General features: G+C 48.7%; 3 protein-coding genes and 1 non-coding gene across 8 annotated transcripts; 2 read left to right on the forward strand and 2 right to left on the reverse strand.

The window, feature by feature from the left end:
- Positions 1 to 16160: 16160 nt before the first annotated feature.
- Positions 16161 to 59862, forward strand: Dlgap3 (DLG associated protein 3). Its single transcript, XM_052177420.1, has 11 exons — positions 16161 to 16236; positions 17664 to 18815; positions 22891 to 23096; positions 23489 to 23561; positions 37020 to 37233; positions 37398 to 37711; positions 38019 to 38104; positions 56609 to 57093; positions 58023 to 58114; positions 58458 to 58601; positions 59223 to 59862. The coding sequence occupies exons 2-11, from the start codon at positions 17715 to 17717 to the stop codon at positions 59439 to 59441; spliced, it is 2934 nt and encodes a 977-aa protein (XP_052033380.1). The 5' UTR covers positions 16161 to 16236; positions 17664 to 17714; the 3' UTR covers positions 59442 to 59862.
- Positions 59863 to 66920: 7058 nt separating this feature from the next.
- Smim12 (small integral membrane protein 12) lies at positions 66921 to 70990 on the forward strand. 5 transcript variants are annotated; one of them, XM_052177415.1, is made up of 4 exons: positions 66925 to 67034; positions 69610 to 69774; positions 69857 to 69969; positions 70064 to 70990. In XM_052177415.1, exon 4 carries the CDS (start codon positions 70069 to 70071, stop codon positions 70345 to 70347), a length of 279 nt encoding a protein of 92 aa, XP_052033375.1. In that variant the 5' UTR covers positions 66925 to 67034; positions 69610 to 69774; positions 69857 to 69969; positions 70064 to 70068; the 3' UTR covers positions 70348 to 70990. The 5 variants fall into 5 exon arrangements, with proteins under 5 accessions (XP_052033374.1, XP_052033375.1, XP_052033379.1 ...); XM_052177419.1 differs by having other exon boundaries at positions 69879 to 69969; XM_052177416.1 differs by lacking the exon at positions 69610 to 69774.
- Positions 70991 to 107495: 36505 nt separating this feature from the next.
- LOC127681862 (U6 spliceosomal RNA) lies at positions 107496 to 107599 on the reverse strand. The gene has a single exon (XR_007977212.1). It is a non-coding gene; the product is annotated as a U6 spliceosomal RNA (small nuclear RNA).
- Positions 107600 to 130532: 22933 nt separating this feature from the next.
- On the reverse strand, positions 130533 to 133169 carry Gja4 (gap junction protein alpha 4). The gene is made up of 2 exons (XM_052177409.1): positions 133051 to 133169; positions 130533 to 132106 (listed from the first exon to the last, which is right to left on the reverse strand). The coding sequence occupies exon 2, from the start codon at positions 132087 to 132089 to the stop codon at positions 131088 to 131090; it is 1002 nt and encodes a 333-aa protein (XP_052033369.1). The 5' UTR covers positions 132090 to 132106; positions 133051 to 133169; the 3' UTR covers positions 130533 to 131087.
- Positions 133170 to 142263: the final 9094 nt, after the last annotated feature.

Genomic DNA, 142263 nt, shown 5'->3' on the forward strand with positions numbered 1-142263 from the left:
GTGGGGAAGTGTAGAGGAGAGACAGTAACACTACTCTAGAGGTTTCATGAATTAAGAACAAGTTTATGGAAGAAGGGGAGACATTCAGGAGGCCCAGTGTGTGTGTGTGTGTGTGTGTGTGTGTGCCCATACGGGGCATGTAGCAATGTATGCATTACTTATCTATGGTAGTATATACACATGTAATGTAAGTGTGCTTTCTAATACACATGAAAACAAATTTACACACACACATATGGACATGCCCATAAATGTTAACATACACACATATGTGAAGAGTATATATGAATTATCCCAGTATATGGTGGCTTTGGCCTAATGGCAACTTGTAGCCGTAAACCTCTGTATTTCATGTACTTAATTTTTTGTGTTTTGAGACAGAGTCTCACTCACTCTGTACTATATAGGATGGCACAGAACTCAATATGTAGCCCATGATGGCCTCAGATTCATGGCAATACTCCTGTTTCAGCGTCCTGAGTGTTGGGATTACAGGTCTGAGGCACCAGGCCTGGTGCATCCAAGGCTGATGAAGGCTTATCAGCAGTCCCTGTTCCATCCCACATGCCTCACCTAGGCCACATAGTCACCCAGTCAATGTCAATCTTACTCTGACAATATTCCACAGATTGTACTCCATACTCGAGATGCTCTTTAGCTTCGAGTGACTTGCAGTCTACGGAGGAAATGTGAGTCTAAGGGGCATCAGGAACCTGAGTAGAAGGTTGGGTTAGCTCTGGAGTGGGAGGGAGGAGTTTGGCAAGGACCCAAAGAAAGTGGAGGGGGTGGAGCTAAAGCTGTGAGCAAGTGAGGGGACCGGTATTACAGAGCAAGAAGTGTCCAACTGGGTGGTGAGATGGCTCAGTGGGTAAAGCCATTTGACACCAAACTTGATAAGTTCAGTCTGCAGAACCTCCACGGCGGAAGGAAAGAGCTGCCTTCCTCAGGTGCCAAGCAAGTAAATAAATATACGCATAAACAAATGTATAAAAATTATAAGAAGAAAGGTCCCAGCCTGTCTCCCATTCTCCACCCTTGCTCCATGGCCTCGGGGCTGGAAGAGGATAAGACTATACCTTCCCCCCACTCCCCCTCTCCCTTCTTCCCTGCTTCTTTCCCATCCCTTTCTGAGACAGGATCTCAAACCAAGCTGACCTCAGACTCACCAAATAACGGAGAATGACCTTAAACTTGTGTTTCCCTCTGCCTCTACTTCCTGGGTGCTGCAATTATAGGCATGCACCATCATGATAGATTTTGGGTAGTGTTGGGGATCGAACCCAGAGCTTTCTGTATGCTAGGCAAGCACATATTCAGCCGTGCGTGCTTTCCATCTCACTGGGAGACACGTCCGAGTGCGTAGTGGGATAAAGTGTGAAACCATTGCCCATCGCCTCCCTGCTCCCAAGGGGCTCCCTTTCCATCCCATAAAGAGGCTGGAAAGTTCCACCACGAGGCTTGATGCCCTCCTTCCCCCTCAGCCCGAGATGCTCTTTTAGACATTCACGCCATTCCCTCTCCCTTTCTCCAAATCTTGGCTCAAAAGTCTCTCTTCTGCAGAGGCCTCCCTCCCCAGCAGTCTAACTTAAATAGCCTCTTGTCACTCTACTCCCGCACCCCAGTTTATATATATTTTAAATTTTCGCTCGCCACCACCATTACCTCATATCTTGGTTTCCCATCTCACCAGACCATGAACTTCCCGGGAATGGGAGGTGCGTCTGCCTTGCTCAGTGTGCTCTTGACTGTGTCAGGAAGCGCATCTGGTTCCGCATAGAGCACTCTCAGTTTATTTGTAACAGATTATAAAGGGATCATGCACTAGATGCTGATAGGATGAGTGGATCAAGGTGTGAGGCAGGGAGACCAGCTAGGGATGCTGTTGTGATAGCCTTGGTGAGAACTGGGGACGAGGGTGGCCTGACGTAGGGAATTAGCCATGGAGGAAGAGGAAAGGAGACATAGTGTTGACACCTGTGCAGGCACGCGCGTACACACACACACACACACACACACACACACACAGAAGGCTAAGGAGGCTAAGGAGGGAAGTAGAAGTGTGTGTGTGTGTGTGCGTGTGTGTGAGCACACGAGAGCGCAAGCTGCGTGTGTGTCACGACTAATACCCCCACGAGAAGCTGGACACCCTCCAGCTAACCCTGGCTGCATTCCCCCTTCCTTTAGGATTTTGTCACTACCAGCCCACACACACCCACCTCTGCCAGCCAGGCTGCAGAGGGCTGCTAAGCAGGGTCTTTGTGGTTCCATTGCATCGGTGACTCAAAGCTCCTACCATAGGCTAGATAGCAAGCTGGGACACTGAACAACAGGAAAGACCTTAGCAAGGCAGAGCCACAGACGCAGCCTTGGAGACAGAGAAAGAGAAGGGCTGGAGAGCATAGGCACAGCTCAGACTTCCTGAAATCAGATGTGGTATTCTCTCTGACCAGTCCAGCCTGACCCCTGGTAGGGTGGGTACAGTAGCCAAAGATGCTTGCAAGCTGTTGGTCCCTGGGCCTTTGATGTGAAGTCAGGTCCAGTTTCTATAGGATGGTCTGGGGCTTGGCAGTATGGGAGGAATTTCTCTTTGTGTTTTAACAGATGATTTCCTCCTCTCTCAAGTGAGCCAGGGGTTTTGAGCTTGTATTGTAGAATGGGGAACTAAGGTCAGACCTCAGGCAGGACCAGTAGGCTGTTAGTAAGAAGGGACCAATGCACAGTCTATGATCACTGATGGTGAGGACTAGAGAATGAAATGGGGGTGGGGGTCACCCTCCCTGCCTGACCTCTGAGGAAAGAGATTATTCAAGGCTTAAGATCTTTTTGAGTGTTCATTCTCCAGGGCTGGGCTGCTTTGCACCAGAAAGCTGGTACGAAACCCCGTTCTAGGCTGTGGGGTGGAGGGGGACCCCTCTGTTGCTGTCTTATCTCTTTGGGGACTAGGGTTCCGGTCCTGCAGCCTCTCCCTTCCCACCTGGGCTGTGAGCTTGGGGGTTGGGCCGAAACAGCCGCCAGAGCCGCCCACCTGCCCGCGGTGTCATGGCAACGACTCTGCCCACGTGGACGAAGAGGAAAGGGAGGAGAAGAGAGGAGAGGTGTCGCGATGTGAAGATGGGAGGGGGCTTCTCAGAGTACCTTATGCTAGGGTCCTCACTCCTTTGCTTGGACCTGCCCTAAGTCCTTTCTCCCCAGAGACCCCAGGGGAGGGTGTGGCTGTGTTTCCGTCCTGGCTACCAGAGTGTGCTTGTCCTTGAGCGGCCCGGGTAATGACGACCTTGGCCTCTTACACGTGGACTTTGGCTGGGGTTCTGGGGAACATGGGGTTTCTGCACATGCACACTTCTCCATGTTTCCCCATACAAGTCGGGGGGTGGTGCCTGGGGCTGAGGGGATGGGAGCCCGACCTACTTCTCCATTTTCTCACTATTTTTCAAAAGGAAAATGACCCACTTTTCAACCAATCGGACTGGGGCCTGTTCCCAGGCTGATTCCCCGAGCCCCCCTGCCCAGGCCTCTGCCCCACTCCTCAGCCTCTTTGCCACGTGCTGGACCCACTTCGTGGGGAAGCAGGTGCACCTCTGTGGAGGGGATCTTCGTCGCCATCTGTACTAGGCTTAGGGAAGAGCCTGCTTTGACGGGGGAGGGGGGTTAGGAGGGTGGAGGGAGGTGGCACGGGGGAGGGGGCGGTATATTGGGGGTATGGGGGATAGGACTGGGCCAAAGCTGGTCTAAGAGCAATCAGCCTCTTGGGCAGATGCCCTTGACTGCCACAGCACTTGACTTTTTGAGTGTCCCTTTTCCTAGCCCCTGACAGTCCCAGGATGCACCTCCCACCTCACAGAGTGGCAGAAAGGATTCTGGGGATGGTGGGAAGGAAGGCTGTGCCCTCACCCAGTTTGTTTCAAAGGTCAGTGGTAGCCTGGCTTCCTAAACTGTTCATTTCTAAGTGAAAAGGAAAGTCTGCTTTATGCTTGTCTGCTTGCTGCAGTTCCTCCAAGAGACCCCCCTCAAAAGGGTTCTACCTGCTCCTTGTTTCTCAGCCCCTCCTCTTCTAGGATATTGGTCTGGGCCTCAGAGCTCCCCCGCCTTCCCTCAGCTATATTGGCCTGGGCTGGCTTGGGGGGTGATTAGGGATTTAATTATTTAGTTTCTCTAGCTCAGTAGATTAATTCCATCCATCACAGGCAGGCCAAGCCTCTCCCCCTCTTTGGGCTGCCTGGCCAACCCCAGAGGAAGGGAGCATCAGGGCTCACCTGGGCCTAGTATTGGATCTGGGACCGATAGATGAAGTTCTTGTTGGGGGTAGGATTTGATGTATGACAGTGAGCGGATGTGGGTGCCTGTGAGATATGAACACATAGAACTCTCATGGGGAGATAAGGGAGGGGTGTGGACATATGTGTCATGCTTGCCCCTGTGCAGGGTCTGTGCACCCAGACATTGGTGTCTTTTGGGTGATGATGCAGATGTGGACGAACTCTTGTGGAAACGGTGTTTCTATATATGCTAAGTATCCAGGACTCTATGAGCGTAAGTGTAAGATGTGTGTGGATGAATGCATGGCTGTGGTGCTTAACATCTGGATGAACATGAGGTAAAAGGTGAGTGGCAGTTTGAGGTATTTGTGTGGCCGTGTATGAGGGAGAGATGGTGGGGTGGAGCTTCCTGAGGTGAGTGTTGAGCTAGACCTACAGGGGGGTCTATCGGCTGACGTCATCTGAGATCTTGACTCAGAAAGATGTTTCTGAAACATACCTGTTCGATCTGAGCATGGTCTTCTTGAGATTAGGAGTATCAGCCCCGTGTTCTACCATCTGTATCACCTCAAGCAGTTTTCTTTACATTCTAAGCCCCAGTTTCCTTATCTGTAAAGTGGGATGGACGATGGTACCTACCATGTGTGAGAAGATATTTTCTCCTGTACAATTTAACACAGTGCTTGAACACTTACAGAATTCAAAGAGCTGAACTTAGCCAGAGTGGTGGTGCACTCCTGAAATCCCAATACTTGGGATGCTGAGGTAGAGGGATCATAAATTGATACGTTTGGGTCTAGTCTTGTCTATACATTGAGTTTCAGGCCACCCTAAGCTATGTATAGTTAGATGTCTCAAAGGCCAAAACTGGGGTCTGGAGAAATAGCCCCATGGGTAAGAGCACTTGTGGCCCTTGCAGAGGACTAGGACTGGATTGCCAGCACTCACACTGAATAACTCATACTTACTTGTAACTCCAGTGCCCTCGTGTTCCCCGTGAGCATTGCACATAGGTGGTGCATGTGCAGACAAGCAGTTTTAAACAAATATACATAAAAGTGAGTGAATGAATGAATAACTAATTTTTAAAGTAGCTGGCATAGAGAAACAGAGGCAGGCAGGCAGATGGTTGGGATTTTATGTGTGCGATGCTGCTGAGAATCAAACTCAAGACCTTGTAGATTGTAGACAAACATTCTACCATAGTACTATCTCCCAACCTAAGTTGTGATTTTTGAGGTCAGCCTAGTCTCCTGTATGTCCAAGCTAGCCACAGATACAGAGTGAGACCCTGTATATCTCTGGATGTCCTAGAACTTGCTCTGTAGAGCAGGCTGGCCTCAAACTCAGAGATCCATCTGTCTCTGACTTCCAAGTATAGGGCTTAAAGGCCTGGCTTCTTTTTTAAAGACCCTTTCTTTTGGCACATATGACCCTATGTTCCATCTTCAACGCCACATAGAATACACTTGAAATCCCAGTAGTCAAGAGGCAGAGGCAGGAGGATCAGAAGTTTTATAGTTATCCTCAGCCAGGGCTGGGCATGGTGGCACACCCCTTTAATCCCAGCACTCAGGTAGCAGAGGCAGGAGGATCTCTGTGAGTTTGAGACCAGCCTGGTCTACATAGTGAGTTCTAGACTAGCCAGAGCTATGAAGTAAGACTCTGTCACAAAGACCAAACAAACAACAAACAAGCAAATGTCTATAATTACTACTAATACTAATGTCATTCTTGACTACATAGCAAGTTCAAGGCCAGCTTGGGCTACAAACCATAGATTTCCAAGTTATCAGGCAGCTGAGGTTTTTCTGTTCTGTGCTGGACTCGGCTTGTATTCCTCCCTGGGCAGGACACGAGCTGTCTGCTCTGGAAGTCCGGCCCGGATGCAGTGCGGTTTCTCCCCCTTCCAGGGCATCAGCTGTTGGTTGCTGCTTCTTGATGACTCAGTCACTGAAGCTGAACTCATTGAGAATCCACTGTCTGCTTTGCTTGGTCATGTCGAAATAGATCTCTGATCCTAGCCTCTAAGGAGCTTAACCCTCGCACCCCACATTTATCCTACCACGCAGAATGAGGGCTACGGGACAGAAGAGGAGGTAGTATCTACTGTCTTGAGCTTCATGGGAAGGCAACTCTTAGTTAATACTTTATGCCGGGCTGGGATGTAGCTTAAGTGACAAAATGCTTGCCCAGCCTCTACAGAACCCTGAACTGGATCCCTAGTACTACACAAACTGGGCACATGCCTAGGATCTCGGTGCTTGCGAGGTGGAGATAGGGTGGTCAGGTATTTATGGTCATTTCAGCTACAAAGAGAGCTTGAGGCTAGCCTGGGCTACTTGTGAGCCTGTCTCAAATACATCAGGGGTGCAATTGGCAGGAAGGTCTGCTCTGTGGCTGGCTGTTACTGTCTATGCTGCTTCTTGCCCCGCACACCTGCCTGCTGAGCTCCACACCCCTCAGCTGCCCATTCTGTTCTCAGATCCTCAGAGTCCAGAGGTTCAGAAGAGAACTGGCCTTAAGCATCCCTGCATCTGGGACAGAGTCAGCAGACCTCAGGCAGAGTGGAAGGGTAGGAGATTCCAACCAAGCATCAGCCAACAAAAGCACCTTCACAGGGTCTAGCCTTGTACTTGATTCTCATGTGGCATGGACCCAGAAGGAGAGGAAGGACCCTTGAGCTAGTCATCCCTGTACCAGTTACATAGAAGACTAACCCTAAGTTGTAGGTTCGATGGCAGAGGCACATGACCAGTTGGCTAGGCTGGAAGTAGAAACGGTCGTGGACTTGGCCTGGCACAGGCTCACATGTCCACTGGACCCCTATTGGGACTTGGCTCTTGTTCTCTGGTGGCCCTGGCAGGCTCCAGTCTGGCAACACCTTGGGGACCAGAGCGAGTCATACACAAATGAAAGAAGATGCTATGGTGTTCATGTTAGAACAGAGGTGAGGATGGAGATCGATACACTATATCTTGGACTGATTGATTAGTTATTGGTTGTCTACAACTCAAGGAGGCAAAAAACATTGTCTCCATTTTACGGATGAGAACATTGAAACCCAGGCAGTGAAAACAAGCTTTTTAGAGTACAACTGAGGTAGCACAGGTGCAGGTAGATAAGCGTCCTTTCAGCCCTCAGTGTGAGAGCATTGAGCTCTCTCTTCTGTCTCTGGAGTGGGAAGAGAGACTGCCATTTATGGCTACAGAGGACTCTGGAGGTCTGTCACCGGAGGTCTGTGAACCTAAGGGCTCTGATTCCCTCAGGTTCCTCCATTTTGGGACACTGGGATTGCTCTGCTGTGTTCTGTGTGCTCGAGATGTGGGAGGTGTTCAGAAGCGTTCTAGGCAAGCAAATTCCTGGATGCAAAAAAAAAAAAAAAAAAAAAAAAAAAAAAAAAAAAAAAGAGTTTCCACAGCACTGGGTTTCTGACACACCAGGCATGGCTGCAGGTCTCTGCCCAAAGCTGGCTGAGAAATCCTCTCCAAGAGACCCTGAGTTTAATCCTCAGGCATCTAAATGGCTTTCCCTTCATCTTCAGTTAGCCCTCAGCACCGGGCTGGACATCTTACCTGCCTTACTTTAACCCTTGTGGCATCGTAGACCTAAGAAAGAGACCATTCTGATCCCTTTTTGAGCACAGGGGGACTTTGTCAGAGAAGAAGACAATTCCTTAAGGCTCCTGTTTGGTGGACTATAAACCCAAATTGTTTAGCTCAATTTAGAAAAGATACTCACTGTCACTAGCCACCACTGAATAGAGCCTCCCAGGAGTTCTGGTCCTGAGACTCCTCCTCTCAGCAGGGGGAAGCTCCCAAACTTGGGCTCTTGGAGACCCTTGAGGAGTTGGGGTGGGGTGGGGTGGTGGCAGACAGACCTAAGAGTCGAGGGACTGGAAACAATTGGCCCTGAGAGAGAAGGTTGGTCAGCATGGCTGTGTCTGAGGCCTTTCGGAAGCCCCGGCTAAGGAGGAGGAAGCTCACATTTGATATGCAGGGCTTCTTGGCTCTGTGGCCCCAGCTAGAGAAGGCGCTGGGATCCAACATGTCTGAGTGACAAGACCTACTTGGGCATGGTGGTGGACACTGAGCCTGGCTCCTACAACTCAGTCCCTCAGAGCCTCCTCACAACGGGCTTGTCTGTCTCCTTAGCACTCAGTGTAAGCATCGACCCCCCTCCTCTGTCTTCTCCACCACGCCTTCCCTGTGCCAAAGAGCACATCTGACTGATGCAGGAAAACAACAAGAGCTGGGCTGTGTTTAGACACAGGATTTTGAATACTGGTCTCTCTGAGCTCTCCAAAGCCTTTGGAGGGAAGGCAGGGGAGAACCTTTCCTCAGGCTTCTATGCACAGGGGAGTGGGAGAGTACCATGCCTTCTAGATCACAGACGAACACAGGCCTAGTCACTGCCCCTTTGGAGCTGATGTGTTACCACTGGAAGACATACCATAAAAATGTAATGGGTAATGAAAGTAATTCCAAGGATCCACGAGTACTTTGGGGCAGCAGACCAGAGTGGTGTAGAAAGAACCCCGGGGAGGGTAAGGTTAGACTTTAGTTAGAGTGAGTGGTCAGGGAAAGCCTGTCAGAACTGAGCCCAGCAAGATGAGGCAGAGGAAGCCATGGGAATATCTGGGGCAGAGTGTTCTGGCAGCGAGAACATCTAGTGCAGAGCCCCCCTGAGGTGGGATTTTCAAAGAGATTATAGGTGGTATGGCTTATTCACAGGCTCACATGAGCGCTGTGTGATGGGTCAGGAGATGCATTTAGACTCAGCCCTGCTGAAATGTCTTGAGTGTTTTGGAAGAGTAAGCCCATTTCCTGCAGCCCTCTTGCCCCGAGCTCCCAGAAAGACTTGATTAAATAAAGTAATGAAGGCAAGGAGCATGTCTGTAAGCTTCCCTCCTTCCATTCTGCCCCCCCCACACCCCCCACACGAGGACAGTGGGGGAAGTGTTTTCCTTGGAGTTTTGAGGACTAGGGTTGGGCCATGGGGCTGGGCTGAGAGAACCAGAGACCTGGAAGACAGACGTACCATTCTGTCGCACCCACCTAACAACAGAGATGCTGACAGAGATACCAGAGCCGGACTAAGGTCAGATTGGTTACAGGGACTCAGATGAAAGTGGACACAGGAAGCGGTGAAGGGGTGGGAGGAATCTACAGGCAGAGATAAATAACTGTGGAATGTGAGTGGTGGGCCAGAGGTTCTGGTCCTGGTTCAGTGCCCCCCAGCTTCCCAGTGGGCACGCAGCTGCGGTCACTCCTAGCTATATTAGTTCAGTTAACACAGGGAAGGGGGTGGTTAAGTGCAAGCAGAAGTCAGACCTCCCAGGAGCACACAAGGTTCACTCACAGGCATGGAGGAAGCCAGGCTCCCAGCAACACAAACAAACCCTAGGCCTCACTTGCTGGGAAATCTTTTCGATTGAGCCTGGGATGGAGTTGACCTGATAGTCCTTGTGGGAAGGGGTAAGGCTGACACCTGTCAAAGAGCCCCAACATCCTTTCGCAGCTGTCTGGACCATCCTGTCTAGTTCTCCCAGCAGCCTCCCAAGGAAGCAACAAATCAGCTAATATTTAATTTTTGAAATCTCCATCTTTACCTAAGCCATCCCATGAATAAGTCCCCGAGATACTGGTTTTTCTTGAGCACATTTGGACCCTTAGTCCCCAGATATGGACCGTCAAGAACAACTTGTCTCTTGAGCAGCAGAGGATCGCCAGTCTTAGGTGGTTGTCTCAGAGAGAATAAATGACCTGCTCAAGGTCGCACTGTAAACGGGTGAAGGAAGGAAGAAGAAAAAAACAAAACCCGCACATAACGCTAGCCACTTGTGCAGACTCTTTACTGTGCTAGCCACAGTGCTAAGGGTTGATGTGCTAAGTATTAACCATGTCATTAACACCTTCATGGTGGCGCTAATGGCCCCATTTTATGGATGAGAAAATGGTGCAAGTTCAACGAATCATTGGCCCCTGTCCGCGCAGCTAGCAAGTGAGGAGCAAGGGATTTGAACCTAGATGGTGAGATGGCAATACCACTCCGGTGAGTACTTTGATGAGGGGTGGGCACAGGTCTTTACCTGGTCTCAGGAAAGGCGGTCCGGCTGACCCTGGGGCGGAGGAGGAGGCAATCTAACTTCTTCTGCAGCTTCTTTCCTTCTTCCATTTTCCATTCTTTTTCTGGAAGGTAATTGCTTGGGACAGTGACAACCTCCTGGCGAATTACACAGCTGGCTTCCCAGTGAGATTTGTAACAACAACCTCACCAGCCTGGCAGCCCCCAGCAAGTTCCGGTTTAAGAAACTAATTGCTGGATTGTGTAGTTGGTGCTAAATTGAGTAATTTCTTGGTGACGGCATCTGCGCCACGTCTTCCATTACCAGATAGATTTGAGGTCTATCACGGAAGAACCTGTCACCCACTGCGTCCTCCTGGACTCTCCTCGAATTCGGCTTCCCAGACAGCCACAGGTGATTGTAGAAGTGGCTGCCTACCTGGCCTGGAGGTTCACCATCTGGCTGGCTCTCTGTGTCATGGTATAAGAAGAAAGGTGACATGATTTGGTAAAATGGAGAAAAAAATAGGGATGGGAGAAAAAGTAGGGGTTTGTAGAGGTGTTTGCCTGGCATGCAAATACATGGATGGCCCTGGGGTTTGGTCCCCGGCGCCCCATGAACCAGACTCCAGGCATATCTCTAATCCCCAGACTCAGAGATAGAGGCAAGATGGTTACAAATTCAAGGTTGAAACATAGTGAGTTAGAGACTAGCTCAGGCTACATGAGACCCTGTCTTGGGCTGGCTCGGCTGAAGCAGAGAGAGCAAGCAAGGGTGGAGTGTGTGGGGAGAGGGCACTGGGGAAGCAGAAAGGGCCAGGTGCGTGGCTGGGGGGGGGCAGGTTGAGATGCTAACCCATCTCCAGCTTAACCTGTTACCGGAGAAGAAACCTCAGGGAGTTTCCTTCAGTCTCTTTATTTGACCTTGGACTTGGCTTGAAGTTACATTCCCCACATAGAGGAAAGTTAAATGAGGGCTCTCATTAGCTGTGCGGTGTGTATGCAGTCTTTTTATTTGTTCGGTTGCTTAATACCTGTTTCTTTCAAATGACATTTTACAAGCTCAGCTCCTCAAGGCTAATCTTGAAGGCAGAGAAGCAAAGCCATCCGGCTGTGGAGCCGGGCGGTGTCGGCTTTGCTATCTGCTCTCAACGTGATCTTGGCAGCTTCAGGTCCCGTTTCTTTAGATGGGAATGTGTGGAGGAATGAAGCCACATCCTGGAGTAGTTTTGGGAATCAAATAAAATGCCTTAAGTCAAAGGACCTTGCTCTTCGAAGGCATACTCAACAAACACCCACTACGCACCAAGCGTTGGTGCCTAGGGACTGGGGGAATGTGCTGAAAGTGGTCAGAATTCCTGCCTGGAATTCACATCCTATCGGGAGAAAGACACAGAATCACACAGATTTAAAATGGCAACTAGATAAGTTGGTACAGGAAGCCTTGAGAGCAAACAGCAGGGAGATCTGACCTAGTCAGGGAGGCCAGAGAAAGCTTCCCCGAAGAAGCAACAACTGAACTGAGATCTGAAGGGGAAACATAAGTCAGCAAGGCAGAGGTGGGTGGGGGAAAAGCTCTCTGGACAGGGAGTAGGCCCCATGATGTGAGGGATCATGGAACTGAAAAAGGCTGGCTTGCCTGATGCAGAGAGAGCGGGCAAGGTGGGGGGAGAGTGTGTGGGGAGAGGACGCTGGGAAAGCAGAGAGGACCAGGTGTGTGGCTCGGCTGACCAGGTGAAGATGCCAACCCAAGGATTTCAGTGAAGAAAGCGAGAAGCGGTGCGGTCACATCTGCATCTCCAAGTGCTAATTTGGGTCACCAGAATGTGGAGACAAGTCAGGAACCTCCTGCATATGTCCCAGCAGAAGGTGATGTTTGAGGTGCAGCTGGATTCGGTAGCACCACTTGCTTTCTGCAGCAAAGGCAGGAAATCTGGCCAAAGGGGGTTTAAAATAGAGTTTGTTCCTCATCATAGATAGGCCTGTAGAAAGGCAACCGCTTGTGTTGGTCCTGTGGCTTCATGGTGTCAGGACTAATGTCTCTGCGACTTTCTAAGCCTCTCTCTCAAGCCAAGCCAGGTACCTTGGATCTGGTCATCACTGTTTTGTTCCAGCCAGAAAGCAGGGGGAGGGAGGATGGCACCCACAGCCCCCCCCCCCATCACAAAGGCAGACTTTCCCCCAGGAACATCATAGCCACAATGGGATGGCATGGCTTCATCACAAGGGAGGCTGGGAAGGAGGGAAAGGGGGTTGGGGACCATTCTCTGTTCCTCCGCCAGCAGTGATTGGTGGGCACGGGACTCAGTGGGCACGGCTATTTTTAGGAAGCAAGATCCATAGGAAGGGGTGATGGATTGGGCGATGAGCTCTCTCCCTGATTGGCTCTCCCTCCCATTCACTGTCTTCAGTATTGAGGCGGGGCCCGAGGGGGAGGCACGGGATCTGAGCAGTGGGAGTTCATAATTAAATCTTTCCTATAAAACTGGGTGTAGTGACAAACAAATGCAATCCTAGCACTCTGGAGGTGGAGGCAGGAGGATCAGAAATTCAAGGTCGTTTTTGGCTATGTCAGGAATTCAGAGCGGGCTTGGGCTACATGAGAGTCATTTTTTTGTTTTGTTTTAAAACTGGAATGGAATATCCCCTTCCTTCAGTAACTTGTATTTAGTTATACTATTTGCTGTTTGTATGTTGAAGATTCTAGACACCCAAATAAAGGCTTCTGGTGGATTTGCTTGAACACCTGTAATCCCAACACTTAAGCAGCTGAGGGAGGAGGACCGTCAGGCTTGGCTACATATGAAATCCTGCCTCAACTTAGAAAAAGAAAAAGTATGGGCTGGAGAGATGGCTCAGTGGTTAAGAACCGGTAGTGCTCTTGCCAGGGACCTGAGTTCAGTTCCCAGCACCATGTAGGGTGGCTCACAACCCTGTGGCTTCAGCACCAGGAGGCTCAGAGGCCTCTGGCCTTTGTGGCTGACAATACTTACATCTAAATATCCCACATAGATACACTATGTGTATATAAATGAAAATAACACATCTTTTAAAAATGTTTTAAAAACAACAAAACAAAACAAACAAAAAACCCCAAAGGTGTTATGTTACAGATTACATTGTGTAATCTTTGGAAATTTTAAACTTTTTTTTTTTTTTTTTTGTCTTTTGAGACACAGTTTCTCTGTGTAGCCCTGACTGTAGACCAGGCTGGCCTCGAACTCAGAGATTTGTCTGCCTCTGCCTCCCAAGATCTGGGATTAAATGGGTGTACCACCATCACCACCCCCCAGTGGGACTTTAAACTTTTAAATTTAATTTTATTATTTACTTAGTGTGAATGTATTCATTGGGGTGTCACGAGGCACATGAGGGGGTCAGAGGTCAACCTTTGGGGTTCTCCTCTCTCCTTCCACTTTCTGGGCTTTGGGGAGCCCAGATGGGCCAGCCTCAAATGGTCAGGCTTGGCAGCAAGCACTTGTTTTTACCCACTGAGCCATCATCTCATTGGCCTCCATCTTCAGGGGTTTTAAAATGGTTTCATAGGTATTGTGTCATTCGATGTTCACTAATGTGCTGGATGATGTGTGGGCAGGTGTATTAAACTTGGAAGATCACATCATTTGCCTGATACCATAGACCTGGTTTTGGGGTGGTGTTTTATTCCTGGACAGTTCTTCCCTGTAGGGAATGGGAGCTCGAGGTCTGTCTGGAGAGGAATGACTCCTGGAGCTCCTGCCTGAGACCAGAGCGAAGGGAACACGGGTTGGTGAGAACACGAGAGAATCAAGTTTAATAAGAGGTTGATGACAGGCTGGGTGGGTGATGGTGCACCACGCTTATAAACCCTGCACTTAGGAGGTGGATACAGAAAGGTCAGGTATTCAGGGTCACCCTGGGTTATAGAAGGAGTCCTAGGCCAGCCTGGGAGTCAAGAAACCTTTCTCCAAAAGCAAAACCAAGAGGGCAGGAGAGACAGACTCAGTACCTAAGAGCACTTCCTAGGATCTGGGTGCTTTCAAGCACCCACATTGTAGCTCATAATGATCTCCAGTTGCAGGTGATTTGACACCTTCTTCTGACCTCCGCAGGCACCAGGCACATGTGTGATGCATGTACATGAATGATGGGAAAACACTGATACATATAACATACATATACATGAATCTTAAGGAGAAAGGAAAAAAAGGCAAAACAAAACATCCCAATGGCCACTCAGTAGCTTGGAGGCTGCAGCTGCAGGAAGCCAGCGGCAGGGAACCCCGTCGGACTCAGATATGCGGATTGCCTGTCGGAAGCTCAGTGTGGGGTTCCAGTTTGATGTGTGCCCCTTTCGTCTGTGCATCCGCCACAGACAAAGCTCCAGAATGTTCAAAACTTCGTCTCAGTTGAGGGACACTTCTGGACAGTTTCACACAAGAGCCCAGGGTTCTTGGTCTGAGCTCCCCTCCCGTATCCTAGGGAAAGCACAGTAAAGGAGAATTGCCACAGAGCTAGGCTCTTGGTGTCGGGAATGTCACCCCAGTGTCTCTCTAGGCAACACATCTGATAGCACCTTTGGTCGGGGCCCTGGATCTGGGAGCAGCTTATGTCTGAACCTTTCCTCTATAGACTCTGATGGACTTCCATGTCCCTTTCCATTGTGTCACATTCCTTAGCGTCAGGAAGTTCTTTCTGATGTCTGACTGTGTCTCTTCCACTATTATTAATCATGCCCCCAAATCGAGCTCTTCCCTCTGACATCCCCGTCTCTAATAATGGCATCATTAGTCTTCCAGTCACGGCTACTGAAAACTTGAGAGTCGTCTTCCACTCTGACTCTCCATCTTCCAGTATTTGCCAAACCCTCACCAGCTTCTGGAACGTTCCAAGCCCAGCTCTCAGAATTTGGTATTTGCATTTTTTTTTTGCCTTGTACCCTGTTTTCTCCACTGGGAATTTGTCCCACCCCCAACCTTTGTCTACCCATCTTGTTCTTCAAATGTCCTGTTCTCCGGGAGCCCTCCCTCCATTCTTCTCTACTGAATCTGATTTAGCTAGTAATCCAAGCTAGCTTAATATTTTGTCACCTCTTTTGCACAGCCACTTCCTTACCCACAGAGAACAGTGACTTAGGACTGGTTCAAGTCAGAGATGACTGGAACCTAATTTTATTTTTTTTCACCTTACTGGAGACTAGTAGTGGGAGAGATGGAGTCCAAAGCAAACAATTTCAATCCAGTGTGCTTGCTGCTTCTCGGGGATGGGGGTGGGGTGCCCAGAGTGTCATATAAGCCCAAGGAGAAGCATAATCCAGAATAAAGAGTACAAGAAGCCTCCACGGGGAGTTGAGGCTTCTTATGACTGTTAGCCAGGAGGAGAGCTCCAGGGAAGGGAGAACCAGGGAGGACGGAACAGCTTGCGCCAGAATATAGGGACCTGATAATTCTGTCCCGTTAGACTACAGACCCTTCAAGGACAGGAACCACATTCAGATGACCTCAATACGCTTCTTGTTCAATCTGTCTTGCGGTGGGCACTCAACAAATGTCTGTGGATCGCAGCCATATTTAAGGGCAATGAAAACACTGTAGCTGGGCATCCTGAACAGATCACACAGACACCTGCAGTTGGAGGTAGTCCAACCTGTGAGCGAATTTGCATACATTTGCATAATGAAGCCAACTTCATTTCCCTGAGGGTCTGAAGCCTCTGCATTGTGGGGGATCCAACCAGTCCTGGTTTGGGGGTTTGGGGGGGGGTTGGGAAAGAATTGCCAGGGCAGAGACCTGTCCTGAGGACTCCAGGAGGAACGTCCTTCCTTGGCTCATTACCTCTTTCTTTCCTGTCAGGAGCCAGTGGTCCTGCGCCTGCTGAGGTTAGGGTTCTGCCTGGAGGTGGGGATCCTGACATCAAGGATGGGACACCCCGGATGGTGAGTGTCAGAAAATTTGTGAGATGGGGCCTATATTCAGGTTCTCGAACCCAAATACTTGATGCGCAGTGACTAACCCATTCATTTACGGGCTTTTTCATCTCCCCATTTTGAGCTCCATTTTCTCACGGTAAGTGTGGATAATGTCTACACGACAGGATTTTCAGTCAGCTTAGAGACTGAGGTGTGCACCATACCCGGAACATCACTAATGGGAGGGAAATAGTAGGAGATGAGCTGCGGGCAGGATCTGGAAGAAGCCAGAGGCAGAATGGGTGAGGGGAAGCCGTGTGGGGAGGAAGGGAGAGTGAGTCTTAGGAGGTACTGCTGTCTGGAGTCTTAGAGACTGTCATCTCCTAGTCAGCAGATGGCCCAGGAGCTGGTCTAGGGTGGGGGAGGGCTCCGTCTGCCAGATCCTCTGTCCCTGTCCCTCCTGCTGTCACCTCCTCCTGCCATAGCTCCTGTCCTGGCAGCTCCTGGAGTCCTGATTGGAGGCAACTCTTGCTGAGAGCTGACCTCTCTTGTCCTGTCGCCTCAGCAAGCCTGGGATGAGGGCCAGGGACATTGGTTCCACAATGGTTTCTCTACTGGCTTCCTGCCTCTCCAGCCCACTGTTCCTGGGAGGACGAACTCCTGGGTTCCACTCACAGTCCAGTGGTCAAATGTTGCCTGGTCTAGCCAGCCTTCTCGGGAATCTTTCCCCCTTCCCCGCTCCTCCCCAGATGCCCTGTCATGGAGAGGGAGTGTGGCAAAGGGTAATAGGCAACGGGAGGGGAAGGGGAGGGAGAGGGGGAGGGGAGGGGACTCCAGTGGTTAGGGTCTGGAAGCCAGCACAGGTAGGAGGAGCCAACTCAGGTTCTCCTGCCTTTGAGAGGAGGGAAGGGGAGGAGCCTGCAGTCAGTTGCAAGGAAGTAGACCCGGAAGGAAGAGAGGTTTTATGGAGTGGCATGGAGATGTAGGCTTGAAGTGAGGGTTCTCATCCTGGCACCTGAAGCAGGGGGATGCTGGGATAGGCTTGGGGCGGCGGAATGGCTGTGGATCAATTTGCTTCAGGTTAGCTTGCTAAAAGCCAGTTCACCTAATGACTGGTTTCTTTGAATATGTGGTATGTCCGCTTGGGTCGCCTTTTGTTTTTGATAATCTAAAGATATTCAAAAGCCCATTTGGCTGAAAGCATTTCCTCTTGTGGATAAGTATTTATCAAATTTGCCGCAGTGATGAATGATGGGATTATCCTGTGCCCTTGTGTCTTTGTCTATTATGACTGTTTTAAGGACTTTTCAGTCCATGTGTGGAAAGATAGTATAATTAATCACAATAAATTGGTAGGCAATACCAACAGGGATGCCACGGTGCCTGGGGAAAGATGATTTTAGGTAAAGTGGCCTGTTGTTCAGTCCAAATCTCTTTTCTCTCTATTTTCTCAGGAGGTTCCTGGGGCCTGGCCCCCAACAATATGAAGAGCCTTTGCTGAGGCCATGAGGGGTTACCATGGCGACCGAGGCAGCCATCCCCGCCCAGCCCGCTTTGCTGACCAACAGCATATGGACGTGGGCCCAGCTGCCAGGGCCCCGTACCTGCTGGGCTCCAGGGAGGCCTTCTCCACCGAGCCCCGCTTCTGTGCCCCGAGAGCTGGCCTGGGACACCTTTCTCCAGAAGGGCCCCTGAGCCTGAGTGAGGGTCCATCATCAGTAGGCCCCGAGGGAGGCCCAGGGGGGGTGGGGGCTGGGGGAGGCAGCAGTACCTTCCCCAGGATGTACCCCGGCCAGGGCCCCTTCGACACCTGTGAAGACTGTGTGGGCCACCCACAGGGCAAGGGTGCCACCCGACTGCCTCCCACACTCCTGGACCAGTTTGAAAAGCAATTGCCAGTTCAACAAGATGGCTTCCACACACTCCCATACCAGCGAGGTCCCGCAGGGCCTGGTCCTGGACCTGGATCTGGCGCTGCCCCTGAGGCTCGCAGCGAGAGTCCTAGCCGCATCCGGCACCTGGTTCATTCTGTGCAGAAGCTCTTTGCCAAGTCCCACTCTCTGGAGGCACCTGGGAAGCGAGACTACAATGGGCCCAAGGCCGAAGGAAGAGGTAGCTCTGGGGGAGACAGCTACTCTGGTCCAGGCTCTGGAGGCCCCCCCACCTCCCACCACCACCATCACCACCACCATCACCACCACCACCAGTCCCGGCATGGCAAACGAAGCAAGAGCAAGGACCGCAAGGGGGATGGGCGACACCAGACCAAGGCCACAGGCTGGTGGAGCTCTGATGACAATTTGGACAGTGACAGTGGCTTTCTGGGTGGGAGGCCCCCTGGAGAGCCTGGTGGTCCCTTCTGCCTGGATGCTCCAGATGGGTCCTACCGGGACTTGAGCTTCAAGGGGCGTTCGGGCGGGTCGGAAGGCCGCTGCCTGGCCTGCACTGGCATGTCCATGTCCCTGGACGGACAGTCAGTCAAGCGAAGTGCCTGGCATACCATGATGGTCAGCCAGGGCCGGGATGGATACCCAGGGGCCGGGCCGGGCAAGGGGCTCCTGGGTCCAGAGACCAAGGCCAAAGCCAGGACTTATCACTATTTGCAGGTGAGGCTTGGTGGGGTAGGGAGCTGTGTTTTGAGTCCTCACCGGTCTGGTTGACTGGGGGAATGACGACTATGGTTGGGTGGAGTCCAGCTGTCCCAGTATTAGAGGTCTTGAAGGAAGGAGGCCCTGCCTCACGATACCTTGAGCCCCTTCGGGGCCTCCCTTTCCTTATTTGTGCAATGAAGGGACCCCACTAATCTGACCAATGATGTTGATACCAGGAAGACTTCTTGACCATTTGGTTTGGATGACATGTGCTGATCTCTGTCTTCTGGGGTAGAAGGCAGTGGTCTGAGGTTAAGGGAAGGCAGTGGACAGGACATAATGGTCCTACTCCGAGCATTGACTTGGCGCTTGGGAAGAAGTTCTTCCTGCCCCAAGCCCTTCCCTAGACCTTTCATATGCAAATCCTGGTGGTCCAGTTTATTGGAATATGAAGATCAGATTCTAGACCATGCCTCTACTTGGGATTGTCATCTTGCCTATGGTGTGGTGGGACAGTCCAGAAAATTATAGAGGACTCTGGAGGAAAAGCTCTTGGGGGATTTTCCAAGGCCAATGGCACACTGGAGTCTGTGTCCTGTTGTCATTCAGGGCAGGACTTCTTAAGGGTGGATGGAGAAGTCATGACTGTGGTCCTCTCTCATCCTGCTCATGTAAACTTGTAGTCTTTTTGTTTTTTGTTTTTGTTTTTTTTTTTTTTTTTTGAGACAAAGTTTCTCTGTGTAGCCCTGGCTGTCCTAGAACTCACTCTGTAGACCAGTCTGGCCTCGAACTCAGAAATCTGCCTGCCTCTGCCTCCCAGAGTATTAAGATTACAGGCATGCGCCACCCCCCTCCCCACCCTCCACTCCCCCATTCCCCCCCCCCCCGGGGCTTTCATTCCAGCTTCAACCAGCCCGTACTGATTTTGTGAATGCTCCGGGCCTTTTAGGGGACAATGCCAATACATGTTTTGGAGATGTGTCAGATTTAGGGTTGTCTCCAAAGTCCGCATTTCTCTTGGGTTGTTAATCCGCAATCATTCCTTCAGCCAGCACATCCTTGGTACAGTGATCAAGAGCTCACTGTTTCTAGGCAATAGACCAGGAAACAGATGGTAGGCCGTGTGATAGAAGAGAGTCCTGGGGACACAGAGGATGCTCCTCACTCACCTGTGGGTGGTGGCTAGGGGTGACTCCCTCCGGAAAGCTCCTGTGAGGAATGTCTCCTAAGCGGAGTCTCTGTGGAGGAGTTAGAGTTAGTCAAGAGCAGATTGAAGGTGTTCCAGGGAGATCCTACAGCACGTTGGACGGGATGGAGAGGGGAGCTTGCGTGAGCCTTTGGGGGGACATTGGCCTTACCTGGAAGCTGTACACATGTTAGTACTCTCCTGGGGGATTCACATGAGCAGAAACAGGATGAGACTTCTGGGAGTTGAGACCTTGTAGGCTAGCTTCAGATTGTTCCCTCCTGGGTGGGGGACGGGCTCTAGGCTGAGAACTCCAGAGTACAGGGGAAGATACCCTTGTTCCCCTGTAACTAGACCTCGCTACCATATTGCTGCTCCCTGCTGCTTCTCCAGGGCTGTCCTGACCTCCCTGGGGGCTTCCTTTTTAACATGCACCTCACAGTGTCCTGCAGAGGAGGAAAGAGCTCTGCAGTGGCTGTGGAGTGGGAGCCCTGCAGTGAGGCAGTGTGCGTGTGCCCTGGTCTCCTGCCATTCCTCTCTGTAGAGGATGGGGGTGGGGCTGGTTCTCAAGGCCTGGGCTTCCTGAGCACCCTGATGTGACAGGGGTTGAGCGGGGAGCCTGAGCCCAAGGGTGGGTGAACCGAAGGCTGCAGAGACCTCCCAAGACAGCCCGACACTTCCTGGCACATAAGCAGGGGAGGCTGGCTCTGTGCGACATGACATCTTTATTGTGTATTCCCCTCTGTTTTTTCTGTTTTGTTTTGAGATAGGGTCTCATGTAGGCCGTGGTGATCTCTAACTCCTGTGTAGCTCAGGTTACCTCCATCTGCTTCCATTCTGCCTCCTGGGTCTGGCAGGGGTACTTCACCATTCCTAGCTTCCTAGCCCTTTAATGAAGCCTGGTTTCTCCCACTGGACACCAGTGTGCCTGTGAGTCTTTTCCGGATCCCTGCATCCCCCTCAGAGCATCATTCATTTCCTCTTTGATTCCGTCTTCAGATCGAGCGCTGGCCCTCACTGAGCCTGCTTCCTTATGAGGGTCTCTTCCTGAACCTTCTAGGCTCACCTTCCCATGAGTCCCCCTCCCTTAGCCTGGCTCCTGGGGGCCTCTCCTCCTTGCTCTGTTAACCTCTTCCTGACTGCATGTGCTTTAAAAAGCCTTGTTGTCTCCTCCAGCCTTCGTCCTTACATTGCATTCTTCACCATGTCAGGACCATCATGGACTCCAACCCATGGGGATGATCCCTTCCCAAGCAGGCCTTCTCAGCCACTTTAATCCCTCAACTGCCCTTGGAGTTAAAGACTACCTTGACTGGCTCTCTTGAAAGCACACCCATCACTGCGTTTCTCCTAAAACATTTCTCAACCTTTGCTCTCTACTGCCGTCCTTTTCTACTCAAAAGTCTCAGAGCATAGATTCTTTTCCTCCATTTCCCTCACTGCTCGCCACAGTCAGATTTCCACATCCTGCCCTTGAATGTGCCCTGGGCAGTGGTTACCAGTGGTTTCTGGGCGGCAATCCCCCAACAATGCCGAGTGCTTGTAATAACAGCCAACATTTACTGAGCGATTTCTGTGTCGCAGGCACTCCGACTCGCTTGTTTATCTTGCCCACCGACCACTCTGATGCAGGTATAATTACTTTTACCAATTTTCAGCTCCGGAAACCGATTCTTAGAGCTTAATTAGCTTTGCTCAGGTTCGCCTAGCTAGCAAGTGACAGGGCCAGAGTTTGCCCTGGTCTCCTAACTGCAGAGCATGAGTTACTGACCTTGGAGAACACTGTGGCATTTGACATAATCGACTCCCTTTTCTTCTTGAAATGTCTCGTTTCTGTGACATGGCATTCTCCTGACTCCCTCCCACCCCTCTGCCCACTCCTTCTGAGGTGACTTCACAGGCCCCCTTTCCTTTCTTTGCAGTCCTTTTTAAAATGTCAGCGGGTCTTTCCTCAGTTCTCTCCCTCTTCCCCCTGGGGTGTCTCCTTTACTCCTGGGCATCTGGTTACCACCCTTGATTTCTGCATGTCTGCCTCCAGCCCGTCTTTACGTCTTTACCGTCTTTACCGCTAAATCCCAAGACAGCGCATAACAAACACCTTCTCAGGGGTGCCCAATTCAAGGTGCTCAACTTTGAACCTGTCACCCCTCCTCCAATCTGGAGTTCTGTGGCTCAGTGCAGGGCAGCACCCCCTACCCCCCCAGGTCCTCAGCCACCACCCTCCTCAGCCATCTTGGCCTCCTCGCAGGCCCTCTTCCCTCCCCCACTAATCAGGCTCACTGACGCTCTATGGTGCATCTCATCTCCATCTCCTCCTCTTTCCCTTATTCGCATTGTCTTAATTTAGGCCTCATCATCCCTTGCCTGCAGAACAGCCTGAGCCTCCTAATTGGCGTCCCTCCTGCCACTTGAGCTTCTGCCTGGGCCTGATCTCCTGACCATCTAGCTTCGGTCTAGACCGTGGAGTGTGCTGATATGCCCCCTGCCTGATACCCTCTGTGGTTCCTTGAGAGCTGGGAGGGAGTCGGGGGGTGGCGAGTGGATGCCTGTTAAAAGGATAGAGGAGGGAGGCTGAAAGGTCACTGAGGTCAGGTTATGCTGCATATATGAGGGCATGATTGACAGGCCACTCAGGGGGCTCTGGTCTTCAATGTCTTGGCATCTTGTCTCTTCAGCTGACCCTCTTTTGAGTAGCTAAAGGTCTCTGGAGGATGGTGCATCAGCCCCCACAGAGAGGGGAAACGCCCTGACATATTCCCTTCAAGTCCCCTGTGCCTATTCAGTCAGTGTGGCTTGCTCCCCCAGCAGGGCGGAGCGCCCCCTACTGCCAGTGGGAGGAAGAATACCCTCTCCTCTGAGCCGACTAGCAACACGTCTGAGGGACAGAGGCCCTTGTCCTTGCAGGTGCCGCAAGATGACTGGGGGGGTTACCCCACGGGTGGCAAGGATGGGGAGATCCCCTGCCGCAGGATGCGGAGCGGCAGCTACATCAAAGCCATGGGGGATGAGGAGAGTGGAGACTCAGACGGTAGCCCCAAGACGTCTCCAAAAGCACTTGCCCGACGCTTTGCCTCCCGCCGTTCCTCCAGCGTGGACACAGCCAGGATCAAGTAAGGATGGTGTGGGGAGGGGTATCCGAGATGATTCCGCGTTCCTGCAGGCACTGTATGTGGAGCCCTGCTTAGGATCCAACAGACTATCTTGCTCTGCTCCAGACAGAGTGGAATCATGGTCCCGTTTTAGTGTTTCTTTCGTGTGTGTGTGTGTGTGTGTGTGTGTGTGCGTGCGCGCGCGCGCGTGCGCGCGTGTGGGGTCGGGGGCGGTGGGGTCAGGGGTGGTGGGGCGGGGCCGGGGGGTGGGACCTTTTCACTCCCAGTCTCCCGGGTGGTCTCTTTGTGTTTGTGTGTGGGATATAAGGAACAGAACCTGGTCAGAGGCCCTGATATCAGGCCCGCTCTCCACCTCATAGCACACTTCTGACTCTGGCATTTGCCCTTTTCAGCTGCTGTGTCCCACCCCGGATCCATCCCCGGAGTTCCATCCCTGGCTACAGCCGTTCCCTCACAACTGGACAGGTAGGACATGGCCCTGTGTACACGGAGGGAAGGGTAGGAAAGGGAAGCCAGCTCCATGCTCTTTCTAGGCTATGATGTCAGTCTCTGTGAGGAGAGAGAACAAGTCTGGTTCTGGGAAAGCCTCGAAGCCTGCCTGGGACTTCCAGATCTGCTTCGGGCTGGGAATCCCAAAGAACCCACCCAAGTATGCTCCAAGGGGTGAGCATGTGTGAAAGGCAGCATCGTTTCTCTTAGGTGCTCCATCTCTCTCCAAGCCTGACTGCTCCAGACTCATAGATTAAAGGTGCAGGCAAGGCACAGGCAGAGCTGAAGTGTCCTGGGCTATCTGGGCCTGAGGTCTGTAGCCATGACCTCTACTCCCTCAGACCACCTTCCCTTTCAACACCTCTGTTTCCTAATCTTTGAAATGACAAGCGTAAACCCGAAATGGTGGCGCTCTAATCTTGGCACTTGGGAGGTGGAAGTGGGGGTGGGCAAGATCACCAGTTCAAGGCCAACCTTGGCTACTTAGTAAGGCGCAGCACTCAAAGAAACAAAACCAAAAGGCAACAGTAGTGTTGAATATCTCTCAGGGGATTTGTAGGAGTTCGGTGGAAAACATCATTCAAACAGAAGGCACAGGTCCAAAACCGATGTTTTATAAAGTGAGTTGCAACGCTGGGGATGTCGCTCAGTTAGCACAGTGCCCACCTGGTGTTCACAAAGCCCTGAGTTCACTTCCCAGTGCGGCGTACAGCTGGGTATGGTGGCACACGCCTACCTCAGGAGACAGATCGAAAGCCCAAGGTCATCCTCTGTTACTTAGCAAGTTGGAGGCCAGCCTGGAGCCCAAGAAACCGTATCTCAAAGAAAATAAAGTGACTTCTATACCTAAGTGCAGGCCTCCCTTTTCATTAAACAGAGGCAATGGTAGTTTATATTTGAATGTAGGAACAGGGTTGAATAAAGGCTGAACTACTTACCAGCTGAGTGACCTGGGGCAAGTTACATGACTTTTGAGCCCCTTCCTTCCCTATTTAAAAATAGGCATCATAATAGCACTCTTGGCACATCGCCAGTGCTCAATAAAGGTTAGCTATTTTTATGTTTGCTGGGGGGGGGGGCATGCAAAGAGCCACGCTGAAGACCGTCCATCGGCTCCCATTGTGAGCCTCGGCAGCCTCTCAGAAACCCTTTGTTCCAGTTCCTGAATCAGGGATTCTGATTTGGCACAGCTGTCTCTCTGCCTCCAGCCAGCCTCTGTCCCTGGGCCCACCAGTTAATGCCCAGTTTTCCTGTTCCTTGACCATTGGTGACATCTAACCTTGTTGAGAACCCTTCTTCCTGGAACATGTTTCTCTGGTGGCTTTTGGACACCGCCCCACCCCCTCATCTCTTCCATGACTGTGGTGACATCTGTGTCTCAGGATGTCACCACTGGAGTTTTCCAGGGCTCTGTCCCTTCTCTGCTTTTCACGCCCACTCCATGGGTGACGTCATCCAGGCTTGGAGCTTTGAATATTACTGAGAACCTGATGACTCCCAGATGTATAACTCCAGCCCAAAGCCTCCCTGAGATGCCAGGCATGCACACGGAACTGTGTATTGGAGCTCACTTGGCTGGCTGCTGCAGACACTTCCCTCCTCCCCCTCCTCCCTCTCCTCCTCCCCCTCTTCCTGGTCCTCCTCCTCTCCCTCCTCCCCCCTCCTCCTCTTCCCCCTTTCCCTGCTCCTCAGACCACTGTTCCCATCATCTCCTTTGCACATAATGGTAGTTTTATTTTTCTAGGACTTATAGCCTAAAAGCCCAAAGTCAGTCTTTTTCTGGTCTTCCTTCCCCTCCTTCCCACCCTCTCCCTCCCTCCCTCAATTCCTCCCTTTCTACTTCCCTCCCTCCCTCCCTCTCCCTCCCTCCATTCCTCTCACCCTCCCCCCTCCCTCCCTTCCCCCTTTCTATGCTGTGATTAAACCTTACTCATGTTGAGCACACACTCCATCACAGAGCTTATACTCCCAATCCATGAAGTCAGAGTGTTCTCTCTGCTAGACCACACCCTATCCTTCAGTCCTTCCGCAAATCTTCTTCACAATATTCCCAGGCTCCATCCACCCTTCACCAACAGCACTGAGAGCCCCATGGGCTTGGTCGGGGCTGTTCCCCTGCCTTCTTGTTGGTCTTCTGTGTTTGTCCTGACTCCAACTCATTTTCTGTCAGTATAGCCAGAATAGTTATTTAAAAATATAACTGCCTCTGTTTGCCTTTGTGCTCAGAGCCCTGGCCTTGCTCAGAGTAACCATCCTGGGCTTTGCTGGGGTTTACAAAGCCGGTGTGAGCCGGCCAGTGTGGTGTCGTGTTCATCCTCAGCTCTGCTCCTTCCCTTCATCCCGCCCCGCCCCGCCCCACCCGGCCTGCCCCAGACGTGGTAGACTCCAGCCTCGGGACGTGAGCATTTGTTACTGCCTGGGCGTCTCCTTCCAAGACTCTGCTGTGGACTACTCCTTCACTTCTTTCTCTTCTCTTTCTTTTTCCCTTCCCTTCTATTTCCTTCCTTCCTTTCTTTCTTTTTTCTTTCTTTCTCCTTTTTTTCCAGATCTCTTCAGAGTGTTCTGAAATTTTAATCTAAGCCTTCCAAACATTTCCTATTCCTCGCCTTCCTCCTCCTCTCTCTCCTCCTCCCACCTCACATTATCTAACAGTGTATATACTTGGCATATTTCTCCTGGAGGTGTGACTTAGAGACTTTGCTTTACAGAAGAGGAGAGGTTTAAAGCAGCAAAGACACTGCCCTGTTGTCTCTCATGATGCTTTTCCTCCCGAGTGGATTTCTCTCTTTAGTATTTGCTTTGGACATCTTTTCCCATCTTTGGCTTTAGAGTGTTTTGTCCCATATGTTTCAGGTATGTTGTTTTAAATAGTTTATGACTGAGATCTTACATCCATTTGGTAATTGCCTGAGAGTTTTGTACGTTTATATTTATTGTGGTATGCTTGGCTTTATTTCTGTCATCTTACTTTGTGCCTTCTATTTATCCCGCTGGGGTTCAGGAATGCATGCTGGGGTATATGTGTGGAGGTTAGATGACAACATGGAGGAAGAATTGCTTCTGTTCTTTAACCACGTGGATCCTAGAGATTGAATTTAGGTCGTCAGCCTTGGTGACAATCCCCTTTAGCTGCCAAACCATCTTGCCTGGCCCTATCCTGTTTCTTAGATGATACTTTCCTTTCTTTATGTTTGTCTGTCTGTACTCCTTTCAAGTTTGTTGTGACAGTGTCTCACTGTATAGCCTAGGCTGGTCTCTAACTTGCTATGTAGCCCAGGCTGGTCTATAACTCGTGACCAACCTCCTGCCTCAGTCTCTTGAGGGCTAAGTTTATATCAGCACATCCAGCAGAGTTGATGCTTTTCTGCCCCTTTGGATTGATGGAGTTTGCTTTATCCTTCTCTCTGCCAAATCCCATGCTGGTTTGACAGTTACATACTCCATTTTATTCTTTATGGTTACTCCTGTAATTTTAATGTGCATACTTGACTTCATCTGAAGCTGACAAGGCTTCCTACTCTCGCTCTGAATAATGCACAGTCCTTAGGGTACTTTATTTTTGATGGCCTCTTTCTTCCCTTTTTAAGCCATAGAAATTTATTTGGGGGCGGGAGAAGGAGGTTCTACCTCAGAGATGGAACATTTGCCTCGCATGAGCGAGGCCCTGGGCTTTCTCCTCACTGTCCACACACACACAAACCACTGTTTTCCAGAAATGCTGGGTGCTGGAAATGTAGTGTTAACATGTCTGCTACAGTGCTTTCCTCTGCTGAGGGACTTGTGTTCTCATGTTGTTTGAAAAAAGATATTTTACTGTTGTTATTAGTATCACATTTATTTGTTACTCGTTCATTTATGCATTTTTGCCAGCGTTATCGTGTTCTTCGGCACACACGCATGTACTTCCGCATGCATGTACTTCCGCATATACTCGGAGGCTGGAGACAACTTGGAAGAGTCGGTTCTGAGGACATCGGCCTTGGCGGTGGCAATCACTTTTATGCCTTGTGTCATCTCACAGTGCGATGCTCGTTGCCCGCCCTTCAGTTCCGGGGCCTTACACGTCTGCGGCTGTGCTGTAGTAGCATTATAGCCCCAAAATTCTTTTGTTTTTACTTTTTTAAGTTATATTTTTATATTAGTGTGTGTGTGTCCTACGGTGTACACATGGAAGTCAGAGGACAACTTGTGGGAGTCTTGTTTTTCCTCTCATGTGGGTTTCAGAGATCAAACCAGGCATGGCGACAAGCTCCACCATCTGCTGAGCTATCACCTGCCCTTAGAACCCTTTTAACTTTTTTATTTAAAGAAAATGATTTTTGTTGTTGCCATTGTTGTTGTATTTTTGAAATAGGGTTTATCTGTGTAGTCCTAGCTGTCCTGGAACTTTCTCTGTAGGCCAGGCTGGCCTCAGACTCAGAGATCTATCTACCTCTGCCTCCTGAGTGCAGGGGTTAAGGGTGTGTGTCACCACCTTCTGGTCTCTTTTTCGAGCTGGTCTTGAAATTACTATCCTCCTGTCTCAACCTCTTGAGCAGCTGGATGACAGTCTGTACCGTCAGAGCCGATAAATCTCATTAAATTTAATGGAGGTATCTTCGTTAGGGTTTTACTACTGAGAACAGACACCATGACCAAGGCGACTCTTATAAGGACAACATTTAATTGGGGCTGGCTTACAGGTTCAGAGGTTCAGTCCATTATCATCAAGGCGGGAGCATGGCAGCATCCAGGCAGGCATGGTGCAGGAGGAGCTGAGAATTCTACTGAGAGTTGATCTAGCTGAGAATTGATCAGAAGGCAGACAGGAGAACACTGACTTCCAGGCAGCAAGGCGGAGGGTCTCAAAGCCCACCCCCACAATGATACACTTCCTCTAACAAGGCCATAGCTGCTCCAAGGCCACACTTCCTAATACTGCCACTCCCTGAGCCAAGCACATTCAAACGACCACAGGAGGTATACCTCACAAAGTTTTCTCTCCCCCACCCCCCCAGAAAACTTGTTTTAATATAAAATGAAATCTTTGCTTTAATCCAAGAACAAAACAAAATTAATGTTTCTTGTATTCTAATTTAGGCATATGATTGATTTTGAGGGTGTTTAGGGTGAGAGCATGTGACATTTGTTTTTGGGTTTTGAGTAGGGTCTCACGTAGCTCAGGCTGGCTTCAAATTCATTGGGCAGCTAAGCATGGTCTTGAACTTCTGATCCTCCTGCTTCTACCTCTCAAATACGGGGAAGACAGGTCTGTATCACTATTATTGGCTTTAGGCCGTCCTGTGGGTGGGGTCCTAGGCTTCATGCATGCTAGGAAGGCACTCTACTGCTCAACAGACTCCCAGCCCCTTGTTAGTTTTTATGCTATTACTCCTAAGTTACACACATAAACACACATAGACACAGACACAAACACACACACACACAGACACAGACACACACACATAAACACACACAGACACAGACACACACACATAAACACACACAGACACAGACACACACACACACACATGCACACGCACACTCTTTTCCAGGTCATTATAGCTTTGTCTATGAGTTCCTTCCTCCTAAAGTATGTTCTTTAGTTTCTCGGTGACGGTTGGTAGCACACGCTGACAGATTGATGCCACTTAGCTTGCCAGGGGACATCCACGGCAGTGTGGGTCCCTCTCATTGTCTGATATTAAGAAGTGTGCTGCACCACAGCTGTCTTTGAGTACAATTCCCAGTTTTCTCTGGCTGCTGTTGAGAGCTTGCTTAGACTTTGGTGTCTGCATCTTTCCTATGGTGTGCATGTCAGTACGCTCCCTAAATCTGAGGATCTGTGCCTTTCATGAATTTAGGAAAACCCACCCTGCCTCCTGCGTACTTATTAGCCTGGTATGCCCCCACTCCCCAGCCTTTACCGTCAAGTGACAATTGAACCCATAGGCTCTCTCACCTTGGGGAAATGCTCTACCATGCTGGTACACCCCCAGGCCCTTCCTCTCTGTCCAGTGTCGTGGTGTGTACCTTTAAATCCCAGCATCCGAGGGGAGGCCTGCTTTTGGTGAGTTTCAGGCCAGCCTGTTCTACACATTGAGTTCAAGGCCAACTAGAGCTTCTTAGTGAGAGCTTGTCTGAACAAAAGTTCTTTTCTTTTTGAGGCGGGGGGTGTTTCAAATTTGCCCAGGCTAACCTTGAACTCAGTCTACAGCCCAGGTGCGTTCTGAATTCATGGTCCTTCTGCCCCAGCTTCCCTGTTGGCGTTTGTTGTAAGGCCGTGGTCCCATGCTTGCTTGGTTTATGTGCTGGAGGAGGTTGACCTCGGTGGTCTTGGGTGATGAGAACTCTACAAATGAGCTGCACTGAAGCCTTTGGCCATGGCTTTCCTGCCTTCTCCTCTCCTTTCTCTTCCCCTCCCCCCCCCTCCCCCGCCCGTTGCCTCCCATCACAGGTCTGTCTGTTTGCTGGCTCTTGTCCCGTGTTTGTATTTTCGATAGTTTTTTCCCCTCCACTCTTTAGATTGGACAGTCTGTATTGCTTTGTCCTCAGGTTTGCTGATCATACCTTATATTAAACCTCCCGATGGAATTTTTGATTTTAGTTAGTGTACTTTTCAGTTCTCGAATGGATGGATATTTGTTTCCTAATTTTTATCAATTCTCTCTCTCTCTCTCTCTCTCTCTCTCTCTCTCTCTCTCTCTCTGTGTGTGTGTGTGTGTGTGTGTGTTGGTGCACACACACGCCACAGTGCAGCACAGTTGCAGGTCAGAGGAAACGTTGTGGAGCCCGTTCTCTCCTGTCTGTGTGTGGGTTCCGGGTGGGAAGGAAGAGAACCAGGCTTGTCTGGCAAGAGCCTTCACCCACTGACCCAGCTCGCTGGTTCCACGTTTTTTCTCTTTAAGCAAAATAATAATTATAAGGGCCCGGTGAGACGGCTCAACACTTAAAGGAGCACATTGCTCTTACAGAGGACCCAGGTTTGGTTCTTAGAAACCACACCATGCTGTAGCTACAGTGCTCCGGGAGGGGGAGGGGAGAGCCAGTGCTCTCTTTTGGCCTCTGAAAGCACCTGAATGCACATATACTCAAATCAAAAACAAAAACAAAAACAAAAACAAAAACAAAAAAAGAACAAAAAAAAAACCTAGGCCCACAGTTTTGAAAAGCCAATGTAGAATGATGTTGAGTTTGGTGTCAGCTGGGGCTGCACAGTGAGTAAAGCTGCCAGCCTCCCCCCTCCCCCCCTCCCCCTCCCTCTCCATCCCTTCTCCCTCCCCCTCCCATCTCCCCTTCTCCCTCCCCCTTCCCCTCCCCCCACTGCCAGGAGCCACTGTCTAAGCCCCTCCCCCTCCTCTTCATTTGGTGATTGTGACTTGAATCCCTGAAATCTCTGTCGGCATGCCTGCCTTTGGTCTTTAAGCATGGCCCCCTTTAGCTCTTTGAATATGATTATAATAACTACTCTGTAGTTTGTGTGCGATAAACCCAACATTCTGAGACCATTTATACTTTCTTCTTTATTTGCATGACAAAATATTTTGTTGAGTACTAAGCATTTTAGGTAACATAGTGTGACAATTCTGGGCTCTTATTTTTTTTACCTCCTAAAGACTTGCTGTTGCTTTGTTTATTTGTCTTAATTCCTGGAGCGAACCTGTGAAATCTGCTTTCCCTGCAACAGAGCCTCTGATTCTTCACTCTTCTCCCCCCCCACCCCAGTTCCTACCGCTTTTAGAGCCTTGTTTCCTAGAGGTTGCTCAAGTGTCTGCATGGCTTTGTTTTGGCCAAAGGTGGGGTAGAAATTGTCCTTAAAACCCCTGAGCCAGCGAGGGTTCCTCTCTCTCTCTCTCTCTCTCTCTCTCTCTCTCTCTCTCTCTCTCTCTCTCTCTCGGTTTGTGGTTGGTTTCAAGCCTCCTTGGCTTTCAATCATCACCAGGGTCTCCTGTGTTTCTTGTGCACGCGTGTATAGGTTTCCCTGCTGAGGGACGTTGGGTGACGGTGTACAGATTTTCAGACCTTTCTCTGTCTCAGTCCCAGGATTCTCTGTAAAGTATCAGGCCAGTACTGGTGAGATGGCTCTGGTGGTAAAGACGCTTCTTCATATGTAAACCTGGAGACCAGAGTACCATCCCCAGAACCCACATAAAGGTGGAAGCCCCCCCCCCAAAAAAAACCAAATTAAAAAAAAACCCTGCCTCAACAAGGGTCTCTGATTCCAACACTTGTGCCATGGCGTAAGTGTGCATACACAAAATATACACAACAACAACAACAGAAATCTTTAAAAATGTAAGTCTAGTCAGCCAGTCTGTTGCTTGCTGCACAGTCTAGCATTGTGGCTGGCCTTCCTGCTCTTCACACTGTACCTGACTGTGCTCCAGCTTCAGCAGCTTGCTGGCTGAGGCAAGAAAGCATCTCTGTGGCTAGCCTGCAGCATCGGGCCTGCCCTGGCATCCTGCCACCATTGGAGCTGGGGCCTTGGGGATTGGGAACAGGATCAGAGTCCGCCTTCTCACCCAAAGCATAGTCATTTTCCTGTTTGTGTGCCTTTGATCAGTCTTCAGAGTGACAAAATGGTTGTTTCTGATGGTTGTGTCCATCTTGCGAGTTGTCTGGGGACTAAGATTTGTTGTTCTCATTTTGTCTGAAGCCCTGAGCAAGTCTGGGGGATTCCGCTGGTGCCATCGCCTTCCCTGCAGTGCTCCGGTGTCTCCATCCGGAGCTCTGGCTCCTTCCCTCCTCGGATCTTAACCTTTCTTCAGGCTCTCCATCTCTTTGCCTCCCTCCTCTGCCTCTTTGTGTTGACACGTTCTTAAGATTTCTTCTCTTCTTTCTTGAGTACTATTAACTTATAAATTGTGCTTTAAATTCCACCGAGGGTTTTTTTTTTTAATTTTTAGAAATTTCTTGGAGTTCCTTTTCAAATCTTTAATATCCACCCCAAGCCAACTTTTTGTTTTTGCTGATATTTTTTTTTAACTTTGTGGGGTTGGTTTTATTTTGTCTTGTTTGTTTGTTTGTTGTTTTTGAGGCAGAGTCACATGTACCTCAGGCTTATACAGAACTCAGCTGTAGTGAGGATGCCCTTGAACTCTTGATCCTCCTGCCTCCACCTCTGAGGTGCTGGGACTACAAGCATTCACCTAGTTTTATCATTTAAATTATAAACTCTTAAGCATAGTTTATTTAATACTGGGTGCAATATAGCCTTAGTACTTAGGAGAATGAGGCAAGGAGATTGTTTGTGTCTAACATTTTTGGGTTATCCTGGGCAAAATAGAGACACAACATTATTTAGCCAAGCATTGTAGCTCACACACATTGGAGGTAGATGTAGGAGCATCAAGAATTCAAGGCATTGATGGTGCATGCCTTTAATCCCAGCACTTGGGAGGCAGAGGCAGGAGGATTTCTGAGTTCGAGGCCAGACACAGAGAAACCCTGTCTCAGAAAACAAAAACAACAACAACAACAACAAAAAAAGAATTCATGGCTAGTGTTGTCTCCACTGTGAATTCAAAGCCAGCCTGGGCTACAGGAGACCCTATTTCAATGACAACAAACAAGGGACTCAGAACCAAAACCACAACAAAATTCAAAACAAAGCCAAACAAACAAAAACAACAACAAAAGCCCTCATAACCACAAAGTACAATGTGGTTTAAAAGAGACTTTGTTATAGCTAAGGTAACACTAGCTCCTGTAACAGAACGCCTGCCTTCTGGATGACTTAGCCCAGTAATGATTTAGTTCTTTTTTTAATGCCGTAGTTTGAATTAGTTACTCATGACTACACGATGAATTGCCCAAACAAAGAGCCTTACATTATCTCCTGGATTCTGTGGGCCAGTTCTCTTGAGTACATCTTCGCCCCATGCACCTGGGTATGGTGTCCCACAAGGTTGCAGTCGAGGTGATGGTCAGGCTGTAGTTATCTCACAGCCTTGAAGGCTTACTTATATGTGTACCCATGTGGCTGTTGAGAGACCTCAGCCCTCCACGGGGCAATAATAAGAGTTTTACCTCCTTTGTAGTAATGGCAGAGAGAAGTTCTGGAGGTGAGGCAGAGAGACAGAAACTAAGGTGGAAGCCACCTTGTCTGCTACATTTTATTCTTTAGAAGTGGACCACCGGATCTAGCCCACTCTCCAGAGGAAGTATGCGCCATTAAGGGTATTATTGACATGTAGACAAGGCTATGTCTTGGATTGGCTTTGTCAGACAGGTTACCTCCTCCTCAATGTGGCTTCCTCTAGATGAGGCCAGAGCAGCCTCAGCGAGGCGTGCTCTCCTGGGATACATTCTGTGCTTGTTTCTGTTGGAACATTCCTGATCTGAGACTGCTTGATGTTAATTTTTAATCTGGGCCGTGCAAGCCCATGCATACACAGTCCTGAGACGGTAGGAAGACTGGTTTGTGTGCACAGATTCATGGAGGATTTGCCTCCTTTCTTCTCCTTGGCATGTCAGCTATAGACTGACTTCCTTGTCATGGGCTTATGGTGATGACTGATTTTTTTTTAAGTCTACATTATCATTAAGGTTTATGAAGGTTCTCATTTCTGCATCTCATTTGGGCTTTGCACAGGCCCAAAGCCTCACTCCTGCATCAGAGTGGGTGGTAAAATGTAAACCTTTGGTTGCCGAGACCAGTAGCCCCTGCCTCCAACCTTCTGCCTCCACCAGGCTGTTTACAGCTTTGGCACACACAGTTCATATTCTTATTTCCCAGGCTCCTCTTTGCACTGGCCCCCTGGGGACTGATCTCGCTTTTCTTGTGAGCTCAGCTATGCATATAAAACAACTATGTTTAAGCCAATGTTGTAGACTGCTTTGGAAATCTGGAGGCATTTCCAAAGGTTAGCTAAAGCGAGCACCGTCCTTTGGGTGTCCAGGATATTACCCAGCCTCCAGCTGGACCCACCAGCTCTAGCATGGACAACTTCCAATTAGATCCAGACAAAGTATTTTCCTCTCCATGCGAAAACAGCTTGTGGTTCTGACTCAGGTTGAAGTCAGACTGAGGATCTTATTTCCCTAGAGGACTCTAACTCTCCTGCAAGTGGGTATTGGGAGAAATAGAGTGGAAGTCCAGGTAGGGATAATGGGAATAGTCACAGTAAAATGCTATCATTTGATAATCACAAACAGTGTGGGTCAGTGCACAGAGTCCTTATGTGCCTGTGGTTTCCTTGGATCCTTGCTCATTGTTGGAACCAAGTCACCTCTTGGCCAGTTCTATTGTAAGATGACAGCTGCTTTCTCTCCCTCTGTCTATCTCATCTGTCTGCTTTGAATGGAGTTCATGCTGCATGTACCTATGGGCGGAATTTTAAGGGATTGGTACACCCTGGAAAAGAGAGCCCTCCTTTCTGAGTGGTCTTGTCAACATGATCCAAGACAGTCTCACAGCTCATAGGCTTCACCAGTGTTTATTTGGCATCTACTGTGTGCCCCATGCTTTACATATTGAAGAGGGCTGGAGTTTGCATGGCTTTGGGATCTAAGAGATTCATTTCATCTTAGAGGCCCCAACAACAGAAGCCAAGAACACCCTTGGCCAGGGTTAGATCAGCTCCTCTGTGCTCTGGGCAGAACTCTTTGGGCTGGATGGTTTCAGCAGGGAGCCCCTCAAGGCCAGGAAGAACAGTTAGTTGAGCTCCTGCATTTTAGGAGTTACCCTGGCCCCGTGCTGTCCTTGACACCCTGGAGAGGAGGACTGAGCCGGGTACTAGAATCCTGGGCAAGAACTTACATGCTACAGGATCTAGGAACTACACAGTATTTGGACATTTGCACATTGACAACCAAGTTGCTTTGGGAAAAGCCACGGGAAGTTCAAAAGATACAGACACAGTCCTGGGTCATTCCTTGGGTCTATACAAGAGCTACCAAGTAGACTTATCTGGACTTAAGATTCACCACTTTTTAGGACTGTGGTCTGGGGGATGTAAAAATCTAGGGGCTTCATTTTGCTCAGAATACTTCAGCAGTTTTGGTTCTAAGCAGCAAAAGCGAAGAGCAACAACGGTCCCTCAAGGGCAAGTTCCACAAGCTCCTCAGAGATTCTGAGGACCAGCCAACTTTACAGAGGACCCAAGGCATAAGTAAGCTCTTGCAGTTCAGTTTTCCTGCCTACCAGGTGGGCATCCTTGGACAATATATCTGCTTCCCTGAGCTTGATAGATGGGGCTGGAGATGCTTACTGTAGTTGAGCAGAGTCTAGTGAGATCCCATACAACTGATGAGACCGAGTTAGGGAAACCATTGAGCTGTGTTCTACTTAGGGACACTTTGAGGTTTGCCACTACAGACCACTGTAGTGACATGCATCTTTCCAGGGAGAGGTCACAAAATCCCCTTGCTGTTGTAGTGCCACTGGTTTGTTTTGGAGAGCCTCATCTAGGACTTCACCCAGTGGCCTAAGCATCACTCTCTGCGGGAGGTGGGGTGGGGTGGGGGTTGCTTTTCGGCTCAGTGGTGACAGTGGTGTAGTTCTTATGATCACCTGGCCAGTGCTTACCAGGTAGGCCCTGGGATATCCAGATGTCAGTCTCTGCTCCAAATGCCTTGTGTGTCTATTTCAATTCTCTTGGCAGCCCTAAGCTAGCTAGCACCTTAGCACTCACACTAGACAGATGAGTAAACCGATGTCCCCAGATTTGTACACCTTCAGCCCCACTCCTAGAAAGTGAGTGTCTATGGCTTGTGCAAGAAGCTCCAAGCTTTGGCTGAGTGGAAGTTCAAGGTCAAGTTCATACCCAGAGAGTGATGCTTGGGCTTTGTACCTGGGTGGTGCTATTGGCATATTCATGATGGTAGGGACAGGGCAGTGGCCAGTCGGTTAAAGAACAGCCACAGGTAATAGGTGTGTACAGCCGGGAGCGGCTTGGGACACTCGTAGGACACTTTGCTCTATTACCAGTCCTTTGCCAAAGATCTTTCTCCTATTGCTTTTAATCAGTTCATAGCCAAGCATGGTGCTGAGTACCTGTGATCCCATCCACTGGGGAGACTGAGGCAGAAGTGCTCTGAGTTCTGCTGTCCACCTGGGTGACCATGAACTGGTTCTTAGGGAAAAAAAAACCCATACAAAACCAAAACAAAGTCATAACAAAAAGCGTTCACTCCTACAGTCGGCCCTACACGGGAAGCTGGCCGGGAGGGTGGTTCTGGTTCTTTCCGCCAGGTTCAAGTGTAAGGAATGTGAAGCAAGGAACTAGATGGAGGTCTGCAGTCTAGCTAGAGTACAGCACCCCTGAAAGGAGGTGTAGGTTGGGGTTTGTGTGTCTAGGGGCAGAATGGACCAGAGTAACCCCAAGGCAGGCCTAAGAGAAGGGTAAGACAGAGTCGGCTTCTGTAGACCTAAGTGCTTTCCAAAGCGAAGCTCTTAGTTGACCCTATCCTATCTCAGCATCTCAATAAAGGTCCTCCTGGTCCCCTCCTCAGCTAAGCGAAGAGTTTAACCAGCAGCTGGAGGCCGTGTGCGGGTCCGTGTTTGGGGAGCTTGAGTCCCAGGCCGTGGACGCCCTGGACCTGCCCGGCTGTTTCCGCATGCGGAGCCACAGCTACCTCCGGGCCATCCAGGCCGGCTGCTCTCAAGACGACGACTGCCTACCCCTCCTTGCTGCCCCTGCCTCTGTCTCAGGGAGGCCCGGCTCCTGTGAGTATGTTTCTGTCTGCCCCTGACTGCCAGTTGCTCTCATCGCTTCTCTTTCTGGGTAGGATTAGGAGGGAGGAATGGTCCTTGGCCAAAGGGTCTTGTGTACCACGTGGGTGTGGCTGTGGGTGGGGATGATGAGCGACTCTCTGCATCCCCGTCTGCAGCCTTCAACTTCAGAAAGGCCCCGCCCCCCATCCCGCCGGGAAGCCAGGCCCCACCCCGCATTTCCATCACCGCCCAGAGCAGCACCGACTCTGCCCACGAGAGCTTCACCGCAGCGGAGGGCCCGGCCCGGCGCTGCAGCTCCGCAGATGGGCTGGACGGCCCCACCATGGGCGCACGCACCCTCGAGTTGGCACCGGTGCCACCCCGGGCCAGCCCCAAGCCCCCCACACTCATCATCAAGACCATCCCTGGCCGAGAGGAGCTGCGGAGCTTGGCGCGACAGCGGAAGTGGCGGCCGTCCATTGGGGTGCAGGTATGGTTGGCAGTAATAGTTATCCAAGGCTCTGGCTCCGTGTCGTTGGGAATGGATGGAGGAAATCAAAAGGGACTTCTGCATACACAGACCTTAACAAACAAATTTCCCTGGGTTGAGAGTAGACACATCTTGCTCATTGATAGACAAGGCTGCCTCAAAATAGTTCATCGCCCTTCTCTGGTCCTATTTGTTTGGGACTTGCCGGCTAGCTTGGTACCTAACCACTTCTGGCCATTCTGGTTCAGTGTGGACCATGTGCTTCTTTGGCTAGCCACAGCCACTGACTCCTCCACCCTACCACCAGGTGGAGACAATCTCAGACTCGGACACCGAGAACAGGAGCAGAAGAGAATTCCACTCCATTGGCGTTCAGGTGGAAGAGGACAAGAGGTAGGTCACGGTGTGTGTGTGTGTGTGTGTGTGTGTGTGTGTGTGTGGTGTCGTTGGGGTTTGAGGATGAAGGGAGCCAGGACTGTGTAATGTCTTTGCTGGCCTACTGCTCTTGCATAGGCTATTTACCTAGAAATGAGAGTACACCTGTGTGTGAGTGTGTGTGTGTGTGTGTGTGTGTGTGTGTGTGTGTGTAGGTACCAATGTTGGAGGTTTTCAGGAGTTGCTTCTCCCCTTCTGCAATGATTTTGCAGCAAGAGCTTCTACCCTCTGTGCCCTCTTGCCTGCCCACCTCGTTTTCTTGAGACAAGGTTTCTCAATGGCTTGGTACTCACCAGTTAGGCTACACTGGCTGGCCACTGAGTCCCAGGAATCCTCCTGCCTCCGCCTTCCCAGTGCTGGGATTACAAGTACATGCTACCATACTTGGCTTTTTTATGGGGGTTCTGGGGGAGAAACATAGGTCCTGGTGCTTGTATGAGAAATGCTTTACCACTGAGCTGTCTCCCCACACCTTTCTGCTGGGGAGGAATCAGGGTACATATGTGTCATATAGTGATGTTGCCACGGTAGCCATTAAGTCTACATTGAGTGCTCAAACTCCTGCCAATCCAGACGATCAGAGGCTGCAGGAGAGATATGGTGGTCAAGGGAAGGAAGAGGGCTTGGGGGGAATGGGCGTGGGTGGGTTATAGGTTGGTGCTGAGCAGGCCTCCAGCAATTGTCCTTTAGCGGGAGATGACAGGATTCTGCCAGCCCCTTGTTACATCCTGTGGTGTACAGGAGTATGAGCTCAAAAGAAACAAACAAACAGGAAGATTGCCTCTCCTGGGTCCCTGGCAGTTATAACACTCCTCCTCACTTGGCTCACACGGGCATTTAACCAGCAGGGGGTACCTATTATGTGCCTGAATTGGTGGTGAATCAGAGATACTAGAATTGCCAGCAGCCACTAGTCTGGCATTAGGTGGCCTCTGAAACATTGCCTCCTTAATTTCCAGGTGAAGGATTAACATTGTGAGCTCTGGGGGAGCCCTCGAAAGAGTCCCCTCTGCTTTGCAGGGGGAGCCTGTAGGGAGATACTTTCTCTAATGACCAGGTGGCAGTGCCACTCTGGCCCTACATGTCATCTGGGCTGCAATGACACCAGGCTGGCAGGCTGGAGTATTGTGGCTGGGAACCTTCTTGGCACTGGCTCTGAGGGCTTCATAGTAATGGGAGACATTAAGGCCGTATCGGCGGCAGGGAGGAAACTGGAGCCAGCGCAGCAGTTCTTCACAGCTGTTCTCAGGCACCATTGTGGGGCTTTCCAACCCTCCCAGGGTCATTCCAGTTTCTGGGAACCTCGAAAGTGGCTTTGTTTGAGTGCCTGGTCAAGTCTTAGGGTTCTCTGGGGAGTCATTGTTTCTGTCCTCTCCTGCTACTATGGCCCCACGAAGCACACGAAGCACCGTCTGCTCCTGAGATGGGGTGGTAAAAGCCACCCAGTTACCTGACCTACTCCTGCAGCCTCTGTCCTCCAAACCCTTAACATGTCATAAAAAAAGATGGAACAATGGCTCTGCATGACAAAGTCCATCAAACCATGGCGTGAATCCTTGAGAGGAGTTAAGAGTCATGGGTGGAGATAGTGCTGTGCTCCGCTCTCCTTCCTGACGTCCTTAAAAGCAACCCACGAATGTTCATTGGTTCTCTGCAAGGCCTTTTGACTCCTCAACCAGATAGGTCCATACTGGAGGGTGGTTCTCCATCCCTTCTAACAAGCCAGAGACTTGCAATGGTGCAGCAGGCCTTCGATGAGCGCCCAGCCAATGACGTCATTCAGAAGATGATTACTGAGCCTTGGTATCTGACGGCTCCTGGGCTGTGTATTGAATGCCCTGGGAACTGTCAAAGGCATGAATTTTGCCCATAGAACTTACAGGCTAGAGAGACAGACGTCAAGACAGTAATTAAGCCATGATTAAAACCAGGATTCTAGGTAATGGTATAATGTATAACAGGAGCTACCAAAGGAAAGAGGGGATACAGTGAACTTAGAGCAGCAGGAGATGAGCGCATTGGGCTGATGATGAGGGTGAGCATTTGAGGAGATGGAATAGCATACAGGGAGGTGGAAAGACCAGGCATGTGCTGGGATCTGGGGGAAGGTCATGTGGCCAGTGTGGACGGGTGGGCGGTGCTGAGAGAGAGTTGGATAATGCCTGGGCTAGGTTGTACAGGGCACAGGCTAAAAGAACTGGGCTCTAATTATAAGTAATGAGTAGCTATTAAAAGGTTAAAAGAATGGCTTGACACACTTTAATTTATGTTTACAAAAGAGCATTAACTACTGAATGGAGGTTTCCTTCCTTCCTTCCTTCCTTCCTTCCTTCCTTCCTTCCTTCCTTCCTTCCTTCCTTCCTTTCTTCTTTCCTCCCTCCCTTCCTTCCTCCCTTCCTTTCTTCCTCTCTTTTTTAAAGATAGGGTCTTATATATAACCTAGCTGGCCTAGAACTCACTTATGTAGCTGAGGCTAACCCTGAGACTCTGATCCCCCTGCCTTCAATTCCCAGTGCTGGAATTATAGGAGTGTCCCACCACATCACGACCAGCATTAAATGGAGAGTGAGTCTGAGGAAGAAATAGAGGAAATGAAGTTAACCAGGATGACTTTCATGATGCAGAAGGCTGGTGGTGGGTGGTGTTTGAACTCTGGTGGCTATTACAACAGACCTTTCTCCTATGGTATTTATAACTGGCCAGTGATAGTGTTTGTGAGCTGTTAAGCTTTGGATAATTATTTTCAGCAATTTTGCTGGTCCTTTATCAAGTCTCAAATTATGATAATTGTGATGGATTTTTTCTATACAGCTAACTATTTTCTTCAAGTGAGGATGTTTATTTCAAATCTAAATCTTAAATTTTATTTTCCTTTGCTCGAAATGATGATGAATGTCTTTAATCCCAGCACTTGGGAAGCAGAGGCAAGCAGATTCTACCTTTGTTAGTTCAAGGCCAGCCTAATCTACGTAGTAAATACCAGGTCAGGCAGGGGTACAGAGTAAGACATCGCTTACATTTTTTCTTATAATAATGTGTCAAGTAGGACTTCAGCTCCCTATTGAGTGGTGGTGGGCTTATTTATCCCATTCCCGATTTATTTGGTGTGTATGTGTGGCAGTCATAGGATAACTTGTAAGATTTGGTTCTCTCCTTCCACGTTGTGGGTCCCAAGGATCAAATGTCAGACCCAACAAAAAGAACCTTAGCTGGGCGGTGGTGGCGCACGCCTTTAATCCCAGCACTTGGGAGGCAGAGACAGGCGAATTTCTGAGTTTGAGGCCAGCCTGGTCTACAGAGTGAGTTCCAGGACAGCCAGGGATACACAGAGAAACCCTGTCTCGAAAAAACCAAGAACCAAAACCAAACCAAACCAAACCAAACCAAAACAAAACAAAACAAAAACAAAACAAAAGAACCTTTAGCTGCTGAGCCATCTCACTGGGCCTAATATATACTTTGTTTATTTTTATTTAATATGTATGGCTGTTTTGCCTGCTTGTATATCCATACACCATGTGCATGTAGGATCCCTAGAGGCCAAAAGAAGATGCCAGATCCCATTTGTAACTATAGTCACAAATGGTTGTAAGCTGCCATCTAGGTGCTGAGAATCAAACCTGAGTCCTCTGGAGAATAGCCAGTGCTCTTAATCACGAACCCATCTCTCCAACCCCCAAGATAGACTTCTAAAGATCACATTTGATGGGTACCATTTTTGCTGTGTTTAGGAATTCTCTCCTATTCCTACTCTACTAAAGGTTTTTAAAAATGAAAACCCTTTACCCTCAGTTCTTCTTCTTCTTTTTTTTCCTGGTGCTGGGACTCAAATCTAAGGCTTTGTACAAGTTAGGCAAGAGCTCTACCATTGAGCTGCATCCTCATCTTCATTTTAAAAATATAAGATTTGAGTAGAATTTAATTGAATGTTGAGAGTCTACTGAGATGATCTTAGACTTCCTTTTTCTGTGTGGAATGTGATGTAATAGATGAATACATTTTCCATGTTGGTCCTAGTCTTTCAAACTTGGGATAATCTCTGCTTGATCCTATTGTGTGTTTAGATTAAATTTGGCTTTACAGGGTTTCAGTAGTGTCATAAGCAAGTGTATTTCCTGCTTTGAAAAAGCTAGCCTTGGCCCCGGGCAGTGTAGTGTCAGGACCCCCAGGCTTCTTCTCATTTCCTGCTCTTCCACCTTCTTGTATGACTTCAGAGCCAAAAAAGGAGTGTAGTTCAAAAATTATATTTACTGCATCTGTATTCTTAGCAGTTGGAAGGAGTGTAGAAAGAGGAGGATACTGTCTTCTTTTATAAAAGTCTTCCAGGAAATTACAGTACCTTTACTCAAATATTTACTGCAACCACATCACATGGGGGAACCTAGCTGTGAAGTACAGTCTAATCCATGAAGCACACGGCTAATAATCAGGCCCTTTTTTTGGCCAAAGACAAAACCAAAAATGGATATATGGAGCCCTGGCACTTTTAAAAATCAGTCTTGCTCTATTTTTTATGTATAATTTTGTTTATATATAATTAGATCTTTGACTGTTTATTCCTTGAAGATTTTTATGTACATGTTCATAAATAATATTGGCCCATATTCTTTTTAGATACTATCCCATGTAGAGCAGGTTGGCCTTGAACTCCTATCCTGCTTCTATCTCTCAATGGCTAGGATTACAGGTGTGCCACCCTGCTTGTGCCACAATTTTGTTTCATTTGTTATTCAGTTTAGATATCAAGTTCATACTAGACTTCTTTTTTTTTTTTTTTTTTTTTTTTTTTTTTTTTTGGTTTTTCCGAGACAGGGTTTCTCTGTGTAGTCCTGGCTGTCCTGTAATCCCAGCACTCTGGGAGGCAGAGGCAGGTGGATTTCTGAGTTTGAGTCCAGCCTGGTCTACAGAGTGAGTTCCAGGACAGCCAGGGCTACACAGAGAAACCCTGTCTCGAAAAAAACAAATCCAAAAAGCCAAAAACCAACCAACCAACCAAAAAAAAAAAAAACCCAAAACTTTCTATTCTAGTGTTTTTTGGGGATTGAAGAAAAATTTAAACTATCTTTAATCTAGTCTGGTTTTATTTTTTCCTTCTTCTTGAGTCAGTATTTTTAAACTATTGTATTAAAAATGGAGAGTTTACAAAATTTTTGGCACAAAATATCCTTTCTCGCCCTGTTATAATGCTATAAATATACGTTCTTTTTCTAGGTTGTTTTTATTTATTTATTTTTTGCATTCATAGCACCATGTTGTCTTAGTTACTGTTCTATTGCTGTGAAGAGACACCACGATCAAGGCAACTTATAAAAGAAGGCATTTAATTGTGGGCTTGCTTATAGGTTCAGAGGGTTAGTCTCATGTCAGGGAGCATGGCAGCAGTCAGGTAGGCCAGCCTGCATGGTGCTAGAGCAGTAGCTGAATATCTGAAGACAGCAGGAAGAGAGACAGTCAGACTGCCTGGTGTGGACTTGGGAACCTCAAAGCCCACCCCTGGTGACATACCTCCTCCAACAAGGCCGCACCTCCTAATCCTTCTAAAACAGTTCCACAACTGGGGACCAAGAATTCAAACATATGCCCCTATGGGAGGCTGTTCTCATCCAAACTACCACATACATGTATTTATGCGTGACCTCTCTTTCTTGATCAGCTTTGCATTTTTTTAAAGCTTTGTATTTTTTTAACACTTAAACATATTTTTAAGTATTCTTATTAGTTTTTGAATCTTGTTTTTTAGTTTTGGTGAGAAGTATTTCCTATTTTTTAATATGTGCTGAGAAGAGGGACAGAGGGAGGGAAAGAGACAGAAAGACTGACTCACGTAATCTTAGCTACCTTGATGCGTAGTCAAGGATAACTTTGATCCCCCTGACTCCACTCCCAAGGGTTGGGGTTGCTGGCATACAACACCATGCCTGCTTTTCATGTGTGCTTTCATGGCTAAAGTCCCATCTGACTATACTGCTGCTGGATCTTCTAAGTGTTCAGAATTAGTGTCTTTTATTGCTCAGTTTTAAATAGTTTATAACTTTCATAATTACTTTCTCTCTCTCTTTCTTTCTTTCTTTCTTTCTTTTTATTATTACTATTAGTTGTTGTTGTTGTTTTAATCTCTTTTGAGACAGGGGTTCTCTGAGTAACCCTGCCTGTCCTGGAACTCACTCTGTAGATAAGGATGAATTCAGAATTCACAGAGATCCTCCTGCCTCTGCCTCCCAAATGCTGGGATTAAAGGTGTGCACCATCACCAGGCCCATAATTTTTCTTTTCACCCATGCATTATTTAGAAGTTTATTGTCTGCCGGGCATTGGTGGCACACACCTTTAATCCCAGCACTTGGGAGGCAGAGGCAGGCGGATTTCTGAGTTCGAGGCGAGCCTGGTCTACAGAATGAATTCCAGGATAGACGGGGCTACACAGAGAAACCCTGTCTCGAAAAAACAAAACAAACAAACAAAAATCCAAAATAAACCCCAACAACAAAAAAGAAGTTTATTGTCTTTTTATTTTCTGAATGTATTTTTTAGAGGGAGGGAGCATATATCTCATTATTAATTTCTGAATTTCCTATATGTGGCCATAGTATGTGTTCTGTCTGACTTTCATTCTTTAGATGGTTTCCTTTTAAATATTTAATTTTTTAACTTTTTATTTTATGTATATAGGTGTTTTTTCTGTACCACATACTTGCATTGACAATGGAGGCTTGAAGATGCCATTTGAACCTATGGGACTGGAGTTACAGATGCATATGAACTGCCTTGTGGGTGCTGGGAACTGAATCTGGGTCCTCTGGAAGAGCAGCCAGTGCTCTTAGGGCTGAGCCATCTCTCCAGCCCAGTTTCTTATGTTATTGAGATAGTCTCCTTCATGCATACATAGATAAAGTAGATGCATATTTTTGTATATGTTAGCTATCTCATATATGATTAGACTTATAAATTATAAATTCCAGATGCTTATCTTCCATCTTCATGATATATTTAATCCACAAGTACAGGCAGAGCAGTATGTAAAATGTCTCCCGCAGGCTGGGCATGATGGTTGTCAGGAGTCAAGGCCAGACAGATCTCTGTGAGAGTTGGAGGCCAGCTTGGTTTGCATAGCCAGATCTAGACCATCCAGAGCTATATATATATATATATATATATAATGTGACCCTGCCTCAGAAAAACAGATTCACAGAAGTACTTCAGGAATTTGAAGCTAGCCTAGAAAAGATAGTGAGACCCATATTAAAAAAAAAAAAAAAGGGCAGAAGCAGGTGGGTTTCTGTGAATTTGAGGCCAGCCTAGTCTTCATAGCAAGGACCAGGTCATCCAGGGTAGCATAGGGAGACACTGTCTCAAAATAAAATCTATAAATACAATTGATGATACTTACTCACAGTTTTTTCTAGTGACTAGTCAGTGGTCCCCTGTAGGTATAAATGAGAGCCTCGTTTTATCTCATGGTGATTTTCTCAGAGGGGGCTGTTCCGAGACAGGGCTAATCTCAGAAACATGGTGATCTTCCTGGGTCAGCCTCCAGTCTTCTGGAATTGTAGGCACGCATGCTACACCATCTTAGCTCCCTCTTGCTAGCCCGTGCGCGCGCATGCTTATGTTAGCATTTTGATTACACCTCTTCAAAGGGCTGCGTTAATCAGCCGTTCTGGGCTTTGTGGTCTAATAGTGTAGATTTACAAACATGTCTGAGTGACTTGCGTGCTCAGTCTGTCTCTGCCCACCCCTCCCTCGGGGGCTCCATTTCCTCCTCTCTGGGGTACTACTTGAGCGCTAGATCCATTTGAAAATTAATACCTCAGCTTGAAGTTTCTGTGTTTCCCTGGTGGAACACACTGGAACCCCACATGCCCATACAAAACAGCTTTCATGTTCTGGTTTCCTTGCATCCCCCTTCCTGGCTGCCTTCCTGAAGCGTCTTTAGTCTGCATTTATAAACAAAGCTGACCTCTTTGGCTGTTGACTTTACGCAGGAAATCTCCTTCCAGCTCCCCATGGAGCATAGGTTTAGGGTCTCTCCTCTGTCCCTCCCTTCCAGCCTTCAGCATATGTCTGGCTCGATCTGCCTGTGGTTTACTTGGCTTCAAAATCCACTCACTACTCAGGTTTCAAGTCTGCTTTGTGTTTCTGGAGCCTGAAGCTGTCCCCCATTTTCAAGCCTGGCATGGGAGTAGAGACACCGTTCTGATTTTATTTTATCCAGCTCTTGTAGGTGTTTGGGTGTGGGCGGGTGCGTCCTCCATCCCTTCTCCTGTATTGATCAATCATTTCCATGAGGCCAATAGCAGCTAAGCCAGGGAGAAGTGGACCAAATGGAGCAGTTTGAAAGCAAGGGGAAGCAGGGCTGACAGGGAATGTGGTGAGGTCTTAGTGGTGAGCATGGGGGAGGGGAGATGCTGAAGAACTGAGTTTGGGGGATAGGTGATCACACTGGGAATTCAGAGGGAGTGGCAGGTGGGGACAGGGCAAACCTAGCCCATCTCTCTGGCCAGATTTCTCTGCTTGCCTGCAGAAGGCGTTCATCCCGTCTGTTCTGACTTACCACACACCACTACCCGATTGCTACCTAGAGGTGAGTCGTGGGATTCAGTAGCCTTGCTCAGCAAACTTCCAGGGCTCCCTCTGCCCACTGTTCCTTGTACTACTTTTTAAATCTCAGTTGAGGGTTTCTACCTCACCTTTGATCACTCAGTTCCCAGATTAAAAACACAAAACTTTTTTTCCCCTTCCCTTTCTTCCTCTTGCTCTGGCCCCGTTCACTCTGGTCCATAGGTTCTTTGTTTGTTTCTTGTTACGGATGGTTGTGAGCCACCATGTGGTTGCTGGGATTTGAACTCATGACCTCCGGAAGAACAGTCGGTGCTCTTAACTGTTGAGCCATCTCACCAACTCAACACAAAACTTTTATATGTATAATAAGCCTTAGCACTAGAGCTGGGGCAGATATCTACCCTCTATGCTATTATGTCTACTTCCCTGCCAATAATGCCAAAACATGACTTGCCATATTCTGTCTGGGCCTCTCTTACTCAGACTGGCCAGCCCTTATGTCCCATTCCCACGATTGCTTGCCTCATAGCGTCTTCTCTCTACCTTCTCTCTTTCCCTTCATGGTCCTCCTCAGATCCCCAGCCCGGAAGCCAAAACCCCACCTACTTCTCTGGAGCCCAACTATAAGCTGATGACATCTTTATTCAACCAATGGTTTTATTGGAGCGAGGCCACATAGCATCACTTGGTGTATGTGAGGATTCTCACAGACCAAACCTCAATCGCCACCCATTTTTCTGGATTCTTAGCTTCCTTGCTCGCTAGCCTGAACTTTGGTTTTAAAAAATGGCAGGGCATCGTCAGCAAGAGGGCTGCCTGCTATAAATCTCACAGCCGGAGCCCAGTCCCTGGAACCCGTGATGGAAGGAGAGGACCAACTCCCGAAGGCTCTCCCATGATCTCCAAATGTGTACCCTGGCACGCACCCATGCACAGAGCAAACTAACAAATAAATGTAAAGACGCGCCTGTCAGTGTGCTCTGTGTTAGCTGCTTGGGTGGAGTTCCGGTGTACTGCCTCTTCTTTTTGAGGCTTGTCTGTGCTCGCTGTCAGATGCCCATCATCAGTGAGACTGAACTCTCCAGTTCCATCCCCCCTCATCCCTGCTTACCTGCTTACTGGGTCCTTGTTACACTTGTCAAGTACTGTGAAGGTACCAGGCTACTGAGATGAACAGAGCAAGACTGACCCCTCCCCACCCCACCCCACCGCACCCCCCAACCCTTGGAGACTTAGCTCCAGAGTCATCTGAGACTCTCACAGAAAACAGAATTAGCCGTTCCTACTGCACCTGTTTTCCCAGTCCCAGCCCTCTGGACTATAATTTTAAAAGTACAGCGTATACAGAAAAGCCTTCCTGAGACTCATAGGACCAAAGAAAAGGTGATCTTGTTGGTTTTGATGTTTAGAAATATGGTTACACAAATCCCAGGACTCGGAATTCTGTATCCCAGCACTGGGGAAGCAAAGGCAGGTGAATCTCTTCTAATTTAAGGCTGGTATAGCATTGAACCTTGCCTGTTAGCCACCCCCAAACCCCTGTTACACTCTTTTGTCCTTCATCCTAGCCCCTTTTCTTCTTCTAAACTGTCTCCATTCTGATTGTGTGTCATATATATCCATGTGTATATGTATGTATTTAAATCATGTTCCATATAGGAGAGATATTCATCTTTTTATTTTTTTCTGGTTCTTCGAGATAGAGTTTTTCTGTGTAGCCCTAGCTGTCCTGGAACTCACTTTGTAGAATAGGCTGGCCTCGAACTCACAGAGATCTGCCTACATCTACCTGTGCTGGGACTAAAGTTGTGCGTCACCATGGCTGCCCAGCTTGGGATATTTATCTTTTATCTCTACTATTCTTGTTCACTTGTCTTTCTATAAATCCCACCCCCAAACCTCCCTATAATTTCCCTTCTACCCACTGTCTCTGTTTCTCTCTCTCTCTCTCTCTCTCTCTCTCTCTCTCTCTCTCTCACACACACACACACACACACACATACACACACACAAATCTAGATTCTGCATCTGAGAAAACCAGGGCTATTTTGCAAGTCTGACTTATTTGGCTTAACATGATGATGTCCCTCTCCTATAAATGTCACAATTTCACTCTTCTTCATGACTATCCACTCTTTTTTGTTTTGTTTTATTTTTTGTTTTTTGTTGTTTTTTTTTTTTTCAAGACAGGGTTTCTCTGTATAGCCCTGGCTGTCCTGGAGCTCACTCTGTAGACCAGGCTGGCCTCGAACTCAGAAATCCGCCTGCCTTTGCCTCCCAAGTGCTGGAATTACAGGGGTGCGCCAACACCGCCCGGCAACTGTCCAGTCTTAACTGACCCTGTGACATCTAAGTCCATCTTGTTGGATCCTGGCTTGAAGTCTTGGCTGCTCTCTCAGAGATGAGCTACTTCTCTAGAGACTGGTGTGCTGACATGTCCCTCCCCTGCCCACTCCTCTTCCACCCCCACCATCCTGCTGCCAAACACTCCTGGCAAAACCCTTGCCAGGAGTGGGTACTGCATGTTCCCTGAATACTATGTCTCTTGGGGTAATCCAATTTCTGTCCAGAGAGCCACAGAAGGGACAACTCCCTGAGGTAGCCAGGATAACGATTTCCAGCCTTCAGTTTCACATGAGTGGAAAATGACAGTGGAAGCCAGTTCCTACTTGGTGTTTACAGTTGCTAAAGACTGCAGCCGTAACTATCAAGTCCAAAACCAAATGGGGATGTAAGTTCTGGACTTTGAGACCTTGAAAATTCATGTTATTTTTAGGATTAGGTTTGGGCATGAATTATAGAAAACCCGTGAAAGACAGTGACTTTCCTATGTCACAAGTTGCTTTCTTGCTTACTTAGGTACCCAAAGGGCTTGTTGGTGTTCCACAGGGTCAGAGCCCGGACTGTTTCTGCTGTACTCCTTTCTTCACATGGTAGCTCATGTTCTAAGAGAGTCACTTGAGGTCTCGCTACTGACTCTGCGTTATAGTCATCAAGGAGGAGGAAGGGTCAACAAAAAAGGTTATAACCGGTTTTTCCCACATTGTGTGTGTGTGTGTGTGTGTGTGTGTGTGTAGGTTAGAGGACAGCTCGTGGGAGTTGCTTCTCTCCTTCCACTAAATGGGCCTCAGAGATGGAACTCCTATGGTTGGGCATGGCGCAGGTTCCTTTACCCGCCGAGCCATCCTGCTGCCCTTTACCCTACTTTGAACCACACTTTCATTATTGTGGCCTTTGCACGCTAGGCAAAGTTCTCTCCCACTGAACTACATGCCCAGCCCAACACATTGTTTCAAAGAACACTTTCTGGAACTTGTACATAATAGTTCTGCTTACATCCTATGGGCTAGAACTTTGCCGCACCATGTAAGTTATAAGGGAGATTGGGAAATGAATTATTATCCCAAGTGGCCACCTGTCCAGCTTAAAATCATGGGATTCTGTTGCTGAGGAAGAAAGGAAGAATAGATGTTGGGGATAATTAGTACTCCCCACACCCTAGCAGCCAACCAGCCCATCAGCCACACAGCCAACATTGATGTTTGAGGAACTGCTCTATTTAGTGAGAGAGACGGATATGCAAATAACGGACTCGGGTACCACGTGCCGGGAGGATAAAGGAGGTTTTGTACCGAGTGCTGCGGGAGAACAGATGGAAATGATCAACAGCAATCAGAATAATTAATGACTACAATGCCCGAGCTGGGGCCCGCAGCGCTACACTGGGCTATTGTGTTCGGACGGCTCCTTTTCTCAGTGGCAGAGAGAGCCACAAACTTCCCTGCATCTCCACAATAGCTCGCACAATGGTGGGCCAGGTGCTGGCCCCTCTTCCCATACATTATCTCCCAGCACCCTGGGGCTGCTGCTGCTGTCATCCTCACTTAAAAGATGACAGGCTCCAGCCGTCCAGCTGGCTTTGGAGCCAGGCAGTCTGGCTCTGGAGCACCCAGATTTAACCCCTCCCCTCTGGTCTGCTGACACCCACAAGCCCCCAAAGCTCACTCTCCTTCCTCTCCTGACCCCCACAAGTCCCCACACACTTCATTGTGATGGCGGAGGCCATCTTCCAGGACCTTCCATTTTCACACCAGCGCCTACCTTGCACGTACCTGTTCCCTCTTCTTAGCCATCAGTCCTGCAAACTGATTGCTGCTCTCTTCCTAAGTATAAGGTGGCCTGGGGTGTGGTGTGGTGACCTGAGGTGGCTTCAGTATGGATTGGGTCACTGTCCCATCTCAGGAAGTCACTTTGCCTGTTAAGGGAGCTTTCCTCATCTGCGACCCTGATGCTCGACCTCAGGGTTCAGTGAGTTCTCGCCCACTGAACTACTGATTAACTTAGCACATACTAAGTGCTCAGAAAATGTTAATTGTTATCCCATCCTCCACTTGGACTGTTTCTCTTCTCTGATTCATTCAACTTATCTTTACCCATTGTGTTTATTTCCCATCCCTGCCATGATAGATGATAAAATTATATATAATACATAACATATGTATATATACATATATACAATACAATGTAATATATAATATAATATATACTATATCTATAATGTATGTAATATCTATCTATGCCTATATCTATATATCCTATACTTCTGGGGCTCAGAAGTTGCTCCTAGATTTACCTGAGCTAGCATCAAAATGTTAGCAATACAATGCCCCTCCTAGAGGTTCAAGAGAGAAGCCATTTTGTTGCTTTTTCCTGTTTATTCTCCTCTTTATTTTTGTGATGTTGAAGATTGAGCCCAGAGCTTCACGAATGCGTGCGTGCGTGGCAAGTAGTCTTCTCCTGAGCTGTATACCAGACCTCCATTTATCTCTTTCCTGAGGTTTTCTTTCTCCATCTCCTTCCTGGTCTTCCTCTCTTACTTAAAATGACTCATGTAATTATTCTGCACACTTCTTGCACGTTTCTCTCCTCTCATTGCTGTTATAAAATATCTATTAAAGCAGCCTCAGGAAGGAAGCTTTCTCTGTGGTTAGGGGACATGCTCCTTTATGGCAGGGAAGGCAGCCCGCAGGAGCCTGAGGCGGCTGGTCACACTGCATCCAGTCAGGAAGCCAAGAGATGAATGCCCCGAGTAACAAGATGTCTAAAGGGCTTGCAGTTTGCTTAGAGTGGCTCTGCCCCCCGCCCCCCCTCCCCCGCCCCAGTGAAACATCTCCAAAGTGGCCTCACTCACACGCCCAGAGGGATGCTTCCTGAGGGATTCTGAAACCCAGACAGTTGACTATTGAGATGAATTGTCAACTCTGGATAATCTGAGATACTCATCTCAGGAGCCTGAACTTGGGCAAGTCCACAAAGTCCCCTTTGCCATGAAAAGTAGCATACCTACCAGGTATTAAGAAAGGATGGATTTTAGATCCTTGATGCAATGTCCTTTTATTATGATCTTGTCCCACAGTAATGCCTAGATCACAAAGATGGCTGACTCCTGCCTTGGGACTGGAGAGATGGCTAAGTGGTTAAAAGCACTGGCTGCTCTTCCAGAGGACCCAGGTTCAATTCCCAGCACCCACATGGAAGCTCAAAACTGCCTGTAACTCCTGAGGTTCTGACATCCCCACACAGGCAAACATGCAGGTAAAACACCGATGAAAGAAAGAAAGGAAGGAAGGAAGGAAGGGAAAACGGAAGGAACCCCCTTGGGCGCCATCATCTCACCGATTCCCCCCACCCCCTCAGGTTTCCCCTTCCCTCCAGGATATGGCTGTGGAGAGCAAGCTCTCCCCCGTTGATGGACATTCCCCTACTCAGCTGCTTCTCAGACTTTATCTTTGATGAGCTTGTTCTATAATTAGTGTCCCCCACCTGCTGACAGTCACTGCAGCCCACACTGGCTCCCACATCCCACCGAACCTGCTTCGGCTGTGGTCGGCAGAACAGAGCCTTGGCCAGCCTTCGTTTTCAATCAGCTGCTTACCCTTGCTGGATGCTTCTCGAGGCCTTCCTCCCCCTTTCTGCCTTTACACACTCCTCCTGGCTTAATGGTTTTTTTTTTCTGAAAATACATTTATCTGTGTATGCACACACATATGCACGTGCTTGTGCACCTGTGTGCACCATGGAATGTCAGAGGACAATTTGAAGGAGTTGAGGCTCTCCTTACACTCTGTGGGACCTGGGCCTTGAACTCAGGTTATAGGGCTTGGCAGCAAGCGCTTTTACCTACTGGGCCATCTCAGTTTCTCCTGGCTCTGCCCCCTCCCCCATCCTCTCTGGTGGCATTCTTGCTATGTATTTACTGTCTTCACCTACCTGTGAAATGTCCAGGTGTCCTTGGGGTTTTAGATCCTCGAGGCAACGTTCTTTCATTATGATCTTGCCCCACAGTAATGCTTAGTTCACAAGGATGGCTGAGTCCTGCCTGTCCTGTGCACTTAGGACTTTTGGCTGGGAATGATATCTGAGGGCCGTGCTTCACCGAGCCCAGTAGCTTCTCAGCTCCCTCAGCCTGCCTTGGGAAATATGGGTTGAGATGGTTTCCTGAGGAGGGGGACTTAGACCCACAAAGCCTTAGTGTATTTAGTGTTTCTGTCCTAGATAGTGTGGAGTCTGATGAACAGAATCTTTTCAGGACTTCCCAGAGGTCAGATGAAGGTGTGTCAGACCAATTGGGCCCAAAAGCATAGTGTGTTTAGTGGGGAGTGACCTCCCAGAGGCAACTTCAAGGAGGAAAACATTACTTTGGGTCAGAGTTTCAAAGAGTGCAGGCAGTCACTGGGGGCAGGCGGTCACTGGGGGAAGGCATGATGATATGAGTTTGTGACTTGTTCCTTTAATGCAGATCAGGAAGCAAAGCGCTCAGGCCTGTATCAGAACAGATAGTCCTCAAGGCCCACCATGCAGTGACCCATTTATGCTACTTAGGTCCCAGGTCACAGAGCTTCCAGAACCTCTTGAGCATTGTCAATGGGACCAATTGTTCAAACACAGGAGCCTGTGTGGTTGTTTAGGACTCAAAACTCTTATAGCAGGAGCTGGGCGGTGGTGGCCCACACTTTAATCCCAGCACTTGGGAGGCAGAAACAGGTGGATCTCTGAGGCCAGCCTGGTCCACAGAGTGAATTACATGATATACAGAGCTACACAGAGAATCCTTGTCTCAAAACAAACAAACAAACAAACAAACAAACAAACAAACCCAAACCAGGCCTGGAGAGTTGGCTCAGCAGTTAAGAGCACTGACTACTCTTCAAGAGGTCTTAAGTTCAATTCCCAGCACCCACATGGTGGCTCCCAACCATCTGTAATGGGATCCGATGCTCTCTTCTGGTGTGTCTGAAGACAGCGACAGTGTACTCACATATATAAAATAAATAAATCTTAAAAAAAACAAAACAAAACCAAAACAAAACCAACCAACCATCCAAACAAACAAAACTTACAGCAGGGAAACACGTTGGGATGGTACCCCTTCAGAAATGTAGTTTTGGGGGAAACATATCGTGACCCCTGATATTTGCAAATGCTGGAGCTTGGAAGGAGCTACAGGGACGACTGGAGTTCAAAAGCTCAACTATTCAAAGGGAACCAAAGCGTGTCCTGAGAGTGTAGCTTGGTATACGAGGCTGTCACTGGAAAGGGAGACTAACTAATCAAAGTAGCGGGGCTGTTGTAAATGCAGGAAGACTGTTGAGGGGCCACAGAACTGAAGTGATCTTGAGGGTAGTCGGGGGACTCACAGACCAAGAGGGGCTTGAGCCGAGAATGTCGGGGAGCCAGAATGAAAAAACCTATCTCAGGGAGGGGAACAACATACAAAGAAGTTGGTGGTCAGGCTGTAATCTATTTAGGGATCAAAGGAGGACGAAGAGAGGAGGCTGAGATGTGGGTGCATCCAGGTATTGGCTTCAGGTCAGAGCTAGCCTGAAGCTTCCCCTTGCTGGCAGTGGGGAGGCATGGGAAGGGTTTGAGCAAGGGAATGACCTAAAAGACCTAAAAGAGCTGACCCTTAGGAATACTGGTCTGGGCAGGGATTGCTGGGCTCCAGACTTTTAACCTACATAAGATATTTAGACAGGAAATACATTAGCAGCGATTGTCCCATTCCTACGGGACATTAAAACACGTTTTTATGGTCTTATATGTGTGTGTATATGGTAATATATATATATTACCTTTAAAATCAGACTATTTGTTGTTTGAGATTGGGTCTCACTATACAGTCCTGGCTGTCTTGGAACTCACAGAGATCTGCCTGCTTCTGCCTCCTGAGTTGCTGGGATTAAAGGTGTGCACCACCACTGTGTGTGGGGGTTGCTACTTGATTGTATTTTGCAGCGTCATACATATTAGATGGCCTGGATGGAAAACGTCCCTAAGACACAGGGACAAAGCTCCCTGGTCCAGGGTTCTTCCCGGACCTTTCCTGAATGAATGCAGAAAGGTATCTGACAGGAGGTGTCTGGGCCAGTAGTGAACATGAATGGTGCCCAGAGCAGGTACCAAGGTGAAGGGCGTGTGGGAAGCAATGAAAATATATCTTTTTCTCCTTTCTCTGGGTGGGGGTGGGGACATAGGGCTCGTTGGAGACTGCACAGGAGCTAGTGAGCTAGAGAGTGCATCTATCTCTCTTTCCTGAGTCCTGCAGCATCCTTCTGGGTCTGGTTTCTATGGCAACAGGCTCCCAGCAGGCAGCCTGCCAGCTGGAAGGAAGCAGGCAGGCAGGCTTGGAGAGAAGGCCTGGGCCACAGGTTGAAGTTGTAGGGGTTTGGGGGAGTTTGGGAGGGTCTCCTGGGAAGCTGGATAGGCCCCTGGAGATGTCCCCTAGGGCCCTGGTCGCTTTTGACCATGAGGAGGCAGATAAAGACCCATGGGCCTTTCCTTTGAGGTTCTTGAATTCTCAGACTATTTCTACTTCTGTTCATCTTTGCCCTCCCCACCCCTACCTAACTCCCACGTCTTAAAGTATTGTCTGGCCCCAACCTTAGCTTCACAGGGCTCATTGACTTCTTTGCAGAAAAGAGCCCCTACTCTGAACTCAGAGCGAGTAAAAATGAACAAGGCCAATTGACTTTCTGTTTTGCATAGGATTTGCATATAATTAACTTAAAGACAAGAAATGTTCAGGCCCTGTGTCATCCCTGCCAACAGCTTAATTCAGCTCCACTGCTTCTGGCAGACTGTCTGGTCAGGCTCTGGGCTGAGCCATCGGGGTCCCCAGGGGTGTAGTCTTCCGAGCCCTACACCCCCTCCATTCCAAGCTGCTCCCAGGCATTTCTTCCTGTAGCCGGTACAGCCCTGGGCCAAATCCTGGCTCTGCCACTCTGAGGCTGGGTGACCTGGGACCTCTTTGAGCTCCATCTACTCATTTCTCTGTAGGCCTAGGGGACCCTATACAGCCAGTGTAAACCAGCGCTGATGGCTTTTCCAGAATACTCTTTTGTAAGCTGGGTGTGGTGAGTCCACACCTATAGTACCAGTACTCGGGAAGTTGAGGCAGGAGGATTACTGTGTGAGTGAAGCCTGGGAATCCATTGTGAGTTCCAGGCCATCCTGGGCACACAGTGAGATCTTGTCTCAAAAATAGCAAAGTTCCAAACAAAAGACACAACAAAATGTTTCTGAATGCTTTGGTTAAAAGCTACCACCACCAGGGCCCTGAAGCTGACTTCTGTAGGTCTGCTCTGCTTGGACTGAGTGTCTCAGCGTCTCTTCTGGTCATAGGTCCAGACAGTTAAATATTTTGACTGTCACTGGCTACCTACCAGCCCTAAGGATTGAATTGAATTCGTATGTATGGATTGGTGACCACTGGTTTGTAGGTTCCTCATCACAATAGCCTATCTTCCCTTTTTTTTTTTTTTTTTTGGTTTGGAGTTTGGGGTGAGGGTGGTGACCTGGGGTGACGTGAGCAGGAGCAGAGCCTACGGGCATCTCCCTACACAGGCGGGCGAGGTTCAAGCGCTCCAACAGTGTGACGGCCGGTGTGCAGGCAGACCTGGAGCTGGAGGGCCTGGCCGGCCTGGCCACTGTGGCCACAGAAGACAAGGCCCTGCAGTTCGGACGCTCCTTCCAGAGGCACGCCTCTGAGCCCCAGCCCGGGCCCCGGGCCCCCACCTACTCAGTCTTCCGCACGGTCCACACGCAGGGCCAGTGGGCCTACCGCGAGGGCTACCCACTGCCGTATGAGCCGCCGGCCACCGATGGGTCGCCTGGCCCTACCCCTGTCCCCGCCCCTGGCCCCGGGTCCGGCCGCCGTGATTCCTGGATGGAGCGGGGTTCACGTAGCCTCCCAGACTCAGGCCGCACGTCCCCCTGCCCACGGGACGGCGAGTGGTTCATCAAGATGCTGCGGGCAGAGGTGGAGAAACTGGAACACTGGTGCCAGCAGATGGAGCGTGAGGCGGAGGATTATGAGCTGCCCGAGGAGAGTGAGTTCGCTGCCATCCACACAGGGGAGAGGGGCGCGGGCATCCTGTGCCAGGGTGCGCGGGCACCGGGTACCGTGATGGTAGTCCGGGCTACAATGCACCAGCAGGTCCCTTCCTTCGTGCTAGGACTTGAGGTTCCTACTGGGAACAGGGCATGTTAGGACCCCCTGGACGGGGACATCTTTAGAGGCCAAGGCTAGGACTCAGGAGGATCATGTCCAGGCAAAAGGCTGGATTTTCTAGTAGGTGGCTACTAGTCTAAGTCACCAACTCCATGGGGAACAATCAGTTCAGATCTGAACAAGTGGAATCCAGTGTAAGCTGAGAGTGCAGCTGGGACCACATGACAGACATTCTGATTTGAGCTGTTAAGATGGGCTCTCCCAGGGGATGCTGGGATTCCTCGGTGAAAGAATTCAGAGGGAGCAGCTCAAGTGAGAACGAGTCTGAGGAAGAAATGGAGGGTTGGCATGGAAGATAGCCCTGTCACAAACGGTATACCCCTTTCACATGAGTCCACTCTGAGGGGGAGCCGTAGGCTTGTTAAGAGATGAATTAACAATCTTTAACAAACCAAGGAGGCATGTCCTGATTAGTGAGAGAATATGGCCAGTGACTGACCATTGAGCTAGTGCTCTGGCCAAGGCCGGAGGGCTAGACAGGGGACACCAGTGGGAGGCTTTCCTCCTACAGGACCAGCACTTGGTAAATGCAGGCTGTATAATGGAAGAAGGTCATTGAGGATGAAAGTTCTCGGGGTGGCTGGACAGGAGCTGTTAGCAAGTTTGAGGATAGGATGGGAAAGGGTCTGGAGGAGATGAGTCACATAGTAGCCAGGGGGTGAGCATCTCAACTTCCTGGGGACTTAGGAAAGAGAGATCTCCTCCGCCCTCACCCCCCCACCCCTTGAGCCTCCTTCTGTTCTTTAGTCTTAGAGAAGATTCGCAGTGCCGTGGGCAGCACACAACTTCTCCTGTCTCAGAAGGTCCAACAGTTCTTCAGGCTGTGTCAGCAAAGCTTGGTGAGTGTCTGTGAGGGGAGAGTGTGGCGTGTGGATCTGACAGGTGACCCCGTGTGACTGAGAGATAGGACCATGTCTGTGGACTTGGAGAGGTGGATTATGTGAGGCCCAAAGAACCCAAAAAAGGTCAGATGTGACTTGTTGGGGTATTGGGCCTCGGGGTTGAGCCCATTGTGCCCAGGTTGGAGAGACCTGGGCTTTTCCTCGTCCCTGTCCCCCATTCCTAAACCCATTCTCCTAGACCGAGCTTCCTAACAGTGAGACTGAGCATAGCTTTCCCTGAGTCTGCCTGTGGTCAGACCTCCCTGACTGGCTGCCTCCCCTGTGTGTCCCACCACGGCAGGACCCCACTGCGTTCCCTGTGCCCACCTTCCAGGACCTGGCCGGTTTCTGGGACCTCCTGCAGCTCTCCATTGAAGATGTGACGCTCAAGTTCCTGGAGCTACAACAACTCAAGGCCAACAGCTGGAAACTCCTGGAGCCTAAGGTGTGCTTGAGGGGCCCGTCAGGCCAGGAAGCCACACTTGGTAATCTCCTTCTCAGAAGGGCGTGTGTGGGTGTGGAGAAGTCACAGGGAAACAGACGCATGGGCAGCAGGAACCGCTTTAGATAAACCAGCCATGCCCCTGGCCACTGCCCTGTGCTTGGTCCAGCTGTTCACAATGCTGCATACTGGCCACCTCTGGCCAGCTACAATGTGGGGAGTGGAGCTAGATATTTTTTTAGGCGATGTTCAGCCTTCTCCTGGCTAGACTTATGTCTGAGATGTCGCAGGTGAGACTGGACAGGTCCCTGGAGCCCTTGGCAATGCTCCCCAAAACCCCTCAGCCTGCATGTAGGTGCTCGCTGTTGAAAACGGCTCCACCAGGGGGCGCTCGAGCCCGTCGTTCTTTGGAGACCCGTACAGGGGCTTTGACCGGCTTTGACCTTGTGAAAACACGTGCGCCTTCAGCCTCCGGTCCCGGCGTTAGTGGCCAATTCTAGGTGCTAGCCCCTTGGGAGACACACGAATTCCATCCCTTGGGGAACTTGCACGGGGGCGGGGCGCGAGTATAGGGATGCTGCGGTGGTCCCCGCGGCCCAGCTCAGCTCTGCGCTCTCCCGACAGGAGGAGAAGAAGGTCCCTCCGCCGATACCAAAGAAGCCCTCGCGGGGGCGGGGCGTGCCGGTGAAGGAGCGCTCCCTGGACTCGGTGGACCGGCAGCGGCAGGAAGCGCGCAAGCGGCTCCTGGCGGCCAAGCGCGCCGCCTCGTTCCGCCACAGTTCGGCTACCGAGAGCGCGGACAGCATCGAGATCTACATCCCCGAGGCCCAGACCAGGCTGTGACCCGCCCGGGCCGCCCAGCCCGACCCGGGCCCGCGGTTTTCTACCCGTACTGTACACCCAGCGTCGAGGTCACTGTGAACGCGGGCAGCTCCGTGCGCCCGCCCTGCCGGCACCGCACGCCCCGGCTCCTGCCCGCCGCGCTTTCGTGGGTTTTTTACCTTCCTGATCCCACGCAAAGGCGCCCGGGCTAGGCTGGGGGTTGTGCCTCTCCGCCCTGCGCCCCTCACTTGGAACTCCCATCTTCCTGGTCCGACGCTTTGACCCCCCACCCTTTTCCCCCCATGGGCACCATCTCTGCCATTATTTTACCCCTCCACGGGCCAGGCCGGGCCGGGTCCCCCATCTGGGCTCTGCGTCCCCCCCACACCCCGCGGGGCTGGGCTTCGTGGGGATCAAGCTTCGTGGCTTTTTATGAAGAATCCCGAACCCCGCCTAGGAGCCCGCCCCACCTTCCCAGGGCTCCACCCTCAGCCCTCTGCCCACAGGGCCCAGGGACCACAGTGGCTGGACCAATCCAGGACCAGGGCGCCTGGGCCTCTCCCCTTTCCCACATCTGGGGAGGGGAGATAGGGGCTTTCCCTCACCACACCTGTGGCTGTTCCTACATCCCTTTGAGTATCCCAGGAAAAATAAAACCGCAGAACTGCACCGGAGCCAGCTCTCTCCAGAAGAAGCCTCCTTGGGGAGAGGGGGTGTCTGATAAGATGGGGTTGGGGGAAATGAAGAAAAGGGGCCAGGAGCTCGAGTACTCTTGGTTCGGGGCCTCCGGGGTTGCGGGAAGAGCTAGCTTGGAGAAAGGGGATCCTGGTCGTCCCATTAAGGACGTGTGCCTTCTGGGAGGGGTCCTGCCGGTGTGCAAAGGAGAGGGAGCGAACCCATCTGCCCTCATTCCAACCAGGTCCCTTTGCCTCCCAGCCTTTCCAGAAAGGAAGGTCCCACGTTCAGTGCTTGGTACACAGCACGTGTACAAATGAGTCTAGGGAGGGTGGGAGGGTGGGTGGGGCCCAGGTTATTGTTAGAAATCACCGAATGCGCAGTCGCTTTCCACAGAGGACAGACAAGTGCGCTTCCTTGCTCCAGTCTAATCCAGTCAGCAGCTGCAAACTCCGGATTCGCACTGCTATTTTCTCTGATGCCTTCTGTGGGTGGACACTTTGCAGGAGTTATAAAGGACACAACATCACTTAGAAACTTAAAGGCGGCATGGCTAGTCTTCTGAATGCCCCTGGAGGGTCGGCCAAGGGAACAGTGCCGCACAGTGAAAGGCCTGAAGCTCAAGGGGGTTTTTTGTTTGTTTTGTTTTGTTTTGTTTTGTTTTGCTCAGGAGGCTTAAGCAGGCTCTCCAGAGTCACAAAGCCTGAAGCAGCAGGGCCCAAGTCAGGTCCGGTGCCGATTCATGACTTAGATCTATGATGCTATGGTGTTCCCAATTTAGAAGGAACTTGACAACCCCCCCCCAAGCCCTTTTTATAGTCCCTTTGGGAATATATATATATAAGCAGCCTTGGTATTGGCTGATGTTTGAGGCCACACTGACGAGCCATTTCTTTTTTTTGGGGGGGGGGGGCGTCGAGACAGGGTTTCTCTGTGTAGCCCTGACTGTCCTGGAACCCACTCTGTAGGCCAGGCTGGTCTTGAACTCAGAAATTCGCCTGCCTCTGCCTTCTGAGTGCTGGGATTAAGGTGTGCGCCACCACTGCCTGGCTGGACCAGTCAATTCTTATTTATTTGTTCAGCAACTGTTAGTCTCTGGCAGGAACCACGGAGGTAGCCTCAAGCCCTATTCTTTAAAAAAAATGTGTGTGTGTGTGTGTGTGTGTGTGTATGCTCCCCCCCCCCCCCCCCAGTTAATAGTGTGTCTTTGGTCACTCTCCAGCTTGTTTTTTGAAGTTCAGGCTTACAGTTTGTCTACTCTGCTCTACGGCTGCCACCGACCCCCAAGACTCCTACTGTCTTTGCCTCCTCTGTACTAAGATTACAGGTGGCCACGGTTTTTATGTGTGGGTTCTGGGGATCCAAATTTGGGTCCGCATATTTGTAATCACTTTACCTACAACCCTTACCCATTTTACCCAGCTCTTAGTTCCTGTTGTTGTTTGTTTGTTTTTGAGATAGGGTTTGTGTAGCCACGACTGTCCTGGAACTTGCTCTGTAGACCAGTCTGACCTCATAATGATAGAGATCCTCCTGTCTCTGTCTCCCAAATCCTGGGATTAAAGGCATGCCCCCTTTCAAACTTTAGTTTTATGTGCATGAGTGTTTGCCTGTATACATGTATGTGTGTGACGTGTGAACCTCAGAATTCAGAAGAAGCTTAGATCCTCTGGAAGTGGACTTTGGACGGATGGAGCTGCATGTGGGTACTGTCATGAGCTGCCATGCAGGTGCTGGGGACTGAACCTGAGTCCTCTGGAAGAGAAGCCAGTGCTCTTAACTGCGGAGCCATCTCTCCAGCCCCCTCCAATGGGCTCTAAGCAATGCTGCAGGTGATTCTGACACACAGCCAAGCACGGTAACACTTAGACTAGAAGGTGTCTATCTTCTACTGGGTTTCCAGGTGGGGCCCGGGCTAACATTACTTCTCTTGAGATTGTCTTGTTGTTGTTGTTGTTTTGTTTTTTGTTTTGTTTTGTTTCTCTGTGTAGCCCTGGCTGTCCTGGAACCCACTCTGTAGGCCAGGCTGGTCTTGAACTCAGAAATCCGCCTGCCTCTGCCTCCTGAGTGCTGGGATTAAAGGTATGCGCCACCACCGCCCGGCTGCCTTCTTCCTTTTTTTTTTTTTATTATTCAGAAATTGGGATGTGAGCGAGTTTTGAGTGATCAGAACAGTTCTGTGTAGCAGGTTTGTGGTTTTCAGATGGGGAGACAAACTTGGAGCACTTAAGCTCCTTAGCCCTATCCTGACGCTAGGAAGACTCAGGCTGCGTTATCCTCAGACCGCATCACAGTGCTCGGAGGGACCTGTGTCCTTGCTCAGAAACAGGGCCAGGTTTCCTGAAATCATGGAATAGATGAAAGCAGGCACAAGGGAGCGTGGCAGTGGCAGTAGGTCCGGTCATCCTGCTGTGAGCATGTGCTTAAAATGTCCCCTGGAGCCAGGCATAGTGGGCACACACTTAGTCCCAGCACTTGGAAGGAAGAAGCAGGGAGGTCTCTGAGTTTGAGGCTTAGCCTGGTCTACTTAGCAAGCTCCAGGGCAGACAGAACCTACATAGAGATACTTTGTCTCTAAACTATCAAAATAAATAAAATGTCCTCAGGATTGAGAATATGGGGTGGTCTCTTGGTATTGGTCCTGTGACCTAGGTAGTTATTCTGGGCCCCAGAAGTATTCTCTACCATAGGAGAGATAGTCCTTGTGTACAAGTGGCTCTCTGCCTGATAGTGACCAGGCACAGGAGCAGAAAGCTACAGTTTGAAGAGCGACCTGTTCTCAGAGGAGCTGAGTGCGTGACATACACAGCTATAAACAGCTATAACAGAACGCTGATACTTTATAATGAACAGAGTTCTGGAGCTGGGAGGTCTTATTTCTAGATGGCAAGTGCTAGGTGTGATGTCACATTCCTGTAATCCCAGCACGTGGGAAGTAGAGGCAGGAGGATCAGAAGTTTGAGGCCCTTTGTAGTTACATAGCAAATTTGAAGCTATTCTAGTATACGTGAGATTCTTTCTTAAGACAGGATTTCACTATGTAGAGCAGGCTAACCTTGAATTCACAACGATTCCACCCACCCCTGCCTCCCAAGTGGTGGGATTAAAGGCATGTATGACACCTTTCTCAGTGAGACTGTCTTAAACAGAGCAAAACAACAAAAGAAAAAAGAAAAAGAAAAACACCTACAGCAGGGCACAATAATGTGTACCTGTAACCCTGCCTGCTTGGAGTCTGGACAGTGGAGCATTTGAGCCTCCTTCTGAGGCAACCTAGCTAACATATGAAGATCCTGTCTCCACATTAAGTAACTGGTAGTGCTAGAGAGTTGATTCAGTAGAGGAGTGAGATTCGATTCCCAGCACCCACCTGGCAGCTCTGGGCTGTCTGCAAATCCCACTCCAGAAGCTCTGGTGCCTTCTCTGGCCTCCTTGGGGACCAGGCATACATGTGATGCATATGCATCCAAAAGGGGTCTGAAGAGATGGCTCGTCTGTTAACAGCATTGGCTGCTCCCAGCACCCACATGATGGCTCATAACTGTAACTCCAGGTCCAGGAGATCCAACAGTCTTTTCTGATCTCCCTGGGCACCAGGGATGTATGTGGACACAGACATACATGTAGGCAAAACACTCATAATCTTAAATAACATTTAAAACAACAAAGAAAATGCCCATCTCATAAAAACCCAACAAACACAAAAAACGACCAGTACACTCCTGTCATCCCAGCCGGAGGCCGGAGGATCAGATGTTCAAGGCCGGTGTGGAGTGTATGAGACCCTCCTGCTCTTAGAACAAACTGGCCTGCATCTAGGGGTGAAGGCCTTCTTCCTGAGTTCCCTCATGCTGGAAAGCAAGAGGAAGAAAAGGAGCTTAGGGAGACAAACACCCTTTTGCAATCTCATCCACAGATTTGGGGTCCTTGTGGCCTGGTCACTTTTAAACATACTCTAACCACCTTGCATGGTTACAATGGTAATTAGATTCCAGTGTATTTTCTAACAGGAGCTAATATCCATCTGTTCCACAGTGACTTTGGGAAAGCCATATGAACTGTCTTACTTGCATAGGAGAAAAGGAAGGGAGAACACTCACTTCCAGGCGAGGGACTAGTGCAGGCAAAGGCTTGGAAAGATGACCGTATTTGGAATGATTGGAAAAGCAAGCTAGAACAGGACAGAGCAGTCCAGGCTTGGACGCATGGCCAGAAGGGGTCGGTGGCTAGACTGGGGATTCCACTGGTGTATTTAAAGTTTGAAGGGTTCCTTGGCTAAAGGATGGGCGGGGCGTTGAGGGGCAGTGGGAGGGTGCGGAGCTGCAATATGGTCCAAGTAAGGGGTGATGGTGTTGATTCTGAGGGGCAGTTAGCATGGGTGCTGCAGGCTGGGTCTGGGGAGTGACGAAATGGGCAAACTTGGAGATGCTACTCGGATTTCTTTCCATTATTGGAGTAATGTCTCGGATGAGCCTTGCAGAAAGAAGGATGAATCTGGGGAATGTTAGCATGTCCAGAAGCATCCGTTAGCAAACACTCATATTGAGCAGATGTCAAGAACTGTGGCAAGCACTTTCTGCACATTAACACGGTTTCAAGCAGCAACCCTAGAGGGATGTCTTAAAGGTTTTTTATTACTTTATTTATTTGTGTGTGGGTGATGGAGGGGGGGATGCTCACAAGTCACAGACCCTATGGGGAGTTCAGAAGACAACTTTCAGGAGTTGAGAGTCTCCTTCAATCATATGGGTCCTGAGAATTGAACTCAGGCCGTCAGCTTGTGGCAAATACCTTTATCTGCCGAGCCACCTGACCAGCCCTAGGATATTCTCTTACTGATTTTTTTAAAAATACAAATAGGGCTGTAGAGATGGCTCAGCGGTGAAGGGAACTCAGCACTCTGCAGATGAGCCAAGCTTGGTTCTCAGCGCCCATGTCTGACAGCTCACACACTCCTGCATGTCAGTTTCAGGGCAGCTGACACCCTCTTCTGACCTCCACGGGTGCCTGTGCTCATTGCACTCACCTAATACACATACACATACACACACACACATACACATACATACACATACACACACATACATACACACATACACATACACACACATACATACACATACACATACATACACACACATACACACACACATACACATAATCAAAATACTTTTATTTTGTTTTGTTTTGTTGTTTTTTTTTCGAGACAGGGTTTTTCTGTATAGCCCTGGCTGGCCTCGAACTCAGAACTCCACTTGCCTCCTGCCTCTCAAGTGCTGGGATTAAAGGAGCGTGCCACTTCTGCCCAGCTAATCAAAATCCTTTTTAAAAGGTTATAAATATATTTTCTCAGATTGGCAGGCCACAGAGTCAAGATTTGAATCCACAAGTAAATCCAACGTTTGCTATTTTATTTTAGTTTACTTTTAGACAGGGTCTCAGCATGTAGTTCTGTGTGATCTGGAAGGGCTGCTAACTACCTCTCTCAATTGATATAGAATCTTGGCATACAGCGGAGGTTGGTCTTGAGCCTCAGGATTTCTCAAATGCTGTCATTTCCACTTAAGTCAAGACTTCTGAGCTTGCCCAGATCTGTTGGAGGAGCGTCTAGTAACTACTAGATCCATCTTACGGATCTGTCCTTCTAGGGAACTTCCACTCTTTTTGTATGGGCTGACAGTATCTTCTGTTTTGACATTTTGTGGACCTACCTGTTTCCTCTCCATCCAGAAAACTCCCAAGGGCAATCCCCATTTGTACCTCCAACGTCTAACTCAGAGAAAGGCTGACTAAATGCCAGCCTGTGTTCTAGACAGTTCTGATCTCTTCTCTTCCCCACAGATTCAATGTGCAAGTAATCAAGGCCTGACAATTATGGTTGCTAATTTCTGGCAGCTTCTTCCTCCCCATTTTCTCTCTCTCAGGCTTAGCTTTGGCTCTTTGATCTAAAATAAGAAGAATTTCTAACTTGACAGTACAGTCTTGAAGAAACTTCCTATGAGAGTACCCGTGACCTTGAGAAATGGCTCACAGCTAATTTAAGGGAAGGTGGGTAGAGCACTCCAGGTAGATGAAAGAACACAGGCACACGGGCTTCAGACGTTGATTTTTAGTACGTAATTAGTGGTAAGGAACTGGTCAGGTTGAGATCAGGGCAGGCAGGTTGAGAAGGCAGGACTATATGTTAGGCTATTAGAGAGCTTGGAGCATGAGGCTGTTTCCTATATGTGATAAATATAAGTCTACTGAGGGACAGTGGGAACATGGAGGAGAGTGGGTATTTCTAATCAGAGGATCTTGGTACTTTTAGCTATTTGTAGACTACAAAGCTACAATATAGTTGCCTGCGTGATGTGTGCCTGGCACAGTATTTTACAAACAAGATAAACCGGGGCTTCTGCGCTTACCCAGATCTGCTAACCCTCACAATATCCCTGCGAAAATGAAAGGTTTTAACGCTATGCAGAAGAAATGAAGCTCAGATTAATTAATGCTGTTCCCAAGGACACACAGCCTGAAAGCACAGATTCTAAGAGGTTTTATGGTACTAGGTTATCCTCCGCTAAGAGAGTTTCTGGAGGTCAGAGGCTGGGTAAGTCTCAGAAGATACTAAATGAACTTCTTTTGGATCAATGAAAGCCGACTAGACTATTCATTTTTTCTTCACAAGCCTGTGGCAACGTCACCGGGGAGCCTCCGAGCCACCAGGGGGCGGTATACTATTCTCTGTTTAGCCCAACATGGGCGGGTGCCTGGCTTCCTTTCTTCTGTAGCTTGGCTGGAGCTCAGCCAATCGCTGCTCTCCGAGAGAGCCGGGGACGCCAGTGGGCGGGGCCTCGGGCGGTGTCCCGCGGGCCTCTGGGAACCTCGGCGTCCCTCTTGCTCCCGGCTAGCGGGCGCAGCGAGGGGCCGGTCCGGGGTGTGCGGGCTGGGCCGCAGGTGAGTTCCTTGGGATGAGGGCACTTCGCGTCCCAGGATTGCTGGCCCCGAGTCCCAAGGGGACGGTTCCTGGCCGTGACCTCCTAGTTGAGGGAGCGATGGTGTCCGTGACCGTCTCGGCCTTGGCCAGCTCTTGGTGGCCGAGTGTGCGCTGTGGTCAGAACTTGTCTGCCTCAGGCACCTGCAGGCCGGAGGGTAAGGAGGCCACGCGTGTGGCGTGACTGGACAGGGAACAGGAGCTGATGACCCGGACCTCACTGGCGCTCCCATCCCAACTTGACTGGAGTAGCTGTCAAGGCTGATAGTTTCACCTTCTCGGACCTCTTATGGCTGCTCTCGATTTTGGAGTGTAGCTTCCGGTGGGCTCAGGCACTGGGACAGGTTTCCTGGCGGTCCGATTGACCTGTACCTGGAGCCTGTGGCTGGCACCCTTGCGTGTCGGGCTGGAAATAGGCGTCACAGTATTTGCGGAAACACTTGTGCTACTTAACATTTTTGATACCCTAGGGATGACTTCATGAAGTCTAACTGCTCATGATCATATCCCTACCCCTCTGTGAGTGCGGGTGGAAGACTGCTGTAGTAGTCTTCCATAAACAAAGCAACTTGTTTATGCTGTCTGTCATTCATTCGACCAACAACCTTACAACCTTTTCTTTCTTTCTTTCTTTCTTTCTTTCTTTCTTTCTTTCTTTCTTTCTTTCTTTCTTTCTTTCTTTCTTTCTTTCTTTCTTCCTTCCTTCCTTCCTTCCTTCCTTCCTTCCTTCCTTCCTTCCTTCCTTCCTTCCTTCTTTCTTTCTTTCTTTCTTTAGCTCTTTGTTAGGGAGGATAGCAAGGGTGGGAAGAGCGTAGAGTATAGGACGATCCAGACATCCTTGGTTCTTACCCTGGTGGAGCTTCAGGGTGTTTTGAGAGCTGTAGACAGGGTAGGCCCACATAGTGCCTGCCGCTGAGAGGGTTGCGTTGATGACTGCAATGCGAACAAGAGCACATAGAACTTGTGCTTTATACGTACAAGAGTAATGCTCATAGACTGCTTGATACACCCTAAGACAAATTGGGAAACTGAGAGTCTCTACTCAGGAAGAGTATAAAGAATTTGCACCTGGTGTAGCATTAGAGACTGGAAACAGGAGGATCGGCAGGTCAAAGTCTTCCTCAGCTATATTGAGGGTTTGAGGCCAGGCTGGGTGACGTGAGAACCTGTCTTAAAATTAAAAACAAGCCCAGTGGTGGTGCCCGCACATGTCTTTAATCCCAGCACTAGGAAGGCCAGCCTGGTCTGCAGAGGGAGTCGGAGTGATAGGGCTACACAGGGAAACTCCGTCTCAAAAAACCTAACCCCAAACTTTAAAGACAGAAAATAGAATGGAGGATTGAGTTAAAATAGGTTGGAGGATTGAGTTTGGGGGTTCTTCAGAGGTTAATGTGTACATTGTGGGATTTCTCAAATCTCATGATAAAACTTTAGAGCTCACACGGAGGGAAGTCTTTCAGTGTAATGAAAACCAAGCTGATGGAGAGCGGCAGGAGGCACTCCAAACATCCAGGGTTTGAGTAGACACTGTGCACACATCTGCAGTGTTCTTTCTGCTAGGAGAAAAGCCCAGGCTTTGGCCTCTAAACCAGTGGGCCTGCCACTTGTATGATTTTGTCAAGCTGACATAGTGTCTTTGAATCACTATGGCCTTGGATAAGAATTTGGGCACAGAGTTCCTACATCATAGAGGTATTGTGAGGGTCAGGCTATGACCAGGGAAGATATTGTAGAGCATAGGGCATGGTGTCAGGTCAAAGGACCAGAGAGAGGAACTTGAATCTGCAGCAATTCTTCACCTTTGACAGTCCATGTGTAATCTCAGGCCCACAAGACACCCCAGTTCCCCCAAAGAGAATCAGAACAAAAGGAGGCCTCCATGAGGCCTGGATGTCTCACCCTAGAGTAGAGGGAGAGAGAGAACCATGTTGGAGAAACAGTTATGGAATCGTAAACACAGGCAAGTGACTTCATGCTGATGACTAAGGCATGCATGTGAACACTGGAGAGCTCTGTGTGTGTGCAGTGCTTAGCCCAAGGCCTAGTTTGGAATCAGCACTCAGTAGATGGTGGTAGTTAGCATTATTTTGCCGGTGGCCTCTTATTATTGTAACAGTAATTAAATAATGGTATAAATAGTAACTTAATAGTGGTAATCGTTTGTGACTAAGTGGCTATTTGAGTGAGTGGGTTTGCATATCACTTTGGTGTTTCACTGCAGGAGGCCCTAGGGGCAGCTCCACAGTTTTTGTTATGTTCATTTTACAGCATTTTCCACAGGGACCTTTTTTAAGTATTAGGGTTCTAGGGCATCCGGAATACTGTATAAATTTGTGATGTTTTCAGGGGCTTACTGTGTAAGCAAGAGGATGTGAGTGGTTGCAGGTCATGTATTTTGAAGTTGTTTTGATCAAGATTTGTTAACTATAGGTTATTAGTAGGAAAGCCAAGGCCAGAATAGAAAGCCCCCATCCATCTTAGGTCAGAGTAGTTAGGTAATGGATCACAGTTAAATAATCCTCTTGTGCTTTACCCAAGGAAAAGGAACTACTTATCACCAGGGAGCCGGAGTTCATTGAGGCTGTGTGTGCATGTGAAGCTTCATAGAGCAGAGGAAAGACTTATTTTCCCTTCTTGGGATGTTGACAGATATCTGGAAGAGAGGACCTGGGGTCATACCAGGTTTGAAGTTGCATTAATTAGGTAGGCTTGGACGGCCCTTGGGAGGAGTGTGCACACGGGAGCGCTACGTAGTTCATAGAGACCTTTACCCCTTCCTTAACAGTCGAATCCTTTGGACTTCCCAGAGTATTTCGGGGACCCCACTGTTGTACAAAGCACGGTGCTGCTTGCTGCTCTGCGGGGTGGCTGCGCAGTGATTAGCTGCCGGGCTGCCTGGTAAGTAGAGCAGTCAGTGCCCCACGTGCTGCCCTCACCTCACGTGCTGGTGGAGATGCTCGCTCTCCCTAACGCTCTCTGTACTCTTCTGCAGATGTCATGTGGCCTGTGCTTTGGAGCGTGGTGCGAACCTATGCCCCCTATGTCACCTTCCCTGTGGCCTTTGTGGTCGGGGCTGTGGGCTACCACTTGGAATGGTTCATCAGGGGAAAGGCTCCTCAGCCCGTGGAGGAGGAAAAGAGCATCTTGGAGCGCCGAGAGGACCGAAAACTGGATGAGATGCTAGGCAAGGACCACACCCAGGTGGTGAGCCTTAAGGACAAGCTAGAGTTTGCCCCTAAAGCAGTCCTGAACAGAAACCGTCCGGAGAAGAATTAACGGAGGGCCCAGGTCCCTGTGGTGCACAGGGACATGCCATGTCCTGCCACCATGTCCTGCCACCATGTCGACCCAGCTTCAGAACACATCCGATTTGCTTCGCTGCTCACTCTGGCCCCTTGTGTACCCACAGCCAAACGTGCCGGCTGCTCCTTTATGGCTGTGCAGCTGCAGCAGTAGGGCCAGCAAAGAGGAAGACTGCATCTACTGAATGGCTCTCTCCATGGCTGGGCAGGCTTCTGACAGAACCTGGGAGCCCTGCAGGGAGGAGCCCTGGGGAATGACCCATGGTCTCAGGCTCTCGGGCAGGGCCTTGGCCTCCACTGGGAATGGTCGGGGTTTACCGTTGCCATTAGGAGGGGCACCTCCATGTCTAGGTCTGGTATTTGCACTGGAAAGCATTCAGAGATGTCCCTGGCTCCCTGGATGAGTTTTCCTTATTTTTCCGGTGTGTACTCTTCCCCTTGTTGGCTCTGGTGTGCGATTCTCAGGGGAGTAAGGCACGTCTCCATTGCCGGGAGTGCAGGCTGTTTACCTCGAGCCAGCAGTGGGGGGGAAGGGGGGGGGCGGAAGCCGGAAACAGTCACTGTCTTCCACCTCCTCCCAGGAGTGAGGACTCAATTAAAGTGGCACCTGACACATATCGATGGAGTTCTGCTTTCTGGATGGGGTCTGGGTTCTCCTCGGAGTTAGTGCCGCCATTTGGGGTATGTCATCAGTATTGTCTGAGAACTTCCCAAGACTGAACACAGCTGGAAGCTCTATTTTACTGAGTGCTAGGTGAGTCTTCCGGAGATACAAGATCCCAAGAGTCTTTTTATCATGATTGCACAAGGCTGCAGCATCCCTAGGGTCTAAATCAGTAGCACACGCACTCCGGGATATTTTCACATTAACAAAATCAGGCAGGGCTGAGAAAGGGTCACCCACATTCCCAGTGTTCCAGTGCAGCTGCTGGCAACATTTTGTTGTTTTCACTAATGTCTGTGTGGGTGTTCAACAAATTTTGCTTTGTTGAAACAGTCACTGTAGCTAGCTTAGAACTTGTTACATAGACCAGTGTGGCCTTGAATCCACAGGAATCTGCCTGCCTCAAGAAATGAGATGGTAGACATGCGCCCAGTGTCCCCTCCCCCAGGTCTCTGTGTAGGAGTAAAAGGGTTATCCTTTTATATTATTTTTGTAGATTGTTATTTCCGTCTTACCATATGGTGGTTGGCATTGTTCTCAGAGAAGAGGTTGCTGAGGTAGAACCCAGAGCCTCACACATTAGACAGTTGCTATCTAACAGTTCGGATTCCTCCGTTTTCAATCTTTTATTAAGAAGCAGTCCTGTCAGGCTGCCAGGATGGTCTTGACTTCTTAGCCCTCCTGCCTCAGCACCCGTGGGCAGCTGGGATTGAAGGCTTGTACTACCAAGATGGAGTCTGTCATTGTTTTCTAGACCGTGTTTCTAGTACTTTTTATTATTATGTTTTACATCTATTGGTGTTTTGCCTGTATGTGTGTCTGTGTGAGGATTCTGTCTCCTAGAGCTGGAGTTACAGACAGGTGTGAGCTGCCATGTGGTTGCTGGAAATTGAACCTGGGTCCTCTGGAAGAACAGCCAGTGCTCTTAACCCTTGAGCCATCTCTAACCCCTCTAGCACTTTAAAATTTTTGTTTATTAATTTATTTATTTATTCATTTATTTATTTGTTGTGTATGTGTGTGTCTGTGTGTGTGTGTGTGTGTGTGTGTGTGTCTGTACCTTATTGCACATGTGGCGTGCAGAAGACAGCTTTTGAGAATTGTTTCTTTCCTACCATGTGGATCCCAGGGACCAAAGTCAGGTCTTCCAGGTTGGCAAGTAGGTACCTTTACCTGCTATAACATTTTTCAATCCCTCTTCATTGTTTTTGTTTGTTTGTCTTAATGTTTGTGTGTGTGTTAGTATGTGCTGGTGTCCCTCACGAAGGCCAGAAAAGGTGTCAGATCCCCTGGGGTTAGAGTCACAGGTGATTGTGAGCCGCTCGGTTCTGGGTGCTGAGAGCTGAACTTAGGTTTCTCTGGAGGAGAGGGGCCTTAACCGCTGAGCCATCTCTCCATCCCCTTTCATTACTTTCTTTAATAGCTGCATAATTAGATACCCATCAAATGAAGCTCTAGCAAAAGCTGGTTCTCAAGTTTCCCTATTGCTGGATGTGCGTATTGTTTTGCTTGTCCATGAGTTCAAATACTGCAGTGACTTTTTTTTGTTGTTTTTTGGTTTTTTGGGGTTTTTTTGTTGTTGTTGTTTTGTTTTTTCAAGACAGGGTTTCTCTGTATAGCCCTGGCTGTCCTGGAACTCACTCTGTAGACAAGCCTGGCCTCGAACTCAGAAATCCACCTGCCTCTGCCTCCCAGAGTGCTGGGATTACAGGCATGCACCACCACTGCCCAGCTGCAGTGACTGTCTTATGAAGGAACAGCAAATGACCTTGGATGAAGTATGACTCCATGCATAATACAAAACATCTTTCCAAAAGAACTGCAGTGTATGTTACCGTAACTCGGTCTATTGCTGGGGAGGTCGTATAGGGAGTGACAGCAGAAGGCTGGAAGCAGGCAGCTAACCCAGTGAGTGGAAAAAGTATGACGAGCTTTTATTTGATAAGTGTGAAACTGCCTCTCATTGAGGGAGGTGCCTCTCCTGCTTAGCTCAGGAGCTGTCTCCCCAGAGGTCTGAAGGATGATGTCAGGTGGAGAAGCCCGACATGCAGTGGGTATCCTGGGAAGAGGGGCAAGTGGTGATCTGGAAGAAAGGAAATCCAGGCAGTAGCATCCCCTCTGCCTAAGGGAGGTGCCGAGCTGAGCTGAGCCATCGTCGCTTGGCCAGATCTTGGGGGGAGTGATAGGAGCTACTTTGTGCCACCCAAGTAAGGATGGAAAGATAGCTGAGTCTGAAAGCATCTTCTAAGCTGAAGTTGAGCAAGCCTCAGCTAGGCCAGTGATATGCTCCATTAATAGCCTGGTGCTGCCACTCTGTGGCCATTCTAATTATTACCACGCCTGTGACCGCTCCACTGGGCTACTCGTGAGTCAATGCTGACGCCTGCAGGGGGCAGTCAGGTGCCAAGTGAGTGACTAGGTTAGCCAGGCTGGAAAGTGGAAACCCCAGGCCTGTCGATAGAGGGTGGTAAAGATTCACTTTCCCATTTGTTTAGCTCACTCGGGGACCAGGTTCTATCTATCTCCTCAGAGTTACTAGAAAAAGAATAAAGTTTTTCTTATTATTTCTGTTGGTAGAACCTGCTTTCTAAATATTGACAACTCATTAAAGAAAAGCTAAGGTTAGACATTTACTTCAGTAGGTAGAGTTGACTACCCATGCATGAAGCCCTGGGTTCTGTCTTCAGCACCATATAAACCGGGTGTGTGTGCTGTGGGCACGCCTGTGATCTCAGTGCTTGGGAGGGAGAGGCAGATGAGAATCCCAGGGTCAGGCTACTGAGACTGCTCAGTGGGTGATGTGATGGCTTGTACCAATTGGTGGCCTGAAGTCAATCCCAGGAATACCCAAAAAGGTGGATGGAGAAAACCAGCTCCACCAAGATATATATGCGGCACACACACCACATACAATTAGTAACATATATATTAAACAGTTCATGGCCGCTGTTGACACAGCAAGTTCAAGGCTTGGGATATAAGAGATGCTGTTTCACAACAACAAAAACAACCAAAAATTAGACGTAAGGGCAGCGAAGATGGTTCAGTGGGGAAAGGCACTCCCCACCAAGCCTGATAACCTGCATCTGATCCTTGAATCCCACATGGTAGAAGGTGGGAACCAACTTCCGCAAGTTGTCCTCTGATTTGCACTCGTAGCCTGTGGCAAGTGTGTGTGTATACAACGCAATAAACAAGAATGAAATTAAAATAAAAGATCAAGCTCGCCAATTTTCAGCCTCTCAAAATACCCCTTTATGAAGCATGTGTTCCAAAACGTTTCGGTCATCACCACAAAGGAAAGGAAAGGAAAGGAAAAAGATCCCTGATAAGATGGAAGGGGGATCCCTTTTGACTATACCCCAGAGCTGGATTTCCATGGAAACATTTGGAGCCAGGTGTGTCAGGCAATGCCTATAGTCACAGCACTTAGAAAGCTGAGGCAGGAGGATGGGAAGGAAGCCTTGGTCAGATAACTAGTTTAAGTCTAGCCTGACTCTAGTGAGACCTGTGCCAAAAAAAAAAAAAAAAATCAAAGCCAAACACCCCTAAAGGAAAACACAAAAACCAAAATGAAACCGTTTTTTAGTATCCTGAGTGCCTGAGTGTGCGTAGCCTCCTACAGCCTGGAAAATACTGAAGGATGGAAAGAAAGACACAGAAACAAGGTTTTCCCATAGACGTTTTTAGATTTTTCAGATATTTTAGAATAACCCTGTCCCCACGGGTGCGCCTCCTACCCTGCCTTGCCTGCCGTCTTTGGAAATCCAAGTGATCCTCTCTTCCAGTCTCACTTTGATTGTGCCTCCTTTTAAATAATTTTATTTCCTGAGGCATGTCCTTGTTGAATTTCTGCCTCCAGTGAGTCTATTAATAGTCTCAGCCAGACCCTTCTTTCCCACGGGCTGGCTGAGGTCTGTGGCTACTGTAGCAGCGATAAGAAGCCTGCTCTTTTGCTTCTGTGCAGGTGACGCCGTTTTGAGTAGCAGGGCTTAGGTGCATGCGACCAAATGCAGGTCAGGGCTGCTGCGATGAACAAAGCATGGTTATCGTGGTGAATCGTGCTGATTCACCTCGGAGACGTGTGGCCGTCTTTTGACTGGGCCAACAGTCAGGGTTCACTGCAATACATTCCTGAATGGACGTGCTTGGAACTTTCTGTGTGTACTCCGACCCTCCCTGGGCCTTTCTCCAGCCCTGTGATGAAGTGCCTTTGGGGCAGGCTTATCCTGTCTGAGCAGAGCAGGACTTGCTTCTATCCCGTCAGTGGCTCACTGGTGCTTTTCCACTTTCAGGCTCTTTCCTGTGTCTGTTGGCGGTGGTAGCGCAAGGCGGCTGGGCAGCTGCCAGGACTAGCCTGCCAGGGAACACGGTGACTCTTGTCAGCCTCTCAGGGGCATGGGTTACTGAGCCTGTCAGGGAGCAGACCCCTGAGGTAGTGAAGACTTAGCCTCACAGAAGTCTAGTTTGGGAACAAGGCAGTGAGAGGGAAGAGATTCCCTGTGCACATGCGCATACGCTTGCAGCTGAGTGCATGCGCACTGCTTGCCTTGTTGGGGGTGGGTCAGAGGTCAACATCCATGGGGGGGTATCTTCCTCATTCACTCTTCATCTTATTTTTTTGAGATGAGGTTACACGAGGAACCCAGATCTGGACAACTGAGCTAGACTGACCGGCCAGCAACCCCCAGGGATCTCTTTGACTGCCCCATCTCCTTAACTCAAGTGGCTCTGGCTTGATTGGCATGTTCTCTCACTCTGGGTGGTCCCTTGTGTTCACTGAGCCCATCTAGGGAGTGGAGCAGAAGGAACATCAAGCCATGTGCAGACTTGAGTTTTGTCTTCTGCCTGAGCAGCTACTTCAATGATCTTGTCTGAGTCTCTGAGGCTTTCTGGACCTTGGCGTCTTTGCCTACAAGAGGGGTAAGTAAGTGTTTGATGGATAACATGAAAATTTCAGCAGTGGTTCTCAGCCTTCCTATTGCTTCGACCTTTTAGTACAGTTCCTCATGCTGGGGTGACCCCCAGCCATAAAATTATTTTATTGCTACTTCATAGCTATAATTTCGCTACTGTTATAAGTCATAATGCAAATATCTGATCTGCAGGATATCTGATATGAGACCCCTGTGAAAGGGTGATTTAACTCTCAAGGGGGTCGTGACCTACAGGTCAAGGCTAAGGCTTAGGTCTTTATTAGCTGTCTGTGATTTGGTGAATGGGGAAGAGGGTAGAGCAACCTTTGCTGAATGGTGGTGACAGGGGTCCCTCACAGGCCCTTGGTTAAGGACATCTTATTTCTGTAGGCTCCAACTTGACAGGAGGGATCAGGGAACTCAGGCTTCAGATGGCTAGTGTACAAAGTCAGAGCTGGAGTAAGAGGAAGCCGGTTAATGCATCTGGAGAATGGGTGGAGGAGACAGAGCCTTGGACTCGAAGATGAGAGAACTGGGTGGCATAGGGTTTGCTTTCCTGGCGCCTGGTTCCCTGATGCACAACAGGGATGCCATTCCTAGATCCCTGCAGGTAATGACCTGGGAACGCCTCACTTCTGTTTGAGTGGCAGCCAGGCTGAGCAGTGAAACACAAGCAAGTGGTCTGTGATTCTGACCCTGGACACAGCCTCTTTTAAGAGTGTTCGCTAAATAAAAGTCTCTGGAGGGGATCAGCTACTAAGTCAAGAGTAATTAGCAGCTGGGAGATGAGTCTTCACCCTGTGCCAGCAGCGGCTCTCCTCCCCTTAGAAACAGTTTATTCATTAGGAATTACATTTGCTAACATTATTTATCTGCTTTTGAAATCCTTTTTTTACACAACACAGAGGCAAGTCATGGCTTTTAAAACATCAAATGAGTCCTCGGAATCACTGAGGTTTACATGCCTCGATAGCTTTCCTGCAAGGGTGGTATTGTTGTTGTTGCTGGGGAAAGCCCGAAGGTGTAGTTTGTGCCCCTTTCACTCCTCCTGTGCCTCACACCCAACTCCACTGCGCCCCCCCCCCCCCATCATCCTATCTGCCACTCAGCCTGAGCTGCTAGGTGCAGCTGGAGCAGTTAGTGTCGCCGGGCTGCCTAGCACTGTCCACTTGTGACGTGGAGATGTGACATCCTCTGTAAGACGCGCAGCCAGGCCTCTCTCAGCCCTTCCCGCCCCTGGCTCTGTTCCTGCACTCGGGCCTTTGCTTGCTCGATGTTCAACCACTCCAGGGCTGAAGGTATTTGGGCTAAAAGCTTTTGGGATGACACGTCCAGTGTCCTCAGTTTAGCCTATCACACTCTCTTTTTAGTGGTTGGTGGTGTCTTCGTGGCCATTGACACTGACAGCACTTCTGTGCACCAGTTCAGCTCTCCCCTGTCACCACCTCTCTGTCCTAAAAAGTCACTCCATACCTGCCCTCCTCCCTTGTCACCCCCACCCCTGTAGCCAGACTTGTGTTACTTTGTGGGTTCCTTTTTCTTCCACCCTTCTCCACCCCCTTCTTCCCTTTCGACTCACTAACACTAGGAAGGAGAGAAAAAAGGATAGAGGGGGAGGGGGCAACGATATCCTTAGATTTATCATTAGATTGCTTCCTGCTGGTTTGGGGCATTGAGTTCTTTAGGAACAAGTTCAACATCAGGATATCTAATTTCTTCTAGTCTCTTTGCCCACAACTACTTGACAAACCACATCAAACTGTAACAAACTGTGTCCAACCATCAGCCAGTCAACCAGCCCCACACTAAGGGCTCTATCATTTAAATATCCTCTGAAGAGTGCCCAGGATTCCAAATGTCACACACTCACAGAAACTATCTGCAGCTGGCAAAAAACCACACCCCTGCTAGAGCATGAGGCAAATCATGGTCACCTGCTATGGAGCAGCCTCATATCCTACACCTGGGATTAAAACAAAACATATTTCTGTGGGGGTTTTTTTAAAAACAAAAAATTCACTATACCACATCCCCCCCAAAAAAAAGAGAAAAAAAATCTCATATGGAAGCTGTAGTGTGTCACGTGTGTGTCCCACAGTATACCCGTTGTTCATACTTCTTTACTAGCAGATATTGCAATGAGTCCTTGGTCTGGTTTGAGGCCTCTGACTTCTGTTACACTACCGATACTGGGCCTCACCTGGACTCCTCTCAGATTATCTGCTGTTGCCCTGTGTCCTGGAGACCCTGCAGCTTTGGGTCTGTAGGCCATGCTTGCTTCATGAACTCCAGCAGTTCATAATGGGGTAGACGTTGGGAGTGGGCCAAGCCCTGGATCTGGGCCTGGGTGTTAGCTGAACTAGTCAGCCCACCAGCCCGCCTGTACCCACACCACCAGGGCGAGCTCTCCAGCACTGCCCTGGCTAGCTCACCCAATGCTGCAGCTGGCAAGGGGTCGTGTCATGCCCTCTGGGTCGACAGGGCCAACTTTATTGTGTTGCTCAGGCAAAGTGCAGGATGGCTCTCCTGAGTGCTGCGGCCAGTGAGGGTCAGGACCAGCTCTTCCTCTCTCATGACCCTGGGGCCAGCTCTCCTGCCTGCCACAAGTGGTGAGGGGCAAGGCAGAGGTGGGGGCATCTTTCCTTTGCCCCATTACCACACAGCAGACAAGTGGCAGGGCCAGCTCTCCTGCGATGTTGCCCTTGTTTCTGGCTCACCTAATAGATACCCTTGCAACCAGTCTTCCCTCTGCCCCTGAGAGGATGTCTCAAGTATAGATTCTGTCAATAAAGGCTGAAATAGGGGCCCCTGAGTAAGTCCAGGAGGGAAAGGAATCGGCCTGAATGCAGAGACAGATGCTAGGGAGCAGGGCCAATGGTTTGTGTGTTGAGGGGCCAGCGGTGTGGCACCAGCGCAGGAAAGGCAGTGTTCTGCTTGTGGCAGCTTTCTCTTCCCCAACACAAACTTCTGGCTTAATTTTCCAAGGGAAGTGGGGTCTGGGCAGAAGGTTGTGTTTCCCCACCGGGTAGGACCTCGACCAGCCCGGCCCAGCCAATGATGCATTTGACCCTGATGACTCTGCAGTGGGGAACAATGTCCTCAGGAAAGCATTCAGGAAACCCTTCGTGTAGTGGTGATCAAAGCCCCGCAGCAGCTCAGCGGGGTGGACAGGGGAACTCCAAGGAACCCAGCAAGGACCTGGGCCTCAGCCCAGGGAGCCTCTTAATGCACTTGCCAGGTGGAGCTCGCAGCTTCAGCTGGTCCCAGCAGCCTCTGGGCTAAGGAAGTCCTCTCTCTGATGCTGTCGATGCTGTCTGGAAGAGCCTACAGGAGCCGGCCTGGACCGCCTCCGTTCTTTCATTTTCTCCTTAACACCTCCTTTCTTCCAACCAGTCCCCCAAGGTGAGGGGCAGGCTGGCAGGTGAGGCTGGGAAAGCAGGCGGACCCTCAGCAACAAGGGCAGACTTGGGGCTCCTCCCTTTACCAAGAAGCAGAAGGCAAGTCTGGAATGACAGTGCATACCTGTAATTTGAGCACATGGGAAGTGGAGGCAGGGGGATCAGAAGGTCAAGGCCAGCCTGGGCGCACGAGACTCCATCCATTTTCTTCTTCTTCTTCTTCTTCTTCTTCTTCTTCTTCTTCTTCTTCTTCTTCTTCTTCTTCTTCTTCTTCTTCTTCTTCTTCTTCTTCTTCTTCTTCTTTTCTTCTTCTTCTTCTTCTAGTTCTTCTTCCTCTTCTTCTCCTCCTCCTCCTCTTTCTCCTTCTCCTCCTGCTTTTCCTCCTCCATTTCCTTCTCCTCCTCTATCATTTCCTTCTCTTCCTCCTTTTCTTCTTCCTCTTCCTCCTCCTCCTTTTGTTTTTCAAGACAGGGTTTCTCTGTGTAGCCCTGGTTGAGGTCTGCCTGCCTCTGCCTCTGCTTCTGCCTCTGCCTCTGCTTCTGCCTCCTGTGTATTGAGATTAAAGATGTGTGCCACTACTGTCCAGTGAGACTCCATCTTGAGGAGAGAGAGAGAGAGAGAGAGAGAGAGAGAGAGAGAGAGAGAGAAAAGCAAGTAAGCAAAAACTAAACAGAGCCTAACATTACATACAGCCCAGCAGGCTATAGCCCAGGGCAGAACACGTGCTTGGGACATATGAGACCCCAGATTAGATACTTAACACAAGGAGGAAAAAAAAGAGATTTCTGTCCTTCCCTCAGTGGTTCCAAGTCAACAGCTATGGGGCCAGGCTGTGGAACTTCCTTTTTCACCAGGCGAGTGGCTCAGTGGTAGAGTCTGCAGGTAGCACTCATGAAGTCCTAGTTTTGATCCATGAGCCCCCCAAAAAATCAAACAGCAGCCACAACAAAAACTCAACCTGGAAAGCCGAGCTGGTGTAATGTTTTTTTTTTGCTTCTCCAGAACCCTCTTCCCATATCTCCTGGTCCCTGAGGAATTCAAAGAGAAGAGACAACAACGGGCACTGACTGGTTCTCTTCAAGCCAGCAGGGCAGAGGCCTGCACAGGAAATGGCTCGCCCAAGATAACATGGGAATCTTGGCAGAGCCTGTCCTGAGCCTCACCCCGTCCCCTTTCCAGATTGCTTCTTGTCATCACACCAGCCAAGGTCAGCTCTGGTCTGCAGAGTTGCTGATGTGGCAAAGGGACACTCTGAGCGCCTGCTGGCTGTCAGGTGCTGCCACAGCTCCTGGGCTGGCATCCCCCTCTCTGTCCCAGCACAGGCTGCAGCCTGCTCTTCCTGCCTCTTGGCTTTTGTTTTCCAGTCTGCAGACAAGAGATCAACCCTTGGGGTAGCTCTGCTCCTTTGATGCTCTTCAAGTTGTTTCCCGGTGCAGGGCGGTGGGAGGTCAAGGTCTCTCCCACAGATGGGAACCCTGCATGTTTATCACTTTGTCAGATGACAGGGGACTGACTGTTCAGCTTGCTCTTGTCCCTAAAGTCATGTCCTGGCTGACTCTTAACTCATGTGACATATACTGGGGCCTTGGTGGCCTCAAATCCCAGACTTAAGTTTTCCAGAAAAAAAAAAAATCACCACTAACAAACCAGTTCTAAGCGGCAGCCTCAGGCTTTGAGAACTGGTGTGTGCTTCAGCCAGGAACTTCTAAGTATCTAAATCTGTGTCAAACGAGGGCTAGATACCTCTGACCTTACAGCAGAGGACTATACACACCTACACACCAAGGCCTTTTTTTTGGATTCCATACTCATAAGTGTGCAGTTAATTGGCTAATGTGATCAGCAGAATTTAGCACCGTTTAGCCACACTTCAAGACCCTGGTCTGCCTCTGGGTTCTAAAGTGGGTGCCTAATATAGAGGGAAACAGAGGCCTCCAGCTGCAGCAAGGGCCTGGGGAGGAGGAAGGACTCTGGTTTCCCGCCTAAAGCCTGTTGGATGAACTGAAAGGGACTCTGAGTAGTTTATATCAACCAGTGTGCGACTGAGGGGGGAGGGGTTTATGCAGAGGAAGCTCCAATCTCTCTCTCTCTTTGGTCTCCAGACAAACCAGGAGAGGTTCCTAGCTTGCTGGGCTTTCGTTCTAAACATTGACCAAATGGTTTAAACAACAAAAGGTTGTTTTCTCAGTTTGGGAGCCTGGGAGCCCAAGATCAAGGGCCTGGCAGCAGTGGCCCCCTCCACAGCTTTTTGTTTTGTGGTAAAGACTTATTGATGTATACCCCCACCCTGTCTCCCTCCATGTGTGTGTGTGTGTGTGTGTGTCTGCATGGTTTATGTGGACTGTGTGTGAAGGAGTGTATGGGAAAGGGTATCAGTTTCTCTGGAACTGGTTGTGAGCTGCCTCGTGGGTGCTGTGGACCCAGCCTGGGTCCCTTAATAATGGAACAGTCTCTTCAGCCTCCTGTTTTGTTTTTGAGTCATGATTTGGCGACGCAGCCTAGTTTGAGGCCTCCTAGATGCTGGGGTTATAGGCATGAGGCACTGGGCCTGGCTCAGATTTCATTTTATAAAGATGTTACACCATGATCTGGTCTTGGCAGCAGGAGCCTATAATCCCAGTGTTTGGGAAGTGATGTTAGAGGATTGGGTGTTCTGCTACATAGTGAGTTCCTAGACAATAAGAGACCTTGGTTAAAAAAAAGAAAACAACAAACAACAAACAATTAAACAAAACAAATGGAAGAAGCTACTATAATCCCCTTGCCAGGAAAGCTGAGTCAGGCAGATCTTGAGTTCAAGGCCTACTTGGGCAACTGAGACCTTGTTTCAAAAAAAAAAAAAAAAAAGAAGCAGCTTGCAGAGATAGCCCAGTGGTTAGTTAAGAGTGCACTTTCAGTGACCTATAGGCCTCCTATAGGCCTGAGGAGACACATACACACACACACACACACACACACACACACATGCTCATATACTCACAATTAGAAGTAAAAATCTTTTTTTTTTTTTTAAATTAAATGGGGAATGTTAGCATTCTGTCTAAACTCCACCCCACAATTACCTGGCAACATCAGGGAGGGGGCTGGTGAGATGGCCTTTAGGGAAGAACGCCTGAGCTGGGCTTGACACTTGGGTTCAGTCCTTAGGACTCATGGGTGTAGACTCCTTAGGACTCTTGGGTGTAGACATAATGTCAGCTGCTGTCCTACCTCAGCCCTCCACAGCTGTCTCTCCCCCTTTCACACAAACTGACTGGCACCCTACTGAGACATTGTCTGTGAGTCTAACAGACTTCTTGGTGCCAGGATCTCTTACCTGGGAAGTGAGTTTACATCAAAAGGAATACTGGTCATACACATCCTGCCTCCCGCCCCAGTCCCTGCTTCCTTGCCCCAGAGCCTGGCTGCAGGCTCTCACTGTGAAACCTTCTGCATCCTCAGAAAGGTTCCCCACCTCTGCTCCACTGACTCTGATCAGAGTCCCTGCCTTGCTGTCTGGCTCTGGTGCTGGGGCCTAATCTCTCCTCATAACCCCACTATGCTCTTCCTCTGTCCTTGAAGTTGACATTTCTAATATGCTCTTGTAATCTGCTCAGTGTCCAGCATTGAGGCCTGCCTCCCCACCCCACCCCCAGCCTAGCTGTAGCCATTTTGTTCCATGCCCCCCCCCCCCAGCTATTTCATGTTGTTGCTGTAATATGCCTGCCAGTCATTGACATGGAAAAATAACGACTCAGAGCAGGGCCACGCTGACCACACACCCTGTATGTTATGAGGTTTGTCAAATTTTTTTAAAGATTTATTTATTTATTTTATGTATGTGAGTACACTGTTGTTGTCTTCAGAAACACCAGAGGGCATCGGATGCCGTTATAGATGGTTGTGAGCCACCATGTGGTTGCTGGGAATTGAACTCACGCCCTCTGGAGGAGCAGGCAGTGTTCTTAACCGCTGAGCCATTTCTCCAGCCCAAGGTTTGTTAATCTTAAGAAATTCACAGCCATAAGCTTCACCGAGGACACATAAAATTAAAGGTCAATATAAACTGTTGTGTCTTAAAATGACTTGAGTCAGGGCCGACCACCGGGCAGCACTGCCAGCACCTGCGTAGGAGTTAATTGTTCTTTTGGCAGTTTTAGCCTTCCTAAGCTGGCCTTGAGAAATGTCCCGCATACAACTTCAAGCTCCTGAGTGGATCAGTCTTGGGGTGTGTGTCCAACAAGCCATCCCTGTGTATCTGAGCTCGGTGTTTGTGTGGTTTGTGGGGTGACTCCTGGACCCCAACATTCTGCTTTGATGTCCTTCACCAAAAATCCTTCAACACAGTGGAAGAAGAGCTGATGTGTGACACAATAAAAATGAAAAAAAAAAAAGTTGAGCTGGGTGTTCAAGATTGGTCTGTGAGTTCAAGATCAGCCTGGTATACATCCAGGCTAGCTCAGGCTACAAAGTAAGACCTTGCCTCAAAACAAAACAAAACAAGCCAATAACAACAACAACAACAAAACCCAAGCAGACAGACAGACAGATAAGAGAACTGTGACTTGGTGGTAGACTACTTGTCTAACAAACACCAGACTTTAGGTTCAATCTCCTGTTCTTCAAAACAACAAAAACAACCAAAAGCAGCAGCCAGATTCTATTAGGGTACATCCTACCAGGCACACTTAATCTAATCTCCATGAAAGACACTGGAGTCTAGAACAGCAACAGAGCAGCTTTGGAGGGAGTCTCCATGGCTTAAGGACAGATGACCGTGTCTGAGGAACACTCCATTCAGGACACAGCTTTGTCTGTGAAGGTGCTGGCCCACTGTGAGCAGGTCTGCTGACTCTGGTGGTTCCTCCCACCCAAAAGAGACCTTAGGGTGGGCCGGAAGGCTCTGGGAGTTCATTATCCCTGTGTTCTCTGGGGTGAAGGAACAGTCAGTCGACAGGCCTCAGGCACCGTCTCATCCTTCCCCTAGCTTTATCAGAACTTAGATGCCTTTCCGCTTGCTTCCAGACTGGGACCACCAGCTTTCCCAGTCAGAGCGAGATGATTTTGATCTTAGTTGTTGCTGAGACCTGCAACCCTCTGTCTACACTGCTAAGTAGGACATGAGCTGTGGAATCGGCTCTGGGAAACCAAACATCACTTGTATTATTTTTTCCAGAAATTTTATCTGTCTAGGTTGGTTCAGCTCACGTGTTTTCCGGGAAGAGCGGAGGCCCCGTGGGGACACGATGCAGATGCATGCTGGGAGTCAGCGCTCCTTGCCTTCCTTCCCTGCGGCTCTGCACTGGTTTTCACAGAGCCCTACTAGGTGATGTCAAAGTCATTTCAGGGGCGTTTTTTGTATAAAAAACTTCTCCTCCCCTGGCCACCCACTACCTTCGGTCTTTCTGGGGAAGTTGAGGCAGAAGAATCCTAAAAAAGAAGGAAAGGAAAACTGTTGACCAGGCTTCTTCAGGCTACACTCTTCGAGTGTCTGGGCTGGACGCTTCATATCTCTTTTGGTCATCTGGAGAGCCTTGCCTGGACTTAACAAGGAAACTGAGGCTAAGAGGCCGACTGATTCCCAAGTAGCACAAGATGTCCTACGGCAAAGCTGTGGGTCCATTCCAACTTTACTGTGCCCTTTGTCTCTCATCCCCTCAGGTGGCAGGAGGTGGAGGATGAGAAGGTGGAGCCAGCCCACTCCCCCCTGCCTCCTTCCTGTCTCTAGAGACCTCTTTGTTCCCCTATTCCCACACAGACTCTAGGGGCTTTGAGGTCCCAGTGGCCTAGAAGGGCTGAATGGATTGTCACCTTTTGACCTATCCCCTTTCCCATACCAACCCTCCCCCCCCCCCCCCCCCCCCCCCCGCAGCTACAATGACTTGAGGCTGAGAGACAGGGCCTGCTTTGCTGAAAGTGGAAAACAGCGAGACTCCCGGTAGGTTGGGAATAGTCATCAGTCTTCCTTATGTCTTGAACATGGGCTAATGGTCCTAAGATCTGATAAGAGGGGTTTGTAAGAGAGGAGAGCGGGAGCCTCCCCATTCTCTGTATCTGAACCTGCATCCCTGTACCAGGTAGAGTTGTGAAGCATGGGTTCTACGTCCAACTCTTGTCAATCCTCCAGCCTCAGCCTTTTGTGTTCTGGGATTAAAGGCATGAACCACTATGCCTCCATTTGAGGCACCACCAACCAATTGAGAGGCAAAGCTCTCTGCAGAGCCCGGCTTCAAACGCCACCCAGTGCTCTCTTGCCACTGTTCTGTTAGTCGGTTCTTGGTCTTTTGCCTTTCACCTAGCCTCTGCTGGGAGGCCGGGTGCAGTGGGATTAACCCTGGGAAAGCCTTTTCTAGCCCATCTGGAACAAGGAGATAAAGGAAGGAAGACTTCATGCTCGCCCAGCTTCTCATGACCATGTCTTGCTTTTCACGACCTAGAGGAAGCTGAAGGAATCGCGGGTCCTCTCCTCTGGGAAGATAAGGTTGCTTTGTGAAGCCTTTGTGAGCCCAGGAAGGTTATCATCTAGAGCAGAGTGACCAGCTCTGACCAGGAAATGTGTTTAGAGGGCCACGGAGGTACTCAAGGAGTCCTGAGAAGCCTTTCCCAGCAGTAGAAGGCCCGAGATCCTGGAAAGACTGGGTGTGGCTGGTGAAACTGAGGAAGGCTGAAGTTGTGAGAATCTTTAAAAATAGGTCGTTTTGCTCTGACTGGACTTGGGCGGGGGAGGGGGGTGTTGGCCAAAGGCAGAAGAGCTGACTTTCAGAGGCCAGGAGGAATTCACTCTCCAATCGCTAAGCAAGTGAGTCTGGTGGTGTCCTCAGAATACTGTAGGAGCCTGGAAGGGGTAAAGGGGAGCCCTGCCTTTGCCCCCCGCCCCCAACCCCACCCCGGTTGCCTGACTGTATTTTCGGAGACAGAGCAGGAAGTGGGCCTTCACAATGTCAGGATACAGGAAGCTATCGGACTATTGAAGGCCACTTCCCGTGAGCTGGTCACTCACATACATTTGTCACCGGCTATCAGGCCTTTTGGGGCCCTACCATTGTCTACTGGGGCTGCTCGGGCCTGGGGGCCGCCAGCAGAGGCCCTTGGACATAGAATACACTATTGTGCAAACTGGCAGCACCACACAGGGTGGGAAGGAAAGTGGTGGGTAAGAAAGGGGACGCCAGCTTTGCATTGTCGGCCGACGCACAATGGGGCTGGGGGCTGGGGTCCTTTCTTGTGCGTGGGAGCGTGAACTTCAGGAAGAAGGGATGGCCGCCTAGGAGTCTGACTTCGAGTTCAGTACCAGATGACTGTAAAGGTGTTCCCTCCAGGACTTCCTCACCCTGAGCCTTTCATTGGTGTCAGCAGGGCTTCTAGCCTCTGCCAGGGGCCATGTAATATAAAATAGACATGTTGTCTGGAGACCTGGATTTTCTGGTCCTTCTCCATCACTGTCAATCATGTAACTTTGGGCAAGTTACCTCAGCCATCTGAACTTCAGTCAGGTCTTGTAGAATGAGAAGAGTCATAGGTAGCTCTCAGGGCAGATATTAAGATAATCTGTTGAACTTTAACTGGGTTTCTGGTACTTACTAGATGTCTAAGAAGTTGTTAGTGCTTTCCTCCTTAGGTCACTTAGGACCTCAGAGGTCCTCCAGAGAGCCAATCAGTGCGTGCAAACTGGCGTGTGTGTGTGTGTGTGTGTGTGTGTGTGTGTGTGTGTGTGTGGTATTTTAACGTCAGCCAACCCTCTCTCTCTGCCGTCCTTTACACCAAGACAGCCAGATCGACTTTTATCATCTGTGCTAATGGGCGGAGAAACAGCAGGTATTTTTTCTTTGGCCATGTGCCTTTTGCCTTATGTGTGAATCTGGGTGTATTTACTTTCTAGAAGTTGTAACAGGACAGACCCAGCCCAGGAGGAGATGGGCCTACTTAGCTCAGTGGCACCCTGTGACTCTTCCTGCTCAGCTCTGTCAGCTGTCAGTGCCAGAAGGAGGCTGATTTCTGTCTCAGCTTCTGGGAGGCAGAAGGCTGTGCACTTTGGAGTCAGACACTGTGGTCAAATCTTAGTTTTGGTATGATTAGCTGACTGGGAGAGTTGTTGACTTTTTCAAGTCTCTGTTCCTTTGCTTGTGTGATAGAACCTTTAGATTTTGCTGTTTTGAGATAGAGTCTCATATTGTAGACCGCACTAGCCTGGAACTCAGGATGCAACCCAGAATGACCTGAAACTGGTGGCAATCCTCCTGTTGCATGCTGGGCTACAGTTGTGAGCCACCTTGTAGTCTAGCCCCTTTAAGTATTAATGATATTTTCTTTGCAGGTTTTCTGTGAGGTCAAAATCAGGGGATATGTGTCCCATCACCTGGCTCTGTTTTCTGTCTCTTCCCACATTCCTGCTGTTCACCCTACTCTGAGTAGAGAACAATTGGATGTGCTGGAGAACAGCCAGCACATGGATGCTGTTAGGTTTGTGATGGTGTCCTAGTTAGGGTTACTATTGCTGTGAGGAAACACTGTGACCAAAAGAAACTTGTAGAGGAAAGGGTTTATTTGGCTTACACTTCTACATTGTAGTCCATCACAGAAAGAAGTCAGGTCAGAAACACAACCTGGCAGGAACCTGGAGGCAGGAGCTGGTACAGAGGCCATGGAGGGGTACTGCTAGCATTCTGACTAAACTCCACCCTACAGTTGCCTGGCGACAACCAGGAATACTCCTCCCCACAGTTACCTGGCAACAGCCAGGTGGGCCTGGCCCACTATAAAAGGGGCTGCTTGCCACCTGCTTACTGGCTTGCTCCCCATGACTTGCTTATCCTGCTTTCTTATAGAACCCAGGACCAGCACCCCAGGGACGGCCCCACCTACGATGGACTGGGTCTTCCCCCATCAGTCACTAATTAAGAAAATGCCTTACAGGCCTGCCTACAACCCAGTCTATGGAGGCATTTTTATTTTTTATTTTATTTTTTTTGGTTTTTTGGATTTGGTTTTTTTGAGACAGGGTTTCTCTGTGTAGCCCTGGCTGTCCTGGAACTCTGTAGACCAGGCTGGCCTCGAACTCAGAAATCCACCTGCCTCTGCCTCCCAGAGTGCTGGGATTACAGGCGTGCACCACCACCACCCGGCTTATGGAGGCATTTTAAAAATTGAGATTTCCTTCTCTCAGATGACTTTGGCTTTTGTCAAGCTGGCATAAAACTATCCTGCACAAATGGGGTAGGGATTCAAGAGCACGTTGAGACCAATTGTTAGGGACTAAGGAGTCTTCTAGAAGAATCCTTAATGTCATGAACAGGCAGAGACAAGAGCTGGACAGGGGCTTCAGTGAGAAATCAGATTCTAGTACCAGAAACAGAGCTCAGGGGGGAGTCTCTGGGAGGAAAGAGCTTACGCAGCAGGGGCTGGAGTCTTGTATACTTTTTTTGAGGAGAGGGTATACCACCTCACAGCTGGAGCCTGTGTCAGGCTCTCTGATTCCCAGACAAGAGTCAGGGATGGGGTGGAGAGCAGGATGTGGCACTCCCGGGTGAATTGTCCTGGCACCCGAAAGTCTGGGGGCTCAGAGACAATGTCCCAGTAGGGTACCCATCGGTATGTATGCGAGCAGGCCTGTGCAGAGGCTGGGTTCTGATAGCATATCCTTACATTCCAGCCTTTGGTTATGGAGGAGGAAAACCAGGAAGCAGAGGATGAGGGACTCATCTAATGTCCTTTGAGCTGAAACTGGACGTCCTGGGATTAGGGTGGAGGACTCCCCCTCTAGAGAAAGTAGTTGAGTTCTGGTCTCTGGGGCAGGGGTGGGACTGCTAATGAGACCAGGGAGCCTGCCTAGGCTGGAGAGTTGACTCAATGTTTCTGAGCCATGGCTGCTCTTCAGGTGGACCTAGGGTCTATGTCTAGCACCCACGTGTTCACAGCTGTGTGCAACTCCAGTTCTAGAGGCGTCAGTATTCTCTTCTGGCCTTCACAGGGTCTGCGTGCATGTGGTACTTACGACTGAAGAATCATAAGTCAGGAAGTCCACAAAGAATTCCTGGGAGAAAAGGGTGCAGGTTGGCAGAGGAGCTAATAGAACAGGTTTGAGAGGAGGAAGTGCTTTGAAGACCTGAAATTTTGCCTTTAGAGGTCATGGGCAAGGTGGAGAGGAAGATCTCAGTAGGTTGCTATAGTTCTCCTTAAAGTTAATCTCATTAAAAAGTTTTTGAGTATTAGTTACATGAATGTCATGCCATATATTACAAAGGCTGATGATGTAGCCCAGCGTAGTTCTGGCTTTGGACTTGTGTCGCCCTAACAAGGCCAGCCTGTCGAAGGTCCAGTGCAGAACCTTCCTGAAGGTTCAGCCTATGGGGCGTGGCAGCTCACGTCCCAGTGCGGCTCGGAGCTTACCCTAGAATCTGAGGGGGGTTGACATGCCAGGGAGGCAGACCCTCAAGAGACAGAAATGGTTACTGAAAGCCACCAAGAAAGATTTCTCAAGAGGTGAGAGCATTTGCTGTACTTGCACAGGACCCAGGCTCAGTTTCCAGCACCGCACTGAGGCTCATAACTATCCACAGTCCCGGTTCCAGGAACTGGGCTCTCTCTTCTGGCCTCCACAGGCAGCAGGCATGCACCGGGTGTGCAGACACACGTGCGAAACACTCACACATAAAAGAAACATAAATGTCTTTAAATTATTTTGGGTTGCATTATCTATCGGCTGTATTATAGCCCAGGTTTAATCACTTATTTCTGTTCTCTGTGTTTGAAATAACATGGTTGTAACAGAAATCTTATGGTTAATATTTAAATAATTAAGAAAACAACTCTGGGCCGGGCGTGGTGGCCACGCCTGTAATCCCAGCACTTGGGAGGCAGAGGCAGGCGGATTTCTGAGTTCCAGCCAGCCTGGTCTACAGAGTGAGTTCCAGGACAGCCAGGACTACACAGAGAAACCCTGTCTCGGAAAAACCAAAAAGAAAAAAAAAAAAAGAAAACAACTTTGAAAGGAGTGAAAATAGCAGGTGAAGGCTCTTTGACTGGGAGGTGATTTGAGTCTTCAGGTTCCCTTAGTGTGGAGGGGCTGGAATTGGCCTCAGAAAGGAGTAGCCATCTAATCAGCCGGACCCAGTCAACATATAAAAATGGGAAAAGTGTCCTGGCTCGGCTTTGAAATTTAGTCAATGAAGTAATTGTACCAAGACAGCAAAGCGTTTGACTTTTAAGACAAGGAGTGTGTTATAATTAATTCATTCATTTGCTTGTTTATTTTTGTATATGTATGAGTATTTTATCTCTATGTATATAATATATACCATGTGTATTCTTCCTGCTCATGGATGGTCATGGGAGGTCAGATCCCCTGGACCTGGAGTTACAAATAGTTGTGAGTCACCCTGTGGGTACTGGCAATTGAACTCAGGTCCTCTGGAAGAGCAGCCATCTTTCTTGCCCCAAACATTTGAACCCTAGTCCAGTGAAAGCATTTGGGAACTTGGTGTAGAGAGGTATAGTGCTGAGAAATAATTATATCAAAAGATGTGGTTAGAGGCTGGAGAGCTGGCTCAGCAGGTAAGAGCCCTGGCGGCTCTTCCAGAGGACCTGAGTTCAGTTCCCAGCACCCTCATCAGGGGGCTCACAACTGTCTGTAGCTCTGGCTCTGAAGGATCCATTGCCTCCGGCATCTGCAGGCCCTTGTGCTCACGTGCAGTACCCACATACTGACACATGCCTACCCACAAGTAATAAAATAAAATACTTTTCTAAAAAAAGATGGTTAAAGTAAGAGCATGACATCACCTTTATTTGTAGTCGTACCAAGCTAAGATTAGCGTTACCGCTACAAGTCCACTTTTGGGCATCTTTTATTTATTCGAATGCACATAGGTAGAAAGTAGAAGCAAGCAGCAGATAAAGAGCAGATCGCCACCAAACTCGTATCTATAGCGTTTAGAGAAATCAGCTAAAGGGACCTTGTCAGAAAGAACTCTGATGCTTGAGTGGCTGGCTGAGGATTTGGAGGCAGGCGGGCCTCCTATGGGGAAGCTTGCTGCTGCTGGTCGTCCCCAGAGAGGCATTTATGTCATGGGGTAACAGCAGTCACTGCTGCTGGGAGCAATTTACCTCTTAGTTGATCTTCAAGGCACAGTGGTTTTATTTCTGCTGCTCCCTCTCCCCATCTCCCTCTGCTTTCTCTCCCTTATCTCCCTCTCCCTACCCCTGTCCTCCCTCTCTGTCTCTCTCATTCTCCCTCTTAGTCTCTCCCTCCCCCTCCTTCCCCTTTCTCCCTCCTCCCCCCCTTCTCTCCCTCTTTCTTTCTTGTTACAGAGTCAGGGGCCAACCTGTCCCAGGACAGGTGAGTTTGAGGACATGTTGAGATACTTGGGTCTGAAGTGAGCAGGTTAAATCTACCTCTTTAACCAGCTTCCAAGTGAGCTTACATAGCACACGACAACTGGCCAATACAACATATGTAATATGCAAGAGACCTGTGTTTCTCTTCATAACTGAAGAGAGCAGGCAGATGTTCTCGAGAGCACCAGGAAGGAGGAGAAACAGAAACCAGACAGCTTGTAAGGTCAGTGAGAGGGGTAAACATAGGGTGTGGGAGACACGGCTGTGGATGGCCATGACCCGAGCTGCACGGAGGGCATCCTCTTTTAAATAATGAGATTGTCCGGCTAGTTTTACTTTTATGGGGTTTACTGCGGAGGACTCGAAATTAGTGGCAGGTATTTAATTATCAATTCACAGGACCAAAGGACACAATGGGGTTTTATATAGTCAGATTTAAATAGACACAAGGGAACTTGTGTAAGATTTATATAGGTTTAAGTAGTTGCTTAGAAAATTAAGTCTAATGTTGACTATAATTTAATATGAACATCAAATAGGAAACAATTCTTTGTAATAGAATTGTTCTTATCTTTAGAAAGGTATTTATTCAGGAAGGTATTTATTTAGTAAATTAAGGCTTCATTCAATAAGAAAATGCATTTAGTTTTCAGAAGAGATGGCTCAGCAGTTTAAGAACACCTTTTGTTCTTGCAGTGAACCCAGATTCTGTTCCCAGACCCACAGGGAGGCTCACAACAATCTGTAACTCCAGTTCTAGGGGATCTGAAGTCCTCTTCTGACCAGTTCAGTCACCAGGCACACACGCGGCAAAGATACACATGCAGGCAAACACTTATACACTTTATTTTATTATAAAATAAAAGAAATCAATCATAACCTAAAAATCTTTATTGTTACAAATGAAAAGTTAACATCAATTCTACCAAAGTGTAGCAGAATTTTAACCTTGGGAATTACAGTTAAGTGATGAGTATTATATAATCATCCTTTATAAATTTCCCATGTAAATCTTTAAATCTAAAGTCATTCATTACATAAAAACCTTCTTTACTAAATCTACACTTTATGTCTGTAACTCTTAAGTCTGTTAATAAACAAGTAAGAAATCAGGAACTCATCTTGTGCTATGGAAATTAGTTATTATCAAAACCACACTGTAAAGGCATAAGTTATAGCTGGGGATGGAGCAGGTGGATTTCCATGTGTCTGAGACCACCCTACTCTTTACGGTGAGAACCTGCCTCAGCGACAGGGATGGGGAAGAAGTTATATTTAAACCTTATTAACAGAAGATGTCTTCGAGCAAAACCCCTCTTCACCTTAAACTATTATATACAGAAACATTCACACTTACACTCTTAATCATGTATACCACTTAATATATGACACTTTATAACATAAAGTGATTAGTTAGGTCTTATTCTATTTTTTTTTTAAAGATTTTATGCATGTGAGTACACTGTTGCTGTCTTCAGACACACCAGAAGAGGGCATCAGCTCTCATTCTAGGTGGTTGTGAGCCACCATGTTGTTGCTGGGAATTGAACTCAGGACCTCTGGAAGAGCAGACAGTGGTGCTCTTAACCACTGAGCCATCTCTCCAGCTCCAGTTAGGTCTTATTCTTAGAACTTAAAAAAATTTAATAATGTTTTGTGCACTCAGATATGCCTCAGATAAAACCCCAAATAGGTTAAATCTTAGTTCATCAGTAAGTAATTATCTCCCACAAATCTGTTTAGGTCAGCTTTTGTTCTTGCTGGGTCTCTTAGGACATAGACAATAAAGATCGTTCCTTGAGGATGAAGATGATGATTTTGATGATGATGACTACAGTGACTTATTACCTATTATTTAGCACCAGAGAGATGTGGCAGGTCTAAAGAAGAGATGGAAAAAACAGGACTGGTTTGGAAGGCTAAGGGAGCCTGCTTTAAGGCAATTGTGTGTGGAAGGGGGTTTGTCTTGCATTGTGGGGAAGTTTTGAACCTAGACATGGGGAGGGGGTAAAGGGAAAGGCAGGTGCCTTCATTGGGTGGGTTAGGGATGTGCTTTAACCTCAAGGCTTCTGACTTCCTAGAGGCCCACGGTTCCCCCATGATGCTTAGAGAGACTGCTTTACAAACCAGACAGGCTATTTACCTCTTTATACAGCATCTGTAAGCACAGAAACAATTATGAGAACTGTATAAGAAGACAGAGATAACAATCCCACTGTAGTGCCTGTGGGACTTAGCATTTCCTGAAGTCCAGAGGCCCCAGGGAGCCTGTCACAGACACACTCTCCAAAGGAGCGTGCTAAGCCTCTCTGTAAGATGTCAGGAAACGAGATCTTGTTAATTCTATGTTCTAACCTAACAGTCACATGAGCAAATAACTAACTAACTCAGTTATTGAACATTATTGCTTTTAGATTTATTTTCATGTGTATGGGTGTTTTATCTGCATATACATGTCTGGTGCACTCAATGATCAGAAGAAGGCACTGGATCTGATTGGACTAGGGTTGCAGAAGGTTATGTGCTGTGAGTGTGGGTAGTGGGACTTGAACCAGGGTCCTTTGCAAGAGCAGCAAGTGCAAGAGGAGCTGAGAGTTCTCCAGCATACCCAGGAGCCATCTCTCCAGCCCCTGAGCACATGTCTTTTTTCAGTTTTACCTTTTTGTATCATGTAACTTCCTGGGAGCTTCAGACTTGCCTAGATTTTTAAACTCTGCTTTTGCCATGTTAGCTTAAGACAGTGCTATGCAGCAGCCATCCTTCAAACGCATCCTAGTTCTTATAATGTTTTAATATTTTAAGAGACATAATTTTAATAAATTCCAAATTATATTTGAAGCAAGAGTTGTAAATTACCTTGTTACTAAGAAAGGCCAAACAAACAAACAAACCCCTTGTATGTTAGCCTTGTAATTTTGGTTATTGTTAGAATTTTTGAAAACAACTTTTTGATTAAAAAACAAAAACTCATCAGTTTTGAAATATACCAAATGTATATTTTAAGTTAGGCAAATGAAAACGTAAGAAGTCAGCTTAAAGCTTAGGAAGTTAGTTTTGAAACAGAAAAAGCATACACCTTTTTTTAAAATTTCAATTTTATTTTATGTGTATTGTGTTTTACGTGCATGTTTGTCTGCACACCACTTACATGTCTGGTGTTCACTGAGGCCAGAAGAGGGGCAGTGGATGTCCTGGAACTGGAGTTACAGACAGCTGGGAGCCACCATGTGGGTGCTGGGAATTGAACCCAGTTCCTCCAGAAGAGCAGCCAGTGCTTCTAACTGAGGAGCTGTCTCTCCAGCCTCCAAATGTCTTTGTCTTGACTTTAGGCAAGTCTCATGAGCTTAGAAGTGACAGGTCATATTATCTAAATTAATTTTAAAAATAAAATTAACATGCACTGTAAACAGTCCAGACAGATATGACAACTGCTGGCCAATAGGAGACAAACCAATACACTTAAGTTGTTTACATGGTAACAACATGTAAGGGCTTTGCCTTAGTTAGGGTTTTACTGTTGTGAACAGACACTGTGATCAAGGCAACTCATAAAGACAACATTTCATTGAGGCTGGCTCACAGGTCCAGAGGTTCTGTCCATTATCATCAAGGCGGGAGCATGACAGCATCCAAGCACGCGTGGTGCAGGAGGAGCTGAGAGTTCTACATCTTCATCTGAAGGCTGCTTGCAGAATACTGACTTCCAGGCAGCTAGGATGAGGGTCTTATACCCCACACCTACAGTGACACAATTACTCCAACAAGGCCACACCTCCTAATAGTGCCACTCTCTGGGCTAAACACATTCAAACCATCACAGGTTTTTAATCTTTAACATGATTTTGCAGGACCCCATTGCAGACTGTAAACACTGAGACAGAACTTTAGCCAAAGTGGGTGCGTGTGCCAGGGGGAGGTAGGCAGTTTAGCAGGGGGCAGTGGCTTGCTGGGAGGGTTGTGGCAGCAAAGAGAGAGTCTGAGCATGGTGGGAGTCCCCCACCCCCTAAAATCTGTGTGAATAGATAAGGTTATAGACCAGTGCTCTCAACCTTCCTAATGCCGAGACCCTTTAATACAGGTCCTCATGCTATGGTGACCTCTAACCATAACATTATTTCATTGCTATTTCACAACGGTAATTTTGCTAGCTACAAATTGTAACATAAATATCTGATACGCAGGATATCTTACATGCAACCCCCAAAGGAGTGGTGATGCACAGGTTGAGAACTTCTTTTGTAGAGGGAAGTGGCTACTTTAACGCCTTTATTTATTTATTTATTTATTTATTTATTTATTTATTTATTCATTCATTCATTCATTCATTCATTCATTCATTTTTGAAAGACTCTTTAGGTACTGGGCTGTGGCTGGCAGGGCAGGATACATGTGCTGGGGGAAGCAGGAGCTGTGGGCAGGAAGTAGGAGCTGTGTGGCTGACAGCTGAGAGGGAGCAGAGGAAGAAGTGGGCATGTGATTTGTGGGGAGAAAGCTTACCAGCTTGGAGAGGCTGAGTGTGATAAATGTGGTCTAGCCTGGCACTCCTATGGAGAAGGGAGTTGTTAAGTGCTAGCTGGTGTAGGGGAATGAGGGGGCCAGTGGGGTGCTTACAACTCCAGGCTGCCACTTGGGACCTGGAGCCTCTGTAGATGCCCTGACAGAGAGGTAGAGGGAACATTTTTACAGAATCATTTAGTGAAGAAGGTACCACACAGTATCAGCATATAGGATGACAGCACGAGCGAGCGAGCCGGGCAGAGACCGAGGAGATGGGGATGTCTTTCAGGCGGGGCCACAGCAACATCAGGCTAGACAGGATAGAGAAAGGCCATATGCAGCTATGGTGATCTAGTTCTCTGAGTCCATAAAAATTTGGATGTGAAAGGGACCACTTTCAGGGCACTGAGAGCCACTGTATTTATATAGTGGCCAGATGCTGTTACAGAAACCATCAAGTTTTAGTCTGATGTCTCCCTGAGGAGAAAGTCTTCTGAGATTATGTCAAAGACAGCTAGAGGAGAGTGGAGATGGTACTCATGAGCTGGGCAAGATTTACAGAGCTGGTAAATTAAGGACATGGTAAAGACCAAAAGAGACAAGCTTCCTCATGCCTCTTAATGTCTTCTTGGAGCTGTGATAAAATATCATAGACGATGGATCAAATACAACATGTGGAGCACCCACCGATACTGTCTGAGCTGGGCTGGTCCTCGGCCAAGCTTGGGGGATGTGCACTTGACTTAGCATGGAGATTTTATCAGATCTGGAAATGGGCAGGTGTCCCAAAGACATTCACTGGAGGGGAACAGAAGCCTTTTCTGGATGCAGAAAGGGTGGAGGGGAGGGACATCCCCAGAGGGTCGTCTGAATTGTGGCATCATTACTGGCCCCAGCACATGGGAGAGCCTGGACAGGGCTGTGTGGCATGGAAACCTCTGTACTGAGGCTTGTCCTACTGTGTGCTGTGCTGGACGGAGGCTGTTTTCTCTGTTTGGTATCTGAGTTGCACTAGATCTCTGTTCGCTAGGACAGAGAACTTGGAGCTGAGAGCTGGGTCCATTCTGCACTCCTGTGCATTCTGACTGTCTTCTCCAGGGTTTGTATTCTTTTTTTTTTTTTGGATTTGTTTTTTCCGAGACAGGGTTTCTCTGTATAGCCCTGGCTGTCCTGGAGCTAACTCTGTAGACCAGGCTGGCCTCGAACTCAGAAATCCTCCTGCCTCTGCCTCCCAGAGTGCTGGGATTACAGGCGTGCACCATTGCCCAGTAGGGTTTGTATTCTTCATCCCCGCACCCTGCCCCATTGGTGATGTGCATCGGGAGGGTGTGTGGGCTGCCTTGGTAGCTGCTCTAAGACAACTGTCCATGTTTGCCAGACACAGGTCATCTCCTCACAGATAGTTATTTGTGTGTGTGTGTGTGTGTGTGTGTGTGTGTGATGACCTGCACCAGGTGTGAATTGTGGCTGCTTAGGCCTGTGGAAGCCAGAACCACTGTGAGGTTCTTTGTCCCAAAGCCTGAGGGCTGATGCTCTTCCTTTGTTCCCTTGTCTTCTTTATGTAGAAACAGTAGATGTTTCCATGGCTGTTGACGGCATAGTCATCCTGTGAGTGTGACGGTGGCTTCTGCTGGTGACAGTCTCTTGCTCCTGACTTAGAATGTTTGACTGTAGGTGTGGACCCATGGTATGAGTTCTCATACCTGGGTCTGAATGAATTGTGGACATGCCTAGACCTTAGCCATCTGAGCTCTACGACCCTTACCTGGTTGGCTTATGGTTTATAGCCTTCACTTACTTCAGCTGTCTGACTAGCCTTGCCTTGGCCTTTTCTCTGTCTCCCTGCAGGAATGGGGCTTGACATCTGTGACTCTGAACTGTCACCTGATATCCTGCTCTGATCACACACCCATCTCCTGAAACTCCAAAATCTGTTCTGATATCCACCATCTTGAAGATCTCACTGGAGTCCTGGGTGACACCTTTGGAGGTAGCTCACTCTCTTCATGCCCAGGTCCTGGCCTTGTGTTTCACTGGCACTAAGGTGGCTGGTGGTAGGCGTGGCTACGAAGGCGCTGTAGGGTTGTCCGCCTTGGGGAGGTAGGCTGACACACAGCTGCTGTTTTGGGTTTAAGGACTCTGAAGAAGTATCTAGGTTAGGAGCTGGTCTGGAATCACATGGGAGACTGACGTATCTCCGTGCAGACTTGGTTCTGTGGCCCAGAGTGTCGTCTGCTTCCGTCATTTGTTTCACAATAGAGGGTTCCTGAGGCTGGAGCTGGGGACAAACACTCTGGAGGGTCAGCCCACCTTTTCTCCATCTAAGCCTGAATCATTCTCTTCTCCTAAATGGAACAGTCTGTTCTGTCCCTACCTGACCTCTTTCTCCTCTGCTCCTGGCCAGATAAAGTTGTGGTCATAGAGGTGGAGCCCCAGGCACCAGGAGGTTTCCAACAACACTGCCAAGTGCCCCTGCCATCCACTCCTCCTTGTGCCTCATAGAACTGCCTGCCACCCTAGGTGTGGGTATCCGGGGAGGGGTTTGGTTCCAGAAACAAACAATGTTGCTACCCATACCATTGTTGGGAGAAGCCGGGGGTAGGTGGGGGGGTGGCAGCCTGTGCTCCCCTCTGCCCCCCAGGGTGTGCTTTTCTCCACCCCCACCCTACACCCCACCTCCTCACCCCCTCTGTAGCTCATTGTCTTTCCTATTTAAGGAAGGACCAGAAAGAGCAGCATGGGCTTAAACAGGGACCACAGTCTAACTTACCCTGGAGTCCAACATATAACTCTGTCTCTGTCTCTCTGTCTCTGTCTCTCTGTCTCTCTCTGTCTCTCTGTCTCTCTCTGTCTCTCTGTCTCTCTGTCTCTGTCTCTGTCTCTGTCTCACTCTCTCTCTCCCTCCCTCCCTCCCTTTGCCCCCTCTTACATCCTTTCCTCCACCAACATTACCAACCTCCAGCTGCAAATGGAGTCACCCTGGCTTGACTGCTCCTCTTTTCTGTCTCAGCTCCCCATCTGTGGACCCCTGACTCCTGTCCACTCAGAGGTGGGTCATAGCTCACCTGGTCACCACTTACTGTTTCATAACTGAACTTCCACCCCAGACCCCCATAAGCCACGAAGGGGCTACAGGGTGCTTGGAAGAGTCCTCATTCTGTGTCCGGAGGTCACCCTACTGGCCTCAGTTTGCAGACAGCTTGGGTTCCGGGTGACACTGTGTTTCCATCATCCCCATAGCATAGACCTACCTATGCGGAGCATAGAGCACCCATGCCTTAGTGGTTCTCAGTCTGAGGGTCACAACCCCCCCCAAAGACATCAGAAAACACAGATGTTTACATTATGATTCATAACAGTAGCAAGATTACAGTTATGAAGTAGCAATGAAAATAATTTTATGCTTGGAGGTCACTACATGAGGAACTGTATTAAAAAGCCACAGCATTAGGAAGGTTGAGAACCACTGCCTTACATCTTACAGCAGGTGGTTGGCTTTTATTTATTTATTTATTTATTTATTTATTTATTTATTTATGTGTTTGAGTTTTTGGAGACAAGGTTTCTTTATGTAGTCATGTCTGTCTTGCGACTCCATATGTAGACCAGACTGTTTTCTAACTTGTAGAGATCTGCCTGTCTCTGCCCCCTGAGTTCTGGGGGCAGAGTTGGTATGCCTGGCTACACTAATTTTCCATCAGTCATTACAAAACCATTTGGAGTCCCATGAAAGGTGCATGCGTGTGCGTGTGCGTGTGCATGTGTGTGTGTGTTTTGGGGACTCTTCTTAGCAAATTCAGGTCATGCTCCATCCCTGAAACTCATGCTTGTGCGTTTCTCTCTAAACATTCTGCAGGAAAGATTGCTCCCGTGGACTGCCAGTAGCTCCTCCTTTCCTGTCTTAAGGCTCTGACCCAGTCCCAGGATCTCGGCTGGGCTGGGAAAGGTCACGGTCTCTTCCGTACTTCTGCCTCAGGCAGTCCTCTAGTGCGTGACACCGGGAGGCGTAACATGTCTGGCGTAATCACACTCTGAATCCTGATGTAACTTCATCCAGAGAAGCCTTTACCAGAACTGCTGTTCCCCTCCACCCTGAGAAGGCATCCGTGTCAGTTAATGGAGACTCATGGTGGGCCACTCCTTCTTCCACCATGAGCTCTTTTGTGTCCTGTAATGGAGGTGGAGACACTCAGCATGTCTGAATCTGTAACTGGGGACTCCATGGGGGCCAGGGTTGTGGTCCTGGCTGGTGGTACCCTGTGTCAGAAGACAAGGGTCAGGGAGGCTCGCCTGGCTGAGACAGGAAGGAGACCTCAGACTTTGGATGTCCTAAAAGGCAGTGTTTCATCTCTGTGTGTGTGCATGTGTGTGTGTGTGTGTGCGTGTGTGTGTGTGTGTGTGTGTGTGTGTGTGTGTGTGTGAGAGAGAGAGAGAGAGAGAGAGAGAGAGAGAGATCCTACCATATTGCTGCTGCTACAATTGCTACACTGCTTTTGCCAGTAAGCCAAGCAGACAGCAACGCCTGTCTCCCTGTTAGGATATTGTGAGACTTTTCTTCTTCAGGGCTGTAAATCTTCTTGGGTGGCCCTAGATCTCCCCCACACGAAGGTCTGCACACAACATGGATGAGGACTTCTCCCTGGCTCCTCAGATGGAGCCCCCTTCCTCCCAGACGTTCCTGGCCAGTGTACTCTACCCTGTCCCAGGCCCCCCCCCCCAGACTGTGTGCAGTTAGGACAGAACTGCATACAGTTGGCTTGGAGAAGAGTCTGTGTGCTCAACTGAGGGGCCAGGGACTCTTTCTGCCCCTCCTATGAGGGGACCTCACAAGCCCAGTGTGGTGGCTTTTGAAAGCAGCCACAGCTGGTGGCAGTTCTGCTTAGAGGATAGTGTTGTATAACAGGAGGCGATAAAAAACAAACAAAACAACAACAACAACAACCTGTCACAACTACCACACAGAGGTAGGCTATGAACTGTCCAAGGGTGAGATGGGAGAGCAGGTTTAAAGACAAGTACTCTAAACAGAAGCCTGGGAGCTGGAGTAGGGGGATGGGAGAGGGTGGGGTGGGGGTGGGGTGGGGCCATGACTGAGCAAGGGAAGGGAAGAAAGGATAGGTTCCGTCATGGAGAAGTCACTTGGGGATGTTTGGAATCGTCCCAAAGCGACATCCTTCCAGTCAGCTACTCTGGGTCCTGAACGTCAGACCTAAATGTCCTTGAACCCTCCTCTGCTTCCTGGGAAAGGCCCTTGGTGACAGTCCTGGCCGGTCACTTGGTTCTCCACAAAGTCAGAACCAAGTTGTTGGCACCGGAGGGAGCATGCTAGGTGGTGTCTTGTGGGACCAGACAAGGTAATGGGAGAACAACTGGAAGTTGCTCCAGGAATACGGAGGCTGGAGAGTTCCCAAGGGGATGGATATTTGTGACACCAGTAGCTTGTCCTTCACTCTGGGACCTAAGGCAGGGAGGTGGCCGTCCTGACTGGCTGTGTGTCTGTCCAGCTTTCGGTTCCCAGGAGCATGCACGTAGAACCCAAGATTAGCCACACAGAGAGACGCCACCACTCTACCCCAGCACAAACAGGCACACACACCTGCACATGCGCCCACCCGGCATAGGCATGCCACTCCCTCCTATCTTTGGCCACTTTGGTGCTGGAGAGAGTTCAAGGTGGCTTGTCCCCTCCTCCTCTGCCCTCACCCCCTCAGGCAGCCCCACCCCTGAGAAAGTACAGCTCAGGGGTCCCCAGGGCCACACAGGAAATGCTTTGTGTGCTCTGGGTCAGCCAGGCTATTTTCTGTCCTAGGACTGGCGGGAGGCTGGGCCAGGAACAACCAAGACTGACATACTCAGCTGTTCTGACTTTTTCCATGGTCCTCTCTACAGCTGGCAGTGGGTGTTACTGGGTGTCTCGGTGTCTCTCCTAGCACCGTGTTTCTCTTTGAAGCGTCAGGACAGCTCATTTGATGGAAGCATCTATATCTTCCAGAGTTCAGTGGAGCATCTCCTTTTCAGCGGGGTTTCTCTCACCCTTCCTAACCATTTTGTAATCCCTTTCTCTGAGCATAGCACCGCTGTGGGGGAAGTGTAGCCTTGCTTCCCCAGGGAGCCTGAGGGTAGCTACCCTAACTTGATGATGAGTCTTCCCCACTTGGCAAGTTTCTGAAGCTCATTGTGTTTTGGTTCAAGAATATTAGTTGCTGGGAGAATGAATAAACATGTCCCATAAGCACTTAGAGGCCGTGTGGCGAGCATCTCCTCCGGCCTCACAAAATCTTCAGTGCTCGGAGGCTGTGTGCACGGTGCTTACTTTAGGGGAAATGATGAAACGTGGACTTTGCTTTGAGAGTTGACAGAAGGCAAAACCCGAGGCTGCTCTCAGCAGGGAGAGAGGAGAGCTGGGTTTTGAATTTTATCCACTCAACTGCATATGCCACAGCGTCAGCTTACAGATGGCGAATCTTAAGCCACAGGCTATTGGAAGCCAAGAGTGTGCAAACAAGTGAGAGACATTTTGGCCTAGGTGCCTAAGGGATGAAGATTTAGAGTCAGCGTGCAAAGCAGGCACCTAACTGACTGGGCCTGAGGAGAGGAGAGTCTGGGGGAGTTCCCTGAAGATGTGGCAGCTCTTGGGACTGTGAAGAAAGAATAGAAATTCACAAGGGTAAGATAGACATGCCTATCCTACGAAGCCTGGACCATTAGAGGAAGATTATAGAGATGAAGAGACAAGATGTCATGATGTGTGTATGTGCAAGTGTGTGTGTGTATGTAGTGTGTATAGTATGTATGTGTGTATATATTCACATATACATATACACATACATATACACATATACATATATGTGCATATGTTCACATGTGGATGTATGTGACTATGTGTATGTATGTTATGTATGTGACTATGTGTATGTATGTATGAATGTGTATAGTTTGTATGTGTAGCTATGTGTGTGGTGTGATCTACTTGAAAAGTGTTCCTAGAGCCGGGCAGTGGTAGCACATGCCTTTAATTCTATCACTTGGGAGGCAGAAGCAGGCAGATTTCTGAGTTCGAGGCCAGTCTGGTCTACAGAGTGAGTTCCAGGACAGCCAGGGCTATACAGAGAAACCCTGTCTAGAAAAAAACAAAAAGAAAAGAAAAAGAAAGAAAATAAAATAAAATAAAAGTGTTTCTAGGTCTTAAGTAGAAAAAGTGTTGCTTCTTATTTGATGTCCAATATGATAATAACTGTACATCTAAAGAATGCATACTTTATTAGATGTTTCTAGAGACTGAGTATAAGGCTGAAGAAACCAAGGCTGAGGGAATGTAGCTTTCTCCAAGGTCACCCAGATGTGTGGAAGAATGAACAGTAGACATCTGCATTCTACTCCATATTGGTGGACTAAGCACCTGCAAACTGCTGGGTATGCTCTTGCTCCCGGGGCAGCTGGAAATCTCGTCCAGTTTCCCAGTGTTTCTCATGATATTGTCCGTGTCCTGGTAGGGGTTTCCCTGAGGATGGAAGTGAGACCTGCAGGCACAGAGAGTGTGCATTGTTTAGCTGCACCTGGAGGGTGCTTGGGTCAGCCGGCAGAATAAGGACTCCGTGCCAAACTGTGGAGGGTCTGATTGGTCCCTTGGCCCAGGTCCTGACCTCCATCTCTTTGACTCCTCCTGGGAACTGGTTATTTCCCTGAGTCCTGGGTTGCCTGTCAGAGGCCGTGAGGGCAGGAAAGCCCCTCACTTTCCCTAATAACGAAGGATAGGTTTCTTGGGCTTCCCTCAACATGGCTTGCTGGATTCAGTCCTACAGAGCACTCTTCAAGAAAAGGATTGTGTGACCCTGAGAGCCAAGGATGTCACCCACCCTTGGGTAGGCACAGTGCACAGTAGAAGCTCTGAGGGTTTCTCAAATGACTTGTTTGATCCCTGAACCCATCTCATGTCCTGGCTGCCTACCGTTCCATTGATTACGTTCTGGGAGATATTCTAACAGGTGATCTCTAGCTAAGAGATCCTCCTCACCCTGCCTATAAAATGCAAGCCATGTTGTTGTTGTTGTTGTTTTATGAGCATGTGTGTGTGTATGTGTGTGTGTGTAATATTGGTGGCCCAGCACCCCAGCCCCTTCCTAGTTTTCATGAAATTTTCTTCCAGTCTTGGGAGTGTGGTGGGGCAGAGAAGAACTGTCTCCCATTCCTTCAGAGGTCAGTAGAAGCAGGATACTCAAGAACATGTGACTCAATTTAGAACTGTGAACCCAGAGAGGTGGATCCACCCAAACATCCAGGAGTAGAGAAACCATGTCCACAGGCATAAATGGATATTTGTGGTAGCATTCTGCAGGGATTCTCTATGTACAGTGTCAACTACCCTGAGCTCCAGCTACCAAGAACTCCTGGGTGCTTTGAGTCTTCCCATGGATACTGTGTATCTTTTCAGTGGTCTTCCATTCAGATCAGGTTGAATTATTACTGCTGTTTATAATGGGAATCCTTACTGAATAGAGGTGCCCAAGAAACACTGATTGGATGGCGCTGGACACGGCTGAGTTGTTTGAATGTTTCACATGTATGAAGCTCCCCATTTGACACCCCCAACACTTCAGTAGCTGGACTTGGTGATGCACACCTCCAATCTCAACACTCAGAAGATGAGGACAGGAGGGTCAGAGTCCAAGGTTTGAGGTCAACCTTGTCTGCACAAAACTTTCAGGTTTTTTGGTTGAATGAATCTAAATAGCCATTTTTGGCACTGCCCTATTTTGTCAGTATTACAGTCTTAGTGTTCTGGCCTCACTGATAACTGAGTGTTGGCCCTGTGAGGGGTGCATCATGGATACCAACTCGATCTGTGTCTCTGCACACCTCTATATCTGATATGGGAGAGACTGGCCTGGGTCAGGGCAAGTCTGCCACAGTGCTGTGGGGACACAGGAGAGTCCCAACAGAAGACTCTGGAGCTGGGAGTTAGGAGGAGTAGGTCTGAGTGGGCATGAGATATCCCAGATTCGAGAGCAATCTAAGCCTCTGAATGTAGGAAAGCCTGGGAGTGCAGGCTTGGTGTGAGCATAACAACAGGAGAGGCCCCAGAGGCCACACTAAGAGAATAAATAGGTTTTAGTCCATTGGCCGTGGGAAGTCACAAAAATTTTCAGTAGGTGAAGTCAAAGGCAATTTGGTGCATAGGGAAACCCAGGGCTTTGAACTGATATCCAGATGTTGCTGTGTATATACTATAGCTTGGGAAAGTCACATGGACTTCCTGAGCTTTAATGTTTTCTTTAAAACTGGATACAGAACTGGGGCAGTGATGGTGACACATGCATTTAAAATTAACACTTGCAAAGGAGAGGCAGGTGGATCTCTGTGAGTTCAAGGCTAGCCTGGAGTACAGAACAAGTTCTAGGACATCTGGGGCTACATACAAACAAACAAACACAACACAAAACAAACAAACAAAAACAAAATAGATATGGGACTGAGAGTGTGCCTCAGTGGTAGAACAGAGCCCCTCACTGGTCTCATATACAGATAGACACACATGAAAGAGAGAAAGAAAGAAAAAAGGAAGAAAGACAGAAATAAAGAAAGAAGAAATAATAAAACTCCAGTGTGTGTTACAAGGACTTAAGATGCTGCATGATATAAAGTAACTTGGTATAAGAGACTGGATGATATAAAGTACCTAGTACAGCAGCTGGCTAGGTGGCCCAGCAGGTAAGGGTGCTAGCCACCAGGCCTGACAATCTCAGTTCCAGCCCTGCCTGGAATTCACAGGGTACGAGGAGATAACTGATTTCTGCGTGTTGTCCTTTGACCTCTTAGTGCATACTACATAGACAAACATAACCAAACAACCGTGCTTTCGCGGGCATCCCACGAAGGATGTGTTGTCATGACTGAGACCCCTCGGCTGGACAGTCAAAGCCCCTTCACTCGCTGAATTCCTGGAGAGTACAGACTGCATCTTTTATGTCTTTATTCTCCACACAATTCCTGGATCAGAGAGCATGTCAGGTGACGCTCTGACAGGCTGGGTGGTGGGGTTCTACAGCTGCTGTGAGGAAGGAATAGAGAGGTGTGACTGTTGGCAGGGATTCAGGCCAGAGATGTGGAGCCAGCTCTGGAGAGTGAGGTCTGACCCTGGGGAAATCCAGTCTTCACCTTTTGGCAACTTTTCAGTGTAGAGGAAGAGGGAGGCTCCAGAGAGCCAGGGGTTCTTGTCTCTCTTGCCTCTCTTGTATGAACTAAGAGAGAAACAGTCTTTCTTTTGGGATGTTTTAACTAGAAAGGCTCAGTGAATATTTACATGAACAAGAAGATAGGTCTTGAGAAACTGGGTAGATTGGGTCAGTTCATTCTTGGTGTTGATGTACACAGAGAGTTTAAACCTTAAATATGGACAGTTTGTGAAGTGGGCTGGCTGCCTGTGGAGATAATAATGCTCCTGTTGGTGGAGGTTACTGTAAGAGTAGATGAGGGGCAGCTGTGAAGAAAGGAGCCAGAACAAATTAACCCAAGAGTTGCCTGGAGAGTGTATCTGTCAGCTTTGGCTGTGTAAGAAGCCCACAACCTCAGCAATATACATCCTGAGAGATTTATGGCTCATAAATGTGGAGTGAATTAGCTTGACTAAATGGCACTGTTGACTTTGGATGAGGCCTTTATAGGTCTGCTGGTTGCTTGGTTGTTGATGAATCTAGACCATTTTGGCCAGGACGATGGCACACCGCTCATCTTGCACCTTGCCGGTGGACCCATGCTTGTGATCTTGGCAGGGTTAGGAGCAGGGCAGACATGAAGACCTCTGAAGGTCTTGACTCAGAATTAGTTCCTAGGTATCTCTGTCGTACCTTGTTGGGCAGAGCAGACCATAAGAGGGGAGCATACAGATGCCACCTTGTACGTGAGAAAAGCCACAGAGTCGGATGGCAAAGGCTGTGGACGGGAAGGGTGAAAACTCAGGCTCAGTAGCACCATCTATTATGAATGGCGGCGGTCAGAACTGCATTTCTCAGCCTGAGCGCTGTGCAGACCTAAGTTCTGTCTGTTTTCCTCTGGGGCCTTTGTCAGGCTTGAAGTGAGTCTGAACAGTTTGGGAGTGTTTTCCCAGACAGTTGTTAAAATCCTCTTAATATATATGTTAATCCTCTTAATATTTCGATTTTAAATAGCAGTTTATTTATTCGTTTGTGTGTATATGTGCACGTGTGCATATGTGTGTTTGTCATGGCACATGTGTAAAGGTCAAAGGACAGCTTTCAGGGGTCAGTACTCTCCTTCTACCACGTGGGTCCCGGGATCGAGTTCAGGAGTCAGGCTTGGCAGCAAGTGCCTTTGCTTTTTAAATATGGAAGGCTTCTTGAATTTACATGTCACTCCAGCCAAGGGGTCAGGCTAATCTCTGTGTTGTTTCAATCTTATTATATGTGTAGCTAATGCCAGCACCAAATAGGCCAATTTTAATCTTCTATGCATATTTATTTGTTTTTGAAATGAAAATGACATATCAAAAATTTCCCTTTACTGAAAAAAAATTCAAAATCAGAAAAATCTAATTCCATACCCCAATTACTACTGCCCACCTAATCTATCCAATAATCCCCGCACCCCTGCTCAAGTTGTGATATTTGATCTGGAGGCTGCTGAGGCCCACAACTTGAGACATACTGGTACTTCTTTGGGTCAAATCCGAAAGTAGAACTACATCAAAGTTGTTTGTGCACAGGCAAGTCGCATGGATTCCTTATCAAGGGCTGGTGACAAAGTTAGACGGAGAATCGAAAGTTAGAGGTTGAAGAAGAGAAATGGTGCCTCGGCCATCCACCATCGTTCTTACCCTACTCAGACTCGCCGTCCTGCAGCCTGTCTTTCACAAGTCTCGACCCGCCGCAATAAGCAGGAAAGAACAGTGTAGTATTTTTGCCTCAGTCACCTCTACCACAGTGGACTCTCTCCTAGCATTCTCAGGAGGGCTCCACCTTTGACTACAAGTGCGTCTGAATATTTCAGTTCCTGCTTTACTCTGACCGTCTCTGAGATCATCATCAGTCTTCTGACATCTCTCAAGACAAGTTCTTGTGTAGCTCGATTGGCCTTGAATTCTCTATGTATCTGAGGATGACCCTACACTCCTAATCCCCCTGCCTCTAACTCTCAAATGCAGGATTACAGGTGTGTGCTCCATGCTTGGCAACCAGTATTTCCTACTGTTCTTTAAACCTGGTAATACCTGCTGTTAAAAGGGGACCTCATGACTGACTCACTGGTTAAGAGCGATTACTGCTCTTGCAGAGAGGAGGATTTGGCTCCCGGCTCCAACACTGGGGGCCCCACAACTGTTGTAATTCCAGCTCCAGGAAATTCAATGCTGTCTTCTGGACTCCATGAGCATCTGTAACTATGTGCACACACACACACACACACACACACTTAATTAAGAATAAAGTAGTTTTTGTGGGTGGGACAGCTAGAGAGATGACTCAGCACTTAGGAGTACTTGCTGCTCTTACAAGGATCCAAATTCTATTCCCAGCTCCCACTCAGTTATCTGTAACTCTAGTTCCATGGGATCCAAAGGCCTCTTCTGGCCTTCGAGGGCACCAAACACATGGTGTGTAAACATACATGTAGGTTAAAAAAAAGCCTCATACTCTTAAAATAAAAATAAACAATATGTTTTAAAAGTAATTAAACATTTTTGAGTAAATTTTCTCAATTTTTTTTCATCTAGTTTTTCTGCGTGAGTAATAATATTGGGTCTCTTCTTCATCTGTCTGTGTCATGTCCCGTGCTCCGCCCCCCAGCCCCTCCCCACACATGGCTGGCAGGACCTGTCTGCTTTCATATAGTAACCCTGTTCTCCCATGCTTTTCGTTTCAACCCCTGAGGTCCCTGGTTCGTTTCCCAGGTGGGCAAAGACTCAGGTTCCCTGGGAACAAAGGGCTAAAGGCAGCTGATGACTACAGAAGGATTTGGTGATCAGAGTCTAGAACAGCCTAAGGGCCAGTGTATGCAGAGACTGAGGCTCACCAGGTCCAGTCTCCACACAGTAGGGCCACTCCACACAGTGGGGAAGACACACAAGGCCTGCGGGACCAAGTGTGGACTGAAAAAAGCTTATTCACTTCAATGTTAGGATTCTGTCTAAGCTCCACCCCACGGTTACCTGGCAACAGCCAGGTAGGCCTGGCCCACTCTAAGATGGCCTGCTTGCCCTCTCCTCTCTCCCTCTCCCTCTCTACTCTTGCCCTCTCTCTTGCCTCTTGCTCCCTCTCTCTCCCCATTCCCTTCCCCCCTCTCTCCACGTGGTCATGGCTGGCCTCTACTTCTCTACTCTCTTTTTTTCTTTTTTTTAAAATATTTTTTTTATTTATTATATTAAGTACACTGTAGCTGTCTTCAGACACTCCAGAAGAGGGAGTCAGATCTAATTATGGATGGTTGTGAGCCACCATGTGGGTGCTGGGATTTGAACTCAGGACCCTCGGAAGAGCAATCAGTGCTCTTAACTGCTGAGCCATCTCTTCAGCCCCTCTCTACTCTCTCTTTCTCTCTGCCTTTCTCTGCTTCTACTACTCTCTTAATTCCCCTCCCCACGCCCTGAATAAACTATTGTATGCTATACTGTTGTGTGGCTGGTCCCTCGGGGGCAGGGATGTCTTGGCATGGACACGCTGAGACACCCTCTTCCCCCACACTTCACCACACCCCCATAGAACATATTCTTATACCTTTTTATCTTTTTTAATAATCAGAACAACTTCTTTATCCAGTTGACTGCCACCAAAGGCCCACATGCTCCAGAGTCTGCTGTGGGTCCCGGGAATGGCAGTGTCGGGGAGGGGTACGCTGGATCACATTTCTGCTGATCTGAAATTCATTTCCATCTGGGGGTGGGGGCGCAGACAATAAACCTAGAAACCAGGCCATGTAACACTTCAGATGCCATAACAAAAAGGCCAGGCCTCCTAGCTGGGGGTTTCCTCACAGGTTCAAGGTTGGACTGATGGCACGCAACACAGGTGAGAAGTCACCTTCCAGGGCTCCCTTGGGGCCCGTGCTGGCTGCCCACACTGAGAACTCAACCCACAGCTAGACCGCAGGAGGCCAGGCCTCTCTGGACTGGATTCTCAGGCCAGGACCTTAGGGACAGGAAGCAGGTGTGTGGTTGGATAAGAACAGAACAAAAATAGAGCTTCAGACCGTGAGGGAAGATGAGTGAGGACCTGGAATCAGACAGCGGGGTGGGGACGGTTTGCTCCGTTTGAAAGCAAGAGGTTCAGGCTAGATACTACGGGCCCATGGTCCACGGAATAGATTTCAAACCAGCTCTGACTTAAGACCTGTAGTTCCTGGGATCTTCCTTCCAGGATCACTGTGTGGTGGTGGATTTTTTGAGTTTGTGGTCAGTACTGAGGATTGAACCTACAGCCTTATACATAGCAAATTCTCTACCACAAAGCTACATTTACAGAGATTTTTCAGTATTTTTTGCTTTGAGATAGGTAAGTTCCCTCGGCTGGCCTTAAACTCAGCCTACACCCCAGCCAGGCCTTGAATTTGTAATCCTCCTGTCCCAGTCTCCCAAGTAGCTGAGATTATAAGGCCGCACCACCAGATCTACCCATAGAACCAGTTCTTTTCACATTTCTTTTACAATTTAATTCCATGTATTATTCTTGTGTGTGATGTCAGGGGTTGGGGGAACACGTGCTGTGCCACAGCGCAGGTATGGAGGTCAGAGGACGACTTTGTAGAGTTGCTTCTCTCCTTCTCTCTCTCTTGGTGGGTCCTGAGGGTCAAACTCAAGCCATCCAGTTTGTGTATCAAGCTTGTTACCCACTGAGCCATCTTACCAGCCCTGGGATTTGGTTCTGATGTCATCTCAGACTGCGGGTGCTTTGGGAAATATGCGGAAGTCAGAGTTTGAGGCAGCACCCCACGTTGGGATGGGTTCCTAATGTCTGTGGCACTTACAGAGTGGGCAGGTGGTACAGGGCTGCACTGAGGGGCAGGGTGGAACCGGCCATGGTGGGCATGAGCTTCAGCACCAGGGTCTCTCTCATCCTTCCCAAAGCCCCTTATCCTTGCTTCCCGTCACCGCCCAAATCCCGACTCCAGTATGTATAGTACACCCATCAGTGGGGAGCACACAGGCAGACCAGAGCTCCCAACGCCAGCTTCTGCTAGAAACCTCCAGCAATCTGGATGCCCACTGTCTTCTCCCCACCACAGACTTGAAAGCCACAGACAGTTTGCCCTGTGTATTTGGCTGTTAGAGTTGCTCTGGGTTTGTGTAGCGACACACAGTGCTCCTCAGTGGAGCACTGTCAGGGCTTCTGTGCCCAGCAAGCACTGGGCTGGTAGCCACTGGGCCTCTAGTTTACCCCAAAGTCCCCCGCTTAGAGGGAGAAGGGCACACTGAGGGCATGCCTTTGGCACATTATATTAACACCTCCCCTCGGGCCTGGGGACCTGGCTTAGTCGCTAGAGTGCTTACCCAGCATGCTGCGGTCCTCAGTTTGGTTCCAGCACTGTATACACTGGGCATGGTGGTATATACACTGAGGAGGTGGAGGCAGGAGGATTAAGAATGATCCAGGTTATCTCAGTTATGAAGGCAATTCGAGACCAGCCTTAGCTAAATGAGAACCAGTCTCAGAAACAAACAAACAAACAAACAAACAAACAAACAAAGTACTTTTCCCCAGAGTGGTTGGAAGGCAGAGGGGACCCAGAGAGAGGATATGGGCGCTTTCTGGACAGGATCAGAATTGACAAGGACAGTGAATTTATAATCTCATTGTGGTTTGTGGGTCAATCAGTTTCTCTGAACCGGTTTCTTCAAAGACAATGGACAACAATCTCTATTTCTCATTTTCTCAAGAACCCGGGGGTGGGGGTGGGGGTGGGGGAGGGGCAGAGCAGTTGCCCAACAGAGCATCCCAGCTCTCAAGCTCCCTGTGTTGCTGAGTTCTGCAGTTTCCATTCAGCAAGCCTGGGGTCTTCTCAGTAGAAAGAGAACTTGGGTTTGAACTCTGTTACAATGCCCAGACTCCCAGACCTGGCAGGCTGGTCTGAGTGACCCCGAGGGTCACCCTGACTCAGTCCAGGAATGTAGCCCTAGCCGCTAGCCTGCCGGCCTGGCCCTTATGCGCTTATCAGCACCATATTTGATCAGGATGGGTACCAGCCGCCCCTGCCCCCTCAGAAAACAAGAAAACATGTTTTGTCAGTGGCAGGGTGGAGTGGCGTGGCCTCTCTGGCTCCAGACTCCCCCTTACCCCCACCACAGTGGGCCTACCAGTGGGGCAGGCAGCCTGTTATTGTTGGAATGGAGAGCTGGCTCACTGGCCGCATGTTTCCTCCAGCTGTCCAAGCAGGGAGAGCTGGGGAGGAAACCCTCGGTCCTGTCCGCGGGCCTCAGACAAACCCTCTGTCACAACAAGGGAACAATGGCTTGGATAGGCTGGTGGTTAGATGGAAGGGTCGTCCCACTGCTCTCTGTTTCCACCGTCTAGAGACGGGGGTAGGGGTGAGAGCAGGGACGGTTCTCCCCTTGCCTCCCCCATCCCATGTCTTGTTTTCCACACCGTCTCCCATCTCAGGGGCCAAGGAAAACAGCAGCCTCAGGAAGCATGTCTGGTCTGGGGTTCTGCATCCCTGGGTAGCAGCAGGGCTGGGGGAGGGGAATAGAGAGGTTCTGGTTTTGTAGGAATCCAATCTACACAGGGTTGGGAGCCCAGCAGTCACTGGTTTGTTTCCCTTGAAAACCTTGGGGACTTTGTCCTCCTGTGTCCCTGTGTCCTAGTGTGTAGCCAAGTCTGGAACGGGTGTCTGGAAGAACTTTTCAATACATCAGGGAGAGGTCAAACAGAAGGGGCATCTTCTAGCTCTGCTGCTTGGCAACTGTGTGACCTTCAGCAGGTTGCTTAGCTTGTCTAAACCTCTTTCATCTACATATTACATACTTCATAGAACTGTTGGGCAAGAGAAATGTTTTCAGGCATCTCAACTTCATCTTGGGGTGTAGATGACATCATAAATCCAACAGCTTTTTAACTAGGGTCAGGACAGGGTTGTTGGTGTTGGTGGGGTTATTGTCAATGTGTGTTTTGGGCCAAGTGGCCACAGTACTTCCAAGAATTTTTTCTATAGATTTTTTTTCTGTTGTTGCTTGTCTTTGGGGCAGGCCTTCAGGTTGCCCAGGCTAGCCCCAAACTTGGATTTATAGAGAAGGATGACCTTGAACATTTTAATACCTCTATTTCTACTACTAAGGTCTAAAGTTCACATCTGTGGATACCAAAAGGAGGGGTGAGTATATGCCAATGGTGTTGCAGCTGGGAAATGCCTCTCTCTGCCTGCTCACAACTTTTGTGTGGTAAGCAAACATGTGGCCTGTCAGTTCTGGGAATCCTTGGGAATAAGGAAGATAGTTTGATGTCTACTTAGCTGGTCATGTGTGTCAGAGGCTGTATGGGTTACCGAGGGAGCCACATAGGTACTTATTCCCTAGCTCTGTCTGTACAGGAATAATGTGAGGAACACATTCTTATACTATCCTAGAGATGGTGACATTGAGCTATAGAGATGGAATCACATGGCCAATGTCACAGAACTTGGAATTCTTATTTTATTTTAAAATTTATTTAAAATATTTTTTCTTTACATTGTCTTAGTTTTATTGCTGTGAAGAGACACCATGACCAAGTCACCTTTTCTAAAGGAGAATATTTAATTGGAGCTGGCTTTATATTTTCAGAGGTTTAGTCCATTATCATCATGGTGGGAAGCACAGTAGCGTCCAGATGGACATGGCGCTACAGAAGGAGCCAAGAGTTATACATCTTGATAGGAAGGCAACCAGGAGAGACTGTGCCCCTCAGGGGGCATAGCTGGAACACTAGGAACCCTCAAAGCCTACCACCACAGTGATATAGTTCCTCCAACAAGGCCTCGCCTATTCTAACAAGGTCACAACTCCTAATAGTAGCATTCCCATAGGCCAAGCATATTCAAACCACCTCAGTATATGTATGTGTATGTGTCTCCATGTACAAATGCCATATATATATGTATTCCCACAGAGTTCAAAAGATAACATCAGATTCCCTGGGGTTGGAGTTACATTCTGTTGTAAGTTGCCTGACAAGGTTTTAGGAACTGAACTTGAGTTCTGGGTCCCTTAAATAAGTCTAGGCTCAGACTGTAGCAGGAAGTAAAGATGGAGGTTCAATCACAAAGTCACCAATGGAAAGAGAAGTGTTGGGACATGGGTTTGACACACACTAGAGCTTCAGAGTCTAGAGCTCAGAGAAGTCAGAGAGTAGTTCTGTAGGTGAGCATGCATACGCGTCTGTTGGGCTACTTACACCAACACAACAGCAATGGCAATAAAAAACCCAGACCTTGTCACAGTGGATCAAAACGCAGAGAGACTGTATGCTACCCAGTCCCAATGGCTGCACCTATGCACAGCTCTTGTTCCTAAGGCTCAGGGATCATTGTGGAAGAGGGATTGAGACAGGGTTTCTCTGTGTAGCCTGGCTGTCCTGGAACTCACTCTATAGACCAGGCTGGCCTCGAACTCAGAAATCTGCCTGTCTCTGCCTCTCAAGTGCTGGGATTAAAGGCATGCACCACCACTGGCCGGCTGATCCCCCCCCCTTTTTTTTTAAAGAGCTTTAATGGTGTTGCAAAGTGTATTTTGTTTTATTTTTTGTTTTTTTCAAGACAGGGTTTCTCTGTGTAGCCCCGACTGTCCTGGAACTCACTCTGTAGACCAGGCTGGCCTCAAACTCAGAAATCTGCCTGCCTCTGCCTCCCAAGTGCTGGGATTAAAGGCGTGGAACACCACTGCCCCCTCTGCAAAGTGTATTTTATGGTGTTAAATTGCAATTGTTCTTTATGCTATGTAAAAGTAGTTACTGACCTTGTAAGTTACAATCTTGCATTGGGGCTAGATATAACACAGGGGTAGAGTGTTTGCCCAGCATGCATGAGGCCTAGTACTGCAAACAAAACAGAACAAACTTCCCCTGCTTTTCTGAACCCAGGAAGGCAGGACTAGCTATACATAGTTGAGTGGCTGAGGCAGGAGGATTGAAAGTTCGGAACCCACGTGGGATACAGAATGCTTTCAAAGCTAGCCTGGGCAACTTAGTGAGACTCTGTTTTAAAAGAAAAAATATAGGAGTTAGGCATACTGGCACATATTTTTAATGCCGTGTTCAGGAGACAGAGGCAGAGGCAGAGGCGGAGGCGGAGGCAGAGGCAGAGGCAGAGGCAGAGGCAGGCATATCCACGAGTTCAAAGCCACCCTAGTCAGCATAGTGAGTTTCAGGATAGTCGGGACTACACGTTGAGACCCTGTCTTAAACAAACAAGCAAAAACTAAAACAAGCTGCAAACAATACCAAAGGGCTGGGAACATAGCTCAGTGCTAGAGTACTTACCTGTGTGAAGCCCTAGATTCATCCTCCAATTAAAAAAAAGGAAGGAAGCAAGAAAATGTCTTTGTGTTGCTTTCTCACTGTGTAAATAACAATGTCTAAGGTATAATACAGGTACCACAAAACTCACTCACTCACTCACAGTGTGCACCGTCCCATGGTTCCCAGAGCTCACTGGTGCTCTGTTCAATGAGTGTTTTCCATTTTGTAGTTTATTTTAGTTTCTAATAGTATTTTTTAAAACTTTATTACTATTATTGTGTGTGTAGTATGTTCATGCACCACTGTGTGTGTGTGTGTGTGGTGTTGAGGTCAGAGGTTCTCTTTTTCTGCCTTTTATGAGGGTTCTGGGGGGATCAGACCCAGGTTGTTGGGCTTTTGAGGCAAGCGCTTCACAGGCTGAGCCGGTTTGTTGGCCCTTTACAGATAATCTGCACTAATATGTTTTTTCCTGCAGTATGGTTATTTTTTTTAAATATTCTCAAAAGGATATTTTTATCTCTAAATCAACTTTTCTTTCATGTGGCCCTGGGAGCGGGAGACCAGGGTCCATCCCATACTCAACAGGTGTTCTACCATTGAGCCACATGCTCAGCCCTGTGAAATAACTTTTTTCCATTAATTTATTTATTCACTTTAAATCCTAAATCCTGATCACAGCCCTCCTCTCCTCCTAGTGCCCCCTCACACAGCCTCTTCCCTTACCACCCCTCCCCTTCACCTTTGAGAAGTGGGAGGTGCGCCCTCCCCCCCCCCCCCCACTAACAACTCCTGGCACCTCAAGTCACTGCCAGAGGACTAGGCACGGCTTCTCTCACCGAGGCCTGATGAGGCAGCCCAGTTAGGGGAACATGATCCACAAGCCGGCAACAGAGTCGGGATAAGCCCCTGCTGCAGTTGTTGGGGGACTCACATGACTGTCTTAGTTAGGGTTTTCATTGCTATGAAGAGATACCATGACCAAGGCAACTCTTATGAGGACAACATTTAATTGGGGGTGGTTTACAGTTTCAGGGGTTCAGTCCATTATCATCATGGCAGGAAGCATGACAACGTGTAGGCAGACATGGTGGTGGAGAAGGAACTAAGAGTTCTTCATCTTGTTCTGAAGGCAACCAGAACACTGACTTCCAGACAGCTAGAGGGAGGGTCTCCAAGCCCACCCCCCACAGGGACACACTTCCTTCAACAAGGCCACACATATCTAACAAGGCCACATCTCCTAATAGTGCCTCCCACTCCCTGGGCCAAAGCATAGTCAAACCACCACAAAGACCAGGCTGTGCATCTGCTACATATGTGTCGGTGGTGGTGGTGGGTGGGGGCCTAGGTGCAGCCCTTTGGCTGCTGGTTCAGTCTCTGGGTACCCCAAGGGGTCCAGATTAGTTGACTCTGTTAGTCTTCTGATGGAGTTCCTATTCTCTCTGGGTTCCTCAGTCCTTCCCTCAACTCTTCCACAAGACTTCCCAAGCTCAGTCTAAGTTTGGCTGCCAGTCTCTGCATCTGTTCAGGTCAGCTGCTGGGTGGAGCCTCTCAGAGGACAGTTAAGCTAGGCTCTTGTCTGTGAATCTATGCCGACAGATACAAACATAGCTTGAGGCTCTAAGGTAGTTGAAGGAAGAAGGCAGGTTTGCAATGTGCTTCTATTGATCCTCTGAGGACAGAGCTGCACATTCCCCACCCCCACACCCAAATGTCAGGGGTTGCTCTATATTCATTTATGTCCATCTCACACAGAGTACCTGTGCATCCAGGCCAGCAGTGACAAATACAGCTGTCAACAATGTCTTCACATGTTGCATCATTGTGACAAGGCTTTGATCAACAATGAGGCATCAAAGGCTCACAGTGTATCTGTGCGAATCCACTACCTGTGCAGTCACAGTAGAAGTTGTTTGTTCTATCCAGGCGTAGATCTCCATGGAGACGTGACTGACTGGTGTAGTCACAAAGTTGAGTTCACAGTGGTCTCCAAGGAACCCAGGTTCACAGTCACAGAAGTAAGCCCCAAGACCATGCTGACACATGACAGCATATAGACGTGGCTGGGATCCACATTCCTTAACGTCCAGCTCACAGTTCACACCAGAATACCCTTGAGGACAGACACACGTGTATCTTGCTATCTCCTTGAGGCATACAGACCCATTCTTGCAGGAATCAGAAATGCATTCATCTGCTTCCAAGTCACACTGCCTGCCTTGGTACCCAGGCACATGGAAGCCAGGATAGCCATTGATCCTTCTTGACAAAATCCAAGAAACCACTTTTTAGAATCCAGTTTCCTGATGGTTCCTTTAGCTTGGCCATTGTGGAGTCTGGTTTCCTATATATGTTTCTCTTGGCTGGGTTTTTCTTCCTGCTTCTTTTCATATATAGTCAGTTTTTTTTTTAATTCAAATGTTTGCCATTATAAGTTGAAATTTTGGGGTTCTGGATTTTTTTATTGTATTTGTTTAAGAAATGTTGGAATTGTGAACCACCCAATTGAGTTACTTGGGGGTCTTAGAAACTTAAAAAAAGTCTTTTTTTATGATTTTTCTTTCTCCCTTTGTCCTGGTTAGTTTGTTTAATTGCACCTTAATTATTTTATTTACATCAATATGTGTATGTACTTGTTTGTCTGCATGTATATCACATGTGTTCAGTGCCTTCAGAGACCAGAAGAGGTCATTAGAGTTTCTAAACTGGGGTTACAGACAATTGTGACCTGACCAATGTAGGTGCTGGGAACTGAACCCTGCTCTCTGAAAGAGCAGCAGGTTCTCTTAACTTGAGTCACCTTTCCAGTTCCTCCTGGTTAGCTTTTACTGTCAACCTGACACAGCTTCCAGTTACCTGAGAAGACAGAATCTCAACTCAACACTTGCCTTGATCACATTGGCCTGTGGCCATGTCTGTGTGAGCCTCGTGGCTGATGATTGATATGGAGGGTTCATTCCGCTCTGGGTGGCACCAGTTCAGCCACAGTGAGCTAGGAGGCATTCATTCCTCTGTGGTTCCTGCCTTGGGTTTCAGCCATGCTGACCTTCCCTCGATGACAGATTGTCACTTAAACAAGCCCTTTACTCTCCAGGTTGCTTTTGGTCATTGTGTTCATCACAGCAAAAGCAACTGAACTAGAATATCTTTCAACGGTGATGTATGATATCAGGGCTTTGTCTTAACTCCATATTCATCCTGCTTACAGGTAAGGCAAAGGCTGCTTTCTGAAATGCACCCTCTCAGGTCATCTGACCCAAGCTACCTTCTCGCCTGGCTTTATCATCACCGTATTGTGTGGTTACATCACTAAGTCTCAACCAAGACTTTCCCATGGCTCCCTTGTTATTGCAACATTTTCTACACAGTCAGTGACTGCCATCCTTGGGGGCCCTGGGCCTTCTTTGATCACTGTCCTTCCCATAGGCTGAATCTTCTTCCATTCATGTTCCAGAACCACTTTTTCTTTGGGCAGCATCTTCTATACTTCCCCCTCTTTCTTTCCCTCTTCTTCTCCTTCTTCCTCTTCCTCCTCTTCTTCCTACTCCTTCTCTTCTACTACAGGGTCAAAGACTGGCTGAGATACTGTCAGAAGGTTCCCTGGGAACATGCACTGTTAGCCTCACATCAAAGGATGCTCTGGGCTTAGGCTGTCTTAAAACTCACTATGGAGCTGAGGATGACCTTGAAGTTCCATTCTTCCTGCCTTCACCTCCTGAGTGCTGGGGTTATAGGCATGCCATGAAACTCAGTTACACAGTGTTGGGAATTGAGCCTCGGGCCTTCTGCATGCACAGCAAGCACTCTATCAACTGAGCTCACCGTTAGTGGTTGGTTTTGGTTTTGTAGTGTGAGTCTAGAGCGTCCTTTGGTGTAAGGCTAACAGCTCAGTGCCATGTGATGCTCTCATAGGCAGGTCATCTAATCCCCAGATATTCGGGATTCCCACTCTGGATGGTGAGGACACGAACTATGCCTGGCCCTCTGAGGCTCCAGACTTCATTCAGCTTGTATTTTTTGAGTGAGCGTTACCATCTATTCATGGAATTTCTTCCCTTCCATGTAATGATCATTATTTAGCTACGTGATCCCAGGGAGCCTGTGACAGTGTCTAAGTTACTTTTCTGTTGGTGATAAGACACTGTGGCCAAGGCAACTTCTAAAAGAAAATGTTTCTTGGGGCTCATGGTCCCAGCAGGTTAGAGTCTATGATCATTGTGTTGGAGAGCGTGACGGCAGGCAGGCATGACACTGGGGCAGTAGCCAAGAGCTTATATATTAATCCACAACCTCGAAGCAGAGAGAAAGCTCACTGGGAATGGCTTATGCTTTGGGCATAGTCACCCCAGTGGCACGTGTCCTCCATGCCTCCTAGTCCTTCCCAAACTGTTACATCAACTAGGGACCAAGTACCAGAACATATGAGCCCATGGAGGCTATCCTCATTTAACTAGTATAGACAGTCTCTAGAGCTGTGTACATGTATGTATATATGTATGTATCCATGTATGTATGTATTTGTATGTGTGTGAGGCTCTACCTCCTGTGCTACCATGTGACATAAAGTCTAGACATTTTCTTTTTCTGTTTTCTTAAAAATTTTCCCAGGCCTGGCAGTGGTGGTGCATGCCTTTAATCCCAGCACTTGGGAGGCAGAGGAAGAGGCAGAGGCAGAGGCAGAGGCAGGCAGATTTCTGAGTTCAAGGCCAGCCTGGTCTAAAGAGTGAGTTCTAGGACAGCCAGGGCTATACAGAGAAATCCTTTCTTGAAAAACAAAACAAACAAACAAACAAAACAAAGCAAAAAATCCCTCCTTAAGTATTTTTTTTAGATTTATTTAATGTCATGTATACAGATGTTTCACCTGCATGTGTATCTGTGCACACCATCTGTGTGCCTGAGTCCCACAGCACTGGATCCCCTGGAACTGGGGTTACAACCAGTTGTGATCTGCTGGGTGGATGCTGGAAATTTAACCTTGGAACTTCTGGAAGAGGTACCAGTGCTCCCTCTAACTGCTGAGATCTCTCTCCAGCCCCAGCTAGGCATTTTCAAACCCCAACTCTGAGCTTTTTCAATTCTACAGCAGATCCATTGGTCTCCATTTGGGTCTTTTCATGCCCTGCAGCCTGGGACTATTTCTATACAGTGAAATGGCAAGATGGTGGAGCCAGATCAGGGGTCAGACCTCTCTCTGCCTGCTGTCCAATGTCTGAAAGGAGCTATTCTATATATCTTATCTGGAGAGGCATTTTCACAGTAGTTAGTTGTTTGTGAGTTAAAGCACAAGTCTCTATCAGTTTTATATTCCAATAACTCCTAAAAACTTTTATATTTGGTTTAGTTCTCTCTGTAAAAAGCACAACTGTTTTCCTTACCAGTGTCATTTTTAGTGGTGGTTCTGGGGTTTGAACCCAGGACCTTGCACTACTTACTAGCTGATGCTCTACCACTGAGCTATTAGCTTTTTGGGGGGAGGGGTTCATTCTAGTACCTTTACACATGCTGCTTGTCCATAGCTATGGCTTTTTCCACCACCGTGTAACACCCTACCCCACCCCTCCAAACAGCCATCAGCCTAGAAGAGAAGCCACCTGTTCCTTGCGTCTGAGGATTAGCTAGAGCAGCTGCAAGGAGCTATCTCTGCCATCATGGCTTAACACTGTGTGAGCATGTCTCCGTTTCCCTGCAGATCTGTAGTGAGCTTGGCATCTTCCCTTCGGGAGGAGTCTTTGCAAGATTGCAGAGGTGAGGGAGGACAAACTGAGACGCTTGAGGTGGCTCTTTCTTGTTTTATTTTATTTATTTATTTATTTATTTATTTATTTATTTATTTATTTATTTATTGAGACAGTGTCTTGCTATATAGCCCGGGGGTCGAAGAGATGGCTATTGCTGACACTATCCTGCTTTGTTCCTGGAGTCTATAGTCCCTTGGATGTTATCTTCTTGTCCTCTCTCTACCCACTCTGTCTGTGCCTTTGCACTTCCTGGATAGTCTTGGTGGCAGCACTGATTGGCTAAACAGAAGTCATGGTCACACCTAGATGCTAAGATCCAGGAAAAAAAAAAAAAGAACAACCTTTATCTCTTTGGCTTCCCTTGTAGGAGGTCAGTCCTGCCTCCCACTTAGTTTAGAACCGCCTCCCCAGCAGGAAGGGGATCAGGTGTCTCTGTGACAACTGCCACCCCAGGGACAGTACATCTCTCATCTGGGATGGCTCCCTGTCTGCCATCCCTGTCTGCCCCTACCCATCCTGCTTTTCTCTCCTGAGTCCCTGGTCCGTGCTTTCTGTACTGCTTTAAAGTTCCTGTCCAGACTGTCTGGGGATGGAGTGGGGCTCTGTCCATCCTTTCCTTCTCTGTCTTCTTCAAATCCAAGCTCGTAGACTTCATTCGTTTGCAAAGGTTTCTCCTGGGCTCTGTCAGAATCTCTGAGTCCAATTCATCTAAATTCTACTCACTTTAATGAACAAAATGTTGCCATTTGGAGGGATTGGTTCAGGCACTTGAGATTCATAGTGGGGACCTGAGGGAATTTGTGGACTAGGAAACAAGGCCTGGACACCTAGGGCATCAATACTCACTTTTCGGACTTCTGTCAAAGACTTTCTGCTGCTGAGAAGCCTGAGTTAGTTGCTGTTTTGGAGGCTTGTGGCATGGCGAACACTAAAGAATCAGTAGAGTTGAACACTAAAGAATCAGTAGAGTTGAACACTAAAGAATCAGCCCAATTGCAAAAGGGCTTCCATGTTTACCATGCTGAGTAGTGGGTGTGTGTGCTAGGAGATAAACCGAGGGTCTTACATACGCTGGGCAGGAACTCTAAGCTTTGGCCCGAACCCCACGGACTTCTTTTTTTTTTAATTAAAGATTTTATTTCATTTTTAAATTGTGTGTGTGTGTGCATGTGCACATGCATATGTGCACAGTGTCCAAAGAGGTCAGAAGAGGGCTCAGACCCTCTGGAGCTGAAGTCAAAGTCACTTAGGAGTGGTGAGGTGCCCAACCCACATGCTGGGAGACAAACTTGGGTCCTCTCTTGACCACTGAGCCATCTCTCCAGCTCTTGAATGCTTAAAAAAAAAATACATGCTAAACCAGGCATGGGGGCGTATACCTGTCACCCTAGTACTTGAGAGGCAGAAGCAGGAGGATCAAAGTTCAAGGTCATCCTTGGCTACACTGCAAGTTTCAAGTTAGTGGGGGGCTACATGAGACTGTCTCAACAAACAAGCCAATACCCCATACATACTGAAATCTAAGTATGCTTAACGCCACTGGGAAATGATGCCAAGGGTTCCGCTGGGGCTGGGGCTGGGGCTGGGGCTGGGTTTGTGGGGAGTTCTCAGTTTTGAGACTATCCTCTCTCCACTCTAGTCAGACCTGCTTTTGAGAAACTCTGCTGTCGTCTCGTCTCTGCCCTTCTGGAGGCCTCTGAGCGAATTGGTCTTTTTGACTCAATGCTCTGCCCTTGGCAGCGATCAGCCAGCGTGGGCCAAAGCTGCTCTTGACAGGTTAGAATCTGGCGTCTGTACCTTCCATCTCAGTGTGGTTCTTGGGCAGCCCCACTGGGGAAGCTTTATTAGCCTCACACTGGGAGTGGCTTCCTGTCCATGGCTGCTGCTTTGCCTCCTGGGATTCATCCTCTGGCCTCTGGAGAGTTCCTGTTTCTGGTTTTAGAGATTCCCTGGGTCTTGGCCAAGCTTGGCTAATTGAGGTTCCTGAACCTAGCACATAGGCCAGTTAGCACATCGGCCTCTGTCAGTCCGTTTGATGGAGGGTTTATTCTGTTTGCTTTGTTGTATTTTGTTTCCAAGGCATGGTTTCTCTGTGTAGCCCCGACTGTCCTGAAACTCCCTCTGTAAACCAGGCTGACCTTGAACTCATGGAGATCCACCTGCTTCTGCCTCTTGAGTGCTGGGATTAAAGGCTTGTGCCACCAATGACCAGTGGTTTCCTCTCATTATTATTTTATTTATATGTCCCTGATTCTGGGGATCAAACCCAGTGCCCTTGAGGATATTAGGTAGGTTCTCTGCCAGTAAAGCGACATTGACAGATCCTATAGTCTTTTTGAAACAGATATTCTCCCACCAATAAAGACCTATGTTAGTGTGTTGCTGCATGCCTATAATTCTAGCAGTTACAAGGCTGAGACTGGAGGATTTTGAATTCAAGGCCATATTGAGTGGCATGTTGAGATTCTGTCTCAAAAGACAAAACGAGGGCTGGGAATGTAGACCCCCGCATACTGGTCGAATGCCAGCCTGGCATCTGTGAAACACTGGATTCCATTCTCAGTACCACATAAACTAGACATGGTGGTCTACACTTAATCCTAGCGCTCAGGAGACATAGGCAGAAGGATCAAAAATTAATTCAGAGTCATCCTGAGTGAGCTGGAGCCCAGCCTGAAGTACATTGTACAAAAAGTACAAATCTTTTTGGTTTGTTTGGTTTTCATTTTATTTTTATTTTTATTTTTATTTTATTTTATTTTATTTTATTTTATTTTATTTTATTTTATTTTATTTTATTTTGAGGCAGGGCTTCTCTGTGTAGCCCTGGCTGTCCTGGAACTCAATCTATAGACCAGGCTGGCCTGGAGCTCAGAGATCCATCTGCCTCTGCCTCCCTGGTGCAAGTGACACAACCATCCAGCATCTTTTAACTTTTTTACTTTGAGACCAAGTCTTTTTAAGTTGCCCAAGTTGGTCTTTAAATTACCATTCTCCTTTGGCCTCTAGAGTAGCAGTAACGACCGCCCTGCACTGCAGGCCTGGGCAAATCACATTAATTTTGATGTAGGTCTATTTCATGTTTTTTTTTTTTTCAGAAAATTCAGTTTACTATAAAATGAAATCTTTCCCTGATTGAAGATCACAAGGAAATTAATGTCTCTTGCATTTTAATTTTGGCATATGATCCATTTTGAGGGTGTTTTGGGTGAAAGCATATGACATGTGACTTTTGATTTTTGTTTTTGAGATAGGATCTCATATAGCTCAGGCTGTTTTCAAATTCATTGGGTATCTGAGCATGGTCCTGAACTTCTGGTCCTCCTGCTTCTGCCTCTCAAGTGCCAGGATGACAGACCTGTATCACTGTGCTTGGCTTTAGGCCATCCTGTGGGTGGAGTCCTGGGCTGCAGGCATGCTAGGAAAGCACTTTACTAGTGAACAGATTCCCAGTCCCTTGTTAACTTTTACAGTATTACTTCTAAGATATAGACTCCTGTCTTCTGCCCTTTTCCATGTCATTATAGCCTCGTCTGTGAATCTCTTCCTCCCAAGTGCTAGAATTAAAGGTGTGCATCCGTGGTGAGACCCTGTCTTAAACACATATGTGCACGAATGTACACATTCTCTCTCTCTCTCTCTCTCTCTCTCTCTCTCTCTCTCTCTCTCTCTCTCTCTCTCTCTCTCCTCTACACACACACACACACACACACACACACACACACACTCCTTTCTGCCCCTTCTTCTGAGAAGAGCAACCCTTGAAGACCTCTACCATGCCGACTAAGAACTCAGTGCTGTCTCTACCAGGGATGCCTTGTAAGTGAACAGAGCTCCTGGGATTCCTCAGATACGGGGTAAATCTGACTGAGCATAGGTAGGCTTAGCTCATGGTCTGCCTGACAGGGTCTAGATCCAAGAGGACAGCTCTTGTCAGTAGGATTCACGAGCTGCAGTGCAGGTGAAAATGCCTAATGGCTGCAGGTGTTGTCGCTTTTATTGCTCAAATTTCAGGTTTCAGCAGCCCATGACAAATGGCAGGTTACTTGTGGAAGCCTCCAGGATTTCTTTTCAGCTGGAAACTAGTTGAGGCCCTGGTCTCGGACCTCCCACAGGGCAGGCACAGAAGCCAGGCAACAGCTTCGTTTAGGCCTTAGCTGAACCTGAACAAAACAAGGATATATGGTATGGTGAGATAAGGCTGCCTAGACTCCCATTCCAATAGGTCTGCTATTTGTTCTGGAGATTTAAATGAGTCAGACGAAGCCCACTGTTTATGAGATGCACCAACAGCTCATATTAGTGAAGAGGCCAAGAGGGGTGAATACAATGGTCGTTCAGAGGCAGAGTTCTTGCTTATGTGTACAGATACTGGACCAACGGGCTGGCCAGATGGATGAGATGGTAAAGGCGCTTGCCACGAAGTCTGGTGAGTTGAGGTCTAGCCTTGCAATCCACATGGTGGAAGGAGAGAGCTGACTCCCATTAAGTTGCCCTCTGACAGACATGTGCTTGTCCCCCTCACTCATACATGTGCATGTGTTTGTACACATAAATAAATGGAAACTTATACACACAGAGACACACATACTCTCACAGACACAGACATGTACATACACATAGACACACAGACACAGACACACATAGACATACATACACAGATAGACAGACACATACACAGACACACACATAGGCACAGACACACATACGCACATACACACATATACACAGATAGACACACATACATACACACATACACATATAGACACACATAGACACACATACATACACACAGACACACACACAGATAGACACACATAGACACAGACACACATACACACAGTACTGCTGACATCACACATCAATGCAAGAAGGTTACCCAGTAACTACTTCTGGGACTCTGAGTTATTTAGGGGCAAAAGTAGCAAGTCACCTGATCTTACACACTAAGATAGATGCCGGGAGAATTGCTAAGGCATAAAATGATTGAGAAGAAGTGTCTCAGCAGGCCTCTCCACTCTCCAGGCTAGGCTGTCCACCTTCAGCCTTTACATTCTGTGGTCAAGAGTGGGGATGTCTCCTCATTTGGCACATTATCACCTCATGTCCTCAGAGGCATGGTGTTTCTCCCAGCTTTATTCCCTTTAGAGAATGAATGTCCAGTTTTCCTTAGGGGACCCCTGGACTGGCTTTCCTGGCTCCTCTTGGACAGCCCCGTCTCCACCCACTGAGAGGTCACTGTTGTCCCTTCTTGTTATTAGGGTGTGTCCATTCCTGGACATCTACAATGGCTTACTTTCATTCCCAGAAAGCCCCTAAATTTCTTTCAGTTTACAATTTTCTAGTTTATGACTCTTTCTTTCACTTCACTTCTTGGAATATCTTTCTTTCAAAGAAATAGGAATTGGGAAACCATGTCTGTGCAGTGTCTAGATCACAGAGCCATCTAGCATAGAAGAGCAAGAGTTGGGGGCATTAGAAGTCCTAGAGTGGAGCTACAGACAGCCTGTGACCTAAGCTGTGTCCCCAAAGGCGTTTAATGGTGTGAGGGAAGCTTATGATTCAAGGGAAATGGAAAAGGCTGAACACAGACCTGTGGACACACTGTTATACATTGTTATTCTGATTTTATTTGAACATAAGCATGAAAGAATATGGAAAGGGATAGTTTTTAAATATATTCTATCTGTCTATCTATCTATCTATCTATCTATCTATCTATGTATCTATCTTATCTATTCTGTGTGTGTGTGTGTGGTGTGTGTGTGTGTGCGCGTGTGCATGTGCACGTGCGCGCGCAGTACCTGTGGAGGCCAGAAGAAAATGTCAGATCTCCTGAGCTAAAGTCAGAGGCAGTTGTGAGCTGCCTGACATGGGTGCTGGCACTGAATCTGGCTGCTCTGGAACTCATGATGTAGACAAGGCTGGCCTAGAACTCACAGAGATCTGCCCTTCTCTGCCAGGAGAGTGCAGGTTAAAGGCCTTACACTACCATGTCTTTTATCTTTGATGTTAACTTACAAAATAGTGGGTTTCACTGTAGCATTTTTACACGTTTCTTTACCCTTAGTTTTAGGTAGGCCAGTCTGGATTACTGAATGACCCATTCTTAAGAAAATCAAACCAAACTAAAAACAAAAATCAAAGAAACACGAGAAAAAGGGGGATCATGAGGTCAGTGACCGAGTGGCCAGTGGGCCAGCACAGTTAGATCAGGAGGAAGGTTTGATGTCACCCAGTGTGACACAGCCCCTGCTGTGTTTACTTGTACTCCACATAACCTGTACTTCTCTCGCCTACCCAGGAAGGCCATGCTGAATCTGAGTGCCTGGAATTTATCTTTTTATAAAATAACATTGAGTCTATTCTGATTCACGAAAAAATAACACACCACTCATGAGCTTCAGGCCAGACATAGTGACACAATCCTCCGTGCGACATTCTTCGTGTCTGATTATCCTGGTTCTTATCCAACCCAGTCATGTGATGGCAGGGAAACTGAGGTCTAGAGGACAGACAGAACCTTAGTCAAGTGAGTGCAAGAGACGGGAGGCAGAGCTGAGTCCCTTAATCCTAGAAGATGCTCTTTCTTCTGAGCATTTCTGAGAACTTACTTCAGTCTTGGTTGGGGAGTGACTGGTTGGGGAGGAGAGGAGAGAGGCAAAGGAAAGGTACGATGTAAAGTTACTATCCAGCCACATCCTCAGGACCACTGAGTTTTACATATGCCAGGACATTTTCCAGGCCTTAGGGTCCCTTGTTTGGAAGTGAGGGGATCAGGAGGGTATCTGTGTAAGTCAAATTGTATCCTTCAAAGACATGCTGAAGTCATAATCCCTGGGCTCTAAAATGTAAACTTATTTGGGAATAGGGTCTTTCCCAGAAATAACCAAATAGAAATGATGCCTTTGGATGGAATTCAATATGAATGCATGTGCAAACATCGCACACACACACACACACACACACACACACACACACACACACACACACGAGAGGTAGAGGGAAGAGAAAGGAGAATGATTGAGAAGGGCCTAAGAAGTGGAGGTGATGCTGCTAAAATCCTAAAAGAACAGAAAGATGCTCAAAAAAATAAAACAAAACAAAAAAACTACTAGGAACCAAGAGAACTAAGGAACCCACAGCCCTCAGAAATCTCGAGTTTGGACCTCCAGGGTCCAGCACTGAGAGGACATGTTCGTTCATACTGTCACAGCAGCTTTTCATCAGCATTTTGGTACATTGTGGTTTCAGGGGCTTTGTCGATCAAAGGCAGGTGTGATGGAGCTCTCTGAGAGCTTTTCACTGAAAGTCTGCACTGTGCACTGCCCCTCCTCACTGCCCCGCCCTCTCCCTCAGCTGGTTTGTCCTTGTATCTGTGTAGCTGCCAGTTTAGGCCCCAAATTCCCAGTTTCCCCCAGGCCCAGCCTCACCCCAGCCCTCACGCCAACTTCAGAGAACATGAGATCAGGATGCCCATCTTCACTAAACCTGTCACCCTCCTAAGGTAGGCCAGGTAGAGGGCACGGAAAACAGGTCCCCAGGGCCTCAGACAGGGATGGCTCTGACAGCCTGCAACCTTTGACCTCTCAGCGGAGGAGGGACCCAGTCTCCTGGATCAGGGGTTCTGACACAGACCTTCCTCTTCCGGTCCACTTTCTTGGTCTCTCCGTTCACCGTCAGATCTGGGTCTCTGGGGGAATGCAAGAGCCACTGTGACAACACATAGAGAGGCTCATGGAGATGGATGTGTTCCTAAAAGGGGTTGGGACCCTGAGAGGTAGTGGCCATCGTGGGTGAAACCAGGGGTGGTTCTCCTGGAGGAGAACTGATGTTATCTCCCAGGCCTTGCTGGAAAGTGTGAGATGAATTTTGTTTGACTCCTGAAAGCCAGGCAGCCATATGCTTTTACTTATTTTGTGACCTTCCTGAGGAAGGTGAGGCTGGTCTCAAACTTATTATAGAGCCAGAAAGATGACCTTGAACTACTGGTCCTCCTGCCTTCTCCTCCCAGGTGCTGAGTCAGATGGCAGGCCTCCAATCCCATGCCACGTTTCTGGAATGCTGGGGATCCAACCCCGAGATTTTCTTATGGTAGACAGGAACTCTCATCGACTGAGCCCATCCTCAGCCTGGCTACGTTGTTTTAGAGATAAGAAAAACCGAGACTCCAGGCCACACAGCTGGCACACGTGGGAGCAATATGTAAACTTCGGACCCAGGTACGAGCTTTCATAAGCTCATCTTATACCTCAGGCACCAATGCTCTGACCCGTTTCAGGTCACAGGTTCCAGGGAGGGACAGAGAAGGAAGAGCATGTCGGAGCTACCATAGTCTAGGATCCCCAGTGAGTTCTGGATACACAGACAGGAGCTAAGATATAGGCCTGTGGGTTGTGCTTCTCAGAGGCAGACCAGAAAACTTACAAATTATCCTTAACCCCCAACCCCTTTGGAAGACCTCAGGCTCTCTGACTCTGACTCTGTCGCCTGCCTTTGGCTCCCTTTCCCCTAGCTGGGCTGCCTTGTCTGGCCTCAGAGGGAGAGGGTGTGCTTGGTCCTGATGAGACTTGATGTGCCAGGACAGGATGATAGTGGCGGCGGTGTGTGTGTGGGGGGTCCCTTTCTCCTCATTGAAGGGGAAGAGAGAATGGACGAAGGGTATGGAAGGGTGGGGCTGCGAGGGGGGCTGCACTCTGGATGTAAAATGAACACATAAATAATGGAAAAAAAGGTCCTCAGGCACCCAGTGAGGTGGAAAGGACACCTGGGACACATTTTCGTTAGACTATGACAGCCTTGGTGACAGGTACACTTGGGAGCAAAATGTTTACTCAGGAGGCACATTGCAGGGAACAGCAGGCTGGGGTACCAGATGGGCATGGGACAGGATAGGAAGAGACGCTGACTGTCTGGGCCGATTAATGGGCAGCTGATTAGCAGGACACTGGATAGGATGTGGGAATGGGTGAGAAGGCCCTAGTACCTGGGGTGTTTCCAAAGGGAGAGTCGTGGGACTTGGTGTTGAGGGAAAGGATTTGAGTCTGAGGTCTTAGGGTGCTATCTGGAGCTGGGTTGTAGAGAACTAGAAAGAAATGAAGTCTGTGCAAAATAACTGCCTCGCACCTTGCCCCTGACTTCCCCTCACCCCCGCCCCCACCCCCACCCCATCCCCACATTCATGACGACATCAGAGCACACTTGACTTATGATAGAGTCCTGTTTATTTGAAGATCATAAACAGTGAACTAGGAGTGAGAGAAACAAGACACCAACCAGTTCCCCTGGAAAGACCAGATCCAGCGCAGGCTGTGTCTGTCTGTCTGTCTGTCCAGGTGATGAAGCTGGGCCAGCAGCCTGCATCGGTGCCTTTTCCCAGAAGAAGTGGGGGTGATGAAAACCCAGGGTGCAGTGGCCTGTCCGATAGGGGAGGCTCGAAAGTCAACCTGGCTCTGGGTCCCTCTGCATCAGGTGAAAAGGATCAGAAGGTTCATGTCACACTCAGCCCAGAGCACCCCCACCTGCTGCAACCAAGTCTGGGTAGAGTCACATTCTGGAAAGAAGCCGTGTCCTTTGGCCATCACAAAGGCTCCAGGTATTCCAGAACCACTTGTGATCAGGTCTTCTGCCCAGGGAATGTCCAACTCCCTGGCCCAGTTGTCTCTGAGGTGCCTTTGAGGAGTGGGTCACCCAAGAGGCATCCAAGGTACACTGGTCCACAGGACAGCTCTGTCGAGTGACATAAGGCCCAGATGCCTACACATACTGCTTCTTGGATGCAGAGCTGTTGGGGCGGCTGGGGGACTTTCGGCCACCCTGGGGGGCTGCGTTTACAAATGGGGGAGGTCTGGAAGAGGTGAGTCTCTCCTCTGTGGTCAAGTTGGCCCAGTTCTGCTCAGTGGATGAGAGCCCATTGTAGGTGGGACATGGTGGGGACGAGGGTCCCTCGCCCATGGGGAGGTAGAAGAACACCTGTTCAGGGTAAGGGTCTGAGGCACTGCCCTGGGCTGGGCGGGTGTCATGGTCCCTTCGTGCCTTTATCTCCCGGCCGACACACCGACACAGCAGGTGTACCAGCTCCAGCAGGTTAAGCACCAAGGATATGACTCCTACCACCAGCATGAAGATGATGAAGATGGTCTTCTCAGTGGGCCGAGAGACATAGCAGTCCACAATGTGTGGGCAGGGCGCGCGCTGGCACACAAACACCGGCTCCATGGTCCAGCCGTAGAGGCGCCACTGGCCATAGAGGAAGCCTGCCTCCAACACACTCTTGCACAGCACACTGACCACGTAGGTACCCATGAGCGCCCCGCGAATCCGAAGACGACCGTCCTCTGCCACCGAGATCTTGGCCATCTGATGTTCTATGGCAGCCAGTGCCTGCTCGACATGCAGGTCCTTCGATGGCAGCGCCCGAAGCTCTCCCTCCTTCTGCCGCAATCGCTCTTCCCGCCGAGACAGGTAGATGACGTGGCCCAGGTAGATGAGGGTGGGTGTGCTGACGAAGAGGAACTGCAGCACCCAGTATCGGATGTGGGAGATGGGGAACGCCTGGTCATAGCAGACGTTGGTGCAACCCGGCTGGGCTGTGTTACACTCAAAATCCGACTGCTCGTCGCCCCACACAGACTCGCCGGCCAGGCCCAGGATGAGGATGCGGAAGATGAAGAGAACCGTTAACCAGATCTTGCCCACCACGGTCGAGTGCTCCTGGACCTGATCTAGCAGCTTCTCCAGGAAGCCCCAGTCGCCCATGTTTCCAGGGCCTCTCTCTGCAGGGACACAGGGGTCAGAGGACCATCAGCAGGGAAGCACAATGCCTTTCTCAGCTACCCCTAGATGCAGCCCATGGGCTGCCAAACCTTGGGAGGGAGGTTGGTCCACCAGTGCTAGGGTCCCCATCTAATCACACATTGTGCTTTCTTTCACAGGCCAGTGCCCCAGGGTGACCACAGCCCAAAGGCGTCTGGATTGAACAGAGGTTCCTATGGAAACAGAACAGTTGAGGAACTTATCCAAGGTCACACAGTTGTGCCATGCCCTTCCTCCCTTTTTGTTCAAGGCTGGCAACCCCCAAGATAGCAGGGGTGGGGAAAGATGGTTATTAGGGGCGGGGGTCCCCTGTTCCCATCTTTCACGCCTCATCTACAATGTGAGGACCTCAATTTAATCGTTGCACTTGCCTGTGAGGCTGGGGGTGGGGTAGGGGTCAGGGCATTTGGTCCACCTGGCTACAGAAAGGACCACCTGCGATTTTAGTGGGTACACCTGCTCCTGTCTTGCCTCACTGCCCTCCACAGCTGTTGCGGCCATTCTAGACCCTTGAAAGGGATGGCCATGGCTGGGTGGAGGTCTGAACGTTTCCACAACATTTTATGGTGTGTGTGAAAAGGTGGGTAATGTAATATGTGTGTGGGTGCTTTTCCTAGAAGTAAAGCAGGTACTAGCAGACCAAATTCAAATACTGCTTTCTTCTCACCACCTGGGGATTTGGATTAGTAATCTCTCCGGCGCCTCAGTCCCTCTTTAAGGGTTCAATGAAAAAAAGAGGGAAGGGAGTCAAGCACAAGAGCCTGGCTAAAGACAAGCTAGGTGAGAGCCGCTGGTGGCTTCAGTCATGCCTGGCGCCCCGGGGCAAGCAAGCCTCAGCTCCCCTCCTACCCCGCCCCACTCTCCCGCAGTGGAGTGAACCGTTTCCCCTGCTCCCCCAACTCACCGCCTGCTTGCCGCCCGGCTGGCCCAGGTAGAGGGGACGACCGTGGCCGAAGCTGCGCCTGCGGGAATCCTGCAGGACCGCGCCTCCCGCAGGACGCCTTAAATAGCGCGCAGCTGCGGGTTTAGGGCAGGAAACGCCAGCCAGAGGGCTCTGGGGAGCAGGGAGGCGGGGACTGGGAGGGACAGACTCCCAGGACCCGCCCAGATTGTGCTTCTTAGGTTGCGGGGAGAAGGAAGCTGTCTTGTTTCTCTGCTCTGATTCCTCTGGTATCCCAGACTTTCCCCAGGTCCAGTGCACACCCCCTCCCATATCAGCAACAGGATTTGAAAGTCTTTTTTTTTAATATTTATTTATTTATTTATCTGCAGATCTGGCACCTGGTTTAGAGGCTGTGAGGAGTGGGTGGGGTAAGAAGCGAGACTCATCCGTGTGCCCAGTTTAATAGGACACTGGACCCACATTGGAGAAGGGTGAGACTTCTCCCTCCTAGAATCCAGTGAATCTAAGGGTCTCTTCTTCACCAGTCTTGGACAGGCTATACCATCAAAAGTCACTTAGGAACTTCCTACGGTCCTTTGATTTGAGACTGGGAGAGGAGGGAAGCTCCTGCCCCTTAGCTGGATTCCAGTTGGTGCCTCTAAAAGAAAGAAGGGGAGATCTTCCCAGGGAATGTGGAGACAGCAGGAGTCCTATCATGTATTCAGGCTTCACTGTGGATCAAAGAGGGTGGGCTTGAGGACCAGCCTGTGGCTGGGAAAGCCACAACAAACCGGCCAGGCCTGGTTTTCTACCCTCCTTCTTACTAGGTGAAGAAATTGAGCAGGGTAAGCCCGTGGGTAGCAGGGTAAGCCCGTGGGTAGCAGGGTAAGCCTGTGGGTAGTAGTAAAAGTGTAAATGGGGGGTCCTTTGTGGTAGAACCAGGGCACCATGGGATGTGGCTAGGGGTCTGAGAAAGCCAGGCAGTGCAGAACAGCAGCACTACCTCGGAGCCACCGGGTTTGGTGCCAATGCTAATGCCCAGAAGAGGCTGGGGGACCCAACCATGAGGCTTGTCAGAGCAGCGAGGGTTGTGTCTTCTGTTGCCTCCTCTGCCCTTACCCTAGCGAATAGCATAGCGATAGAAAGATACCTGCTTTGGAGGGCCAGCCAAAGCGCCCAGCGTGCTGTATTGGTCCTAAAGGTTTGGGTGAGCACCTGAAGTCGCTGAGATGGAAACCCTGCATTTGGGAGGCTGAGATAGGTCAAGCAAGAGTTTCAGGCCAACCTGGGATACATGGTGGGAACCTGTCTAAGCAAACTCCACAAAACATAAATCTGCAGGCATGGTGGTATAGGCAGCCTGTAATCCTAGTTCTTTGGGAGGCTGAGGCAGAGGGATTGAAATTTCAGTGCTTTGGGGCTGGGGATGTAGCCCGATTGGTTGACTGCTTGCCTAGCGCTGCTCACAGAGCATTAGGTTCTAATAGCCCTAGCATTTAAATCAGGTGTGGGCACACGCCTGGAACTCATGGGGGAGAGGGGGCTGAGGAAGAGGAGGAGGAGGAGGAAGAGGAGGAAGAGGAAGCAGCAAGAGGGTCAGAAGTTCAAGGCAATCTTCTCCTTAGTGAGTTTGAGGCCAGTCTGGGAGACTGGAGGCAGGGGAAGGGGAGAAGGAGGAAGGGAGGGAGGGAGGGAAGGAGGGGGAGGAGAGGGAGATGAGGGAGAGAGACAGAGGGAGAGGGGGAGGGGGAGAGAGAGGGAGAGAGGAAGGAGAGAGAGAGAGAGAGAGAGAGAGAGAGAGAGAGAGAGAGAGAGAGAGATCAAGGACAATCTGAGCAATTTGGCAAGACTCTTGCCTCATAATGTTCAGTAGTAGAGCCCATGGCTGACTTGTGCAGGTTTCCTAAGGTTTCAGTCTTTGTTGTTGCAACTACGACCAACCTGTGGACCAAACAAAAACATCACAAAACCTGACACAAAGGGTCTACCCTGTTCCAGAAGAGGGCAGAAAAGCCAAGGGAGGTCAGGGTGGAGGATTGGCAGGGTCTAGGGCAGCTAAGGCTGAGGAAGCGGCTGGAGGGCGTTTGGCTTAAGGCTGGGGCAAATCCAAACGGGATTCTATCCCTGCACTCCCAGGGCCTCCTGGGCTGGGGCAGCCAGTGGGTGGGCTCAGGCTGCAGACCAGCAGGGTTACTGCCTGAGGATCAGGCTAAGCTGGCTTTCCCTTCCAGACCTCTCTCTGTCTGAGGGCCGGGATAGGCAGGGCCTCCTGGGATTCCAGTGGGGACAACGGGCGCCCACTTAGTTCTGACCCTTGAGGGCATGGGAACAGTATCTGCTCCAATAACAGCTCTGCTGAGTCGCCTTTGGGGTTGGGCCCAGATCCTTTTGAAGGTTTTGCTCCCATCTGGTTCCCAGGGAAGTGGAGGAGGGGGACAGGGAACCCATTGAGGACCTCGGGGTGATGCCAAGGTTGCCCTAACCCACCTCCAACCCCTTCCTTATGGATTGTGAGACCAGGTGTTACCAAGGAAGAAGGGGAAGAGGCTGACCAGCACAATCTTCAAAGGTCAAATATTCTGAAGGGAAATGTCCCTGGATCTTCACCTCACAGCCCTCCTCCCTTTTGTCCTGATCCTGTTCAGCCTGCCACCAACTCAGTGACTCCAGATAGTCTCCTAGCCTCCACTCAGCCTCTACATTTTTGTAGAAACCTGGCTATAAGGTTGCTCTGTTTCAAATCCTGTGACTGCCCTTCCTGTCTTCAGGACAAGGCCTGCACTTTTTATTTTTCAGGCCTCGGCCACTGCCTGTGGCCTTTTAGCACTCTGTCACCAGCCTCATCCAGTTATTCTATGTGGTGTTTGTGTGCACTTGCCTCTGTGCATGGCATTGTCTTCTCAGAGCAGCCTCACCCAGAGAGCACCCTCATCCAGGGAGCACTCTCACCCAGAGAACACCCTCACACAGGGAGCACCGTCACCCAGGGAGCATCCTCACCCAAGGAGCACCCTCACCCAGGGAGCACTCTCACCCAGAGAGTACTCTCATCCAGGGAGCACTCTGACACAGGGAGCACCCTCACCCAGGGAGCACTCTTACCCAGAGAGTACTCTCATCCAGGGAGCACTCTCACCCAGGGAGCACCCTCACCCAGGGAGCACTCTCACTCAGGGAGCACTCTCACATAGGGAGCACCCTCACCCAGGGAGCACCCTCACACATGGATCCTTCCAGGCCCTCAGGTCTTTGCTGAGATGTCATCTTCCCCAGAAGTCCCTTTGCTGGCCTCCACTGGGTTAGATGTGCCTTGCCTTGCAATTCATTGTTTAAAGCTTTTTAGATGTAGTTAAAATATGTAATGATATATGATATGGAAATATATTTGTAACATATGATTTAATATCTAATGATAATATATGTATTATGTATGTATATATGCACACACACACACACACACACACACAGGACTCCGTGGCATAGACCAGTAGTCCCAGTATTCATGAGGATTGTCAGTCATGGGCTAGCCTATACTATACAAGATCTCGTCTCAATCAAAACACAATTCTTATCTCTGGAGCCAAATATGACTGACCATAGCCTGGGAACACATATTTAAGTTAACTCCAAACATTACATTTCAACATGGCAACAGTTTTATGAAATTTGTGTGTTTGTTTGTTTTTTGTTTTTTTGTTTTGAAATAACAGAACAAAGAGTTTTAAGAACTATGGATGGTAGAGGGGCTAAAGAGATGGCTCAGAGGAGGTGCTGAGTTCAATTCCCAGCAACCACATGGTGGCTCACAACCATCTGTAATGAGATCCGATGCCCTCTTCTGGTGTGTCTGAAGACAGGGACAGTGTACTCACATACATGAAATAAATAGATCTTTAAAAGAAAAGGGGTAGAGAGATGGCTCATCAGTTAAGAACACGGACTGGCTGGGTGGTGGTGGCGCACACCTTTAATCCCAGCACTTGGGAGGCAGAGGCAGGAGGATTTCTGAGTAGACAAGGCCATCCTGGTCTACAGAGTGTGTTCCAGGCCATCCAGGACTCTACAGAAAAACCCTGTCTTGGAAAACCAACCAACCAACCAACCAACCAAACAAACAAACAAACAAAAAAAAATCCCAAAAAGCAAAACCACTGACTGCTCTTCCAGAGGTCCTGAGTTCAATTCCCAATAACCACATGGTGGCTCACAACCATCTGCAGTGGGGATCTGATGCCCTCTTCTGGTGTCTCTGAAGACAACTACAGTGTACTCATAAACATAAGATAAATAAGTCTTAAAAAAAAAATAAGTAGAATACATTGGTAGAAACATCACATATCTGAGTCTTGGCAGTCAGGGAAGTCCCTACTGCTGACGTCAGATGCAATCGGGATGCTCTTAGCCTTTGGGTTGCTGGGAGCCAGGAGTCTACACTTGATCTTAGCCAAAAGGCTGAGAAGGGATAGAAGCCAGGAGTCTGTGTATTCCAATATTACCTAATTGTCACAAGGCCGTTAGGTCAAATGCAGAGGTGGGCGAGACATGGCTTTGGCGATGGCGGGGTGGTGCTATAGATAACCTAAGATAATTTGACTTGAGACCTCTAACATTTTTACTCCACATAATTATAGTTCTAATCAGTCAGCCTGACAGGACCTTTAACACAGATGCAGTGGGTGTGTAGTAGGGCTTCATTTTACACACACACACACACACACACACACACACCTATTGCAACAAAACCTGTCATCTCAACCAAGTTAACTTCAACGTGTATCAAATATATTCATGTTGCTACGCAGCAGATCTCCAGAACTTTCTATCTGGCCAGGTGGAAGTGGTATCTGTGGAATGTCTTCCTTTCCCTTTATACCCCCTGCCCCAGAACACTGGAAGCATCTCAGGGGCAGGCAAGCAGCACAAAGCAGGACACCGGGCCTGTGCGTGAAATTACCAATTCAGCGTATGCGTACTGAGTACTTTCTACTGTCCAGACATTGTTGGTTACCAGAGAACGCAAGAGGTTCTTAGCCTCCTGGGTTTTACTTTCTAGCTGTGGGAAGACAGAAAAGACAATAAAACAAAAACAAAACAGAAACCAAAACACCAAAAATAAAATACAAGAAAAAAGGTTAGTAACTCATGCAAATATGGTGGTGGGTGGGGGTGGGGTGGGGTGGGGGGAAAAGGGGCACTGGGCACACAGTTTTAAATTCCAGTAGAAGAGAAATTTGCATCAAACAGTTACAGCCTTTGAGACCAAGCCTGTAAGGAAGAAGGAAGTCCCCATGGCCTAGGCATTCCAGGTGCAGAGAACCTGGTGTCAAGTTCCTGAGGCAGGGGTGTGCCTTGGTGTTTCTTTGCTGAGGGGCAATAAGGAGGTCTGGGTGACTGGGACAGGTGATAGAAAAGGCGTTGAAGAAGGTGAAAGGTAAGTTGTTGGGTGGGGCAGATACCATCGGGCCCAGTCAGAGATGACTTTTGACAGTTTGGGACAGAGGAACGCGTGGCCTCCCTTTGGATTTGCAACATGCCCCCCACCCCCCACCCCCGCCAGGATGTGTTAAAATATAAGCCATGTGGGTGACACAGGCGGACACATGCAGACTGCCCACTGAACTGCGTGGAGTCCTGTCAGGTGGCAGGCCAGCTAGTGGCAAGGCCAGGTCTGCTGCTGTCCAGGTGGTCGCGTCCTTCCTAGAGCAATCCCTGGCAGTGAGTAGCCACGGGAGGAGAGGAAGGAGAGGGCCTAACAATGTCTGCATAGCTCAGGGTCGGTCCACCCCAGGGTGCTCCGGGAGGGATCTGGCCCCTCGGGGTTCCTCCCCTTCCCATCTGGGAATGCAACTCCCTACTGTTACTGTGATTCTCAGTTCCTCTCCAGCCAGTTTCCCAGGAGCAGGAGCAGGAGCAGGAAGTGGGGGTGGGGTGGGGAGGTGTCTTACCTAGGCCATTCTGCTGTCAACAGAATACCTGAGCCTCGGTGATTTAAACCAAAATGTTCCTTCTGTGAAGCCAGAGACCAATTGTCCTGCGGCATGGGTCAGATTCTTGGAAAAGGACACCTGATTTACATATTCACATGCCGGAAAGATCCTTTTTTTTTTTTTTAAATTCTTCCTTTCCTCCTCTTCTTCCCTCCCTCTGGCTCCTCCTCTTCCTTCTCCTCCCCTCCCCTCCTCAACAGCCTCATGTGGCCATGCTGGTCTCAAATTCTATATGGCTGAGGAGAGCCTTGAACTTCTGATTCTCTAGCTCCTCCTACTGAATACTAGCATTAAGGGTGTGTACTGTTATTCTCTGCTTTGTGGGTGTTGGAGATTGCGCCCAGAGCTTCGTGCATGCTAGGCAAACCCTCTACCAACAGATCCATTTTTGACCCATCCTACACCCTTTTGGTTTTGTTTGTTTTTTGAGTCTTCTTGTATAGACCAGACTGTCCTCAGACTAATGATCCTCCTGCCTCAGCCTCCCTGCACTGGGAGATTAAGGTGGGTGATACCATGCTGGGTTTCTCCCATCTCTCTCTCTCTCTCTCTCTCTCTCTCTCTCTCTCTCTTTCTCTCTCTCTCTTGGATTTTTGGATTTGGTTTTTTTCGAGACAGGGTTTCTCTGTGTAGCCCTGGCTGTCCTGGAACTCACTCCGTAGACCAGGCTGGCCTGGAACTCAGAAATCTGCCTGCCTCTTCCCCCCAAGTGCTGGGATTACAGGCATGCACCACCACGCCCAGCCCATCTCTTTTTATAAGGACACCAAACCCTTTGACAAGTGTTTACTCTCATGACCCAAACATCTTCCAAAGGTCTACTACCTAATATATTATCACACTGAAGGTAGGATTTGGGGGTGGGGTAGGGTGGGGTGTGGGGCTAACACAAAGTCAGCCCACGTACATCATGGGGCAGTGTTTCAGAATGAATGAAGACAAAAAGTCCTCTTGGTTGTCTGGGACTGTAGGGTGAGGTGACCACATGTACTGCACTCAGACTTGGAGACTGCTGACTGGCACCTCCATCTATGCCTGCTGTGACTCCTCAAGCCTCTGAGAAGGGAAGAGGTGCACTCCAAGGGGACATGAGTGCCACCTGGTGGTAGGAGTGATGGTTGCTGCGAACTTAGTCATGAGCTCAGGGAGATACAAACTCCTGGAGGAATCAATGTGCTGACCCGCTCAGAACATCTCTGTCCAAGGCTCAATGCATGGGGCTGGGCAAAAATTCAGTAGGTGTCTTATCTATTCCATGGAATACACCTCGGTTGATTATCCAGTACCAAAAGTCATGCCACCATAAAAATCACTTTGCCTGTGCCTCTTATTACAGGGCAGGCTATTATGGACATTGCTTTGCCTACGATTTTGACGTCATTGGCCATTATGACTTTGGTCACTTTGCCTTTGGTGATTCAGGGCTGCCACCTGGCCCCTGCTACTTTCTACTTTGGGGCTCAATTAAACCCCATCACATTTAATCCATGCAGCTGAGCAGCAGTGTCTCCAACCCTAAGGTCTGGCACAAGAGACAGGGCAACAAGGAAGCTCTTCAAATGTGCTGGTACGCCTCTCGCCATCTTGCATGCCGAACGATTAGTGAAGGGCATATCTTCAGGGCCTTTCCATTATGGAGAATTAGGTTTTATATAGCGTGCCCGCTCTGGCTTTGCAGTTTCCTTAAAGTCTCTTCATCAACACCAAGCCAGGGGATATCAGGCATCTTCAACTTCTTTTCCAGTTGGCCATCTTTCGACAAGTGCTTTACCTAACCATTCAAACATCTTCCACATTAAACCTAGAAATCTCCACTTAGTGTGCCCATATTAATAAACTCAGCATGATACAGTTTTATGTTCCTTTTACCATTATCCCATACCCTTAAAATCCATTCCTACATATATTCCCCAGCCTTCTGCTTGAATGAATTATCAGAGTCATTAAGCTCCTTAGCAGTGTACTGCCCCTCCTTGTGAACTTTCTGTCTCTCCTTTAGAGACTGCTTAAGCTTTAGTCTGGTTAGAGTTCTAGAGGCAACTATTGATGGGCCCTGAGGGACATCAGTATTGGCTTGCCTGGCATCTCCTTGAGAGAAACTTGCTGGTTTGGCAGACAATGAAGGATTAATGTCCTCAGTTAAAGGCAATGCAGTTGCAGGGGATGGGAGGACATCTTATGCTGAGGACTGAAAGTTCTCAGCCTTAGTGGGGCCCTCGCACACATTCCATTCCAAGTTACAGGGTCCTGCTCTTCACCACTTAATGCCCTACTTTAACACCTGCTGAGCCTGGGACTTGAATTGTCTTTGCAGTTCAGTCAGTCTCATAGTAAAGGCTGTGGCTTGATTTTTCCAGAACCTGAGCTCTGTGGTTGCTGGAGAGAAGATCCTGGTCCAGGACACACTTAGAATCCTTTAGACATTTATTTGCATCTGGAGCCGGCCAATTTTCAACCCTGAGTTTATTATCCACTGCATTTTGAGATGGTAGAAGCTGATTAATTTGATAATGGACCTCATTATTTTCCTTTGTCAACTTATCCGGAGATGCTAGGAGCAACCAACCTGTACCACCACTTCCTGTTCTTCCACAAACTGCCAAAAGTTGTGTGTACAGAGTCACAAAATCTGTTGCTTCTCATGATTGGTGAGTCAGGATAATCAAATGCACTTGTCTTCTTAAGTTTTTCAAATAGTTCACAGCATAGGCTTTCAGTACTGTCTGAGCTTCCAGAAAAGGCTTTAGAACTGTAACTGTAGGTGTTAGCAAATTAGGAAATCTATTCCAGATGCTTAAAAAACATCATTCCTCTAATTCTGCTGCTCTGCAACCACATCTGGTACCAAAATCTGGATTAGTCAGGGTTTTCTGAAAGAACAGAGCTTATAGAATGAATCTATCTTTACAAAGAAAGAGGATTTATTAGACTGGCTTACAGGTTGCAGTCCAGCTAACCCAACAATGCCTGTCTACCAATGGAAGGTCTAATAATCCAGTAGTTGTTCAGTCCACAAGGCTGGATATCTCAGCTGGTCTTCAGTATACATCAGTTATCCTGAAGAAGTAGGCTCTAATGACAGCAAAGAAACATGGGGACAGGCAGGCAGGCATGAGCTGGAGTAGTAACTGAGAATCCACATCTGATCTGAAAGTTGCAGTTGGAGAGATGGGAGACTGGGCCTGGGGTGGGCTTTTGAAATCTCAAAGCCCATCTCAGTGACACACCTCCTCCAGTAAGGCCACAC

Source organism: Apodemus sylvaticus, chromosome 3, assembly GCF_947179515.1.
Source record: "Apodemus sylvaticus chromosome 3, mApoSyl1.1, whole genome shotgun sequence".
Taxonomy (NCBI): domain Eukaryota; kingdom Metazoa; phylum Chordata; class Mammalia; order Rodentia; family Muridae; genus Apodemus; species Apodemus sylvaticus.

What these genes read in the sequence shown, in the direction of transcription:
- Dlgap3 (XM_052177420.1), top strand. Translation starts at nt 17,715, where the DNA reads ATGAGGGGTTACCATGGCGACCGAGGCAGCCATCCCCGCCCAGCCCGC. An exon ending in GTTCCCTCACAACTGGACAG is followed by an intron (nt 23,562 to 37,019) that starts GTAGGACATGGC and finishes TCCCCTCCTCAG; the next exon opens with CTAAGCGAAGAGTTTAACCA. An exon ending in CAGGTGGAAGAGGACAAGAG is followed by an intron (nt 38,105 to 56,608) that starts GTAGGTCACGGT and finishes CTCCCTACACAG; the next exon opens with GCGGGCGAGGTTCAAGCGCT.
- Smim12 (XM_052177414.1), top strand. Translation starts at nt 70,069, where the DNA reads ATGTGGCCTGTGCTTTGGAGCGTGGTGCGAACCTATGCCCCCTATGTC.
- Gja4 (XM_052177409.1), bottom strand. Translation starts at nt 132,089, where the DNA reads ATGGGCGACTGGGGCTTCCTGGAGAAGCTGCTAGATCAGGTCCAGGAG.